The 107,674-nt window shown below is 43.9% G+C and overlaps 4 protein-coding genes and 1 pseudogene across 4 annotated transcripts; 1 reads left to right on the top strand and 4 right to left on the bottom strand.

The window, feature by feature from the left end:
- Positions 1 to 6,497: 6,497 nt before the first annotated feature.
- Positions 6,498 to 9,516, bottom strand: LOC120028700 (frizzled-9-like). Its single transcript, XM_038973929.1, has one exon. It carries the CDS (start codon positions 9,020 to 9,022, stop codon positions 7,268 to 7,270), a length of 1,755 nt encoding a protein of 584 aa, XP_038829857.1. The 5' UTR covers positions 9,023 to 9,516; the 3' UTR covers positions 6,498 to 7,267.
- Positions 9,517 to 34,494: 24,978 nt separating this feature from the next.
- On the bottom strand, positions 34,495 to 46,896 carry LOC120028702 (rhodopsin kinase grk7a-like). The gene is made up of 4 exons (XM_038973930.1): positions 46,303 to 46,896; positions 43,559 to 43,996; positions 35,085 to 35,362; positions 34,495 to 34,890 (listed from the first exon to the last, which is right to left on the bottom strand). The coding sequence occupies exons 1-4, from the start codon at positions 46,894 to 46,896 to the stop codon at positions 34,554 to 34,556; spliced, it is 1,647 nt and encodes a 548-aa protein (XP_038829858.1). The 3' UTR covers positions 34,495 to 34,553.
- Positions 46,897 to 47,906: 1,010 nt separating this feature from the next.
- On the bottom strand, positions 47,907 to 50,389 carry LOC120028707 (RING-box protein 2). Its single transcript, XM_038973935.1, has 3 exons — positions 50,221 to 50,389; positions 49,678 to 49,725; positions 47,907 to 49,288 (listed from the first exon to the last, which is right to left on the bottom strand). The coding sequence occupies exons 1-3, from the start codon at positions 50,384 to 50,386 to the stop codon at positions 49,170 to 49,172; spliced, it is 333 nt and encodes a 110-aa protein (XP_038829863.1). The 5' UTR covers positions 50,387 to 50,389; the 3' UTR covers positions 47,907 to 49,169.
- Positions 50,390 to 58,831: 8,442 nt separating this feature from the next.
- On the top strand, positions 58,832 to 91,531 carry LOC120028704 (annotated as a pseudogene).
- A 1,192-nt stretch (positions 91,532 to 92,723) lies between these two features.
- LOC120028703 (vitamin K-dependent protein S-like) lies at positions 92,724 to 102,882 on the bottom strand. Its single transcript, XM_038973931.1, has 8 exons — positions 102,647 to 102,882; positions 101,881 to 101,996; positions 100,568 to 100,757; positions 98,564 to 98,725; positions 97,319 to 97,484; positions 96,229 to 96,386; positions 95,200 to 95,425; positions 92,724 to 93,278 (listed from the first exon to the last, which is right to left on the bottom strand). Exons 1-8 carry the CDS (start codon positions 102,725 to 102,727, stop codon positions 93,139 to 93,141), a joined length of 1,239 nt encoding a protein of 412 aa, XP_038829859.1. The 5' UTR covers positions 102,728 to 102,882; the 3' UTR covers positions 92,724 to 93,138.
- Positions 102,883 to 107,674: the final 4,792 nt, after the last annotated feature.

Raw genomic sequence — 107,674 nt, forward strand, 5'->3', positions numbered from 1 at the left:
ACTTCACCCAAAAGAGAATGAACCCTGCTACAGTCTACTTCACCTAAAAGAGAATTAACCCTACTACAGTCTACTTCACCTAAAAGAGAATGAACCCTACTACAGTCTACTTCACCTAAAAGAGAATGAAACCTACTACTGTCTACTTCACCCAAAAGAGAATGAACCCTACTACAGTCTACTTCACCCAAAAGAGAATGAACCCTGCTACAGTCTACTTCACCTAAAAAAGAATTAACCCTACTACAGTCTACTTCACCTAAAAGAGAATGAACCCTACTACAGTCTACTTCACCCAAAAGAGAATGTACCCTACTACAGTCTACTTCACTTAAAAGAGAATGAACCCTGCTACAGTCTACTTCACCTAAAAGAGAATGAACCCTACTACAGCCTACTTCACCCAAAAGAGAATGAACCATAGTACAGTCTACTTCACCTAAAAGAGAATGAACCCTACTACAGTCTACTTCACCTAAAAGAGAATGAACCCTACTACAGTCTACTTCACCTAAAAGAGAATGAACCCTACTACAGTCTACTTCACCCAAAAGAGAATGAACCCTACTACAGCCTACTTCACCCAAAAGAGAATGAACCCTACTACAGTCTACTTCACCCAAAAGAGAATGAACCCTACTACAGTCTACTTCACCCAAAAGAGAATGAACCCTACTACAGTCTACTTCACCCAAAAGAGAATGAACCCTACTACAGTCTACTTCACCCAAAAGAGAATGAACCATAGTACAGTCTACTTCACCTAAAAGAGAATGAACCCTGCTACAGTCTACTTCACCTAAAAGAGAATGAACCCTACTACAGCCTACTTCACCCAAAAGAGAATGAACCTACTACAGTCTACTTCACCTAAAATAGAATGAACCCTGCTACAGTCTACTTCACCTAAAAGAGAATGAACCCTACTACAGCCTACTTCACCCAAAAGAGAATGAACCTACTACAGTCTACTTCACCTAAAATAGAATGAACCCTACTACAGTCTACTTCACCCAAAAGAGAATGAACCCTACTACAGTCTACTACACCCAAAAGAGAATGAACCCTACTACAGTCTACTTTACCCAAAAGAGAATGAACCCTACTACAGTCTACTTCACCCAAAATTGAATGAACCCTACTACAGTCTACTTCACCCAAAAGAGAATGAACCCTACTACAGTCTACTTCACCCAAAAGAGAATGAACCCTACTACAGTCTACTTCACCCAAAAGAGAATGAACCCTACAACAGTCTACTTCACCCAAAAGAGAATGAACCCTACTACAGTCTACTTCACCTAAAAGAGAATGAACCCTACTACAGTCTACTTCACCTAAAAGAGAATGAACCCTACTACAGTCTACTACACCCAAAAGAGAATGAACCCTACTACAGTCTACTTCACCCAAAAGAGAATGAACCCTACTACAGTCTACATCACCCAAAAGAGAATGAACCCTACTACAGTCTACTTCACCCAAAAGAGAATGAACCCTACTACAGTCTACTTCACCCAAAAGAGAATGAACCCTACTACAGTCTACCTCACCCAAAAGAGAATGAACCCTACTACAGTCTACTTCACCTAAAAGAGAATGAACGCTACTACAGTCTACTTCACCTAAAAGAGAATGAAACCTACTACAGTCTACTTCACCTAAAAGAGAATGAACCCTGCTACAGTCTACTTCACCTAAAAGAGAATGAACCCTACTACAGCCTACTTCACCCAAAAGAGAATGAACCTACTACAGTCTACTTCACCTAAAATAGAATGAACCCTACTACAGTCTACTTCACCCAAAAGAGAATGAACCCTACTACAGTCTACTACACCCAAAAGAGAATGAACCCTACTACAGTCTACTTTACCCAAAAGAGAATGAACCCTACTACAGTCTACTTCACCCAAAATTGAATGAACCCTACTACAGTCTACTTCACCCAAAAGAGAATGAACCCTACTACAGTCTACTTCACCCAAAAGAGAATGAACCCTACTACAGTCTACTTCACCCAAAAGAGAATGAACCCTACAACAGTCTACTTCACCCAAAAGAGAATGAACCCTACTACAGTCTACTTCACCTAAAAGAGAATGAACCCTACTACAGTCTACTTCACCTAAAAGAGAATGAACCCTACTACAGTCTACTACACCCAAAAGAGAATGAACCCTACTACAGTCTACTTCACCCAAAAGAGAATGAACCCTACTACAGTCTACATCACCCAAAAGAGAATGAACCCTACTACAGTCTACTTCACCCAAAAGAGAATGAACCCTACTACAGTCTACTTCACCCAAAAGAGAATGAACCCTACTACAGTCTACCTCACCCAAAAGAGAATGAACCCTACTACAGTCTACTTCACCTAAAAGAGAATGAACGCTACTACAGTCTACTTCACCTAAAAGAGAATGAAACCTACTACAGTCTACTTCACCTAAAAGAGAATGAACCCTACTACAGTCTACTTCACCCAAAAGAGAATGAACCCTACTACAGTCTACTTCACTTAAAAGAGAATGAACGCTACTACAGTCTACTTCACCTAAAAGAGAATGAAACCTACTACAGTCTACTTCACCTAAAAGAGAATGAAACCTACTACTGTCTACTTCACCCAAAAGAGAATGAAACCTACTACAGTCTACTTCACCTAAAAGAGAATGAAACCTACTACAGTCTACTTCACCCAAAAGAGAATGTACCCTACTACAGCCTACTTCACCCAAAAGAGAATGAACCCTACTACAGTCTACTTCACCTAAAAGAGAATGAACCCTACTACTGTCTACTTCACCCAAAAGAGAATGAACCCTACTACAGTCTACTTCACCCAAAAGAGAATGAACCCTGCTACAGTCTACTTCACCTAAAAGAGAATTAACCCTACTACAGTCTACTTCACCTAAAAGAGAATGAACCCTACTACAGTCTACTTCACCTAAAAGAGAATGAAACCTACTACTGTCTACTTCACCCAAAAGAGAATGAACCCTACTACAGTCTACTTCACCCAAAAGAGAATGAACCCTACTACAGTCTACTTCACCCAAAAGAGAATGAACCCTACTACAGTCTACTTCACCCAAAAGAGAATGAACCCTACTACAGTCTACTTCACCCAAAAGAGAATGAACCATAGTACAGTCTACTTCACCTAAAAGAGAATGAACCCTGCTACAGTCTACTTCACCTAAAAGAGAATGAACCCTACTACAGCCTACTTCACCCAAAAGAGAATGAACCTACTACAGTCTACTTCACCTAAAATAGAATGAACCCTGCTACAGTCTACTTCACCTAAAAGAGAATGAACCCTACTACAGCCTACTTCACCCAAAAGAGAATGAACCTACTACAGTCTACTTCACCTAAAATAGAATGAACCCTACTACAGTCTACTTCACCCAAAAGAGAATGAACCCTACTACAGTCTACTACACCCAAAAGAGAATGAACCCTACTACAGTCTACTTCACCCAAAAGAGAATGAACCCTACTACAGTCTACTTCACCCAAAATAGAATGAACCCTACTACAGTCTACTTCACCCAAAAGAGAATGAACCCTACTACAGTCTACTTCACCCAAAAGAGAATGAACCCTACTACAGTCTACTTCACCCAAAAGAGAATGAACCCTACTACAGTCTACTTCACCCAAAAGAGAATGAACCCTACTACAGTCTACCTCACCCAAAAGAGAATGAACCCTACTACAGTCTACTTCACCTAAAAGAGAATGAACGCTACTACAGTCTACTTCACCTAAAAGAGAATGAAACCTACTACAGTCTACTTCACCTAAAAGAGAATGAAACCTACTACTGTCTACTTCACCCAAAAGAGAATGAACCCTACTACAGTCTACTTCACTTAAAAGAGAATGAACGCTACTACAGTCTACTTCACCTAAAAGAGAATGAAACCTACTACAGTCTACTTCACCTAAAAGAGAATGAAACCTACTACTGTCTACTTCACCCAAAAGAGAATGAAACCTACTACAGTCTACTTCACCTAAAAGAGAATGAAACCTACTACAGTCTACTTCACCCAAAAGAGAATGTACCCTACTACAGTCTACTTCACTTAAAAGAGAATGAACCCTGCTACAGTCTACTTCACCTAAAAGAGAATGAACCCTACTACAGCCTACTTCACCCAAAAGAGAATGAACCCTACTACAGTCTACTTCACCTAAAAGAGAATGAACCCTACTACTGTCTACTTCACCCAAAAGAGAATGAACCCTACTACAGTCTACTTCACCCAAAAGAGAATGAACCCTGCTACAGTCTACTTCACCTAAACGAGAATTAACCCTACTACAGTCTACTTCACCTAAAAGAGAATGAACCCTACTACAGTCTACTTCACCTAAAAGAGAATGAAACCTACTACTGTCTACTTCACCCAAAAGAGAATGAACCCTACTACAGTCTACTTCACCCAAAAGAGAATGAACCCTGCTACAGTCTACTTCACCTAAAAGAGAATTAACCCTACTACAGTCTACTTCACCTAAAAGAGAATGAACCCTACTACAGTCTACTTCACCCAAAAGAGAATGTACCCTACTACAGTCTACTTCACTTAAAAGAGAATGAACCCTGCTACAGTCTACTTCACCTAAAAGAGAATGAACCCTACTACAGCCTACTTCACCCAAAAGAGAATGAACCATAGTACAGTCTACTTCACCTAAAAGAGAATGAACCCTACTACAGTCTACTTCACCTAAAAGAGAATGAACCCTACTACAGTCTACTTCACCCAAAAGAGAATGAACCCTACTACAGTCTACTTCACCCAAAAGAGAATGAACCCTACTACAGTCTACTTCACCCAAAAGAGAATGAACCCTACTACAGTCTACTTCACCCAAAAGAGAATGAACCCTACTACAGTCTACTTCACCCAAAAGAGAATGAACCATAGTACAGTCTACTTCACCTAAAAGAGAATGAACCCTGCTACAGTCTACTTCACCTAAAAGAGAATGAACCCTACTACAGCCTACTTCACCCAAAAGAGAATGAACCTACTACAGTCTACTTCGCCTAAAATAGAATGAACCCTGCTACAGTCTACTTCACCTAAAAGAGAATGAACCCTACTACAGCCTACTTCACCCAAAAGAGAATGAACCTACTACAGTCTACTTCACCTAAAATAGAATGAACCCTACTACAGTCTACTTCACCCAAAAGAGAATGAACCCTACTACAGTCTACTACACCCAAAAGAGAATGAACCCTACTACAGTCTACTTCACCCAAAAGAGAATGAACCCTACTACAGTCTACTTCACCCAAAATAGAATGAACCCTACTACAGTCTACTTCACCCAAAAGAGAATGAACCCTACTACAGTCTACTTCACCCAAAAGAGAATGAACCCTACTACAGTCTACTTCACCCAAAAGAGAATGAACCCTACTACAGTCTACTTCACCCAAAAGAGAATGAACCCTACAACAGTCTACTTCACCCAAAAGAGAATGAACCCTACTACAGTCTACTACACCCAAAAGAGAATGAACCCTACTACAGTCTACTTCACCTAAAAGAGAATGAACCCTACTACAGTCTACTTCACCTAAAAGAGAATGAACCCTACTACAGTCTACTTCACCTAAAAGAGAATGAACCCTACTACAGTCTACTTCACCCAAAAGAGAATGAACCATAGTACAGTCTACTTCACCTAAAAGAGAATGAACCCTGCTACAGTCTACTTCACCTAAAAGAGAATGAACCCTACTACAGCCTACTTCACCCAAAAGAGAATGAACCCTACTACAGTCTACTTCACCCAAAAGAGAATGAACCATAGTACAGTCTACTTCACCTAAAAGAGAATGAACCCTGCTACAGTCTACTTCACCTAAAAGAGAATGAACCCTACTACAGTCTACTTCACCTAAAAGAGAATGAACCCTGCTACAGTCTACTTCACCCAAAAGAGAATGAACCCTACTACAGCCTACTTCACCCAAAAGAGAATGAACTCTACTACAGTCTACTTCACCCAAAATAGAATGAACCCTACTACAGTCTACTTCACCCAAAAGAGAATGAACCCTACTACAGTCTACTTCACCCAAAAGAGAATGAACCCTACTACAGTCTACTTCACCCAAAAGAGAATGAACCCTACTACAGTGTACTTCACCCAAAAGAGAATGAACCCTACTACAGTCTACTTCACCCAAAAGAGAATGAACCCTACTACTGTCTACTTCACCCAAAAGAGAATGAACCCTGCTACAGTCTACTTCACCTAAAAGAGAATGAACCCTACTACAGTCTACTTCAACCAAAAGAGAATGAACCCTACAACAGTCTACTTCACCCAAAAGAGAATGAACCCTACAACAGTCTAGCACATCTGATTTATTCTGGTCGTCCTGGGATAATGAAATGAACAAATCATGAATATCTATAGGCATAGATAATCTAACAAAGTTCTCATTTTGTGAGAAATGTTTTTATTTATTTATTATAGAACCAAATTATTATCAAAGAGAACGTAAGATGCAATACCTTTTGCAATGCATTTTCCTCTCAAGTCTCCACTAAATATAATTTCCTCAATCAATATAATGAAGCGAAGCCATATTGAAACATATATAGTATTCACACTGAACTTAATAATAGTAAATAAACCATGACCAAGAACATACAATTAAAAGGCAGTTTGAAAATGTATACCACATGTTATTATTCTTAAGAACTTGATAAGAGGCACTTTATTTTCCTTGATTCTCAAGAGTTTAATCTTTAGCCTAATAGATGCATGTTCACTCCAATCAAACTTGTGAGAAAACAAAGTAAACTTCAAATAAATATATATACAATAAATAGACTGTTTAACATTTAAACATATTTATGAAGTTATTTATACCCAGTTCAGGGGAGAACAATGCCTCTCCTTTAAAATGTCCATGCAAGTCCTTTTCTGCATTGCAGTTGAGCATCTCTGTGTAATACAGTCCACAGATCTGGTGTGTCTATAGAGAGCAATACTGAAATGCATCAATACTGAAATAAGGAAAGCTGTGTCTACTTCCATACTGTAGCCTGTGCTTTCTCCCTATGCACAGAAAAGCAGCAATTGACAGTTGAATTATAACTTCTCTCATTCCTCTCAATCTTATTCCATATACAACAATGTCACCCCAGTAGCTCCATGCGTTTAGACAGAGCATTGAATGAACTGCATACTGGTAATGTACTGTCTGTCAGTGTCAGACATGTGTGGGGCTGTCTGAGTACGGGTCTGTCTTGGCCATGTGGAGCACCACGGCAGGGGCTTTGTAATGACAGTGTGTGCTGCTGCAGCTCACGCTGCCACAGGGCTTCCTGCTAGTCCTGTCTGATGCCAGCTTCCTGCTGCACAGGCCCTGCCAGGTCTGCAGGGTCTTGGAGCTCCACACCCACACACCACTGGTGATGCCCACCACCAAAGACATGAAGATCTTCAGCATGAACACCACCACAGTGGGCACCGACGCATCCAGGGAGCAGTCCTCGTTCCGGCGCCCGGGGAACGACACGCACTTGCCCTCTAGCCCCCTGAACTTCCAGTAGTCCATGTTGAGCCTCTCGTAGAAGTAGCAGATGATGACGCAGGTGGCGGGCACCGTGTACAGGATGGAGTAGATGCCGATCTTCACCATCAGCTTCTCCAGCTTCTCCGTGTTGGTGCCTTCGGTTTTCATCACCTTGCGGATGTGGAAGAGCGCCACAAAGCCGGTGAGGACGAAGGACGTGCCAATGACCAGGTAGCAGGACAGAGGGATGAGCACAAAGCCGGTGAGCGCTCCAGAGTCCATGCTGCCCACGTAGCACAGACCCGTCAGCTCATCCCCTGCTACCTTCCTCATGGTGAGGATGATGATGGTCTTCAGAGCCGGGATGCCCCACGCGGCCATGTGGAAGTAGTTGCTGTGGGACTCAATGGCCTCGTGGCCCCACTTCTTACCAGCGGCCAGGAACCAGGTGAGGGTAAGGATGACCCACCAGATGGACGAGGCCATACCGAAGTAGTAGAGGATGAGGAAGACGATGGTGCAGCCTGTGGACTCCAGCCCCTCCTGGATGATGTAAAGCTCGCCATTCTCCCGGTCGCAGGCGATGTTCTCGGCCCCGGCCACCGAGCGGATGATGAAGGCCACAGAGTAGATGTTGTAGCACATGGAGAGGAAGATGATGGGCCGTTCAGGGTACTGGAAGCGGTGGGGGTCCAGGAGGAAGGTGAGAACGGTGAAGGACGTGGAGACGAAACAGAGCGTTGACCACACCGTCATCCAGATGAAGGCAAAGTCCTTGTCCCTTCTAGACCAGAACACGTCCACTGCCGAGGAGCAGCGGGGGGCACACGACTGGCTCTTCTCCACGTACTGGAACTTCTCTGGGTTCTCGCAGGACCCCAGACTGCCCGTGGAGCGCCCGTTACCACTACCCGGTTGCCTTGGCCGAGGGGGAACAGGAAGCATGCCCTCTCCCTTCTTGATCTCTGTCTTGGTGTCATTCTCTGGAGCCTCCATGCACAGCGCGTTGGGGTCGTTCCTGGTCGGGAGCTTGGAGCAATCCAGCGAGTCAGGCCATGCGTAGTGGAACTTCTCCATAATGGGTGAGCACTTCTGCCTGGCCTGCTCACACATGGGCCTGCAGGCTGGGATGGAGGTAGACACTTTATCAGTGCACATGGGGGTGTAGAGAGAGCAGAGGAAGAAACGAAGGTGCACATCACAGCCATACTCCACTAGAGGTGCAAACTCATTCAGCTTGATGGCAGCCTCCTTTTGGTTGTCATGGTCCATAAAATTGGGCATTCTGGTCATGTTGTAGCCAATGCCCTGGCACATGGGGATTACTATGGGTTCGCATTTGGCTGGTCTGCCTCGTTCCAGGTCGTAGGTTCCTAACTCCACACTGTAGCCAGCAACCACCAACTGACACCAGAGAGAAATCAGTATCTTCAAAGGAGACCCCTCCATGCTTCTTTTCAGTCATATGTTTAGTGTAAGAACAAGTTGTATTTGTTCAGACCAAAAATGTAAATTCATGCGGATATGTCCATATTATTTTACCATTGTAAGCACAGCCCCCAAAACAAGCGTTGTAAATCCGTTGTTACAAATGCATTTCCTGCTGCTATACAACGCAAATGCCGGTCAAATTTATCAAAAATAATTCCAGTAGGTACACATTACTCTATTATATATTTAAAAAAAATAAAGCTTCCACGGTATTAGATGTTTAAATGTCCTTAGAAGGTAAGACTCGGCAGAGACGGCAGAGTTCAATCTAGAAAATTAAGTTTGCAATGCAATGAGAAAATAACGGTGGTGAGCTCAAATAACGTTCATTAGAGAACGTGTTAATCCTGGACTTCTTAGTTTTGAATAAACCACGTTTAAAGCTAAATCCGTGCAGCTGTTTGCAGCAGTACATATATTTCACTCTACCTCAGACAACCGCTCTCCATCCATCGTTTGAGAACACTGAACTTTCTCTTCTATTTGCGGCTCTTACCCAATGCGAGGGTGGGCACTTCCATGACGCGACGCTTCCATCTCGCACCGCCCACCACTGACCTGAGAAGCGTCTTTAAGCGCACGCACGACTATATTCAATCCACATTTCTTTATTTGGACATTTGAAAGTGGTGAGTGAGGTTTGGATAAACTTGAATCTTATAATTTAACCGAGTGATCATGACAATAGGCTATGGCCCATTCTGTCCAAATAGTTTATAAGGCATCTTATGATAGGCTACACATCTGCTTCTGCAATGGTTTAAGTGAGTAGTGAAATGGTCACTATTTATCATACAGTATCACAATGATGTATATTATGTTACGTGGCCAGTGTTTGTGCCTAGGGAAAATACTATTGTTACCATCTAGTGGCTGAATGGTAGGCTACAATTGCTCCCTTGACATCTCAAAGAAGTGTTTGATCTTTTCATTCACTATGTGATATAGCTGACTCTACTCATGCACAAAATCCCATTGATGAGGCTATCTTAGGAAAGGCCAAAGAGAGACCAGAAAATATCAAAGAGACAGTATGATCCAACAGTTTATAATATGACAGTGACATACAGCCTAATAAATCATGGTCTTGGTAATTATATCAGACATGTTCAAAAACTAGGTCCACATTAGGCCCATGAACTAGGTGCACCTCCGACACATGATGCTAAATCTGTTTGAGCTTTCAAAGGTAAATTAAAGATATCTATAAAATGCATAAAATATTGAAATAGGCAGCTTCACCAACACTTGAGTTTATGAAAAGGTTTCCTGAAATCAGTCACAGATAACTGAAAGAGATCTCCCCAAGGAGTCATTTCAGATGTGGATTAATGTATTTTCATTGTTGGCCAATTGCAGCAGTGCTTATTCTGCATCAGAGACAATGTCCAAGCCTGGATTGGCTTTGAACTCCTCTTACGGCAATAGAGAGAGAGTGACTTTAACTATTTGCTCATTGTTACAACACTGTATATAGCCATAATATGTCATTTGAAATGTCTCTATTCCTTTGGAACTTTTTGTGAGTGTAATGTTTACTGTTCATTTTTTGTTTATCTCACTTTTGTTTATTATCTATTTCACTTGAGAGAGAGAGAGAGAGAGAGAGAGAGAGACAGAGAGAGAGAGAGAGAGAAAGAGAGAGAGAGAGAGAGAGAGAGAGAGAGAGAGAGAGAGAGAGAGAGAGAGAGAGAGAGAGAGAGAGAGAGAGAGAGGCTGTGAATGATCTGAGAGACAAAGCAAGAAGGGCCTTCTATGCCACCAAAAGGAACATACAATTTCACATACCAATTAGGATCTGGCTAAAGATACTTGAATCAGTTATAGAACCGATTGGCCTTTATGGTTGTGAGGTCTGGGGTCAGCTCACCAACCAAGAATTCACAAAATGGGACAAACAGCAAATTGAGACTCTGCATGCAAAATTCTGCAAAAAATATCCTCTGTGTACAATGTAAAACATCAAATAATGCATGCAGAGCAGAATTAGGCCAATACCCGCTAATTATCAAAATCCATAGAAGAGACGTTAAATTCTACAACCACCTAAAAGGAAGCAATTCCCAAACCTTCCATAACAAAGCCATTACACACAGACAAATAAACCTGGAGAAGAGCCGGTCCTGGGGCTCTGTTCACAAACACAAACAGACCCCACAGTACCCCAGAACAGGAACACAATTAGGCCCAACCAAATCATGAGAAAACAAAAAGATAATTACTTGACACATTGGAAAGAATTTACAAACAGAGCAAACTAGAATGCTATTTGACCCTAAACAGAGAGTACACAGTGGCAGAATACTGGACCAATGTGACTGACCCAAAATTAAGGAAATCTTTGACTATGTACAGACTCAGTGAGCATAGCCTTGCTATTGAGAAAGGCCACCGAAGACAGACCCGGCTCTCAAGATAAGACAGGCTATGTGCACACTGCCCACAAAATGAGGTGGAAACTGAGCTGCATTTCCTAACCTCCTGCCAAACGTATGACCATATTAGAGACACATATTTCCCTCAGATTACACAGACCCACAAATAATTTGAAAACAAATCCAATTTTGATAAACTACCATATATATTGGGTGAAATACCATAGTGTGCAATCACAGCAGCAAGATTTGTGACCTGTTGCCACAAGAAAAGGGCAACCAGTGAAGAACAAACACCCTTGTAAATACAACACTGTATATAAACATAATATGACATTTGAAATGTCTTCATTATTTTGGAACTTTTGTAATTGTAATGTTTACTGTTAATTTTCTTTTGTTTATTTACTTTTGTTTATTATCTTTTTCACTTGCTTTGGCAATGTAAATATTTGTTTACCATGCCAATAAAGCCCCTTAGATTGAAAATAAATTGAATTGAGAGAGAGAGAGAGAGAGAGAGAGAGAGAGAGAGAGAGAGAGAGAGAGAGAGAGAGAGAGAGAGAGAGAGAGAGAGAGAGAGGGAGAGAGAGAGAGAGAAGAAAGCTTTGACTATTTTTCTTTCTTTTCTGACAAATGGTGGTGAAGGCAGGCAATAAAACCACTTAACCCCTAGTGTTATAATGTGGTGATGCATGAGATTTGGCAGTTGGTTAAATATGCTGTCACCTTGCCTTCAATTTCAAATTGGGGCTTGATACTCATCTAGCCAGAGAGGAAGTGCATTCCAGACACAGAGATGTTATCTTGCTCGACATCAGCATGATGCTTTTGGTAAATCTAGTACGATTCTTCACAGTTCTTTCACGTCGTTTAAAGAGCTAGCTTATGCTTAGCTTCTAAAAGGCCCAGGTTTCAAAGCCATGAGGCAAAGTGAGAGGGCCTAAGAGTCAAAAAGGCTTAACAAAAATATACTTCTCTAGATATAGCTTCTCAAGGTGTAACAGTTGTGAGTCCATTTGAAAGGTCAATGGAACCCATTACAAAGGCACAGTGACTGGAATGACCTATCAGGAAGGAATACATGAGAGAGGTGGCTAACCCGAGATTTGATTTCCCACTTCTTGGAAGAAAGTACAAATGTTGAGGTTAATTCTAATCCCTCATACTCTCTCACACACACACACACACACACACACACACACACACACACACACACACACACACACACACACACACACACACACACACACACACACACACACACACACACACATACACACACACACACACACACACACACACACACACACACACACACACACACACACACTCCCCCTTCTCCAACACTGCAATATAACACAGCTTGCCATTGCCAGGTTTTTGTACACTATGTCTTTATAATAACCAGCCTTCAAACAAACCCGCCATCTTGTGTTACATATAGTAATCAGACGATCCAACGTGTGGGCCTTGTAATTATTACTCCTCTTACTTATTGGTTATCATATATCAGACACCAAGCCATAAACACGCTGTGGAGAACAATGGGTGAGCTTGCCACAGCTTGGGTTGACATTACTCTCCCAGAGACGCTGGCTGTCTGTGGTCGTTATGGGTGTAACAAGAGACACCTCTCACTTAAAGCACTACATCTGGTCGGCCATACTGCTTTTGACGGGGAGCATAATGGCATATTGTCGGAGGTCGGATGATGCAATTAACTCTTTGTTCATTCAGTCCCAATCCTCTACTGCTCTGATATCCTGGCCTTAGCTAAGTCTCACCGTATAGAATGAGGGGCCATCCCTTGTCGGTGTGGGTGGGGTAGAGTGCTCACTGAATGTTTGGGCACAGTTAGTTTCAGAACCATTTCAGTAGTAGGAAATATGTTGCCTAATTTACTGCAGTGGGTGAGTGCACAAGTGACGAACCCTCTGGTATGCACTAGTGCACTAGTGCACTATTAATATTCTGAACTCTCATGAATTACAGTATTGGACTATTATTGTCCTGCTCTTCTGTAACTGGTTCAGAGAATTGTAAGAGAATTGAAAGGAACAAATTCTTTCATCATCACAACCCATCTGTGTTCTCCATCTCTCAGTGATGTGGAAAGATAATGTTCTTTACAGCTCTAATGGTGGCAGGTAGACAAAATAAGTGAATGGCTGCCTATTCCTTGTCCTCCCCACTCCTCTCTCTCTGTCAGAGGGGAGGGAACACAGGCACTTAACGAGGTAGGCAAAACCCAGCACTTTTCCAAATCAAGGGACCCAGGCAGCACAGACAGGCTCCTCAGACGTATGGTAAGAATGTGAGGTGCCAAGCAAAGCAAATCTTTTTGAAGGATTTCAAAAATAAACGGGGGTCTCAGTTCTATAAGAAGGATTCATTAAAAAGGTCCAAACAATAGCATCCAACCAAACTATGTCAAGAAACGTGCGATATCATTTACTGTAGAGAAAACTAAAGGAGATTTAATATAATCTCTCTAAAAACAGGGGTTCTAATCCACAACCCCTGACTCTCATCTATCCTTTAACCATGTCCAAAGTGAAAGGAAGAGAGAGAGAATGTGTGTGTTTGTGTGTGTGTTCGCAGAGTTATGCAATTCCTGTCTAATTGTGTGTCCATGCATTAATTCATTTGTGTGTGTTTGCATGTGTGCATGTGTGTGTGTAGTCTGTGACAGGTATAGGTAATAAAGAGAGTTAGGAAAGGGAAGCCTGATGTTGAATATCTCAATTTGAGAGAGTTAACCTTTTCCCCTTTGTTTTTGAAAGATGAGCTTTCTGGCCGTACACACGTGTACTTTCTCTGGTCCTGGGGGAGCAATGCAATGGAAAGCAATATTACTGTGTGGTCGCAGGCCTAATGTAAGGGGAAGGGGGGGTGTTTTGAGGGATTGGATGGTTGTAAGACGATAAAGTGGGGTCAGAAATGCTTTGGAAGAGTGTAAAGATAACTCTTCGAAGGGAGGCATACAAATGATATCAGGTAGTTTGTTGTTGAAACTCGCGAACTTGGATTATTCACATTTCTGTGGACGGGTAACAGAAAAACAATGCCTGTTTGCCAAGGTCGAAATAACTGGAGAATATGTTATACTCTGCTTCACCGGAATATGAATTCTCAGCAGGCATTCTCCGTTACAGTGAATGCTAGGCTTGGTTAGATTTCACTATGGGTTAGAGTGCAGGAGTAAACTACTCCTGTATTAAGGCTGAGGTGGAAGGACTACATTTGGATTGGAAGGAAATGTACCCAAGAAGGTCAGGTGTAGCTATTAAAGTAATAAGCAATATTCCTAAATCAATGTAAAACTAGCATTTGTCATCCCTCTTCACAAAACCTGTCACGCGCTGCTGGAAAACCCCCAGACATAGTAAAAACAATACATCTGAAATGAGCTTCTAGTTTTTAATATCTCCTCTAAATACCTTTCTCTCCTTTGTGTTTTAGAATGAATCTGAGTTTTAGAGAAAATGAGTAAAACATACAATGAGTGTACAAAACATTAGGAACACCTTCCTAATATTGAGTTGCACCCCATTTTGCCCTCAGAACAGCCTCAATTCGATGGGGGCATGGACTCTACAAGGTGTCGGAAGCATTCCACAGGGACGCTGGCCATGTTGACTCCAATGCTCCCCACAGGGCGGCAGGTAGCCTGGCGGGTAGGAGCGTTGGGCCAGTAACGCCGAGCTGACAAGGTAAAAACCCTGAGCAAGTCAGTTAACCCACTGTTCCCTGGGCGCCGATGACGTGGATGTCGATTAAGGAAACCCCGCACCTCTTTGATTCAGAGGGGTTGGGTTAAATGCGGAAGACACATTTCAGTTGAATGCATTCAGTTGTACAACTGACTAGGTATCCCCTTTCCCTTTCCCAGTTGTGTCAAGTTGGCTGGATGTCCTTTGGGTGGTGGATCATTCTTGATGCACTGGGAAACTGTTGAGGCTTAAAAACCCAGCAGCATTGCAGTTCTTGACACACTCAAACTGCTGCACCTGGCACCTACTAACTACTATACCCCATTCGAAGGCAGTTAAATATCTTGCCCATTCAATCCATGTCTCAATTGTCTCAAGGCATAACAATCCTTTAACCTATCTCCCCTTCATCTACACTGACTGAAGGTGATTTAACAGGTGACATCAATATGGAAACATAGCTTTCACCTGGATTCACCTGGTCAATCTATGTCATGGAATGAGCAAGTGTTCCTAATGTTTTGTACACTCGGTGTACTATCAGAGTGGATGAAACGGTAAGTAAGTTCTTTCCTTATTTTGTCGCTAACAAAATAGAGGCTACGTTTCTTCGCCCTCCCAGCCTTGCTGTGCTCAAGTCACCTCTGAGGAGCCGCGATCATCAGACAGCCTGTTCTATCCCACTCTCTCTCACACAAGTCTCTTAAATCACCGTCACGTCAAGGCTGTGAATAGCGGACCAATAAGCTCAATTAACACCCAAATACTCTGAATCCGTGCCCTTCTGGCCACCCGTCACCACCTTCCCGGGGCGGCTTCTCGGTTCTCAGCACATAAGAGAGCACCGCCAGCCCCCGGACCCTAGCCACAACTCCCCAGCCCCTCCCCCATGTCACACACACAGCCCCCACCCCCTCAACGCCCTGGTCACACACGCTGACACAGCCCACCTATTTATACATCACAACCTGGCAGTGTACATGGGAAAACAAGGCCACTCTACTATTTGTGTATGTCCAGTACTCCTTCTTCAATCATCACTTTGATGTCTAGGGAGATAAAAGGACATCAGGTGACTTCAGCTATATCTGAGAGTTTCTGTATAGTGAAAGGTTGACAGACAGGCCAACAAGCCAATCACGTGGCGATTGAATTACATAATTTGCCCCCACTCCCTCCCTATTTGTGTAAAAGTCTGGAGGACTAGGCCATGGCAATCAATGCAATCAGTGTTCTCACAGATCCTGAAGGTCCTCAGAGTCTCCCTGAGTCTCCCTGAGTCTTACAGAAGAGGTACAATAGCATAGAGAAAGATACTGTATCAGTGTAACCAACAGTGTAATCTCTCGTGGTTGTTGACAACTGTGGCCTAGCACCATCTCCAACTGGAGGAAAAGGGCAACAGTGTGGCAAGGGGGTAAAGGGGTAGAGGACAGAGGGAGAGATCGGCTGGAGGACAAGCAGCGGGTGGGACGGCATCTATCTTTGAACCCCCTTCTCACACCCCCTCTCACTTCTGCCCCTTAAGGATTACCAGCAAGTTCTATTAATAAACTGTGTCTGTGTGTGTGCTTGTGTGTGTGTATTTGAGTGCACACGCATTGTGTGAGGGGGAGGTTTGTATGTACATGTGCATGAGGAAGGGCTTGGTTACAGAGTCAAATGACATAGGGACCCATGTATTGTGCTCACGTGTTTCTATACTGGACTAGACTCTCAGGTCCTTACACTATCAATGGGGGTAGGGGGCACCTGCCACCAACATCTCCCGCAGAGGAAAGTGGGCTGTTTCCAATCCATATCTTAAACCTTGATAATTATTTGAGAATCAACTATCATATTACAGAGTAACACAGTAAGAGGATCAACATGCATATGTGTGCATGACTGAATGGCACATGGGCAGCATAGATTATTTTAATGAATGTATACAGTGCCTTCAGAAAGTATTCCGAAAGTTATTCATACCCCTTACAGCCTGAATTCAACATGGATTAAATCAAGTTTTTCTCTCTCACCGATCTACACACAATACCCTACAAGTGAAAACATGTTTCTAGAAAATGAAATGAAATGATGAAATACAGAAATATCTCATTTACATAAGTATTCAGACCCCTGAGTCAATACATGCGAGAATCACCTTTGGCAGCGATTACTAATGTGTTGCATTGGATTTTCCCCAAACATAACACTTTGTATTCAGGACAAAAAGTTAATTGCTTTGCAATATTTTTTTGCAATATTACTTTAGCGTATTGTTGCAAACAGGATGCATGTTTTGGAATATTTTTATTCTGTACAGGCTTCCTTCTTTTCACTCTGTCAATTAGGTTAGTATTGTGTTGTAACTACAATGTTGTTTATCCATACTTAGTTTTCTCCTATCAAAGCCATTAAACTCCTGCTTTAAAGTCACCATTGGCCTCATGGTGAAATCCCTGAGTGGTTCGCTTCCTCTCCCGCAACTGAGTTAGAAAACACACCTGTATGACAAAATCCAGGGAAACATGGGACCAGGGGCGATGAGGAACAGGGAGTGGCTGAAGGAGGCCAGACGGAGCTTGCTGCAGAGTCTTATTCTGAGCACACACCGTGCATGCGGCGACGAAGGCTGAGACGTCAGGAACCATAGTGGGCCACCAGAAGCGTTGTCGGAGGAAGGCCAGGGTTCGACGGGAGCCAGGGTGACAGGTAAGCCTGGAGGAATGGGCCCATTCCAGGACCTGAGATTGGCCCGAACCCCCCGGGGTCTCAATACCCCAGACAACTGAAGCCGCAAGACATGAGGTAGGAAGGATGGTGTCAGAGGGTGTGGCAGCAGGAACTGTACTGGCGAGAGAGGGCATCCGGCTTCACCGAGATATTCAACATTTTTATGGTCAGTCCACACCAAAAATGTGTGTTCCGCCCCTTACAGCCAGTGCCTCCACTCCTCCAGCGCAATCTTGACAGTCAGAAGTTCCGGATTCCCTACATCATAGTTTCTCTCCGCAGAGTTGAGACGATGGGATAGGAAGGCACAGGGATGAAGCGTTTGGTCCTGGACAGACCGCTGGGACAGAACGGCCCCGACTCCAACGTCGGAAGCGTCGACCTCAACCACAAACTGATGGGACGGATCCGGATGGATGAGGGTTGGATGTGGGTTGGGGCCAATCCACCACTGCTCTCACCTTTTCAGGATCCATCTGAACATTCCCCTCAGCGATGACGTATCCCAGAAAGGAGATAGTAGATCGGTGAAACTCGCACTTCTCTGCTTTCACGAACAACTGGTTCTCCAGGAGGCGCTAAAGGACGTGTTCTTGGGCAGAACGGGAGAAAACAAGGATGTCGTCGAGGTAGACAAACACAAAACGATTCAACATGTCACGGAGCACATTGTCGACCAGGGCCTGGAAAACAGCGGGAGCGATGGTGAGCCCAAACGGCATGACCAGGTACTCATAGTGTCCACTGGCAGTGTTGAAGGCCGTCTTCCACTTGTCTCCTTCGCGTATCCGAACTAGGTGGTAGGCATTCTGAAGGTCCAACTTGGAAAATATGGTTGCCCCCTGGAGACGTTCGAAAGCAGAGGAGAGGAGTGGTAGGGTGTAATGATTCTTAACAGTGATGTCACTGAAGCCCCGGTAGTGAATACATGGACGCAGGGTCTCAACCTTCTTTTCCATAAAGAATAACAATGCGCCGGCAGGGGAGGCAGAAGGGCAAATGCTCCCAGCAGCCAGAGAGTCCTCAATGTACTCCTCCATGGCCTTGGTCTCAGGGCCAGACAGGGAATATAGCCGGCCTCGAGGTGGTGTGGTGCCTGGGAGGAGGTCAATCGTAGGGATGATGTGGAGGTTGGGAGGCAGCACCAGCCTTGCTGGAAACCTCCAGGAGGTCCTGGTACTCTGCGGGAACGGCAGAGGAATGTCGCTCTGCTCCTGAACAAGGCAGTTAACCCACTGTTCCTAGGCCGTCATTTTAAATAAGAATTTGTTCTTAACTGACTTGCCTAGTTAAATAAAGGTTAAATAAAAAATACAAATAAAACCCATAGGAGGACGTCCCGGGGGAGGCTGCGCCACCTTAAGGCATTGTGAGTGGCAGAACGGGCTCCAACCCAGGATAGAACCAGTGGTCCAGTCAATAATGGGCTTGTGCCTCTGGAACCATGAAAATCCCAAAACAACAGGGATGTGGGGATATTCAAAGAGGAGAAGCTGTTTGGACTCACTGTGATTGCCTGATACCCGCAGGTTAATAGGAACTGTGCTGTGTGTGACTCTGCCAATGGAGTGTCCGTCCAGTGCTCTGGCATCCATGGGAATGGAGGAGTTGTGTGGAGATACCTAGCTATACCAGAGTAGTGTCCATAAAACTCTCATCACCCCCAGAGTCAATGAGCACCCGGAGAGATTTAGACCGGTCACCCCACAACAGGATAACATGAAAAGGAATACGAGTAATGGGAGTAAGAAAACTCCCAGTCTGGCCCACCAGCGTACTCGTACCTTCTGATGAGCCGGGTCTTTTACTGGGTAGATGGCTATGTAATGCCCCGCAGCACCACAATACAGACAATTGTTGGAGCTCAGCCTACGTGAACGTTCCTTAGGCACTAATCTAGCTCTGCCCAGTTTGCAATGGCTCCTGTCTCCGATGATTCCCGAGGGATCTCGAGTGGCTTCGGCTCCTCTCGGAAGTACAGACGTCAGGGACTTCTGGACCTCTTCGGAGATGAGCAAGCAGCAGCGGATGGGCCAGTGTGACCGAGACCAGACCTCCTCTCCCTCCTGCGTTCCCGTAGACGCCCATCAATCCTAATGGTTAAGGCAGTGAGGGAATCGAGGTCCAAAGGTAACTCCCGAGCTGCGAGCTCGTCTTTTATCTCCTCCAACAGTACATGAAGGAAGGTATCGAACAGGGACTCCTGATTCCAGGCACTCTCGTCGGCCAGCGTGCGAAAATCTACTGCGTAGTCTGCCACACTACAGGAGTCTTGACATAATCCAAGTAGTTTTCAGGCTGCCTCTCTCCCGGATACCGAAGAATCGAACACCTTCCTCACCTCTGCCATGAAATCTTCCAGATGAAGGCAAATGGCGGATTGTTGCTCCCAAACTGCCGTAGCCCAGGAGAGCGCCTTTCCAGACATTAGCGTAAAAAATGAGGAAGCATGGGAAAAGAAACGCCCTGCAGGTTCCAGGATCCCCAGCATAACGCTCCGAAGGAGGTAAGCAAGGTTCTCGGAAGCCGGGGTAGGCTGTACAAAACCACCACTGGTAGGGGGATTACTGAGCATCTGGGAGGTCTCCGTTGTGGCATGCTGCCTGTGAGATAGTCCACGGAATTGCTCCAGTAACGTCTTGAAACGCTGGTCATGGCGTTCCGCCAGCGAATGGAGCCCTTCCACAAGGTTCTGAAGTAGCTCCTCATGTTTTCCAATGGTGGCTCCCTGTAGGGAGATAGCGTGACGGAGCCGGTCCGAGTCTGCTGGGTCAGTCAGGGCCAGTTTCTACTATAATGACACAGGGCAAGACCCAGATCCAGACACCGGAGGGAGATGGTTTGAGTCGCTGATATTTATTGAAAAGGGGCAGGCAAGAGGCAGGTCGAGGACAGGCAGAAGTTCATAAACCAGGTCAGAGTCCAGAAGGTACAGGGCGGCAGGCAGGCTCGAGGTCAGGGCAGGCTGAATGGTCAGGCAGGCGGGCGGGTACAGTGTCAGGGCAGGCAAAGGGTCAGAACCGGGAGGACTAGAAAAACGTAGGAAAATCAGGAGCACGGAAAAACACGCTGGTTGACTGACAACAGACAGACAGAAGACACCAGTATAAATGCACAGGGAATAACGGGAACAAATGGGAGACACCTGGTGGGGGGTGGAGACAAGCACAAGACAGGTGAAACAGATCAGGGTGTGACAATTATTGCACACAGAGTCCATGAAACTTATTATGTGACTTGTTAAGGAAATTGTTACTCCTGAACTTATTCAGGCTTGCCATAACAAAGGGGTTGAATACCTACTGACTCAAGACATTTCAGCTTTTTATTTTTCATGAATTTGCAACAATTTTGAAAAACACAAATCCACTTTGACATTATGAGGTATGTGTGTTGGCTAGTGATAAAAAAATCTAAACATCTCTGTCGCAGCCGGCCGCGACCGGGAGGTCCATGGGGCGACGCACAATTGGCCTAGCGTCGTCCGGGTTAGGGAGGGTTTGGCCGGTAGGGATATCCTTGTCCCATCGTGCACCAGCGACTCCTGTGGCAGGCCGGGCGCAGTGGGCGCTAACCAAGGTCGCCAGGTGCACGGTGTTTCCTCCGACACATTGGTGCGGCCGGCTTCCAGGTTGGGTTGTGTTTCGGAGGACGCATGGCTTTCGACCTTTGTCTCTCCCGAGCTCGTACGGGAGTTGTAGCGATGAGACAAGATAGTAATTACTAACAATTGGATACCACGAAATTGGGGAGAAAAAGGGGATAACATAAAAAAAATTTTTTTTTAAATAAATTTAAAAAATGTAATAAAAAATCTAAACATAATCAATTTTAAATTCAAGCTGTAACACAACAAAATGTGGAAAAAGTCAAGTGGTGTGAATACTTTCTGAAGGCACTGTAGTATAATACAGAATCTGTTTAGTTGGGTATGTTTGTCATATGTCATATGTCTTAGTATAAAAGGCAACCATTTTGCATTGTCCAAACCTCTAGAACCACTGCATTCATCCTCCATTCGTTTCCCCTGCCACAATCAACACGTGTCACCACAAGGCGCTGGTTGTGAGGTGTAAGGATAAACCTGGGCTTACTTGGGACAGCTAATAGTCTCATCCATCATGGAGAAATGAGACAGGCTCCCCGTCTCTCTTCTCCACCACTAGTCCTCTCCATCTCAAATCCGCCAGCCACTAGTCCGACTGCAGCCAACTAGTGTGCCCAAAAGTACATGCTTCAGGGGAATTTATTTGGAAGTTCTGGAAGTTCTGTTACCAGACCAGGGTGTCTTTCTTTCTTATTTTGAGTGAACAAGGGGGCCTTCATACTAAACATAATTTATCCAGTGTCTCGTTTCGAGGGAAAAACTCCAGAAATTAAGCGGAGGGAGAAAAAGGGTCACTGTGGTTTTGAAACCTCCAAACCTCAAGCCTCCCTGAGCACTGTGTGCACGAAGCTAGAGGGTCTTGGGGGCTCTATTCATTTCTTGCACCGCTTCGACGTGGATGAAAACAATAATCAATCAATGGAGCCATTAAGGGAACGTTACACATTGTTCCCCTGCGCGATAATTTGTTGCCGGTGGAATTTGAACATTTTATAGGCATCGTTTGAGGTGGTGACAGCTTGCTGTGAGATTATACAGGGTTTGTGTACTGTAAATCCTATTTGCACTGTCAGTAGCCATGAATATTCTGGACTTGAAAAACATATCTCCTCTTCTACATATGTTGAGCTGTAAGCAAAATACAAATTGGGTTGTGAGCAAAAGACACATTTCTGTTGTCTGCAAGATAATGGAAAGAAAAGTATTATTCTTCAGTGCAGCTGAGTGCTTGGACATGGGTCTAACATTTTCACTTTAGTGAGGGACACAACATGATTATGCTAGGATAAAAACACTCAGATTTATTACAATTTTACAAGCAGTTTGTGTGAACCTCTCATGACGCAAAGAACTGTGGTACAGTATGTGCTTACATTTTGATGTATCCAGAGGACCCAGTCTTGAGTTTTTCATGCTTCCACTAGTCTCTTTGACAAAGTGTTCTATCTCTTTGAGTACACGCACATCACACGCGCATCGGCAGACACATGCATGTAAACACACGCACGCCGAGCGCACGCACAAGCACACACATAGACAGGATATGTATAACCCTCACACACAAAATCTGACGAGGAAAAAGACCCCTTTGATTTGGTCCCAAGTGCTGTACCTAGAACTCTGCATGTTTTCCTTAAAGCAGGGAAATCATAAAAAGCCCAGGTTCCTAAATTACTGTCACTCAAAGGGCTCCTTTCTCTTTCTCTTCCACCTCTAGTCCCCAGCCCCCAGACTCTGAGTCTTTCCCCCTTTCCACCGGCAGCAATGGGGTCTTTCTCTTGTTCCTGGTGCTGGCGCTGTTGTATAAACACACAACCTCCCTCATACAAAGGCTCAATTCTTCTCCTTAATGTTTAAAAATGGATACAAAGAGAAACTTGTATGATAATTTTTAGCATATGGTGGTGGGGGCCAAGTCAGACAGTGTTATGCCTTGTTCTTAAAAAGTGTCAAAAAGTTTGGAGCAGAAGAAGTTTGTGTTTTATTCAAGACCAGGCCTATGTCATCTGAATAGAATCTGAGTCGCAGTTTGTGTTTCAACGTGCCTAGATATTTCAGGTTCGGGAAACTGCATCTCAGAGTCATATTCTTTGATTTGTGTTGACAGGGAATGCTAGATAGTGCTGCTACATCTAGTTTGGGTGACATGGAGGGAAGGAAACTTGGAGAAAACAAAAAACAACTACAAAAACACAAGATGAACAGAGTCACTCTCCTGATGGGCAGTTTGACAGTCTATATTAATGTCTTCATCCTTGATTCTCTGATATTTACTATGGTCCTATTTTGATTTGTGGTATCGTAACGTTACCCAAAATACAGTATAGTATAACGGGGAGAATGCAGCCCAACCCAGGAGTTGGAACATGCCTGAGATGGCACTGATATCCCCCCTGCTATGTGATCGCCTGCTGATAGATTGTGGATCACTTTACAGACACTGTGCCTGCGAGCATTACCATAGAGCAACCACGGGCCTCCTCAGAGAAAGCTAGCAGAGAGCTAGCATCAACCATGGCTGCAGAGGTTAAGCGTAGGGCCAGCAGTTTTTCCAGACCACATGACCTGACCAGGAAAGACTCTTAAACGTAGCCGAATACAGGCTGTGACTGCTTGAGCCCTGAAAACCAACCAAAGACAGGATGAGATTAAAGATGGGCTGACACAAAAAAAGGGTTAAAAGGATAATAATAAAAGGGTGAGTGAAATAAAAGTGATAAAATAACTTGAGACAACAAACACCTCTAGGTTTAATGTGAGACTAAATCAGTTAATTCTCTGAAGAGGAGAAATCCCTTATTGACACACCACAACTTATATCTCTACCTTTGCAAATATACCAAATGAATATATCCCAATGTTCCCGAATGTGGAACAATACACAGCGTTAACTGACGACTTGTGTGTTCGTTCCAAAGTATGGACACCTATGATTGGCAGCACACCCCCACCACCAAATAAGAGGTTCATTCTTCTAGGTGTGAGAGTATAAAGCACACATTCAGTGGCAGCCAACGGACACAGGGTATTTTGGTTGCATGGGGACATATAAAATCTACTTTCGACTGTTTCTTCTGTCCCAAAGCCTGCTGGATGCTTTCGTCTAGTCGCACCTCATCCTTGTCCTTCAACCCTGCTCCTGGAAAAAGTCAAAAGTTTAATATGTGTACCTGAATTTCTTTCCTCTGACTTGTTCCAGCTAGTGTTTGTAAGACTGATTATTGAAACCTCCACATCAAACCCACCTCCAAAGGAACTATTGACAACCACAGTTACGACATACAGGATTGCCACACAGACATTGCTATACAGAAAGCCTTCATTCAAGAACGTGTTTGTTTCCCTATGGCTAGTTATGCTGTAGTACACTTATCTGCAGGACACTATATATACATAAATCTCTCATGCTTATAGAAAAGGCAGCACCCCTCGTCCCTCCACACACACACGCACACACACAAACACACACACACGCACACACACACACACACACACACACACACACACACACACACACACACACACACACACACACACACACACACACACACACACACACACACACACAGAGAGAGAGAGAGAGAGAGAGAGAGAGAGAGAGAGAGAGAGAGAGAGAGAGAGAGAGAGAGAGAGAGAGAGAGAGAGAGAGAGACACACACAGACACACTTTCATCAAAGGAGAGGAAACTGCTGCCCCGGCACAACATGGCCTCGCCTGTTCCTAAAACATATCCATCATAAGCCATTGTAATTCAGAGGTGTCTTAATTTGGAAAGGCCCTTGAGCAGTGACCCCTCATGTTGAACGCGTCGAGGTGTTCAATCTGTTAGTAACTGTGTAACTAACCGCTCAGAGAACAGAACAGGCTTTGTAAGGCTTGTGTGTGCGGTGAGGGAGGTCTAGCGTAAAGCATGTAAGAGAGTTCCTCAGACCCTCATCCCCTCCTCCCATACACACCACCATAGAGGTAGAGGGAGATAGAGCACCCCTATAACATACTGTCCAACACAGGAAGCAGATCTCAGAGATAACAGTGGGCTTAAAGGCTGCAGTTTCAGGTTTCCTTGGCATAGCATTGCATATCATGGTCTTGTTTTCTACACGCATATGATACAGTAGACCTACAGTATACAAAGAAAGTCTGGATACGCACCTGAGAGAAACAGAGAGCGAGAGAGTCAATGAGAGAGGAAGGGAAGCAAGACTTGCTCACATCCTGACCACTCTGTGTGTTAAGGTGACAGAGGTCAAGCTTATGACAGACTAAAGTGTCTATCCAATAGATATGTCACTCTGTGGTCTATGCTGTTTAGGTGAGTGGGCCCTACAGAGTCAAAATACCTAATTTGCTTCCTTGGGTGTTTTGTCCTGGCTGGAGGTATGCCCGGGCTCGTCTGATTTACTACACGTGTCCTACCCATTTCCTCTGCCGCGGGATTGGCTGCGCCCAAGGCCGGGATAGCCCTCGACCAATCAGAACCATGGGCGGGAGAGCGTCAGGGGCCGTCAGCCAATCAGGGGCCAAGAGTGGAGCAGGTCATGCTGGGAAACGCAGTTCCTCTAGGTGAGATTGGAGTTCTAATAAAGCTCTAGTATGTCTGAGAGCAGGAAGGCTGAGCTCCAGAGGGGGACTCAATCTGTCAGGGCCTATCAGCGGCGCCCTAAAGCATGGCGATGGCTGCATTCCTAATGGCCCACAGGGGCAACGTTTGTTACAGAGTGATGCTGAGAGGAGATTTGCTACTGCCTCTCCTGGGTTGCTCTCCTCCACTCAGAGGAAGGCCTGCAGATCCTTCCACAAACAGCATGGAGATGTGTTAATACACATTTGTCTATTTTGTTAAGGGTTGGATGAATGGTTAATTATATATAACAGTGAGTGAGGTTCTATCATACAATTATAACCCAAACTGGCTAATCATTACAAGGAAAGAGTAATGGTAAAGAGGGTAACAGTAAATGGGCCTTTACTCATTTTGTAAATGATGGATCTCTATGGCAAGACGCATCATTCATCCATGTTTCTTCAAAATCTGTCCAGAGCTGTCAGAGATATTGCATGTGACAAACGAACGGCGACACATCCACAGTCACCGCCCCGATTTCATCCTGGGGGACAATAACTTGTGAAAAAGAGAACATGTTGATAATATGTGTGGTGGTAATTTACAGTGTTGCATACAGTCTGTCATGTTTTGTCTTTGATCTTCATGTCTTGTCCCTGTGCTTCCCTCTGCTGGTCTTATTAGGTTCTTTCCCTCTTTCTCTCTCTATCGTTCCGTTCCTGCTCCCAGCTGTTTCTCATTCTCCTAACGACCTCATTTACTCTTTCACACCTGTCCCCTATTTTGCCCTCTGATTAGAGTCCCTATTTCTCCCTCTGTTTTCCGCTTCTGCCTGGTCGGATTCTTGTTTGATGTTTGCTGTTCCTGTGTCCTTGTTCCGCCCTGTCGTGTTCTTTGCCTTCTTCAGATGCTGCGTGTGAGCAGGTGTCTATGTCAGCTACGGCCAGTGCCTTCCTGAAGCGACCTGCAGTCTGTGGTCGCGTCTCCAGTCGTTCCTCTCTATTGACGAGAGGATTTGACCATTGATAATATCCAGGAGAATCATTATTTGTTTATTACTGGAATAAAGACTCTGTTAATATTACGTCGCTTTTGGGTCCTCATTCATCAGCATAACACAGTCACACAACACTACCTTGAGGGTGGCAACAGACTGACATCAGACAAGACTCTCCTTAATGTGCCACACCCACTCCTTCAATACATTATGTTCCTCTAGGAAACCAATATCCTTCAATGGGTTCCACTATGCTCTATACACTAAATGTGAAGAGGAGCCTATCAGCTTACCCGGATCTCACAGAGTTCTTCCTTTGGCCAATAAAGGCCACTTTATACAGCTGCGAAGCCTTGACTCTTTGCAGTGGAAATGTCACACACTGCCTGCTCTCAGCACAGCACACATGTATGCTCTGCCTGGCCGCAGTGTGTGTGTGTGTGTGTGTGTGTGTGTGTGTGCATCTCATGCCCTCCCTGGCCATAAGGGACACAGGCCCTCTCACACATTCCCACCACTCAGACATCTATGGGAGGCCTGGTGGTCCCTTCTAATGGATGCTAATGCATTCAGAATGGAACAGTGCTTCAGGAAGCAGATTCTTCTGGAACTTTTGGCCTAATCTACTTCATGTACAATGATACTAATGTTTAAACTAAGCGTTCGACCTCTAAATCTTCATATAATTGCACTGAGATAAAGCTAGTTTGGGCTTGGCCCGGATGGCGAGACCTCCGCAGCACATATGTGACCCTGTCCCAGAATGTATTTGTACAGGATTAACCCGCTGATCTGTGATAAAGTGCTCAACTGTTTTCCACACACTGCACATTCTGCCCACAAGGGCATAGGAAAGGACAGAGAGAGAGAATGAGAGAGAGTGACAGAGAGACAGAGAGTAAGAGCGAGAGAGAGAGAGAGAGAGAGAGAGAGAGAGAGAGAGAGAGACACTGAGCGAGAGAGCGAGGCAGACAGAGTGCGAGAAGCGAGGGTGATGGCAGCGAATGCGGGTGAGAGAAGGAAGGGGAACAAAGAGCATATTGTCAGCGAGGGGTGCTAATCGTCTCCCCTCGGGCTGCCAGAGACAACAGGTGAGAGCAGTTTGACTCCCTGCAGGCTCCATGAATCTTTCAGAGGGGGGCCGGAGGCGCCTTGGGCCCACACTGGATGGGAGAGGAGGGCCTGTCCGATGCCAACCCAAACGGCAAATGAGAAAATGGGCCATCAAAAGGCTGCTTTCAGAGGTGCCAGGGCCGTGGCATATGTGTGTGTGTATGTGTGTGTATAGTGAGCGGGGAAGATAAGTTGGTGCGTGTGCGGGTTGTGTGTACGTGCATGCATGTGTGACCATGCCCAACTGATCCATCCAGAACACCTTTTATTCCAACTTCTCAGCCAAGAAACCCATTAAGATGTCCTTGTCACAACAATACCTGGAATATTGCAGTGAAGGAATGGTGTTATGTTATAAATGGCTGTGAAAGTACATACTTATTATGTGATAATGGCTTGACAAAGCATGTGACTAGAGCTGCTGTCTGGAGAATGCCCTCGTCTAAGAGGCATGGATGGTGACCTTATGGGAGTTGTAGTGGAAAAGAGGCACAGTGGAAAAGAGCATAGGACCGAATAATGTTCTGCAGGACACGGAGAGTCAACTATGCATGCTGGGATAAACATAGGAAGGGAAGCCAACAGACCAAGTCCAGTAACATCTGGGCTCAGTGTGTGTGTGTTTGTGTGTGTGTGTGTGTGTCTGTGTGTGTGTGTCTGTGTGTGTGTGTGTGTGTGTGTGTGTGTGTGTGTGTGTGTGTGTGTGTGTGTGTGTGTGTGTGTGTGTGTGTGTGTGTGTGTGTGTGTGTCTGTGTGTGTGTGTGTGTGTGTGTGTGTGTGTGTGTGTGTGTGTGTGTGTGTGGTTTCTCATCACCATTATCATTATCATATAAAATGGTCTAATGTCTATGTCTTCATTCATCTGAAGAGCTCACTACTGTGTCTTTGCTTGCCTTCGCATGTAAAATGTCATCCAACAGAACTATAAATATGAGAGATTAAATTACACATAGTTTAGATATGTGGTATTGGTATGTTACCAGTTAAAGTATTTACAACAGGCGTTCGGCTACAGTGATAGAAAAGGCAACTTGAGCTCAGTCGGACTCAGAACTTAAATACCAACTGATCGACAGTCTTATTGAGACGGGACCACAGAGCCCAAAGTAGTGATTCTTAAATTAGTATGTCTGTCAAAATAAGACAGAGTACCCCTGAGGGCAGTGTACTGCACCTGACCTCTCAACTGTAAACTTAACAGGGGACTGAGGATTAGACCTGGGTTCAAATAGAATTTGAAATCATTTCAAATACAGTACTTTATCTGAGCTTTATTGAGCATTCCTGGCTTTAACAGCCCAGTAGATTATTAGCCAAAATGGCAAACCCCGCCCACATGGCACTAATGGCAGGCTAGAGAAAATGCTCAAAGTATTTGAAAGGTTTCAAATAGTTTTTGAATCCAAGTCTGGGGCACGATACTGCACTGTCTTAAAGGGTGGTTGAGGATCATCAACTTTGGCCTACTTGCTTCAACCGTGGGCATGGAAAACAGCTAAGAGATGGAATGAAATCTATTTAAGCACAGAAAATTATCTGTAGTTACAGATGAAGACTTTTACAAAACTCATTAATTGAATTTCCATCAAATTTCCTGAATGGACTGGGATTGAAATGAAAGTGAAAATGATCTGTATATTTCCACTGTGAGGTTGCCTGGGTCATGGATATACAGTGTTAGGTTAAGTGAGGCATAGACAGGTGAGGAGACAGGATCTGAGTGCACACGCGCGCGCACACACACACACGCACACACACATTGGAAAGTTAAGTGAGGTATAGACAGGTGAGGTGTGCACACACTGCGATGGCCTTGGATCCAGTCCAGACTGCCTGCTGTGCCAACCATCAGTCACATTACTATGGCAAAAAAGAATGCACTAAAGCACCACATAATTAGATTACAACTGGATACACTCTTAGAGACGCGTAGCACCTGACAACTTATATTACTGTGTGTTATGGTTATGGGAAACAGATCCAACAGGGAGGAATCTTACCTGCGTCCAAGACACTATTACTATCCCTCACGTACGCACACACGCACGCACGCACCTACACACACACGCACGCACGCACGCACACACACACACACACACACACACACACACACACACACACACACACACACACACACACACACACACACACACACACACACACACACACACACACACACACACACACACACACACACACTTAACCGCCAAAGAATGCTCTGCTAGTAACCCCAGAGGTTGCGTTTAAGTACATTAACACATGCACCGTCATTTCTCAGCACTCAGGAAAAGGAGTATATGTCGTAAAATGTTTCCTTAATACCGTATCTCTATCATTATATATCCTCTCTCACTTTGATGTGTTGTTCCTCTGCCACCCTACAGTCTGGAGGCAAGACACTGCAGTAAGCGGTACACTGCAGCCCACTCAGATTTCAGGATGCAATAACTTTTGATGAGCTCCAACCAACCCGTTTCCTTGGGATTTGGTGCTTGTAAGTGACAGGTGATGGTGGCAGAAGGAGGATGTAATTTTGGACATTGGTAGAGAGAGGATGCAGTGTGTGTGTGTGTGTGTGTGTGTGTGTGTGTGTGTGTGTGTGTGTGTGTGTGTGTGTGTGTGTGTGTGTGTGTGTGTGTGTGTGTGTGTGTGTGTGTGTGTGTGTGTGTGTGTGTGTGTGTGTGTGTATACGTGTTTTTTCTCTGACTCCCAGACCTGCTACTCCCACCCTGGCAGGGGGCTCTGGGGTCTGGCTCCATGGATACACCATACTGAGCCTCTGAGAGGAAGCACGTCAAACACAGACACCATGTTACTGTTGGACGGCACGGAGGAATTCACTTATTTGTGGAAATGTGAAAAATTCAAGCAATGAAGCTGGAGAAATTGAATGTAAACCAAAAGCTAAACAGTTCCCCTGTGGTAAAGTAAACTAACTGGAGTGTCAGACAGGGAGCCATGACCAGCCCTCTTCCTCTTCCTCTTCATCCTCCCACGCGATTGGCCTGGGTTCTCCTTTGCTCTCCCTCTGGACAGACAATAGACTCTGTGTCTACTGTTCAGCCATTTCTCACCTGTACTACACGCTCATGTGCATATTATACACACACACGCATGTGCACACACGGGGCAAACACAGACACACACACACACTGATTCCTCAGCAGGAAAATCTGGAGATGCCAAAACACTCAGGAGATGCCAGGGCGGAAGTGTGCTGCAGCCTTTTGAAGTTAATCCTAAAGACAAGCATGTACCAAACACATATCCCAAATTACACCCTGTCCCACTTTGATCTCTAATACCCACTGCCACAACAGAGGTAACAAGTGTGTGTCTGTCTAAGTGTGTGTGTGTGTGTGTGTGAGTGTGTGTAGGACAGGAGTGTGTGCATGTGGAGGCTGAGGTTGCAGCAGGGCCGTGTTGGAAGGCCACAGTTGCACTCCTTGCTCTAAAAGACCCTGGGACTAAACATTGGCTGAAGGTCGTAGGCGCCTGGTAAAAACATGTTCCACGAGACCTGACGACGGGTTGATGTTGTCAACAAGTCGTCCACAGATGACTCCCTCATCTGCCATTACGTGTGATGAGGCTCCGGTTGTGTCTTGGGTTTCCATTTAAACCCCTTCTAATCCCACAACAGACACCCGCCAACAGAACATCTCAGTCCTGTTAGGTCGCCTCTCTCAGGATTTAGCACCGCACATGTTTATGTCCCACACATTAAAAACCTGTTCACAAATGTGTCTGTGTTTCGCCAAACTGTAAGACTTACACGCAAGAGTTTGGGTTTCAATCCATTAGTAAAGGATATTTATCAGATAAAAAATGGAGCCCTGGCAGTAATATGTTATGTAAACATAAACTGCTGGACATCTGATCTGAGTGTTGAATGGGGGAAGATAGATGTAATTAGCATGGGTAGATGATATCTGTATTGTGAGTATTGAGGCGGTTGGAGATGAATTCGCTAGGGCAAAATACTGTGACATTAAACATACTGGCTCTCAAATCAAGTGGGAGAAATTCAGGCAGAGAAAAGGGGCACTTGAGGTTAAATTTAAACTGATTTTACACAGATTATACAGGGAAATAAAAAAACATTCTCAAAGAAATATATATTCTTTGATTTTCAACAATTTCCTATTGCACATATCACCTTTCCACTCAGCATACACAAGCATCCCCAATCCCTTAAAAAAAAAAAATAGAGATTTCCACTGTAAAAATTACGAATCAAATGTCACTTCGAGAAGCTTAACGTAACAAAGACACAAGCACAAAACAGGACCAGCTTTTGATTTAACATTCAACTCATACACAAACTATAATAAACTGTCCATACAGACACTGAAATCCTCTATGATCATCTCAGTTTCTTAATTCAATTAACATACTTAATTAGTAAGGTGCATTATGGTGCGCACACATTCTTAAAGGCCCAGTGCAGTCAAAATTATGTTTTTCCAGTGTTTTGTGTCATATTGTACAACGGCTGATGAAATTAACATAATTTGATCAATGTTATTTCCTGATAGTTGCTTGTTGAAAATACAATCTACACAGGACCTAATTAGCAGGTTTGCAAAGGCAGGAGTTTTGTCTTTCCCGGTGACATCACCAGGCGATAAATTAATGAATTCACCAATAACAAAGAGAGTTCCAAACCCCTCTGCCAATGACAGCTAATTTTCAGTTTTCCCCTCCCCACTCAGACCCCTCCCAGACAGTCCTAGCAAACATTGTTGCTTGAGAAATAGTTATTTGCTAAAATGCTATTTTTGTCCATTTTAATGTAATACTATTACAGTAAGGTACATAAGTGTTTATACTATTACAGTAAGGTACACAAATTATTACCCAGAAATAATTTGATATTGATATATAAACATCTGCATTGGGCCTTTAAATGTAACTAATGGGTGAAAATAAGTTAGCATATACATTGTTATAGTGCACTTGAAATAATCCCTACATAATACTATTAAATATAGCTTATAAGACTGAACACAGTGAGATCCATTTTACATGTATTCATAGATTTGTTAAAATATGGTTTGGGAGTTTGTTGGTCATTGGGATAGACTTGTGAAGGAGTGAGAGTTAATGCTCTCTAAGGTTTTAAGAGTCAAAGCATTGCAATCCAATAAAACCACAACTCACAAAAAAAGTAACAGGTGATCTTACCATAAGCATTTAAAAAAGGCAAGATGTTACACGCAGGTCAATATAGAGGAGATGGTTTTGTGAATATCCACATATCTAGATATCTGAGGACACCTTGTGGTAGAAGCCTGCTACTGCAACTCTGACAGTGCCTGTAAAGCACAGTCCCCATTCTGGCTCTAGTCTAGCTCTTTGCTGTTGATTATACCACAGACACGGACTCTGCCCAATGATATAGGCAAAATGACTCTATAGCACCTTATCGATTGCTGATATCATCGTAAGTGCTGTGGTTTATCATGATCATTACAATGAAGGAGAGCAGGAAGAATCATATCCCCCCTTGGGTTGTGCCGTGGCGGAGATCTTTGTGGGCTATACTCGGCCTTGTCTCAGGATGGTAAGTTGGTGGTTGAAGATATCCCTCTAGTGGTGTGGGGCTGTGCTTTGGCAAAGTGGGTGGGGTTATATCCTGCCTGTTTGGCCTCCAGGGGTATCATCGGATGGAGCCACAGTGTCTCCTGACCCCTCCTGTCTCAGCCTCCAGTATTTATGCTGCGGGGGCTAGGGTCAGTCTGTTATATCTGGAGTATTTCTCCTGTCTTATCCGGTGTCCTGTGTGAATTTAAGTATGCTCTCTCTAATTCTCTCTTTCTCTCTCGGAGGACCTGAGCCCAAGGACCATGCCTCAGGACTACCTGGCATGATGACTCCTTGTTGTCCCCAGTCCACCTGGCTGTGCTGCTGCTCCAGTTTCAACTGTTCTGCCTGCGGCTATGGAACCCTGACCTGTTCACTGTGATGACTATTATTTGACCATGCTGGTCATTTAGGAACATTTGAACATCTTGGCCATGTTCTGTTATAATCTCCACCCGGCACAGCCAGAAGAGGACTGGCTACCCCTCATAACCTGGTTCCTCTGGTTTTGGCCTTTCTAGGGAGATTTTCCTAGCCACCGTGTTTCTACACCTGCATTGTTTGCTGTTTGGGGTTTTAGGCTGGGTTTCTGTACAGCACTTTAATATATCAGCTGATGTAAGAAGGGCTAAATAAATACATTTGATTTGATATCCACAAAAAAAGGTGTGAAGTGGTGGAAATATGTTTCTTGACCTGGCCCTGGATTTTACTACCACTTCACACCTTTCTTGTGGATACGATTATCGTCACAATGTTCTTAATGTGATAGCTTTGAAAATTACAAAAGTCCTAACTATAGTATAGAGGGGCTTTTATAAAAGCGTGCAGGATTTAGATTTATTCTCCTCGTCGTCAAATCCAGCAGCCGACTCTTTCCTGTTGGGGTCGTTCAGCTCGTCAAAAAGTCCGCTGTCAATCATTTCCTGTTGCCAAGCAATGGGCACCGCCCCCGTGTTGAATTCCTTGAAGAATTTGTCATCTTTGTCGTCAAACACAATGCCCTTGATCTCTGAGAAGTCTTTGATGTCCCCCGTGTCTTTGGCGTAGACCACGTTGGGCTTGGGAACCCAGGGTGGGTCGATCAGTCCCGCCTCCAGTCGAGGGAAGTTAATGCTCTTGAACCACTCATGCTTCCTTGGGTCTTCGTTCCTGGATGAGAGAAACACACTGAAGTCAGAGAAATATACATTCCCCCCAAAACCACCTGACCTGATACCTAGAACCAGGTGTTTTTCCTGAACATGTGACCTGACCAGAAAAACCTCTAGAGGGCCCTAGAGTTGTTCCTGGTTCGCCCATGTACTCAGGAATATCTCCGGGCCGAAACTGCGGTCAATTCTTACTTGGTCCTGCATCCCAGACGCTCGTCAATTTTCTTCTTGAGGAAGAGGTCAATGATGGTTTTGGTGCCCTCGTCAAAGTTCTTGTGCTCGTACTTGCATTCATCCTCAAGGGTGCGCCGTGCCACCTCCTCCTTCTGCACCTTCTCCTTATAGTCCTTGAAGGGCAGGCGAGCTGACACCATCTCGTAGATACTGCAGCCCAGTGCCCACCAGTCCACTGACATCCGGTAAGGCTCTTTCTTCAGGATCTCTGGGGCCATGTAGCCACTTGTGCCAGCCTGAGGAGAGGGAGGACGGGAGGAGGAGAGGAGTGGAGAGGAGAGAGGTGTGATGACAGAGAAGGAAACAGAGAAAGAGAAGTGAGGGGTTGCTTAGGCCTGGTTCTAGGGTTCCATACCATAGCAACAAAATGTTCAGTATTATATCAACTGTGGACTACAGCACAATACTTCACATAGTTGAGCTAATCAGTGGCAAATTGGTTGTGGCATAGCACAACTTCTGATTGATTGATTAATTGATTCAACCCTTACATATGCCAATCTACCCTTATGCTCACCATGCCCCTTATCAGGGACCTTATATCCCTAAATTCTACCAAAGCTCTTTTGTAACATCAGCACCACATGCTTGCACCAGGTTTCCCCTGCACTAGCCTCCAGTAATCCCTCTATCCTGGCCATGTCCTGACCTGAGCCCCCCCTGGGCTACACCACTCTCCATTAAGTGGATACCTACTGGGACTGAGCCTCTCCTCGCAGACAGATCCCAACCACCTCTGAGTTATGCTAAGATTAGTTGGCTGGGGGCTAACGTACTGAGCTCCTGGTCCTATGGCTCAGGGGGGAGCCTGAGTCATAGAGGGTGAAAGAGAGGTCAATGTCATGGACGGTAACTAACGTGGAACAGGTCACATCCTGCTGGGCACACCACGTCATTTCAACGTGGATAACTGGGGAATATTTGGTTGAGACGTTGATCATTGAGATTACAACCTATATTCACCCACTCAAAAAGACAGGCAAAACTTAGTTGAATTTCCAATGTGTTATCACTATGCTTTCAACCACCTGAAAGTACAACCAAATTCCAATGGAAAAACAATGTTTGAATTTTGGTTTAGTTGACACCCAAATGTCACTGCACTTTTCAACCGTTTAAAAGCACACCAAAATTCAAATGGGAATACAATATCAGATTTTGTCAAGGGTGTGGGTAACTGGTGAAAGGAGTCAGGCGCAGGAGAGCTGAGATGCGTGGACAAAGTATTTAATTCAAGAAAACACCAGTATAAACACAATACTATGGTGCTGGAAAAATACCGGTACCACGAAATAAACGGGCGTAAATACAAAACCCGCTAACAATATACCAGCCGTCAGATACAGCCTTACAATAAAACAAACACGCACACAAACATGGGGGAAACCAGAGGGTTAAATAATGAACAGTTAAATGGGGGAATTGAAACCAGGTGTGTAAAAACCAAAGACAAAACAAATGGAAAATTAAAAGTGGATCGGTGATGGCTAGAAGGCCGGTGATGTCGACCGCCGAACGCCGCTCAAACAAGGAGAGGGACCGACTCCGGCGGAAGTCGTGACAGTACCCCCCCTTGACGCGCAGCTCCAGCAGTGCGCCGACACCGGCCTCGGGGACGACCCGGAAGGCGAGGCGCAGAGCGATCCGGTGGAAATCCCGCAGCATCGATGGTACTCCAATATGTACTCCACCGGCACCCAGCATCTCTCCTCCGGACCGTACCCCTCCCACTCCACGAGGTACTGAAGGCCACTCGCCCGACGCCTCGCGTCCAGTATGGATCGGACTGCATATGCCGGGGCCCCCTCGATGTCCAGAGGGGGCGGAGGAACCTCCCGCACCTCAGACTCCTGGAGTGGACTAGCTACCACCGGCCTGAGGAGAGACACATGGAACGAGGAGTTAATACGGTAATCTGGGGAAAGCTGTAAACTGTAACAAACCTCGTTCACTCTCATCAGGACTTTGAATGGCCCCACAAACCGCGGACCCAGCTTCCGGGCAGGGCAGGCGGAGAGGCAGGTTTCGGGTCGAGAGCCAGACACGGTCCCACGGTGCTAACACCGGGGCCTCACTGCGGTGGCGGTGTGCGCTGGCATTCTGACGCCTCACGGCCCGTTGAAGGTGCACATGAGCGGCATCCCACGTCTCCTCCGAGCGCCTAAACCAGTCATCCGCCGAAGGAGCCTTGATCTGGCTCTGAAGCCACGGCGCCAGAACCGGCTGGTACCCCAGTACGCACTGGAAAGGGGAGAGGTTGGTATAGGAGTGGCGGAGCGAGTTCTGGGCCATCTCTGCCCAGGGTATGAACGCCGCCAACTCCCCTGGCCGGTCCTGGCAATAAGACCGCAGAAACCTACCCACATCCTGGTTTACTCTCTCCACCTGCTCGTTACTCTCGGGGTGAAAACCTGAGGTAAGGCTAACCGAGACCCCCAGACGTTCCATGAACGCCCTCCAGAACCTTGACGTGAATTGGGGACCTCGATCAGATACTATGTCCTCAGGCACCCCGTAGTGCCGAAGATGTGTGTGAACAGGGCCTCCGCAGTCTGTTAGGCTGTAGGGAGACCGGGCAGAGGGAGGAGACGGCAGGACTTAGAAAACCGATCCACAACGACCAGGATCGTGGTGTCACCCTGTGAGGGAGGCAGATCCGTCAGGAAGTCCACCGACAGGTGCGACCACGGCCGTTGTGGAACGGGTAAGGGTTGTAACTTCCCTCTGGGCAGGTGCCTAGGGGCCTTGCACTGGGCGGACACCGAGCAGGAGGAAACATAAACCCTCACGTCCTTAGCCAAGGTGGACCACCAGTACTTCCTACTAAGACAGCGCACCGTCCGACCGATGCCCGGATGACCAGAGGAGGGTGACGTGTGGGCCCAATAGATCAAACGGTCGCGGACAGCAAACGGAACGTACAGACGCCCAGCTGGACACTGGAGGGAGTGGGCTCTGTACGTAATGCCCGCTCGATGTCCGCGTCCAGCTCCCACACTACTGGTGCCACCATGCAAGAGGCCAGGAGTATAGGAGTGGGATCCATGGACCGCTCCTCTGTGTCATACATCCGGGACAGCGCATCTGCCGTCGTGTTCTGGGAACCTGGTCTGTAGGACAGGGTGAAAACAAAACGGGTAAAGAACATGGCCCACCTTGCCTGGCGAGTGTTCAGTCTCCTCGCCGCCTTGATGTACTCCAGATTGCGGTGGTCCGTCCAGATGAGAAAAGGGTGTTTAGCCCCCTCAAGCCAATGTCTCCACGTCTTCAAAGCCTTGACGACAGCCAACAACTCCCGGTCCCCCAAGTCATAGTTTCGCTCCGCCGGGCTGAGTTTCTTCGAAAAGAAGGCACAGGGGCGGAGCTTTGGTGGCGTACCCGAGCGCTGAGAGAGCACGGTTCCTAACCCAGCCTCGGACGAGTCCACCTCCACTATGAACGCCAAAGAGGGATCCGGATGAGCCAGCACGGGAGCTGAGGTAAACAGAGCCCTCAGCTGACCAAAAGCCCTGTCCGCCTCAGCTGACCACTGCAAACGCCCGGTCCCACCTTCAGCAGTGAGGTAATGGGAGCCGCTACCTGACCAAAGCTCCGGATAAACCTCCGGTAGTAGTTGGCAAACCCTAGAAACCGCTGCAATTCCTTTACCGTGGTGGGAGTCGGCCAATTACGCACGGCTGTAATGCGGTCACTCCATCTCCACCCCTGAAGTGGAAATGCGGTACCCTAGGAAGGAGACAGACTGTTGGAAAAACAGGCATTTCTCAGCCTTGACGTACAGGTCATGCTCCAACAGTCGACCAAGCACCCTGCGCACCAGGGACACATGCTCGGCGCGTGTAGCGGAGTGTATCAGAATGTCGTCGATATACACCACTACACCCTGCCCGTGCAGGTCTCGGAAAATCTCGTCTACAAAGGCCTGGAAGACTGATGGAGCATTCATCAACCCGTACGGCATGACAAGGTACTCATAGTGCCCTGAGGTGGTACTAAATGCCGTCTTCCACTCGTCCCCCTCCCGGATATGCACCAGGTTGTAAGCGCTCCTGAGATCCAATTTTGTAAAGAAGCGCGCCCCGTGCATTGACTCGATTGCACTGGCTATGAGAGGCAGCGGGTAACTGTACCTCACAGTGATTTAGTTGATGCCTCGATAGTCAATACACGGGCGCAGACCTCCATCCTTCTTCTTCACAAAAAATAAATTCGAGGAGGCAGGTGAAGTGGAGGGCCGAATGTACCCCTGCCCCAGAGATTCGGAGAGATATGTTTCCATAGCCGCCATCTCCTCATGCGACAGGGGATACACGTGACTCCTGGGAAGTGCTGCATCTACCAGGAGATTTATTGCACAATCTCCCCGTCAATTGGGTGGTAATTGAGTCGCCTTCTTTTTACAGAAGGCGAGAGACAAATCGGCATATTCAGAGGGGATGCGCACGGTGGAGACCTGGTCTGGACTTTCCACCATAGTAGCACCGACGGAAACCCCTAAACACCTCCCTGACACTTTCGTGACCACCCCGAGAGAACCCTCTGTTGCCACGAAATAGTGGGGTCACGACAGGTAAGGCCCAGCACCACGGGAAACTTGAGAATCAATAAGGAATAGACTGATTCTCTCCTTGTGACCATCCTGCGTAACCATGCCCAGTGGAGCGGTGGCCTCCCTAATTAGCCCTGACCCTAATGGTCGACTATCTAGGGCGTGCACAGGGAAGGGCATATCCACAGGAACAATGGGGATCCCTAAACTATGGGCAAATGATCTGTCAATAAAATTCCCAGCAGCGCCTGAATCTACGAGCGCCTTATGCTGGGAATGCGGGGAAAACTCAGGAAAATTAATAAACAAAAACATGTGAGCAACAGGGGGCTCTGGGTGAGCCTGGTGCCGACTCACCTGGGGTGACACGAGAGTGCCCTGCCTGCTGCCTCGACTCCCAGAGGAACCTCCCCAGCACCGACCGGCAGTGTGCCCTCTGCGGCCACAGATGGTGCATGGAACAGCCCCTCCTCCGGTCGCCCTAAGTGCATGGAACCGACAGACCCCGATCTGGACGTCCGCGGGTAGCCAGCAGGTTATCCAGCCCGATAGACAGGTCCACCAGGTGGTCGAATGTGAGTGGTGTCCCTGCAGGCCAACTCCCGACGGACGTCCTCGCGCAGACTGCACTGGTAGTGATCAATCAGGGCCCTGTTGTTCCATTCCGCGCCGGCTGCCAGGGTCCGGAATTCCAACGCGAACTCCTGTACGCTCCTCGTCCCCTGCCTCAGGTGGACGAGACGAAATCCTCGAAGTGGTCCAACACCGCTTCTTCTTCCCCCATACGGCGTTGGCCCACTCCAGGGCTTTCCCTGAGAGGCAGGAGATGAGGGCGGCCACGCTCTCTTGGCCAGAAGGAGCCGGGTGGACGGTTGCCAGGTGGAGCTCTAGCTGGAGCAAGAACCCCTGACAACCCGCCGCCGTTCCATCATACTCCCTTGGGAGGGCGAGCTGTATCCCACTGGGCCCGGGTGAAGGAAGGGTGAGTGATGTTGAGACTGGTGGTGCTGGTGGAGCTGGTGGAGACGCTGGAGGGACTCCTCTTCTCTCCCAGCGCTCCATGGTTTGTAGAACGCGATCCATGGCGCTGCCGAGATGCTGTAGCATGGCAGCGTGCTGCTGGACTCGCTCCTCAACCCCTACTGCAGGGGCACCTGCTCCTGCTGACTCCATTCCTTGGGGTGCGTGTTTCTGTCAAGGCTGTGGTTAACTGGTGAAAGGAGTCAGGCGCAGGAGAGCTGAGATGCGTGGACAAAGTATTTAATTCAAGAAAACACCAGTATAAACACAATACTATGGTGCTGGAAAAATACCGGTACCACGAAATAAACGGGCGTAAATACAAAACCCGGTAACAATATACCAGCCGTCAGATACAGCCTTACAATAAAACAAACACGCACACAAACATGGGGGAAACCAGAGGGTTAAATAATGAACAGTTAAATGGGGGAATTGAAACCAGGTGTGTAAAAACCAAAGACAAAACAAATGGAAAATGAAAAAGTGGATTGGTGATGGCTAGAAGGCTGGTGACATCGACCGCCGAACGCCGCTCGAACAAGGAGAGGGACCGACTCCGGCGGAAGTTGTGACAGATATTTCGTTTTTTTATGCAACAGATTCATGTGTTATCACTGTGCTTAATCTAATAACAGAACCAAATGACCTGGATTGCAGTAGAGATAACAAAAGTACATGGTGCAAGAGATCAATTCCATTTGAGATTCTGAAGATCTCCACAGACCAGCGACAATCTACAGTATGCATGATATCTTGAACATGCAGACTATATGATAATCAGAAGAAATGTATAGGTACAGTCACCTCAAAACGTGGCCATGGAGAGGTTATTCATTTTAAGGTTGAATGTTACATTAACTTGTAAGAAAGCCTTAACATTAGGCTATTTATTGTATTACAAAAGTAATAATGAATTGTGTTTGGTTGACAATGCAACCAAATATCAACATTTAAAGGATAGTTCCTGCTTGGATAGTTCCATCTGAGCCACTGTGTCACGACTCCCTCCGAAGTCGGTCCCTCTCCTTGTTTGGGCGGCGTTCGGCGGTCGATGTCACCGGTCTTCTAGCCATCGCCGCTCCACCTTTTCATTTTCCATTTGTTTTGTCTTGTTTTCCCGCACACCTGGTTTACATCCCCTCATTACTCTACGTGTATATTATCCTCTGTTCCCCCCCATGTCTGTGTGTGGTATTGTTTGTTGTAAAGTGTATGTGCACTCTAGACTGGTTTGCGACGGGTTATTTCGACTCGACGGGTTATTTCGACTAGTATTTTGTTTGTTTTGCCTTATTAAAGTGCTCCGGTTGTTACCCATTTCTTCTCTCCTGCGCCTGACTTCCCTGCAGCCAGTTACGCACCTCTTACACACTGGCTTAATCCAGTTCTTTAACTTTTATTTTTGGTTGAGTTGGAAACGTGAATTCAACATATTATTTGTTAACGTGTTGACAAGTTAATAGGCTATTTGTTGTATTTCAGAGATGTATCTTCTTATTGGATAGTTTAATTCCAGTTTGTCTACAAATGTATGGATTTACATCTCCATATCAACCAACAACCAAAGTTAAAGAATAGGAATAAATCAAATCAAACTTTAAATGCACTTTAAATAACGTGTGATTTGATTTAGTCCTATTCTTTAACTTAGATTTTTGTTTGAGAATCAAACATGTAAATTATTAATTTGCCAAACTGGAATTACAGCCAGACTAAGTCAATGGCAAAAATGGAATTATCCAAGCAGAAGATACATCTCCTTCAAATTGTGATATTTGGTTATGTTGACAACAAAGCACAATTCAATATCACTAAATAACATACAATTTGAAATCAACCAGAGCCTGAAACCCTAGGTCTATTGTGTTATCTATTTTTAGTTGAATTCTGAGTTTAATTGAAACAATGGCTGTTGATGACTTTGCTAATGCTATATAGGCTAGGATCATTTGTGATATGAGTAATAAAGTATGGTCACATTTCATTTGCTCTGTTAAACATATACCCTTTGGAATGACTTCAATAGCAACAGTGAATCTATCTAGTTTTTAAGTGGAGCTCTCTTAATACGGAGGTTGCTAATTGAGTTTGTGCGTGTGTGTGTGTGTGTGTGTGTGTGTGTGTGTGTGTGTGTGTGTGTGTGTGTGTGTGTGTGTGTGTGTGTGTGTGTGTGTGTGTGTGTGTGTGTGTGTGTGTGTGTGTGTGTGTGAGTGTGTGTATGTGTGTGTGTGTGTGTATACAGAGGTTGCTAATTGAGAGTGAACCTTATACATAATGCAGGAAGGGCAGTGTACAGTCATTCCCAAGACATTGGTAAAAGTCAGTGACAAATATCATAGCTGGGCTTGGTTAAAACCCTGGATGGGAGACCAAAGCCTAGCTGTAGACAGATCAAGTCTCCAGTAGGAGGTGCTGCCCAGCCTAATGTTTTTTTTCTGATAGTGGATATAACGTTGAAGATCTGACATTGTTTTAAAGCTACAAATTCAACATATTTCATACATGGTTTGTCTATGTAGAAATTTGGTTACCATGATGGCATAATCCCGTGGTTGAAATGTCACCCTCAAAACAACAGTTGATGACTTTTTTCAAATCTAATGTATTTTCCACGTAGATTCCACATCACAATAGGTTGACAAATTATGTTGAAACAACATTGATTCAACAAGTTTATGCCCAGTGGGATGGTAATAATGTAAAACCCTGGTTATGGATAGATCCCTAACCATGGATAAATCCTTATCAATAATACCATGTCATCTCACCCTACTCTTAAAAAAACTCTGTCATTGTTGTTAATGTACAGTCATTAAACAACAAGGATGAGGAGTTCATCTCAGCCTATCAGAGCCCTTACCTTTTGATTGATGGTCTTTTCGCCAGGGAGCTCCACGGCCAACCCCAGATCCGAGAGTCGACATTGGCCGAAGCTGTCCAGTAGCACGTTCTCTGGCTTCATGTCTCTGTATGCTATATCCATGGCGTGCAGGTGGAGGATTCCTGTGGTGACCTGCGCAATGTAGTAATTGATGCGGTCTATTTCTAGGCCTTTTTCGCCAATGTTGTAGATGTGGTACCGGAAGTCGCCGCCATTCATCAGGGTCATGACGAGACACAGGTGGGTCTTAGTGTCGTAGGCATAGGACAGGTTCACCAGGAACAGGCTGTTGACCTTCTCCAGGATCTGCTTCTCCAGTAGTGCCATGCCTTCACCATTCTTCTGCTTCAGACGCTTCTTGCATAGCTTTTTGCAGGCGTACATCTGCCCTGAGTTCTTCACCTGCACGGCACACACCTATGCAGAGAGAGAGAGGGACTGAAACTAATATGTTTGATAAATGTATGATAAGATCCCCAAGCTATCACATAACCCAGCTAGCACAAAACATTCAGAGAACCACGTTTCTTAGAGCTTGGTGAGAGCGTGGTTGTCCTATGGTTATTTAGCATACAACCTTCCCACAACTTTCTGGGAATGGTGCAGGATTGATGCTTGGCTTTGGAACATTCTCAGCACATGTAATGGTCGACTATGGGCACAAAAAAGTATCCAACTCCGCCCTTTCAACATTTTTAAGCAGAAATGGGTTGTGCCTTCGGTGGTTTGTCGATGTGTCATTTTGTTTTTTTGCACAAAGCGACCGATGTAGTTAGTTCGTTAGCTAAGCTAGCCACTTTAGCTTGCCAGGAACTCCTCCAGTATGTGTTGAGGTCATTTCACAGAATTAGTTTTTGGACGGAAGTTGTAGAGATTGGTAAGAAATGGCATTTCTGTAGCTAAATATCTTATTCATCCATTTTGTTTTTAAGCTTTAAATGACCTCGTAGGATGGTGCATTGATCAGTTATGCAGTTTAAAGACGTTATTTTAGCATTTTTGCCCAAAGTCAACTTTTAAGGAACTTGACAAAAAATATATTTTCTTGGTATTTCATTACTTTAACAGAATGCTTCCTAAAAGTTCAAACATTGCAACATTTAATTAAAATGTTGCTAATGTTCTAAGAACGTTCTCCAACTGGTTTGACATTGGGAAGCTTCTCAAATAGTTCAGAGAACGTTAAGAAACAACGTTCTTCTGTGGGAGTTTCAGTAATACCGCATAACGTTTCCTACAAGATTCCTCATGATTCTATTTAAAGTCAAGTTCTCAAATTGTTCCGAGAACGTTAAGAAAACTTTCCATAAAAACCACAAGAAAATATTAGTAATGTTCAGAGAACATTCTAAGAATGTTATTTAAAAATATATATTCCATTCTCAGAACGTTAAGAAAACTTTCCATAAAACCACAAGATAACTTTAGTAACATTCAGAGAACATTATAAGAATGTTATTTAAAAACATATACATTCCGTTCTCAGCATCAACAAAACTCTATCCTCTATCTTGTTAAGTGTGTTTAGGTGTGTTGCCCGCGCCCACTAATTGTCCAACACCTGAACTTAATGAGTGCTTGTTTCCTTTGAAATGGGGTATCTTTGAATGTATTTAAACAGCTTTGTATGAGTTCAAAAAAACATGGCATGCTAGCTCTATCCTGGTGGCACAGTAGACTAATTCCATGGACAGAGAACAGAAGAACAGAAGAATCTCACTGATGCCGTGCCACAATAAAAAATAAACGTGTTTGCATGATTAATGCCTAAGGAAAGGAATATCCATGTGCTTCCATCTGTGCTTGGAGACCAAAAAAGTTAATCCAAACTAAGCTAGCAGTGTTATTAAAAGTCTTATTGACTGTGACCGGGAGTCCCATAGTGCGGCGCACAATTGGCCCAGCGTCGTCCAGGTTAGGGGATGGTTTGGCCGGGGGGACTGTACTTGGCTCATTGCGCTCTAGCGACTCCTTGTGGCGGGCCGGACGCCTGCAGGCTGACTTCGGTAGTCAGTTGAACGGTGTTTTCTCCGACACATTGGTGCAGCTGGCTTCCGGGTTAAGCGGAAGGGTGTTAAGAAGCGTGGTTTGGCGGGTCATGTTTCGGAGGACACATGACTCGACCTTCCCCTCTCCCGAGCCCTTTGGGGAGATGCAGCGATGAGACAAGATCGTAATCGAAACACAATTGGATATCACGAAACTGGGAAGAAAAAGGGGGTAAAATATAAATAAAATACAAATAATATTATTGAAACATGTTCTCAGAACGTTAATAAAACCTCCCAGGAAAACTTTCATGCAACCATAGTAAAACATTTTCAGAAGCTCCTTGCAACCTAAAAATGTACGTTCTCAGAAGAGGTGAAATTTTAAATTCCGTTCTCAGAATGTTTAAAAAACATTGTTTTACCGGTCAGGTATGGCTTCGTTCTCAGAACCAATTGCAAACAAAAACATAAACTTTCCACAACTTCCAAGGAACCAAATGTCTTGGGCAGCTGGGCAGTATGTAGTTAGATGAGGTACAAACAATTATCCCTTTTAGGGACTTCTTTATCATCCCTTATCATTAGTATTCGTACCATCGCAATTCTCACTGTAACTGTTGCATACCCTTAGAAACAGTGCTAAAACAGTGTTCAAGTTTACATTTTAGAACTGTAATATTTCACTACTGTTGTCAGTTAGGCAGCTGCACTGTAAACTTCTTGTGGACTTACCTCTCCAAAGCCTCCCTTTCCAAGGGTCCTGAACTCATGAAAATACTTATCTGTGATTTTCTGTTTCTCGTACTCTTTCCACTGCAGGAACTTGTCAAAGTTAGGGCTGGTCTGGTACTCTGTGAAGGGCTTTTCCTTCAGGTACTCCCGTGTGGCATCCTTCACCTTGCCCATCATCACGTCTTCAAAATCCTTGTCCGACACCGCCTTGCACTTGTCCACTACCTCCCCTGTCATGTAAGACAGGAAGCTCTTGGAGTCAGCCTTGCAGAACTTGTTGATGATGTTCGTCCTCAACTTATCTTTGCCAGCGCCTTCCGCCAAATCCCAATCGATTAGCTCATCCAGGAACTCTGCAGCTGCCACGTACTGCGGGTTGGACTCCAGGAGGAACTTCCGGAAGAACTTCTTCCCTATGGGCTGCCTCTCGCAGAGCATCTCAAATTCTTTCCCCACTGCGGCGCGGATGGACACGCACTGTTCTGGCTTGGGCAGGGACAGGCTGCGCCGCCTCTTCCTCATCTCCTTTTCGTCGCCCCCCTTAAGGTAGGCCGTGTTCGCCACCAGATTATCTAATCCCCCCATGTCACACATGTTGGCTGCTGCTGTGTTGGGTTGTCCCTCCTACACCGTGTGGCTGAGCAGGGAGCTAAGGCTACTAAGGTGCTGGAAGGGGGTGCTAAGACTATGTTCTTTCCCTGTAGTGTGTCCAATTTTCTCCAGGTCCCTAGTGTGACTGAGCAGCTCCGACATCTGCGCCACACCAGAAGACATTATCTGACTCAATCACGTAATGCTTCACCTAGAATTAAAAAGCACGAGGGATTTTCTCTTAAGTGTTTGTGCGCTCATTCATGGGCGCTGCTCACGGAAAGGAACTTATGTGGTTTCTTACTTAAGAAGCTTTTGTCGGTCTATATTTAGCGAGCTACCAACTTAGATGGGGACAATGCCAGTATAACTGTAGTGAGGTGCTGGCCTCGCTGTCATAATATTATGGATAGAAATACGTAAACAAAGAGTTAAAGGCTACACATTGAGGCGATGAGAGACTATTAATTAAGTTTGTGAAGACAATGTCTGGTTTAGGAGATGAATGGATTTAATAACAGACATAGGCCTACGCTACTGTGTATTCAATTCTGTCAAGAAGTAGTGAAAGATCTCCCTAGAATAATCACTTCAGCTAGAGGCTATTTCTATTCAGTTATGAGAAGAGAACACATTCATTTACACAGACTCTATTAGACTTGTAATAGAAAAGCATTTTTCATTATATTCATATTCTGCTTTCTGAGATGCCTAGTAAAGGTTAGGCCACAGGTCAGGATTTAGGCAGAAGTCATGGATGACTTCCACAAAGATTGTTGTTACGCAGAGCTATAGTCCTGACCTGGGATTGGGGGCAAAGCTAAAAAAGCAACAGAGAGCTGCATTTAGTGAGCCCTAAAAATAGCCCATAGACAGCACAATAGGCAAGATCAGTGCCAAGTATAGTTGCCTAAAACCATGAGTAGGAAAGTTTGATAAAACATGCAGGTAAGCTGGGTCTAATTAAAGTTATGTTGTGCAAAAAGGGGTGTGCTTTGGCTGATGAGCAGAAGACAGGTAGGATTATAACTTTATTTTATGCGTTCGGAAAGTATTCAGACCCCTTGACTTTTTCTACATTTTGTTACTTTACAGCCTTGTTTTCAGACTTTATTTACATCATCTTGCACTCAGTTGGTAGAGCATGGCACTTGACACACCAGGGTTGTGGGTTCAATTCCCACAGGGGACAGTACAAAAATGTATGCACTCACTACTTACTGTAAGTTGCTCTGGATAAGAGTGTCTGCTAAAATGGAAACTCCTTGTATCCAAAACAGCTTCTGTAGCTGTGCTGATTGAGACTGAATTGGCATGTATATTTAATTGTCCAACAGTTTTCATCTATGTTGAGTTGCCGAAGGAGCATGTTCAGTCGTAGGAAAAGGTGTTTTTGTAGAGTGGGAATTGATACAATTTTCAATGAAAACTACTGGGTGTTACATTCCTACACAACATACAGGGCTGCTTGTAACCATAGACAAGATGAGTAAGGAAAATTATTTCAAACTTTGGCTATTGCCATGCAAATATCCATCAAAACCTTTGCCAGCCATTCATGTGTTTCAAATTAAATGCATGTTTTAAATAAACAGAATATAATATTTCAAGTTGAATGTATGATTATTTCATCAGTTGAACGTGACTACTCTTATAGACATGTGTAACTTGTCTAATTGGCATGTATTATGCAATTATAATGCCCCAATTATGCAATCTGGGAAGTTCTCTGACTAAATACAGTCCCTGCAGCACCATGGATCCAAACTCCAATAGCCTACACATGATGCAGAGACAATCGTAGATATTCTGTAATCATTCTCTTGATTAGTAGGTGAAGTATGAAATGTGCTCTTACAGGTAGCAAGGAAGGCAGACACCTCATGATCTGAGCTCAGACTTCTGAGGGGATGCAACCATAACCATAAACCACCACATTAAAATGCCAAAGAAAGAAATAACAAAGCTACGCTTAGACTTATTTTAATAACTAACTTTTTTCTCTCACAAAAACATCTTGGACGACACAAAAATGTTAACCATGACACCAAGCGCAGCACCTATCCTCAGTTCTTCAGCATCGCCCTGCACCTGCCGACATTTCCATCAAAGAGTGGGGCAAGGACGTCTTCACCAGGATATTGGCCATTCAATCTATATCTTAGCATCGAAGGAATGACAGCAGCATGCACACACAATGTACATAGAAGGTTGCAGTATTCAGTCCTGTCTCCTGTCCAAACTTGCAGTGGAAGGATGGGGAAGTTAGAGGCACTTCATTTGCCGATTCTCTGTACAACCCAGTCCTGCTGGCACAGTGGACAGCGATTGTTCTGCTTCACCCAGAGAGACATGCAGCAATTGTGGAAAGAGTGGTTGCACTCTCCCCATACCACTGTGAAAGAGGGGAGACAGAAGCAGACTATAAATGGTGTGCTACATGGTATTTTCAAATTCAGCATGTCAGCAGAAGAGCAGAATACATGGTAAAGCATATTGGTACACACACAACCAATATGTTTTATCCTAATCCATACACAGGACAAACTCTGCTTTACCAAGGTTTAGATACACTGGCTTTATCACATTTTAACCCAATATACCAGGCTAGGAACCCAGGTATATCTGCCACATGCACATCTGCTGTGAGACCAGTAGGAGTTGTCGCCAAGTTCAGGATCTATAAAATGAGTATCCAGGTTTCACTCAACACTGGAGCAGACCCAGGATCATACCCCCCGCTGGTCTGATACATGTTGGACTAAGACGTTTAAAGTGGCTTACCGACACAGTCCTCTTGTTTATTTTCAGCCTGACACCGCAAGCATGCATCTGCGGAAAGAAGGTACATATCAAGGAAACTTTGCTAACTAGTTACTTAACATTAAACTGGTGCACAGCTATTACTGACCATTCCTGATTTGTGACACATGGACTGATACAGCTGGCTAGCAATTCCGTCCCACCAGGCAAGTTTAGCTAGGTACTTTAGCTTCATTCCTTGTAATGACTTGAGACATGTTTTCAGAATTCTAACATTAACCTCCTAACGTTAGCTTATTAGCAAGCTAACATTGGTTGTCTATTTGGTAGCTAGGTACGAGCTAACAAACTAAACTCTCCAAATAGGAAGCATTCTCACGTCTGTCTGCCCATGAAGATGAACATCTCTTAATCAGTTTAGGTGACTGTCTGACCACTAAGTTATTGTATTTAGCTTGTTGTTAGCTAGTTTAATGCGCATCAAGAGTTGGCTGTGGGTGTAACGTTACTGCTGTAACTTGTTAACTGGCTAGCTAGCTAAATCACTGATTCAAACAAACTTACCCATAACTTGGACCCTACAAATGGCGCATGTATCGCACTCCACATCCCAGCTCCACATTGCAACAGCATTCCATTTCTTGAGAGAAAACATCTTGTCACTGCTCGATTTTGACCCAGAAGTAGAGCTGTGAGAGTGAACTAAACCCGGCTCTTCACCGTCTTCCATCTCTGCAATAAACTAGCTAACAGCAAAACAAAATGGACGAAAAAAGCTAGCTAGTTAGTCCGTGGGGTTAGGATTTTTGTAACCAGCAGAGCAAACAAACCAGGGGGCGCTCGTGCGCTATAACACATCTGCAGTACTACCAAACGAACAGATGGCGGAGCCAAAGATTAAAAAGTAGCCTACTGTGAATGAAGGTAAAACTCCGTTTTCTTTTCTTCTGCTTCTGGGGATTTTATATGGCGGTTGGCAACCAATTATATGGTGCATTACCGCCACCAACTGGACTGGAGTGTGGACCAGAGACAGTGAAAGTCTAATCCTACCCAATAATCTCGTCTCCCTAAAGAAACGAAATACACGATTAAATACTACATCCCCTGAGGATTTCCGGCTCTTCAAACCCATTACTCCTCAAATCTAATAAAAATCGCTCCCTTTCTCTCACATATTTCTGGCACGGAAATAGAACATGTTCCACTGTCTCCATCTCCTCCTGACAATGATCACACCTACCAGTCGGATGTTTCCCCACCACTTCCAATGTACTATTGAGCCTTGTGTGTCCCAGTCTCAGCCTTGTGACTACACTTTCCTCCCTTCTCGGCCCGAGGACCTTCCTGCCCCCACCTTTTCCTGGATGTTATACAGGTGTCTTCCCTTTCTCTCCCTGTTCCACAACTCTTGCCACTTATTTTTAACCACTGTTCTTATTAATCTCTTGGCTTCTACTTTACTGATGGACAATTCCATCTCAACATTAGGATGTTTAAGAATCTGCTTGGCGATAACATCCTCCTCCTCATTCCCCTCTACTCCTACATGAGCTGGTACCCAGAGGAACATCACAAATACCCCATCTCTTTCACCCTATACAAACACTGCAAAACCTCATACAATACATCCTGTCTGCTCTGAGACACACATGAATTTAAGCTTATCAGTGCTGCACAGGAGTCAGAGCAGATGACTACTCTGTCTGGCCTCACCTCCTCCACCCACTCTGCAGCCAATAGTATGGCCATCAACTCCATTGTGTAAACAGATAAATTATCCGTTGCTCTTTTTGTCACTGCCAGCTCACACTCAGGAACACTAAAACCTGCACCTATCCTCCCTGTTTTAGGGTTCTTAGATCCATCTGTGAATATATTCAAGAAAGCATAGTACTGTGTCCTTAAATGTTCACTTACAACTGAATCTACTCCTTCCTTAACATTTCTTACCCTCTCAAGCAACCGTAGATCTATCACTGGTTGAGGGAGAAACCAAGGTGGGATAGCAGGAAGAACCACAGAGGGGCTAAACTCCCTCCCAAACAACCCCATCTCTCTCGCCATGCGATTGCCTATCCACCCAAAACTTGTATTCAGATTTTGTTCATGTTCCTAGCACTCTAGGAGCACCTTTTTTTGTAGGATGTGTAACCGTATGTCCTTGTAGATTTACCCAATATGTCATGGATCAAATCAAATCACATTTTATTTGTCACATGCACCGAATACAACAGGTGTAGTAGACCTTCCTGTGAAATGCTTACTTACAAGCTGTCACGCTCGTTATAAGGATCGGACCAAGGCGCAGCGTGGTATGCGTATATTCTTATTTATTTAAAGAATGAACACTGAACAAACTAACAAAACAAAACAAAACAAAACAAACCAAACCAAACCGTGAAGCTATACAAACGAGTGCTGACTGGCAACTACACATAAACAAGATCCCCCAACAGAAAGTGGGAAACAGGGCTGCCTAAATATGATCCCCAATCAGAGACAACGATAAACAGCTGTCTCTGATTGGGAACCATATCAGGCCAACATAGAAATACAGAACCCCTAGACCTACAACAACCCTAGACATACAAAACCCTAGACATACAAAACCCTAGACATACAACACTAGAGTACCCACCCTAGTCACACCCTGACCTAACCAAAATATATAGAAAACAGATATCTAAGGTCAGGGCGTGACACAAGCCCTTAACCAACAATGCAGTTCAAGAGTTTGGAAAATATTTGGAGAACAACAAAGGACTAATGACACCTCCCTGGGGGGTACCATTATCTACCTCATGGCTTTCTGACATAGAGCTCCCCACCCTCACTTGTATTGATCGCCCAAAAAGAAAATCCTTTATCCAGTTAAAAACCATTCCTCCAACCCCCATGCTATCCAGCTTGATAAGTAGGCCTTCGTTCCACATCATATTCTCTACATTGAATAAAATGGCTACCACCACCTCCTTATTTGCCAGTGCCTTCCGAATGACTGACTCAAGGCAGTACAGGATCCATCGTTCCCCTGCCTTTACTGAACCCACTTTGATCTGGTGACATTAGTCCTCTACTCTCCAGAAAGTACAGTATGTCAGCCTTTCCGTTATCATCCTTTCCATACGTTTACATACGTGAGACGTCAATGCTATCGGCCTGTAGCTTGAAGGACTAGTAGGGTCTTTCCCAGGTTTACCTATTGCCATCACTACCGCCTGCTTCCAAATCCAGGCAGTTTCCTCTCCTGCCTCACCTTATTGTAAAGGCCCAATACTTTCCCCATTGCAGTGTAACTGAGACAAGCCATCATGATGTAACACATCTCATCCTTCCCAGGAGATGTTACCCCAGCTTTAGCTAATGCTCTCTTCATCTCAGCCAACGTATAAAAGGGCCATTCAATGTATCCCCCACCATCTCTCTCTGATCCAGAACCCCCGGATGTTCTCCTCTGACCCTCTCTCTCTCATTCTGCCCTTCTTCTGTCAGATTATTTGAGCTGTGCACCTTCACAAATGCCTGGGCTAACATCTCTGCATTCTCCATCTCTCACTGCAACAATCTCCCCACTTTTTAGCACAGGGAGATCCCAATTTCTTCTGTCCCCACTCATCCTCTTAATCATCCCCCATACCTCTCCCACAGGCGTGGTCCTGTCTATGTTTCCACAGAACCGGCGCCAATACTCCCTCTTAGCTGTCCTAATGATCCTCCTTACTACTGCTTGTGCTTGTTTACACTGAATCAGGTGCTGGTAATTACGGGACCTTTTCAACATCCTGAAAGCTCTGTTCCTACCCTTCACTGCTTCTCCCCCCTGTACCCATAGGAATAACCTGCCTTGCTGCCCCAACTATTGCTCTTCTTATTCCAGCATTGACAGTTTCTATCTGAATTAAGGTAAAACTCTTCACTGTAGGTCTCCTCAAGTAGCTTAGAAAAGGTAGCAGATGCTCTTATTGTTTATTGTGCACCCTTTTGTTCTGGCTATTTTGCTGTGTGTTTTGAATTTTATACACTATGGCTACTGTTGCTCAGTTGCACTTTTGCAAAAAAAACGTAAACAGAAGGCAATCAACTGCAATCTCACCAAAAACTCCAGCCTGATGCACATATGTACAGAATGTGCCATAAGCCAATTGATTATTTTCCCAAACATAGCATGACTAGGAATGTTGATGTACAGCTGAGTCAGGTCTTGAGTTCACAGGGTTGTATACTTGAGGCAGTCGCACCCCATCATCCTTCAAGTCTTCTACTCAATCGCAGAGTACCACAGGACTCGTGTCGTGCACTGTGCACTGTGCTTTTGAAGTCTCCTGTTGCCTCGGTCCCTTGAGACCCATCGATGGACTTCTTCCCATAGAGTTTCACTCATTCATTTGCCTTTAGCCTAGAATAAATAATAAAGAACTATAAAAGTACATGGTATGTAACATTTACTTAAAACATGCTGTGCGTGTACTCACATCCTACTAGTGAGAGGGTAATACAAATAAACAGTTTGAAGAACAGAAATGGCCTTAATCTGGGTTGGGGAAACCAACCCAGAATCTAAAGATTTAACATGTGAACAATATCAGTGCTCTCAGCAAGATTTAAATCATGCATATAGAACAATGTAAATACCAGCAACACAATACAAATATGTCACAGCAGAACAGGGACATGCCATACCTTTTGGGGGGCATGTGCACAAACAAAAAAAAGAGCACCCCCCAAAAACATTCTGCAACCCATGGTCACTGACTCTTTGAGCAATTATTATAAGCAGCACAATCTGATGAGTAAAATAACTATTTTCAACTGGAATAAATGCTACACTCATTAGGTAGGTAGGTAAAGCCCCACCTTATCTCAGCTCACTGGTCACCATAGCAGCACCCACCCATAGCACGCGCTCTAGCAGGTATATCTCACTGGTCACCCCCAAAGCCAATTCTTCCTTTGGCCGCCTCTCCTTCCAGTTATCTGCTGCCAATGACTGGAACGAACTGCAAAAATCTCTGAAGCTGGAGACTCTTACCTCCCTCACTAGCTTTAAGCACCAGCTGTCAGAGCAGCTCACAGATCACTGTACATAGCTCATCTGTAAAAAGCCCATCCAATCTACCTCATCCCCATACTGTTTTATTTATATGGCTCCTTTGCACCCCAGTATCTCTACTTGCACATTCATCTCCCCGTGAAGTGAAAGAGGTATGGGACTGTAGGTGTGAGAAAGGACGACAAAAGGCAGAATTGACCGTTTACTAGGATTTTATTCCTTTACACGGTAATATGGGGAAAAGGGGCTGGACAAAAGCAAAGAAAGTAAATGTCAAAGCCCCCCCCTCTCCTATCTAACCTGCCTACCCACTACTTACCTAACTTAGCACCGCCTGGTGCGCTAACCAAAATACAGGGGGTGGTCCGCCCAGGTCTTACCTAGTGTGCCTAGACAGTGAATATACTACGGGTATATGTATGCCCACGGGCCGCTTGCCTAAGCACTCCCTGGGTGCCTTCCCCTTCCCCCCTGGGAACAAATGAAACAGAATAACAAACAATTACTCAAACAAACTAAGAAACCAAGGACATCAAATAAGCTCTATCTGATAATGCAACAAATTAACACAGTACATACCAAATCACTTTCTGATAAATAACAAACACTATATAACCCTCAGCTCCCTGAAAAACAACCAACACAGTTTTCAGCAATTGAATTCTCTCTCTGCATTCTCTCGAACACTGGCTTTTATAGCTTCAGAAGGCATTGGTAATTGGAGACAGCTGCGTCCTGACGAGGGGGCGGGGTCAGCTCTCCAATCATCAATTGGGGCCGACCAATCAGCTGCTTGGGGAGAATTCAGGAAGCCATCTCCTGAAACACACACTCAAATACAAACTACAACAAAGAAACTGGGGAACGTAACAATCTTCTGCACATCCTACCATTCCAGTGTTTAATTGCTATATTGTAATTCCTTCGCCACCATAGCCTATTTATTGCCTTAACTCCCTTATCCTACCTCATTTGCACATGCTGTATATATATTTTTCTACTGTATTATTGATTGTATGTTTGTTTATTCCATGTGTAACTCTGTGTTGTTGTATGTGTCGAACTGCTTTGCTTTATCTTGGCCAGGTCGCAGTTGCAAATGAGAACTTGTTCTCAACTAGCTTACCTGGTTAAATAAAAGTGAAATAAAAATAAATAAAATAAACAATGACCAACACATTTCCAGTCAAAATAGAAGATTGTAAGAAATACTGTAGCCAACGATTACTATATACAACCCAACTCCATTTGTTGCCACTATCATGTATCCCAGTGGATTTCAAACGTTTTGACCCGCGACAACAAAAACGGAGTTGTACAACAATTGCGACCCCCAAGCACGCACACGCAAACATGCGCACACAATTGCTGAGCAAATGTAGACGCAAGATATAAACTGTTTTACACCTGCATTGGGAGCTGAAAGTCATTCATGTTAGCAGACAATATTAACTGGGGAAATACACTGAGTATACCAAACAGGAACACCTTCCTAATATTGAGTTGCACCCCCCATGTTGACCCATGTTGACTCCAATGCTTCCCACAGTTGTGTGAAGTTGGCTGGATGTCCTTTGGGTGGTGGACCATTCTTGATACACAGGGGAAACTGTTGAAGGTGAAAAACCCAGCAGTGTTGCAGTTCTTGACACAAACAGGTGCACCTGGCACCTACTACCATACCCCATTTAAAGGCCCTTACATTTTTTGCCTTGCCCATTTCACCCTCTGAATGACAAACATACACAATCCATGTCTCAGTTGTCTCAAGGCTTAAACATCCTTCTTTAACCTGTCTCCTCCCCTTCATCTACACTGATTGAAGTGGATTTAACAAGTGACATCAATAAGGGATCATAGCTTTCACCTGGATTCACCTGGTCATGGAAAGAGCAGGTGTTCTTAATGTTTTGTGTGCTCAGTGTAGGCCTATCAGGTCACTTCTCTGGAGTCCAGAGCAAACAAAATAATATGGCCAACTGTTAGTGGAGGTTGCAGGATTGGATTGAAAGCATGTTCTGTCTGCACCGCGCCGTCACTTTGGAGGGCAGCCTGCCTGCAGAGTGCTCATTACCAGCTGAGTAGCCCTGTTATTCCTCATACATATCGTGATAACTTTGCCCAAATATCTTCATCCCATAATATTAAAGGCAGTGGGATGTTACAGCTGCTTATCGTTCGACATATAGCCAGTAGCCACCCAAACTAGGCCTATCTGGAGAATTAAAATGATCAATCAAATCGCCAGGTAACGATGACAAACGTATGCCTACTCGGTTTTTGGCAGGTAAACAAGTTATTTCTGGTCACTAATCTGGATATGTGCACCCAATACTGATGACTGGTCATTGGTCAACAATCAAGACACTCAACTTTTTGGTTCTGAAGCATGGATGAGAATTTAACGACAACTGTTTATTTTTTTTAAAAGACATACATTTTTGGTGAAATTATACCACCACCGAAAAGGACACTGGAAGGGCAAAGGGGAATGTGCTCTGCACAGGTAGAGCCCTGTCTGTGCACGTGCCTGCAGCAGAAGCCTTAGATTGATATAAGTGTGCAGATTCTATCCATGTGCTGCAGCTGGGGCCATAAGAAATAACACATTGGAGAAATGCTCTGGGAATAGGGGCCATTTGCAGAGCATGCTATGAGTGCCCTGAGAACGCTTAATCTCCTGCTGTTGGAAGGAAAAAGTATAGCTGGATTGCAACAAGAACATACCAGATTAATTGCATCAGACATTTGATGTCCTGTAAGAACACTAGAGTGAAGTGGAGGTAAATTGGTTTTAGTGTTCTTGGAGCACAGAGGAGTGCACCTAGTGTGGAGATGCAGATGATTGCAGAGCGGGGTGGAAGGATGAAGGGGGGAAATAAAAATGATGCAGTTAAGGTCTTCAGGGAAGACCCTGAATGATGCTGTTGTTTTGTTCCTCTGGATTTCTCCAGATGAGGAAAAGGAGGAACAGCCAAAAAGACCTGGGTTGGTTTGTTTGGACAGGATTCCGGAGGATTTAAGGATGATCCCGCTGCTTTCCGGAGGAGGGGCAGGGAACAGGATGCAGCGGCTTCAGAACTCCCCAGAACACATGAGCACTGTTTACACCAAACCTCTCTGTCATGGGATATATTTGCATGCTATTTGTCTATTGAAGAAAAAATGACATAAGCAACAGAGTACAACCAGAGCAGAAAAAAAGTATCATTAAGTGGACAAACGAAGAAGAAACACCTGCAACCTTTCACTGCAACCTGTTGAGAGGGAATACTATTCATTGGGTGTGACAGACAGTTCCTGTAGTGAAGCCTCTCTCCCTAACATAAAGATGTATTATAAAGGTTTTGTCAAATTTCAGCCAGTGGTTTAGAAATTAGCGCTCACGAGCTAAAACAGGTCCCCTGAAAATTGTGCACAATTGTGTACAACGTCATCCATTTCGTATATGTGTTGTGTTGTGTTGTCTCCTGCAAAAAAAAGTGATTTTATACTAAACAAAAACATTAACGCAACATGCAACAATTTCAAAGATTGGACTGAGTTACAGTTCATATTAGGAAATCAGTCAATTTAAATAAATTCATTAGGCACTAATCTATTGATTTCACATGACTGTTGGTCACATATACAGTGGGGCAAAAAAGTATTTAGTCAGCCACCAATTGTGCAAGTTCTCCCACTTAAAAAGATGAGAGAGGCCTGTAATTTTCATCATAGGTACACTTCAACTATGACAGACAAAATGAGAAAAAAAATCCAGAAAATCACATTGTAGGATTTTTAATGAATTTATTTGCAAATTATGGTGGAAAATAAGTATTTGGTCACCTACAAACAAGCAAGATTTCTGGCTCTCACAGAGAGCATACTCTAAAACACATGTAGGTTATTCTTAATTTTAGTTAAACATCTCAAGGTATAGTACTGTAGGATTGTAAAAGTAGCCTATACAATTTCTCATAAGATTGGCGTTTGTTTTTTTAACCGGCCAACTGAATAAACAAGAAAAGCATTCACGGTAAGATTCAGTGACTTAAGAAGAAAACGCCTATTATTAGGCTAGTCCTTTTGTAATAAGGGAGCAGCGCATCCTCGCAGTTGTAGGCTACTAGAAAAGGGATCTTATGCGTGCTTATTTGGGGAACACGTTTGCCAACCGTGCGCGCAGTGCTCTTATAAAACATTTGAAGAGCTCCATGCGCAACAGACCGTACGGAGGTGTTCTGAAATCAGCACAGCCGACGCAGCCCCTTGGCTCACTCAGGGATATTGTGGATATTATACTCCGTGGAGCATCCGTTTGGGTAGCATGACAAACGGGGCCATTCAGGACGCAGAGGATCGGGAGAAGCCCCCTCTCAGTCAAGCAGGTGGGCTATGGAGTTCAATCATTCAATGCGTGTTTATTCGGCTGTTTAGCCTATACTGTGAATTAGTGTGGGCTACTGTATTTGAATTAGGCTACTGTTTGAATTAGGCCTACTGTTTTACCATATTATGCTTTGTAAATTATGACAGCATCACATAAATAGCTTAGTTGAAAGGATTTCGTTTTGGGCAAGTAAAATGCAAGTGATTTTTGTCTGTATACATGAAGGCTATACAAGTTATATGCTTATTTAAAAACATTATTTGTACAGCTTTTTGCCATAACCTATAATCTCCAAAGTAGTTTAGCCTAATCATTAATCAAAGAAAGAAATATATTACATTTATTTGCAGGTTTAACTGTATTTTTTAAGATTTACTAGGATTTTCTGCATTGGACCTTATTCTAATTTGAGACCTGCCAATTGAAAGAACGCTGACTGACGTGTAACTCATGTACTGATCTCGATGGGAGATTTTTACATGCACTGATCGCAAATTAGAATTCGGCCCATTATGGTTATTATACTGTCTAATTATCAATTTGCAAACTTGGTAAAGCTGTTTTGCAGATGTGGAGTTATTCTCTGTCTGAGGGTTTTTCATATGTATTCTCTATACTGTCCTTTCAGTATTACAGTCCGCACAATAAATGAGCCCTTAATACATCTTAAATGTAGTCATTACCATCATATGAATAATCCTTATTATTTTTGAAAATAGTAAATCATGGACTGGAGCATATCTGCTCCCTCTGTGCCAGAGTTCAGTAAAAACATGTCACTTTTTATTTTGTTTTTTTTAATCATAAATGGTCCCAGCCAACATTTCCACGTGGGGCCCATATGGGTTAATGAAGGGCTGTTCCACAGGCCCCATGAGGGAAACCCAACAGGGAGTCAGGGACCCACAACGTTTTGTTCTCAGTATCCACTTTGGCCCCACATGTGGTTTTGAAGCCCTACATGAGCCCACATAAAGCCCAACATGGCAATCACATGTGGGGCCAATGTGGATTCTGAGGACAAAACTTTGAGGGGCCCCAAGTGTTAACCCTTCTTTCATCCACCTGGGCTAAGTATACATTGTACAGGGAAATAGTATTGTGACTGAATATGCATCTGTGGGTTTAGAGCTGATGAAGAGGAGGAACAGGATGGCGATATGGCTGGTACTGGGCATGCTCTGTCTGTCCCTGGTCCTGGTCATTCTGGGGATCTACACCACCACTCGCACAGAGAGCCTCAGCATCACTGGATATGCCTCTGGAGTCATTGTAAGTACATCTTCATCATTATCATCATCCTCATTATTATTAAAACCATCATCATAATCACCATTATGTTAATCTGCCATTTTAGTGAAAATGACTCACTATACATATAAATTAACTATTAACAATAACCATATTTTCTCAAATATTCTCTCTTTGTCATAAGAAAAAACTACACATACCTTAAGAATAAAGAAGTTGCAATGCCAAGAAGGCAGGGCTATTATTGATGGATAGGGAAACTGTGGTTTGTGAGTCTTTGTCCACAAAACAAGATGTCTTCCAAATCATGACAATTAAAATCTCATAAATGTCGTGAGAGCTGTCATCATTCATATTGTTGAACAAACCTTCATCTTATTATAGCACATGACAGACAAACAACATATATTTCAGCTGTTATTCACTCCACAGTCAATAAATCTTTCCAGTAGATTTTATACACATTTGAAGACCGATCATTTCTAAGTGTATAATCTCGGTTGGCCCAGAACTAAAATCTTGTGTAATTGGTCAGCTGCTCGATAAGTTATGGGTCCATACGTATTAACAAATTGGATCAAGAGATGGTAGAACGAGGTGCTCCACCTTCTCTCTTTGCAAGTTACGGTCCGAATGTCCCCTTCCCTTCGGAAATTCAAAATATGCTAACAACTGCGAAATTGTCATTTGTCCAAATAACCAGTGCCGAAAAACCCAAACACTGGAACTACTGCGGCTCGTTATCCCACACATCCCATTCCTTTCCATACCAGTTATTTTTACGTAGAACTGTCCACAAGAGATTACTAAATTTAAGATAGAGAATATTGAATTAAAGTTTGATTCTGTTTTGTAGTGGCATCATAGAGAGTCCACGATTCTGTGACATCATAGTAAGCGCTATTGATTCTTATCTGTTTTTAAAGTAGTCCTTTTTCTCAACCAATAGGAAGTCCCCACCCAATTGACTATTCGAAAATTTTGAAAATCTCCAATGGCGCTGCCCATGCTAAAACAGGCTTTGTGGCAAGTGTGCCCTCTATCCACCTCTATAAATTGTATTATTAAATTGACATGGATAAGACACAGCCATGTTGTTAGCAGGTACATTTTCTATTATGTCCACGTTTTAAACCTTAGCATTTCTTCTGCTGGATCACCGCAACTCTATTCTGATTTGGGGGTAACATTAGTGGAGTGATTCAACTGCACAGCTCATTGATGCTCCCAATTCTGTAGTAGTAGTAGTCCACCAGGGAATAATCTTTCCATAACAATAACATCGGTTATATGACTTTTAATAGTGCATAAAGTTCTCTACAGTAAGAGCCAACCTCTGGCATCTCTCTAACAGTGGCTGTTCTATTTGATCTCTGCAGTTGGCGTTTGGATCCTTCCTGGGTGTTCTTGGACTCTGCCTGGAGGAAAACCGAAAACAGCTGGTACATAATACTACTTCTCAATCATTTGTCACATTTGTACTGTCCTTCCTTCTGAATGGTCTCTCTCTATTCCCCAGCTTATCTCATCATGTTCTTGCCTGATCCATCTCTCTCTCTCATCCTCTTGGTTATAGTTGCAGCCATGCACAGCAGAGATGGATTTGGGTAACTCCAGGCTGTGTGCAGGCTTTTTTTCCCAGCCCAACACTTTAACAACTGATTTAGCTGATAGTGGACCATTTGTTAAAAAAACAATGCACACCCCATGGCTGTTGCTCGCCCCTGATGCACAGTATTCACAGGGCTAATGACCAAAGGAGTAGTTTCAAAATAGGTTACTTGGGGTTGAGTTTTGGTTTCAGTGTGTTTCCATACTGCATCTTTCAGTTAATTGTCTTTTTTTATCTGTCAAAGAGAGTGGGAGTGATTAAGAATAGAGAGTGGTGTGGTATCCAAGTCACAGCCTCAGTTTGGTGTAAAAGACAGAAATATGGTCTGGCCTGTAAAACATTGAAGGAAAACCCCTAAAACCCATTGGATAATAGTATTGATCAAATCAAATCACATTTTATTTGACACATACACATGTTTAGCAGATGGTATTGCAGGTGTAGTGAAATGCTCGTGTTTCTAGCTCCAACGGTGTAGTAATATCTAACAATTCACACAATACACACAACCTAAAAGTAAAAGAATGGAATTGAGGAATATATAAATATATGAGCAATGTTGGAGTGGCATGGACTAAATACAGTAGAATAGAATACAGTATATACATATGAGATGTGTAAAGCAAAATTATGTAAATATTATTAAAGTGACTAGTGTTTCATTATTAAAGTGGCCAGTGATTTCAAGTCTAAATAAATGGGGCAGCAGCCTCTAAGGTGCAGGGTTACGTAACCGGGTGGAAGCCGCCTAGTGATGGCTATTTAACAGTCTGATGGCCTTGAGATAGAAGCTGTTTTTCAGTCTCTCGGTCCCAGCTTTGAGGGACATGTACTGACCTCGCCTTCTGGATGACAGTGGTGTGAACAGGCAGTGGCTCGGGCGGTTGTTGTCCTTGATGATCTTTTTGGCCTTCCTGTGACATCAGGTGCTGCAGGTGTCCTGGAGGGCAGGTAGTTTGCCCCTGTGGTTGTGGGTGGTGAAGTTGCCGTAACAGGCAACAGCCCGACAGGATGCTCTCAATTGTGCATCTGTAAAAGTTTGTGAGGGTTTTAGGTGCCAAGCCAAATTTCTTCATCCTCCTGAGGTTGAAGAGGCGCTGTTGCACCTTCTTCACCACCCTCTCTGTGTGGGTGGACCATTTCAGATCGTCAGTGATGTGTACGCAGAGGAACTTGAAGCTTTCCACTTGCTCCACTGCAGTCCTGTCGATGTGGATAGGGGCGTGCTCCCTCTACTGTTTCCTGAAGTCCACAATCAGCTCCTTTGTTTTGTCGACATTAAGTGAGATGTTATTTTCCTGGCACCACTCTCCCAGGGCCCTCACCTCCTCACTGTAGGCTGTCTCATCATTGTTGGTAATCAGGACTACTACCTGTGTGTCGTCTGCAAACTTGATGATTGAGTTGGAGGCGTGCGTAGCCACGCAGTCATGGGTGAACAGGGAGTACAGGAGGGGACTGAGCATGCACCCTTGCACCCATGTATTAGAGGTGTTGTTTCCTACCTTCACCACCTGGGGCAGCCCGTCAGGAAGTCCAGGACCCAGTTGCACAGGTCGGGGTACAGACCCAGGGCCCTGAGCTTAATGATGAGCTTGGAGGGTACTATGGTGTTGCATGCTGAGCTATAGTCAATGAACAGCATTCTTACATTAGGTATTCCTCTTGTCCAGATGGGATAGGGCAGTGTGCAGTGTGATGGCATTGTCTGTGGATCTATTGGGGCGGTAAGCAAATTGAAGTGGGTCTAGGATGTCAGGTAAGAGGTGATATGATGGAGGTGATATGATCCTTAACTAGCCTCTTAAAGCACTTCATATTGACATACGTGAGTGCCACGGGGCGATAGTCATTTAGTTCAGTTACCTTTGCTTTCTTGGGTACAGGAACAATGGTGGACATCTTGAAGCAAGTGGGGGAAAAAAATTCTAGATCACCTGTACTCCACACACAGAGACGCATACAAAGCTCTCCCTCGCCCTCCATTTGGTAAATCCGACCACAACTCTATCCTGCCTGCCATCCTGCCATCCAGGATGGCTAAGCTGCCTGCCATCCAGGACCTCTACACCAGGCGGTGTCAGAGGAATGCCCTAAAAATTGTCAAAGACCCCCAGTCATAGACTGTTCTCTCTACTACTGCATGGCAAGGATCCTGGTCAGACACCATATCTACTGGTAGTCCATGGATCCGGAAGACGTGCTGCACCATGAGCTGGGCCATCTCTTTGGCAGAGGATAGTTTGGGGAGAGGAATGAAGTGGGCGGCTTTAGGAAACCAATCTATGGTAGGCCACCAAAAGCGCTGTTGTACAAAGACCAGGGTCCGACGGCAGCCTGGGTGGCAGGCATGCCTGGATGAGTGGGCCCACTTTAGGACAGCGGAGCGGACGGCGTCAGGAACAAACATCCGGTTATCAGGCCCCCGGATGAATCCTACAGCTAGGGAGTCCTCCATCGCCTTGGTCTCTGGTCCTGACAGAGAGTACAGTCGTCCCCGGGGCGCAGTCGTGCTAGGGAGCAGGTCAATCCCGCAGTCATAAGGTCGGTGCGGTGGAAGCGAAGTGGCCCGGGCTTTGTTGAACATGTCCCGGAGGTCCTGGTACTCTGCGGGAATGGCGGAGAGGTCTGGGGCGACTTCCCGAGCCCACAGGAAGACATCCCGGGGCAGGTTGTGCTGACTTCAGGCAATGGGCGTGGCAGAACGGGCTCCAGTAGACCCGTTAATTAGGGGATTGTGTCACTGGAGCCAGAAGAATCCCAATACCACGGGAATCTGAGGAGACTTAATGAGCAGGAACTGGATAGCCTCGTTGTGGTTCCCTGACACAAGTAGGTTGATGGGAGTGGTGTTGTGGGTGACCCGGCCTATAGAGTGCCCGTTCAGTGCTCTAACGTCCATGGGAATGGAGCGGGGCTGAGTGGGGATGCCCAGCTCGGAAGCCAGGGTAGAGTCCAAAAGGCTCTCATCGGCCCCAGGTCAGTAATCCAGATTGGTAGGGAAAAGATACAGGATGGCAGGCAGGGTCAGGGCAGGCAGGAATGGTCAAAACTGGGAAACAAGAAAACAGGAACTATAGCAAAGACAGGAGCAAGGGAAAAACACTGGTAGTGTGTTTGTCTGGTAACAGCCAGACAGAGAACACAGGTATAAATACACAGCGGATAATGGGGAAGATGGGCAACACCTGGAGGGGTGTGGAGACAATCACAAAGACCGGTGAAACAGATCAGGGTGTGACACCCATGGTACTCTCTGTTCTGTTCACTCTCCACCTCATACAGCAGGACTAATCATTAACACGTTAGAGAAGATGGACAGAGTAGAGTGTGTGTGTGTGTGTGTGCATGCGTGTGTGTGCGTGTGTAGTGGATAAGGATATTGATGAGTATATGTGGGGCTGCACCATCTCATTTTATCCAGCAGAAGAAAACACTGTGAAAAAGGAGGCAGATACTGAGTGTATAAACATAAAGCAACTCGTTATGTCGATGAAAGATGGGGAGATGGAGAAAGTGAGGGGACCTCAGCATAGATGAGAAGATGTGCCTGGCTTGGAAAGTATCTCAATGCCTGCAGTGCAGACGCTCACTCACTCACTCACTCACTCACTCACTCACTCACTCACTCACTCACTCACTCACTCACTCACTCACTCACTCACTCACTCACTCACTCACTCACTCAAACTAGTTAATGTGTGAATCTTAGAAAATATTGCCAGATGGGTATTTGTTAGCTGTTCTTCTGTTATCAATACCTTTTACCACAGTTTTCTTGGAATTTAGAAAAACTGTAAACATTCGGGAGGTTGTAATATGAAGTAAAGGAGTCAGCTAATTATTCTCACCTGCTCATTTCTGTCTCTTGTTACGGTTCTTGTAATCGTATAAGAAAACAAGAGTATTTCCAATTAAAATCACAATTCACATTCCAGGTGATTACCTCATGAAGCTGGTTGAGAGAATGCCAAGAGTTTGCATAGCTGCCATCAAGGCAAAGGGTGGCTACTTTGAAGAATCTCAAATACAAAATATATTTTGATATGTTTAACACTTCTTTGGTTACTACATGATTCCATATGTGTTGATGTCTTCACTATTATTCTACAATGTAGAAAACAGTAAAAATAAAGAAAAACCCTTGATTGAGTAGGTGTTCTAAAACTTTTGACCGGTAGTGTACTACAATGCCTTCAGAAAGTATTTACACCCCTTGACTTTTTCCACATTTTGTTGTGTTACAGCCTGAATTTAAAATTGATTAAATTTAGGTTTTTTTGTCAGTAGCCAACACACATACCTCATAATGCCAAAGTGGAATTATGTTTTTCAAAATTGTTACAAATTAATGAAAAATAAAAAGCTGAAATGTCTTGAGTCAGTAAGTATTCAACCCCTTTGTTATGGCAAGCATAAATAAGTTCAGGAGTAACAATTTCCTTAACAATTCACATAATAAGTTCCATGGACTCACTCTGTGTGCAATAATATTGTTTAAAATGATTTTTGAATTACTACCTCATCTCTGTACCCCACACATACAATTATCTGTAAGGTCCCTTAGTCGAACAGTGAATATCAAACACAGATTCAACCACAAAGACCAGGAAGTATTTCCAATGCCTCGCAAAGAAGGGCACCTATTGGTAGATAGGCACCTATTGGTAGACACACAAAAAAAAACAGATATTGAATATCCCTTTGAGCATGGTGAAGTTATTAATTACACTTTGGATGGTGTATCAATACAGTTACCAAGAGGAACGAAACGGCTCAGGAATTTCACCATGAGATCAATGGGGACTTTAAAACAGTTACAGAGGTTATTCAAATCAATTCAAATCAATGTTTAGTTGTAACGTGCGCCGAATACAACAGTGAAATGCTTACTTACAGGCTCTAACCAATAGTGCAAAAAAGGTGTTAGGTGAACAATAGGTAAGTAAAGAAATAAAACAGTAAAAAGACAGGCTATATACAGTAGCGAGGCTATAAAGTAGCGAGGCTACATACAGACACCGGTTAGTCAGGCTGATTGAGGTAGTATGTACATGTAGATATGGTTAAAGTGACTATGCATATATGATGAACAGAGAGTAGCAGTAGCGTAAAAGAGGAGTTGGTGGGTGGCGGGACACAATGCAGATAGCCCGATTAGCCAATGTGCGGGAGCACTGGTTGGTCGGCCCAATTGAGGTAGTATGTACATGAGTGTATAGTTAAAGTGACTATGCATATATGATAAACAGAGAGTAGCAGCAGCGTAAAAAGAGGGGTTGGGGGGGGGGGGCACACAATGCAAATAGTTCGGGTAGCCATTTCATTACCTGTTCAGGAGTCTTATGGCTTCGGGGTAAAAACTGTCGAGAAGCCTTTTTGTCCTAGACTTGGCACTCAGGTACCGCTTGCCATGCAGTAGTAGAGAGAGCAGTCTATGACTGGGGCCGCTGGGGTCTTTGACAATTTTTAGGGCCTTCCTCTGACACCTCCTGGTGTAGAGGTCCTGGATGGCAGGCAGCTTAGCCCCAGTGATGTACTGGGCCGTACGCACTACCTACCCTCTGTAGTGCCTTGCGGTCAGAGGCCGAGCAATCGCCGTACCAGTCAGGATGCTCTCGATGTTGCAGCTGTAGAACCTTTTGAGGATCTCAGGACCCATGCCAAATCTTTTTAGTTTCCTGAGGGGGAATAGGCTTTGTCATGCCCTCTTCACGACTTTCTCGGTGTGTTTGGACCATTCTAGTTTGTTGTTGATGTGGACACCGATGAACTTGAAGCTCTCAACCTGCTCCACTACAGCCCTGTCGATGAGAATGGGGGCGTGCTCGGGCCTCCTTTTCCTGTAGTCCACAATCTCCTTAGTCTTGGTTACGTTGAGGGATAGGTTGTTATTCTGGCACCACATGGCCAGGTCTCTGACCTCCTCCCTATAGGCTGTCTCGTCGTTGTCTGTGATCAGGCCTACCACTGTTGTGTTGTCTGCAAACTTAATGATGGTGTTGGAGTCGTGCCTGGCCATGAGGTCGTGGGTGAACAGGGAGTACAGGAGGGGACTGAGCATGCACCCCTGTGGAGCTCCAGTGTTGAGGATCAGCTTGGCAGATGTGTTGCTACCTACCCTCACCACCTCGGGGCGCCCCGTCAGGAAGTCCAGTTGCAGAGGGAGGTGTTTAGTCCCAGGATCCTTAACTTAGTGATGAGCTTTGAGGGTACTATGGTGTTGAACGTTGAGCTGTAGTCAATGAATAGCATTCTCACATAAGTGTTCCTTTTGTCCAGGTGGGAAAGGGCAATGTGGAGTGCAATAGAGATTTCATCATCTGTGGATCTGTTTGGGCAGTATGCAAATTGGAGTGGGTCTACGGTTTCTGGGATAATGGTGTTGATGTGAGCCATTACCAACCTTTCAAAGCACTTCATGGCTACGGACGTGAGTGCTACGGGTCTGTAGTCATTTAGGCAGGTTGCCTTTGTGATCTTGGGCACAGGAACTATGGTGGTTTGCTTGAAACATGTTGGTATTACAGACTCAGTCAGGGACATGTTGAAAATGTCAGTGAAGACACCTGCCAGGATTCTACTCAGGCCCATACTCTACACAGACTGGTGCGCCATAACCAATCAGAGCTGCAGTATCCCTATATGTAAATAGACCATTGTCATATATGGATCTGTGCCATTCACTTTGAACTGTGTTAACAACATGAGTGGGGCAAAGTAGATGTGCTTGTTTTGAGATCAAAGCAAGAACTGCATGTAGCCAGGTGTGTACATTTGTTAATATTCTTTGCTAGTAAGTGAGTTATTAGCCCAGTTATAGCTCATTTCTAGTCAGCAATGGGGGAGTGGTTGCTAACTACAAGAGCACAAAACATGTACATTTCTAGCCATCTTTGAAAAGCAAGACAGGTAAATAGCTTTTTTCTGTATTAAAGGGGCATTGTTGTATTTTGAGACAGGCTTGAATAAGCTAAGTAGCCAATAGACAGAGGGTAGCATAATTGATCTAATTCTCTGTAATAATGGTATGGGAATAATAATTAATTACATTTTGTAAAGTGGTTTCTTGCATCAAACAACACAACATTTTCAGTCACCTCCTTGTCTGAAGGACAAGTGGATAAACAGGTTAATGTCAAGCCCTGCATATTTTTTTCAAAGTCTCATTGAATGTAGGCTTACATTGAACAACATACATTGTCTGCTACTGTAGGCTGAATGATAGAACAGCTATTTCCATGTGAAAATGTGGGATGCATTTTCTCCATTGTTTTTTTTAATGGTAGGCGACTCTGATAGGCCTACATTATGATCAAACAGCCACTGTTATAACTATAACTTAAAGCGTGTACAGCCTCAGTGTTCACAGTAAACGCATGCCAGAAGTTGCATTGAATTTTCAAAACTTTTTTGTTTGCGCTCAGCAGACCTGAAATTTGCTCAGTGCCGAAACATTGATTATAGTTATGCTTGTAATCGTTAAGGACTGGAGAGTTTTTCAAGATACAAAATAAACCGAATGGAGCTAAGCACAGGCAAAATCCTAGAGGATAACCTGGTTCTGTCTGCTTTCCACCAGACACTGGGAGATGAATTCACCTTTCAGCAGGACAATAACATAAAACACAATGCCAGATCTACACTGGAGTTGCTTACCAAGAAGACAGTGAATGTTCCTGAGCGGTTATAGTTTTTACTTAAATTTACTTTAAAATATATGGCAAGATCTGACAATGGTTGTCTAGCAATGATCAAAAACCATTTTGACAGAGCTTGAAGAATTTAAAAAAGAATAAATGGGCAAATATTGCACAATCCAGATGTGGAATGCTCTTATAGACTTACCCAGAAAGACTCACAGCTGTAATTGCTTCCAGAGGTGCTTCTACAAAGTATTGACCCAGGGGTGTGAATACGTATGTAAATGTGATATTTCATTTTCAATAAATTTGCAAACATTTCTAAAAACATATTTTCACTTTGTGATGATGTGGTATTATGTGTAGATGGGTAAAAAAAATACATTTAATTTGAATTCAGGGTATAACACAACAAAATACGGAATACGTCAAGCGGTATGAACACTTTCTGAAGGCACTGTGTTCAGTATATATTGAGATCTGGACGCGGACCCCTCCAGTACCTCCGCGGACAAGAACCCCTGTATTGGGGCATGTAATGGAAAACTTAAAAAAATGTTTTGCAACTGTGGAAAAATGTATTTCTTATTAGGAAGTCAATGTACTGTAGTTCCTTCCTGTTTCTGGCAGTTCTCTTCAGTTTGGTGCCTACCCACTGGGCACAGATATCATTTCAACTTCTAGTTTTGAGTTACATTTCGTTGAGATGTCATCTAATGTGACTTCAACATGAAGTCCACCATGTCATTGGATTTAAGTTCAAAGTTAGGGTAAAAAAATATGAAATTCCCTTACGTTGATGACTTTTTGCAAATCCAATCAGTTTTCCACGTGGATCCAACGTCATCAGATTGAGTTCTTTGTTGAAATTAAGTGGAAACAACATTGATGCAACCAATTTTTTCCTAGTGGGTAATGAACACGTCCCAAAGCATGCTTCCCTCAGGTCCACAAACTCCCTCCCACCCCTTCCCGCATCTGTTTCTAATTGTCTGTTGGCGGCCACAGCTCCTTCATATCCTCTCTCTCTCTCTCTCTCTGTGGATATTGTGTTAACACTGGGTGACATTTAGTTTAATCTGTTCAGCTATTTTGTCTGACATAATGTCTTAATTTATATATGCGCCCAACTGTGTTTATTGTAACAATCATTTGGTTTTCTGTCTTCATCAGATGAAATTGAAAGCTTTAAACATCCCACTGGGCACACACTGGTTGAATCAAAGTTGTTTCCACGTCATTTCAATTAAATGACCTTGAACCAACGTGGAATAGACGTTGAATTGACGTCTGTGCAAGTGGGATTGCTACAACCCACTTGGAAGGATATGCGCAGTGTACTGTCTTCCTAGTTTTGTTGTTGAACATTAGTCCTACTAGCATGTGCTCAGTCATGTGTGTATGTTACTATCTTTTTGAATAATGTATTTTTCCCTTTCTCTCCAGCTTGTGGCGGCCATTGTTTTCCTCAGTTTCGGAATCATTGCCTCCTTCCTGTGTCTGGTGGTGGATGGTGTCTTCATCGTTTTCAACATGGTGAGTCACGTTGCTGCTCCATGTGTGTCTTTCAGCTCAACGTACTGTATCACATGGTATTTAAGACAATTGTGACCGTAAATGAAAATCTAAAGCAAATGTATTTCTCATTGAGTGAAAATAGCAATAGTAGGAGGAAAAAAACTAATTTGTCGTCAGTAGGCTTGATCTCAGTTTCTCTTCCCCAGTCTCTGATCTTGATGTCATGCATGAGAGTGTTCGTAAGAATAGCTATGATATTAGTGTTCATGCATGAGTGTTTCAATGTGTGTGGATGGAGATTGACCCACCCTGTCTGTAATGTTGACAGCAGATTGATGGAGCCTCACTCCCTGTGGATGAGTGTGATCATGAGAAACCTTTGGGTGAGAGAGCATCCTCTCCTCCCATTTCAATGTGTTAACCCAACTGAAAATTTCACATCAAATGTTCCATTTGCCATGCCAAATGGCACAATATACAAAACTGTAATACTTGCAATAAACTTTAAAACACATTTAAATCTCAAAGTGGAACAATGCATAGCTACACAATGACAATGCAATATAATATTCATGTGTACATTTCTAGGGAAATGGCAAGATGCAAAGGACCCATGGTCCAGAATTGTGCCTACACAGTATATCTATCTGTCTATCTGTCTATCTGTCTATCTGTCTGTCTGTCTGTCTGTCTGTCTGTCTGTCTGTCTGTCTGTCTGTCTGTCTGTCTGTCTGTCTGTCTGTCTGTCTGTCTGTCTGTCTGTCTGTCTGTCTGTCTGTCTGTCTGTCTGTCTGTCTGTCTGTCTGTCTGTCTGTCTGTCTGTCTGTCTGTCTGTCTGTCTGTCTGTCTGTCTGTCTGTCTGTCTGTCTGTCTGTCTGTCTGTCTGTCTGTCTGTCTGTCTGTCTGTCTGTCTGTCTGTCTGTCTGTCTGTCTGTCTGTCTGTCTGTCTGTCTGTCTGTCTGTCTGTCTGTCTGTCTGTCTGTCTGTCTGTCTGTCTGTCTGTCTGTCTGTCTGATTGTCTGATTGTGTAGGGCATCTTTGTCTGTGTTAGTATGTAGTGGAAGGAAGGCTGGGGAACCCAGCAAGCAAGTTATTTTATTAGACCAGTGATCCCAAAGCTTCAGGTAGGAATGTTTGCCTCTATCAAAGCCCTATTAAAAAAATCTAAAGAAACCAAAAGTGAATTGTAAAATATAAAGCACCAATAATACCCCCAAATGAACAAGGTAGACAATACGCCATGTATTATGTATCTAAGTGAGTGTTTTCTTATGCAATGATTCATTATGTAAATTATGCAATTCTTCTGTTTTTCTCTAAACTGTGAGCAAGAAAGTAAAAGCAGACAGAAATAAGTCTTTGGGTATAGCAGACTGGTCTCATAGACTAGACGTAACATAGTAAATGGAAGTCCTTGACACCCAAATTAGTATGATATGTTCGGTTTGGTATGGTTACAGATAGGTTACTTAAAGCAAAAATGAAAGAAGGATGGTTGGTCGGGGTGGATGTGTGGGCGTATAACATGACTGTCTAGCAACCCAAAAGTTGCGTGTTCAAATTTAATCACGGACAACTTTTGCATTTTAGCTAATTAGCAACTACTTACTCCTTTATAGCTACTTTGCAACTATTTAGCATATTAGCTAACCCTTCCCCTTCCCCTAACCCTAACCATATCCCTTTTAGCTAAACTTTCCACTAACCCTTAACCCTAATCTTAACCCTTCAACCTAACCTTAACCCTAACACCTAATCCCTAGAGCTAGCTAACGTTAGTGTTAGCCACCTAGCTAACGTTAGCCACAACAAATTGGAAATCGTAACATATATTCGTAACATATTGTACGTTTTGTAATTCGTAACATATCATAAGAATTGGATGATGGACATCCACAAATTAATATACAGTCAATTCAGAAAGTATTCAGACCCCTTGACTTTTTCCACATTTTGTTACGTTACAGCATTATTCTAAAATTAAAAAATTAAAAAAATCCTCATCAATCTACACATGATACCCCATAATGACATAGAAAAAACAATTGTATTTTAAATTTAGCAAATCTATTAAAACTAAATAACATTAATACCTTCTTTACATAAGTATTCAGACCCTTTGCTATGAGACTCGACATTGATCTCAGGTGCATACTTTTTCCATTGATCATCCTTGAGATGTTTCTACAACTTGATTGGAGTCCACTTGTGGTAAATTCAATTGGTTGGACATGATTTGGAAAGGCACACAGCTGTCTATATATGGTCCCAGTTGACAGTGCATGTCAGAGCAAAAACCAAACCACGGGGTTGAAGGAATTGTCCGTAGAGCTCCGAGACAGGATTGTGTCAAGGCACAGATCTGGGTCAAGGGTACCAAAACAATTCTCCAGCATTGAAGGTCCCCAAGAACAGAGTGGCCTCCATCATTCTTAAAAGGAAGAAGATTGGAATCACCAAGAGTCTTCCTAGAGCTGGCCGCCCGGCCAAACTGAGTAATCAGGGGAGAAGGGCCTTGGTGAGGGAGGTGACCAAGAACCCGATGCTCCACAGAGCTCCAGTTCCTCTGTGGAGATAGGAGAACCTTCCAGAAGGTCAACCATCTCTGCAGCTCTCCACCAATCAGGCCTGTATGGTACAGTGGCCAGACGGAAGCCACACCTCTTTAAAAAGGCACATGACAGCCCGCTTGCAGTTTGCCAAAAGGCACCTAAAGACTCTCAGACCATGAGAAACAAGGTTCTCTGGTCTGATGAAACCAAGATTTAACTCTTTGGCCTGAATGCCAAGCGCCACGTCTGGAGGAAACCTGGGACCATCCCTACAGTGAAGCATGGTGGTGGCAGCATCATGCTGTGGGGATGTTTTTCAGCAGCAGGGACTGGGAGACTAGTGTTAAGATGGCGCTAGAGAAGAAGACTGACGTTTTACGTGTTCCTATCCAATTGTGTCTTTTTAACTTATTCACGTTTTAACTTATTTTGTACATAATATTGCTGCTACCATCACTTATGATCAAAAATAACTTCTGGACATCAGAACTGCGATTACTCACCACGAACTGGCAGAATATTATTTTCCTTTAACGAGTCCGACGAGCCCGACGTGAATGACATACTGCTTTCAAAGGGAACAGGCCCAGATCCCCGTCATTTGCGTGAAGAGAAGGCAGAGAAAAAGGGGCCTTCTGAGAATTAGTGGGCGATCTAATAAACCCCCGCTGCCTTCCATTCTGCAAGCAAACGTGCAATCTTTGGAAAACAAAATCGATGACCTACGTGGAAGATTAAATTACCAACGGGACATTCAAAATTGTAATATCTTATTCTTCACGAAGTCATGGCTGAACGACGACATTATCAACATACAGCTGGCTGGTTATACGCTGTATCGGCAGGATAGAACAGCGGCGTCTGGTAAGACAAGGGGCGGCGGACTATGTATTTTTGTAAATAACAGCTGGTGCACGATATCTAAGGAAGTCTCAAGGTTTTGCTCACCTGAGGTAGAGTATCTCATGATAAGCTGTAGACCACACTATCTACCTGGAGAGTTTATCTGTATTTTTCATAGCTGTCTACATACCACCACAGACTGAGGCTGGCACTAAGACCGCACTCAGTGAGCTGTATTCCACCATAAGCAAACAGGAAAACGCTCACCCAGAGGCGGCACTCCTAGTGGCCTGGGACTTTAATGCAGGGAAACTTAAATCCGTTTTTCCAAATTTCTATCAGCATGTTAAATGTGCAACCAGAGGGGAAAAAACTCTGGACCACCTTTACTCCACACACAGATATGCATACAAAGCTCTCCCTCGCCCTCCATTTGGCAAATCTGACCATAATTCTATCCTCCTGATTCCTGCTTACAAGCAAAAATTAAAGCAGGAAGCACCAGTGACTCGATCAATAAAAAAGTGGTCAGATGAAGCAGATGCTAAGCTACAGGACAGAGCATGCACTGACAACCTGGCAAGTGTCTTCACTGACATTTTCAACCTCTCCCTGTCCGAGTCTGTAATACCAACATGTTTCAAGCAGACCACCATAGTGTTCTTGGGCACAGGGACTAAGGGAACCTGTCTAAATGACTACCAACCCATAGCACTCACGTCTGTAGCCATGAAGTGCTTTGAAAGGCTGGTCATGGCTCACATCAACACTATTATCACAGAAACCCTAGACCCATTCCAATTTGCATACCGCCCCAATAGATCCACGGATGATGCAATCTCTATTGCACTCCACACTGCCCTTTCCCACCTGGACAAAAGGAACACCTATGTGAGAATGCTATTCATTGAATACAGCTCAGCGTTCAACACCATAGTGCCCTCAAAGCTCATCACTAAGCTAAGAACCCTGGGATTAAACACCTCCCCCTTCATGACTACCCAGACTATTTGCATTGCCCCCCTCCTTTTACACCGCTGCTACTCTATGCATAGTCACTTTAATAACTCTACCTACATGTACATATTACCTCAATTACCTCAACTAACCGGTGCCCCCGCACATGGACTCTGTACCGGTGCCCCCCTGTATATAGTCTCACTATTGTTATTTTAATGCTGCTCTTTAATTACTTGTTACTTTAATTTCTTATTCTTATTTTTTATTTTTTTAACTGCATTGTTGGTTAGGGGCTTGTAAGTAAGTATTCCACTGTTGTATTTGGCGCATGTGACTAATACAATTTAATTTGGGTCAGGTTTGAGGGAAAGATGAACAGAGCAAAGTATAGAGAGATCCTTGATGAAAACCTGCTCCAGAGTGCTCAGGACCTCAGACTGGGGCGAGGGTTTACCTTCCAATAGGACAATGACCCAAAGCACACAGCCAAGACAATGCAGGAGTGGCTTCGAGACAAGTAACTGAATGTCTTTGAGTGGCCCAGCTAGAGCCCGGACTTGAACCCTGACCCGGACCTGAAAATAGCTGTGCAGCAACACTCCCCATCCAACCTGACAGAGCTTGAGAGGAGGATCTGCAGAGAAAAATGTGAGAAACTCCCCAAATACAGATGTGCCATGCTTGCAGCATAATACACAAGAAGACTCGAGGCTGTAATCACTGCCAAAAGTGCTTCAACAAAGTACTGAGTAAAGAGTCTGAATACTTATGTAAATGTGATAAAGTTTTTTATTTGTAATACATTTGCAAAACATTTCTAAAAACCTGTTTTTCCTTGTCATTATGGGGTATTGTCTGTAGATTGATGAGAGAGAAAAAAAACAATTTAATACATTTTAGGGTAAGGCTGTAATGTAAAACAAAATGTGGAAAAAGTGAAGGGGTCTGAATACTTTCCAAATACACTGTATACCATACGAAACGTAACACATCATACTAAAAGCAGTCTCTTGGATTTACGTACAGAATAATATGAAATGCTATGAGACCACTTTGGGAATAGGGACACTAGACTCCACTGGTTGTCTGTTTCCCAATAAGTCTTGATCTGTAAGCAACCCCCACACCACTCGTTTGACATTTATTTGTATTTTTGATTCCAAGTAGGATTTGACCCCTGGAAGGGATTAGTATTAAAGTGAAAAAAAAGGATCGACATTTAAACGTTTAGCCTTTCCTCATACTGTCAATATTACTAGGCCATAGTTCTGTTCACAATTATCAACTGGCCAAATCAAGTCCATACAGTCATCTGGCTTAGATGTCTGTCTCTAGGTTCTATCAATGCTTATGCTTAGATTTTGTCACAGAAACATTCCAATGCACTGTACAGATGTAGGATCTTAATTTGAGCAAGTTTGCTAAAGCAGGAAGATAATCCTGCAGCAACAGGAAATGTCAATTATTTTGTAGATTATAATTAATCAACATTTTTGTAGGGGTTGATAAATGTTTCATAAGTGAAAATCAAGTCTGAAATTTCAAAGTGGAAATTACAAACCTCAGAAGCCTTTTTAAAACCCCAAATACACTACAAGTTTTACATTTCTTGCATTGCAGGAAAGTTCTTCTACAACAGGGTGATCAAATTAAGATCCTACATTTTTATGTATTCGGTACTTACAGATGTCAACTTGACTAGTTCCAACGTAGTGTCCAACTTGTTGCTATAAATACTTATCTTGTAATGGCTTTCATTGGTGGAAGGAGAGGAGGACCAAAATGCAGCATGGTACGTATCCATAATAACTTTTAATGAGAACGAATACAAAATACAAAAAGAACAAGAGAATCAAAATGAAAACCGAAACAGTCCCGAATGGTGAAAACACTAAAACGGAAAACAACTACCCACAACCCATAGTGGGAAAACAGGCTACCTAAGTATGATTCTCAATCAGAGACAACGATCGACACCTGCCTCTGATTGAGAACCATACTAGGCCAAATACATAGAAATATAACGTATAGAACAAAACATAGAAAAACAACAGAATGCCCACCCCAACTCACGCCCTGACCAAACTAAAATAAAGACATAAAAAAGGAACTAAGGTCAGAACGTGACATATCTACAGTATGTGTTGAACGGCGTAGTACATAACTACTATCTGTTTACAACGCCTTAGCAAAACCCCTTCTGCTTTTAACATATACAGTACCAGTCAAAAGTCTGGACGCACCTACTCATTCCAAGGTTTGTCTTTATTTTTTACTATTTTCTACATTGTAGAATAATAGTGAAGACATCAAAACTATGAAATAACACATATTGAATCATGTAGTAACCAAAAAAGTGTTAAACACAGCTTTGCACACTCTTGGCATTCTCTCAACCAGCTTCATGAGGAATGTTTTTCCAACAGTCTTGAAGGAGTTCCCACATATGCTGAGCACTTGTTGGCTGCTTTTCCTTCACTCTAAGGTCCAGCTCATCCCAAACCATCTCAATTGGGTTGAGGTCGGGTGATTGTGGAGGCCAGGTCATCTGATGCAGCATGGACTCTACAAGATGTCGAAAGCGTTCCACAGGGATTCTGGCCCATGTTGACTCCAAAGCTTCCCACAGTTGTATCAAGTTGGCTGGACGTTCTTTGGGTGGTAGACCATTCTTGATACACACGGGAAACTGTTGAGTGTGGAAAACCCCAGCAGCGTTACAGTTCTTGACACACTCAAACCGGTGCGCCTGGCACCTACCACCATACACCTTTCAAAGGCACTTAAATGTTTAGTCTTGCCCATTCACCCTCTGAATGGCACACAGTCCATGTCTCAATTGTCTCAAGGCTTAAAAACCTCTTTAACCAGTCTCCTCCCCTTCATCTACGCTGATTGAAGTGGATTTAACAGGTGGCATCAATAAGAGGCCATAGCTTTCACCTGGATTCACATGGTCAGCCTATGTCATGGAAAGAGCAGGTGTTCCTAAAGTTTTGTACACTCACTGTATATATATTTTATATCCGTCTTCTGTTTTATTGGAGAACTTTACAATGCCAGAACGATATGGAGTGTAATTGGTAATGCTATTCAAAAGGTGTGTGCTGGAAATGGATTGAGTCATTGCAGCTGTCTTTAAACTATACAACTGCTGTCTATTCAATTCTCTCATGCATTAAGATATCATGTCTCTCTGTCTCTTTCTCTCTCCCTTCCCACACCAGGATGTCCGTCCTCTGAAAGCAGGAAGATGCCAGTTTTACACGAGTGGAAACAGCTACATCTATGAGAATTACTATGCCTCTGTAAGTACAACTGCACTCATAGCAATATGACTTACTGTGTCAGCTATACCGTCCAATTCAGAAAATACGTGTGGTACATACTGTCTGGCAGGGGAAATCACCTTTGACTAATCTCTGCTTGTACTGTACCTGTCACTCAATACTGTTGATTGGAGTGTCTGCCACCTCTTGCAGGTGCCATGCCAGGGTCTCACGGAGTCATGTAAGATGAAGGTACGCAGTGGGACCTGCTACTGCTGCGACCTTTATGACTGTGCCAAGTGAGTCAAAGATACACCAACGTTAAAAGGTCCATCATGTAGCTTTGTGTGCTACCCAATACATTTCTGATGGAAATGTTATAGATCTGTCATTCTTATTGGACGCAAGCCTGATAAGCGGTACATCCAACCAATAATAAAAATGCAGTGCTAAAATAACTTTATATACAGTATGTGTGGTAACTCACCCCTCACATCAGCAATGTGTTGCACCCACCCACTTGTGTGACGCTTGGAAGGCATTTGGTGTCAGAATGTTCTTCACACATTAGCTATCACAATGATAAGGTGTGGAGTGATTGTGACCTATTTAAGCTGAAGTATGCTCAAACTAGCGCAGAGTTTGTCCTAGCCAGGTCACATGGTGTACAGACCAACTCATCTCACTTCCCATCATTCGCTGCGCCTTCACACCACGCTGCTCATTGGTAAGCAAATGCTCCTGCCACCTGTCTCTTCTTGACCGGTGTTTTGGCCCACTGCCCCACAATTTACTGCTTGCTTCTACAGAACCAAGTTGGTCATCTCCCGCTCGTATAGTGTATGTGTAGGCAGTATAAATAGTGAGCAAGTCCTCCGTTTCTCTCTGTTTGCCATACTGGTGTGTGACTCAGGTTTGTGTTGCTTGTGCATTTTCCATTTCACAGCCTGTGCTTGTTTCAGGAGGCAGGGTGCAAACCCACTGTAGCTAATAACAAACTTTTAGTAAATTTCTGTCAAGAAGAGAGACATGTAAGCCCAGTTAGCCTACCTATCTTAGCTAGTCTGTAGTTTCAAATGGAGGTCGCTAACGAACGGTTTCAACGGTTTTATTTTTCTCTATTCTGGGACAATGTGGACTGTCCGGACTTTCAATGTAGCAGAGGACTACAGAGGCGATGTGTCTACTCTTAGCAAACAAGTAGAGAACTTACACAGGCTACTGGGGAATCCACGTCCGCCTACTTTCTCTTCTACTCCAGTAACTGGACGCTGCTCTGGCCTGGTGGGAGTGTTGCCACCGTGTCGTCTATCCAATTTAATTAGTAGGATGCCTCTAGATGACTTAGTGGATGTTCCTATTCTTGACCCTGCCAACCAACCATGGAGGCACGTCACTCGCCGTGGAAGTCCCACAAGGAAGCCACTGTTAGCGTCACCTATGCTATTAATAGTTTTATATCTAGCTATCTTTTTGCTAGATGTGCTCATACCCATACGGGTATTGCCAATAGTTATTTTGTGCATATTTACCTGAATTCCACTATTAGCTCCACAACTTTAAATCTAATCAAGAAGCCTTTTGTGGCTAGCTCATCCAGTTCTATTGACTCTTGTGTCAACATGGATCCTCCAGCTGTTTTCAAATCTCACAGAGGGCTTGGACTGTTACATATAAATATGTGAAGCCTGATGTCTAAACTGGACTTTCTAGGTGTCTGGGTGCATGACACTAGCCCTGATGTTCTGGTTATCTCAGAGACCTAATAATTTGATTATGGATAAGGATGTTGCCATTGCGGACTACAGCATTTTCAGATGTGATAGACCAAAAAAGGGAGAGGGCTGGCTATTTTTGTAAGATCTTTTCTTATGGCATCATGCTCTCTTAGCATTTCTGTCCCCAAAAATGTGAGCTACTGGTTATAAGTGTCCATAAGCCAAAAATATATATATATATTTATTGATGCAGTCTACCGCTACCCCAGCCACAACCAGATAGGGTTATAAATCATTTCTGATTATTTATAACCCTATCTGGTTGTTTTAGGAGATCTTGATTGGCGTACACATGCCTCAGATCTGTTTAAGAATATCTGTCTTGAGTTCAACTTGACTCAGCTGATAATGAAACCCACTCGGATAAATGTAAAAAACCTTGATTGACCTTATTCTGACTTACCATCCCCATAAATATTTGGTTAGTGGTGTTTTTGCTAATTATATCAGTGACCACTGCCCTATTGGCCTTCCTGTGACATCGGCTGCTGTAGGTGTCCTGGAGGGCAGGCAGTGTGCCCCCGGTGACGCGTTGGGCAGACCACACCACCCTCTGGAGAGCCCTGCGGTTGCGGGCGGTGCACTTGTCGTACAGGCGGTGATACAACCCGACAGGATGCTCTCAATTGTGCATCTGTAAAGGTTTCTGAGGGTCTTAGGGGCAAAGCCAAATTTCTTAAGCACCCGAGGTTGAAGAGGCACTGTTGCGCCTTCACCACACTGTCTGTGTGGGTGGACCAATTCAGATTGTCAGTGATGTGTATGCCGAGGAACTTGAAGCTTTCCACCTTCTCCACTGCAGTCCTGTCAATGTGGATAGGGGCGTGCTCCCTCTGCTGTTTCCTGAAGTCCACGATCAGCTCCTTTGTTTTGTTGACGTTGAGTGAGAGGTTATTTTCCTGGCACCACTCTCCCAGGGCCCTCACCTCCTCCCTGTAGGCTGTCTCGTCATTGTTGGTAATCGGGCCTAGTACGGTTGTGTCATCTACAGAACTTGATGGTTGAGTTGGAGGCATGCGTGGCCATGCAGTCATGGGTGAACAGGGAGTACAGGAGGGGGCTGAGCACGCACCCTTGTGGGGCCCCTGTGTTGAGGATCAGCGACGTGGGGGTGTTGTTTCCTACCTTCACCACCTGGGGGCAGCCTGTCAGGAAGTCCAGGACCCAGTTTCACAGGGCGGGGTTCAGACTCAGAGCCCCGAGCTTAATGATGAGCTTGAAGGGTACTAGGGGCGGCAGGTAGCCTAGTGGTTAGAGCGTTGGACTAGTAACCGAAAGGTTGCAAGGTTTAGCTGACAAGCTAAAAATCTGTCGTTCTGAACAAGGCAGTTAACCCACTGTTCCTAGGCCGTCATTGAAAATAAGAATTTGTTCTCAACTGACTTGCCTAGTAAAATAAATAAAAAATGGTGCTGAAGCTATAGTCAATGAACAGCATTCTGACGTACAGTTGGAAGTTTACATACACCTTAGCCAACTAAATTTAAACTCAGTTTTTCACAATTCCTGACATTTAATCCTAGTAAAAATTCCCTGTCTTAGGTCAGTTAGGATCACCACTTTATTTTAAGAATGTGAAATGTCAGAATAATAGCAGAGAGAATTATTTATTTCAGCTTTTATTTCTTTCATCACATTCCCAGTGGATCAGAAGTTAACATACACTCAATTAGTATTTGGTAGCATTGCCTTTAAATTGTTTAACTTGGGTCAAACGTTTCGGGTAGCCTTCCACAAGCGTCCCACAATAATTTGGGTGAATTTTGGCCTATTCCTCCTGACAGAGCTGGTGTAACTGATTCAGGTTTGTAGGCGTCCTTGCTCGCACACGCTTTTTCAGTTCTGCCCACAAATGTTCTATAGGATTGAGGTCAGGGCTTTGTGATGGCCACTCCAATACCTTGACTTTGTTGTCCTTAAGCCATTTTGCCACAACTTTGGAAGTCTTTGGGGTCATTGTTCATTTGGAAGACCCATTTGCGACCAAGCTTTAACTTCCAGACTGATGTCTTGAGATGTTGCTTCAATTTATCCACATTTTCCTTATGTCATCTATTTTGTGAAGTGCATCAGTCCCTCCTGCAGCAAAGCACCTCCACAACATGATGCTGCCACCACCATGCTTCACGGTTGGGATGGTGTTCTTCTGCTTGCAAGCATCCCGCTTTTTTCTCCAAAAATAACGATTGTCATTATCGCCAAACAGTTCTATTTTTGTTTCATCAGACCAGAGGATATTTCTCCAAAAAGTACGATCTTGTCCCCATGTGCAGTTGCAAACCGCAGTTTGGCTTTTTTATGGCGGTTTTGAAGCAGTGGCTTCTTCATTGCTGAGCGGCCTTTCAGGTTATGTCGATATAGGACTCGTTTTACTGTGGATACTTTTGTACCTGTTTCCTCCAGCATCTTCACAAGGTCGTTTGCTGTTCTGGGATTGATTTTCACTTTTCGCACCAAAGTATGTTCATCTCTAGGAGACAGAACGCGTCTCCGTCCTGACTGGTATGATGGCTGCATGGTCCCATGGTGTTTATCATTGCTCCCAAGGATGAACCAGACTTGTAGAGGTCTACAATTTTTTTTTCTGAGGTCTTGGCTGATTTCTTTTGATTTTCCCATGATGTCAAGCAAAGAGGCACTGAGTTTGAAGGTAGGCCTTGGAATACATCCACAGGTACACCTCCAATTGACTCAAATGATGTCAATTAGCCTATCAGAAGCTTCTAAAGCCATGACACCATTTTCTGGAATTTCCCAAGCTGTTTAAAGGCACAGTCAACTTAGTGTATGTGAACTTCTGACCTACTGGAATCGTGATTAATTGAAATAATCTGTCTGTAAACAATTGTTGGAAAAATTACTTGTCATGCACAAATTAGATGTCCTAACCGACTTGCCAAAACTATAGTTTGTTAACAAGAAATTAGTTTTAATGACTCCAACCTAAGTGTATGTAAACTTCAGACTTCAACTGTATGTAGGTATTCCTCATTTGAAGTGGGTCTAGTGTGTAAGGTAGAGGTGATATGATCCTTAACTTGCATCTCAAAGCACTTCATGATGACAGAAGTGAGTGCTACGGGGCGATTGTCATTTAGTTTAGTTACCTTTGCTTTCTTGGGTACAGGATCAATGGTGGACATCTTGAAGCAAGTGGAGAGACTAGGATAGGGAGAGATTGAATATGTCCGTAAACACTCCAGCCAGCTGTTCTGCGCATGCTCTGAGGACATGGCTAGGGATGCCATCTGGGCCAGCAGCCTTGCGAGGGTTAACACGCTTAAATGTTTTACTCACGTCAGCCATGGAGAACGAGAGCCCACAGTCCTTGGGAGCGGGCCACGTCGGTATCCTCCTTAGCTTGTTTGGGAGCAAGATGTTGGGGTCCGTGACGTGGCTGGTTTTCCCTTTGTAATCCGTGATTGTCTGTAGACCTTGCCACATGTCTCGTGTCTGAGCCGTTGAATTGCGACTCCACATTATCTCTGTACTGACGTTGTGCCTGTTTGATTGCCTTACGGAGGGAATAACCACACTGTTTGTATTCAACCATATTCCCAGTCCCCTTGCCATAGTTAAATGCAGTGGTTCACGCTTTCAGTTTTGCGCAAAACAATTCCGGTCAGACCAGCGTTGAATAGACCTTAGCACGTGTACTTCCTGTTTGAGTTTCTGCCTATAGGATGGGAGGAGCAAAATGGAGTCGTGACCTGATTTTCCGAAGGGAGGGCGGGGGAGGGCCTTGTAGGCATCTCAAAGGTGAGTCGCAGTGGTCTAGTGTTTTCTCTAAGCGAGTACTACAGTCAATGTGTTGACAGAACTTCGGAAGTGTTTTCCTCAAATTTTAATTTGTTAAAATCCCCAGCTACAATAAATGCTTCCCCAGGATATGTGGTTTCCAGTTTGCATAAAGTCTAGTGTAGTTCCTTGAGGGCCATTGTGGTATTGGCTTGAGGGATAATATACACGGTTGTGACTATAACCGAAGAGAATTCTCTTGGGAGGTAATACAGTCGGCATTTGATTGTGAGGTATTCTAGATTGAGGGGAACAAAAGGACTTGAGTTTCTGTATGTTATCACAATCACACCATGAGTAGTTAATCATGAAACACATGGCCTCCCGAGTGGCGCAGTGGTCTAAGGCACTGCATCGCAGTGCTAGCTGTGCCACTAGAGATCCTGGTTCGAGTCCAGGCTCTGTTGCAGCCGGCCACGACCGGGAGACCCATGGGGTGGCACACAATTGGCCCAGCTTTGCCCGGGTTAGGGGAGGGTTTAGCCGGCAGGGATGTTCTTGTCCCATCGTGGGCCAGGCGCAATGCACGCTGACACGGTCGCCAGGTGTACGGTGTTTGTTCCGACACATTGGTGCGGCTGGCTTCCGGGTTAAGTGAGTAGTGCGGCTTGGCTGGGTTGTGTTTTGGAGGATGCACAGCTCTCGACTTTCACCTCTCCCGAGTCCGTTGCAGCGATGGGACAAGACTGTAACTACCAATTAGATACCATGAAATTGGGGAGAAAAAGTGCTAAAAAATAATAATATTAAATCATGAAACACACACCACGTCTTTCTTCTTCCCGGAGAGTTCTTTATCCCTGTCTGCGCAATGAACTGAGAACCCAGCTGGCTGTATGGACGGGGACAGTATAGCCCGGGAGAGCCATGATTCTGTGGAACAGAGTATGTTACAGTCCCTGATGTCTCTCTGGAAGTAGATCCTCGCCCTGAGCTTGTCTAATTTATTGTCCAGAGACTGAACATTAGCGAGAAATATACTCCGAAGCGGTGTATGGTGTGCATGCCTCCTGAGTCAGACTAGAAGTCCACTCCAAATACCTTTTCTCCGCTGGTGGCATCTTGGAGCGGCCTCTGGGATAATTTCAATTGCCCTGGGGTGTACAAACAAAGGATCCAATTCGGGAAAGTCGTATTGCTGGTGAGTTACCGCAGATTTGATATCCAAAAGTTATTTCTGGCTGTATGTAATAACACAAAAAATGTTCTGGGCTAATAATGTAAGAAATAACACACACAAAAAAAAAATACTGCAAAGTTGCTTAGGAGCTAGAAGCAGAGCTGCCATGTCTGTCGGCGCCATCTGAAGACCATGTTATATCCTGTTGAATAAGCTATCCTCAATAGGGTTGGGTACTGATGCTTGCCGATGGTTTCATAATTATCTCAATGAACTCAGGCCATCAAGGTAGATGGGGTCAAATCGGATATCCTTGAGTTACATAAAGGAGGTTCGAAACTCGGCCTACTACTGTTTACAATCTATATAAATAACATTGGTAATGCTGAAAAAAAAAATCTAGATTTGTGTGCAGATGATGCAGTGTTGTATTTCATTGTGCCATCGGTTGGCCAAGTCTCTTCATATTTTCAAGCTACTACACAAATATAGCGAGTTTTCTTGTGTTTATCATGCAGCACTCATGCAGAAACTTCCTATGCATCTATCATCATTCATTAAATTTAGACTTACAAATGACCATACCTGGCCTCAGGCTTGAATAACACTGGAAGCCCCTTTGGTCTCCACAGAGTTGGGTAAAGCTGCTTTCAGTCTCTTTGCGCCATTTATGTGGAACAACTTCAGAGCTCTCTTAAATGAGATGTTCTAGTCTTTTGGTCAGTTCAGAGTAATGACCGGAGACCTCTATGTTGATAAATGTGTCTGTTTTCTTAATATGTTTGGTAATTTTGTATATTGTATGTTTTTTATGTATTTATTCAGGACTCATCTGTAAAAGAGACCCCAGTCTCAGTATTACTTCCCTGTCAAAATAAAGGTTAAAGCCTGGTTCATGTCTTGGATTCTTCCTAGGTTCCTGCCTTTCTAGGGAGTTTTTCCTAGCCACCGTGCTTCTACATCTGCATTGCTTGCTGCTTGGGGTTTTAGGCTGGGTTTCTGTATAGCACTTTGTGTAATCTGCTGATGTAAAAAGGGCTTCATAAATACATTTGATTGGTCTGAAAGAACTCCTGGGCCTGCCCAACTCATATCATACTACCTTAATAGTATAGCTTTATAAAGTAGCCTAATGTTATTCTATGAATGGCATATTAATAGCATAACTAGAATAATATTGTTATAGGTTTGGTTGTTAGTGACGTTCTATTGTCCTGTCTTGTAGTGGGGGCTACATAAACAACTACTATGAGTTTGTGGGTGTGCGGAGCTGCGGTGATGTGCTGTCCCTGTATGGATTAATCTGGGTGCTGACCAGCCTCAACCTGGTGGCCTTCTTCCTGGGTATCCTTACCACTGCCGTGCTGGGAAGCATCAAGGACAAGGTGAGAGACACAGGCTGCGGCAAAAACTACACGCTAATGTACTTGTGCAATACTTAAAGGTTTGTGGTGTATAATCAGGAGTCTTGAGCAGTACTTGCAGTTCAATCATATCCAGGTCTTATTCCATATTGTATTAAACTTAGGGAAAGGGATTGTGAAAAATAATCTAAATCAAGGTGGCATTCTCTTGCCCTGCAGGGCTGCTCTCCTCCCCATGCCAAACATTCTTCTCAGTAGACCACAGGTCTGTGGCAACGGCTCCTTATGAGCGATGTTGGGTGCGGGGCATAACCCGCCTTTAGTGGCGCTCTCCACTGCTGTGGTGCTGAAGCGTCATTCCTCTCCACTGTCCGTGGTTCTGGAATACTTTGGTACGTTATTTATATAGGCTCATTCTCAGAGCTCACAGGTTAACATTGCCTCGATTCAATTTGTAGCTCTGAAGATCTGAGCTGTAGCGCGATATGAATTGTTAGATACTACTGCACTGTTGGAGCTAAGAACACAAGCATTTCACTACACCTGCAATAACATCTGCTAAAGATGTGCATGTGACCAATAAAATTTGATTTGATTGAAATTTAAAGATAATTTTCAATTGAGCCAACATATGCAGTGTTTACCTTGAATGCAGTCTCTGCGAACACGAGAACATTGCCTTTAAATTTCTATTGCACTGTAGTGCAGATCTTCAGTGCTACGGATTGACTCAAGGTCATACTGTTCTTCATTATAGGGACATTTTAGGGAATTTAAACTCGAAATTCAAAGTTTCTCCGATGTTTTCAGGTTGTGTAGATCCAGCTATGTGCCTCCCTAAATGAATATAATAGATAAGAAAAACAAATCTGGAAGTTACATGGAGCTTATGTTTTCCATTTGATATAGCTGAATCTACAAAAGAAGACCTGGGACATGGACTTGTCCCAATAGAAGACGTCTGAGATCTGAAAACATAACTCACTTTAAGTACACTATACGTGTTTGACGCCCTCTTCCCTATATATTGCACAACTTTTGACCCGAGCGATGAAGGATCTAGAGTATGGGTTTCTAACCTCTTGCTGCTCCAATCCCTTTAGCGGGATCATTTTCGTCTACATCCGTTAAATTGCAGAGCGCCAAATTCAAATGAAATTACTAAAAATATTTAATTTTCATGAAATCACAAGTGCAATACACCAAAACACAGCTTAACTTGTTGTTAATCCAACCGGCGTGTCAGATTTCAAAAAGGCTTTACGGTGAAAGCAAACCATGCGATTATGTGAGGACAGCTCTCAGCAGACAAAACATTACAAACAGCTAGCAGCAAAGTAGATTGGTCACGAAAGTCAGAAAAGCAATAAAATGTATCACTTACCTTTGATGATCTTCGTATGTTTGCACTCACGAGACTCCCAGTTACACAATAAATGTTTGTTTTGTTCGATAAAGATTCTCTTTATATCCAAAAACCTCCATTTGGTTGGCGCGTTTTGTTCAGTAATCCACAGGCTCGTGCGATCACGACGGGCAGACAAATTCCAAATAGTATCCGTAAAGTTCGTAGAAACATGTCAAACGTTTTTTATAATCAATCCTCAGGTTGTTTTTACAATAAATAATCGATAATATTTCAACCGGACGGTAGCCTTTTCAATAGAAGAGAGAAAGAAAAGGTCTCACTCTCGGCGCGTGCGCATGCACAAATCTGTGGACATCTGGCTATCCACTGACGCGATGTGATCATTCTCGCAAATTTTTCAGAATAAAAGCCTGAAACTGTCTAAAGACTGTTCACACCTTGTGGAGGCCATAGGGAAAGGAATCTGGTTGATATCCCTTTAAATGGAGGATAGGCTTGCAATGGAAAAATAGTTTCAGAAAAATAGCACTTCCTGGATGGATTTTCCTCAGGTTTTCGCCTGCCATATCAGTTCTGTTATACTCAGACAATATTTTGACCGTTTTTGGAAACTTTAGAGTGTCTTCTATCCTAATCTGCCAATTATATGCATATTCTAGCTTCTGGGCCTGAGAAATAGGCAGTTTACTTTGGGCACGTTTTTCATCCAAACATCAAAATACTGCCCCCTAGCCTAAAGAGGTTTCTTTAAGTGCTTGGAGGCGAATCACATAACTGTTACTTGATTGCACCTATAATGCTATTAATGAGACCGACTGGTGTTTATACAGTAGAGTACAGTAAGTCCATACAAGGTGTTCCGTATCTAGCTGGGTTCCAGAGGAGTGGAGGTGAAGCCTCTGTTGACAAACACAGCAAGAGATAGGAGTTGTGGAGAGTAGCAGAGGTATCAAATTACAGGCAATTTCCCAGATGATATATCATGATGACTCCTATGGACATATGGTGTCAAGATGAAACAACAGTGTGAGCCGGTAGTGGTGTGAGCCGGTAGTGGTGTGAGCCGGTAGTGGTGTGGGCCGGTAGGGGTGTGGGCCGGTAGTGGTGTGGGCCGGTAGGGGTGTGGGCCGGTAGTAGTGTGGGCCCGGGGAGCGGTTAAACTTTGAGTCTTTCTTCTGTTATCATTGTTTTTCTGCTATAAAATCGTGCAAATACTGCCAGTGTTTGTTTTAGCCTGCCTGGAGTGCAGGGTTGATTGTTTTGGGAATATTTTATTGTTCCATTAAGCCAGGCAAGCTCAATCAAGCACAGATCAAGTATTTACAATTATTTCAAATAGTATTTGAACCCAGGTCTGTCTGCTATAATATCTGAGCAAAGCTTGAAGGGGTGGATGGTTGCTAGGTAAGGCATATTCATACTTTCCAGATCAAAACAAATAGAAAAATGTATATTAGTTACCCAGCAATCCAGATTCTAAATGTCACGATTCACTAAAGAGGAGAGATATCTCTCTGGCGATCATCCTACGTTGAATGTCCCCAGGCGAAACAGAATAGTTAACCGTTCCTGATTGAATTAGGGATGTGTGGAGAGGAGCTAGCGGGGAGAGAGAAGGGGCATATGTTCTGTGTTGCAGCACGATAGAGCTGGGAGACACAGCAGGGCATAGCCCAGGAAGACACACATCAACGTCAGAGATAGTTGCTTTGTTTTTTAAAAATCTGATGATGGGTGATGGGACGGATGTGGTCAGAGTTGGATGTGTGTTCATCCATGTGGCAGACCGCTGACGTGATCACATTGGGCCACATGGTTCCTCTCTCAGGCCAGGCCTGGGATTTGCCCTCTTCTGGGAAAGAGAGTGAGGAAGCCTATTGACTTGAGATCACACGATATTAGGGCTGAATAGTTGCCTACCAGAAATGCGTTGAATTTATGAGGTTGTTGCTCACGCCATCTTCATCTCCCAAACAATCCAAGTACATTTTTTTTGGCAGATGAAAGCTGAATAATTTTTATTGACATCATTTTAGCTATCTAGCACAAGCCTTATTGTGTGTGTATTTTGTGATCACATTTTGTTTCATAATACACACAAGAGAATCACAACACACTCATTACTTGTAAGAATTACCACTAAACCAACATGTGTGTGTCTTTTACAGAGGAGCAGCTCAGTGACCCTGTCGTCATCGCATTTCTCCGAGGGGGGATTTCGCTGCTCCCCCACTGCCCCCCTGCTGATGGACAACACCAACACAGGACACAAACACCTCTACCCGGTCAGTCTCTCACACACTCACTTGTCTCTACCCGGTCAGTCTCTCACACACTCACTTGTCTCTACCCGGTCAGTCTCTCTCACTCACTACCGCCTTAACGGCAGCCAAAAATGGAGCCCACAAGGTTTTCCCAGGACGCCAAAGATGTATTTCAACAACAACCTCTGTTTCGGTCTTGGGCCTAAGAAGTCCTGTTATTGGTCTAGTAAAACTAAAGGAGAAAGAAAGGGGTGAAATACTGTACATTGGATGGAAACTCACAGATGTTCTGTGAGGACTCCCTCTGCCATCCCATATTGCCCTGCCGCCCTCCCGTAATCTGCCCACCGTCTACCTTACCCTCTGTATTAAAACAACTATTTAACTACTGGCTGCTAGAAAGACAGAGAGCACCAAGTAGCCCTATTAGATCATGCCAGGTGTATGCCTCAGCAGACCAAACAAGAACGGCCTCCAACCAATAAACCCCCAGAGAAAAATAACTTGTCTGAGAAACATTAGGAAGTAGATTAGTTATAATTGGAACAAATTAGCAAATTGTGAATACTGTTTAGCTGAATCCAACTAACCTTAGTGTTTTTGTTCTGCCTTTCAGAGAGCCTCCCAATACTTTGCCCCAGCAGCGGGGACGGAGTTCCCCCAGAGTGATTCGTCAGTACCCCCCGTCCAGACCCCAACCCCCCTCTATAACCTGCTGCCGTACAAGCCAGAGCTTTTCTGTCTGAATTAACCTCCCTACTCCAGCGTTAAATTACCAACTTGTCATACAACTACGGCCAGGAGTTTCCTCCAGACTCTCCTGGCCCTAGAAGTCACATGACATCTAGGGGGATTAGTATTTTGGAGTTTGTTTTGTAAGAGTTATGTATGGTGTACATGAAATGTAAATATTTTGAGCAATTTCGATTGATTTGCCCAAAAAATGTATGGCTTATGACGTGCTTCTACTATCTAGGAAAAAGGTTAATTATTTAAGACCTTTTTTTGAAATGTACAATTTGACAAAATACATTTACTTTTTATTCTACATCTTAAACTCAACTGTATCTGCTAATAAAGTAATGTTGGCTAAGTCACTTTTTTCTGATCAAATTGACTTACTGTTTTTGGTTGTGCCAAGCTGCCCACACACACACTCGTATTCAATAGAGATGTTGCCTGCCTGGCCTCCTCATTGCCTTAACATTGTTTACCATTGGTCTCACTAGTAATCTACCCCAGGATAATTTCGTTTGGGCCCAAAACTCATTAAGCAACAAGAAATGTGTTATTTCTTTGAACTCAATAAGCATAGAGAGAGAGGGGGATGTGTCCGAAAATATCGAGCCCCTTGCCAGACAATGCATACCTCAAACTTCTGTGTTTTTTTCTTCCTTTTATAAAACATGTTCGCAATGTTCTTCCCCTGGTTACAAAAACACAAGGGTACAGAGCTGAGACAATTCCCCAACATCATCTAAGATGTCTCCTCTGACTGACAGAGCTCCTCACACACACTTTTTGTTTTAAGGAGCGAAGACAAATTCACAAAACCTTCCACTCGTGAGGGCTAAAAACCAATAAACCCAAAAGTAATTTGCTTGCACAATTAAACAATTGTGGAAATGTACAAGACAGAAGATGGTGTAATTATCTGGAGTTTCTTTCCAAGTAAAACACCAGATTCAACAAAAACTCACCAGGGGTCAAAGAGTTTCACAGGACAAAAATAGACCACAAGAACACTGGCTTAGTCTCTTTCTTAGGCAACTGTGAAAATCTGGGTTCAAATACTTTGCACGTTTACTTTAGCCTGTCTCGAGGGCCAGATCGGCAGGCTTTGCACCTTTTGCGACTGTTCTATTGGTTCAATTGCGCTAGGCAAGCTCAATCGAGCTCAGCTAAAGCATTTTAAATTATTTAAAATGGCATTTGAATCCAAGTCTGCAACTGTATATGAGAGCTTCTGTCTGGTAAGATGATGAACTCCTTGTTTTTTTAGTGTTCATGCCCCTCATGTCAATGATGATTATAGAGTAACTGTTCTAAGGCTCTTCTGTCTTGCTTAAGTTATTTTCATAGGAAGTATAACGTAATACACAGAGATCAAACTTGCATAGCATCCATACAATACATTAAGAAATGGTTCAGGAACTTATCAGTGTGAGAAAGAATACAATGTTTTTGACCATTTGGACAGCTTTGGGGGAAGTTACAACATATATGTAAAAAATGCAATGCTACTCAATTAGCTATAAAAAGCAGCAAATGCTTTATTGCCATTCGCACAGACTTAACAAGAGTGGACATGGTAATTCAGCTGTACTGTTTAGCTTTACCTCCTTAGAGGGGAATTCTGCTGGAAATTACAGAAACAATATGCAGCAAATAAAGTGAAAGAGGCCATGTTACAGTTTTGCAGTGAGGTACCAAGTTTGCCAAAAATGTATGCAAAACGATCTACACAAAGAAAACGCAATTCTTCTCTTGTTCTTCAAATGAACATCCCTCACATGTCAGATGCTTCAATACAAATACAATTAGAAAATACAATGTTACTGCATTCTGCAGTACTGTATTACATCTTGTTACATAGATAGCCACATGAGACAGTAAAATGTTGAGAGACAGACAATAGCCAAACAGAAAACAGTGTAGCCTCATGTAGCCTTGTGTAGTCTTATAAGCAGTGTCGGGTGTAACTGCGGCTCCTTTACTTCCCATCTCGGATGTCGAGGGCGGCAGGGCAGCTGTGAGAGCGGACATCCCCGTGTTTGACCTCTGCCAGGTCAAGGTCAACGTTGACACCCTGGATCTTGGCCTGGAGACAGCCGTGGAAGCTGGACAGACCCTCTGGACACAGTCAAAGGTCAGAGATAGCCCCAGTTCAAGGGATTGAATTGTGCTTCTTTCCTTCCTCCCTTCCTATAAGTAATCACTGATGAGAAATGACTGGACAGGTGAAGGCCACATAGGGCAGCTCTTTGTGACAGTATTTGCACGATTTCATAGCAGAAAAACAATGATAGCAGAAGAAAGACTCGTAAAGTTTAACGGCTCCCCGGGCTAACACCCCTACCTGCCCACACCCCTACCTGCCCACACCTCTACCGGCTCACACCTCTACCTGCCCACACCCCTACCGGCCCACACCCCTACCGGCCCACACCTCTACCTGCCCACACCCCTACCGGCTCACACCACTACCTGCCCACACCCCTACCGGCTCACACCCCTACCTGCCCACTCCCCTACCTGCCCACACCCATACTTGCCCATACCCCTACCTGCCCACACCTCTACCTGCTCACACCCCCACCGGCTCACACCCCTACCTGCTCACACCCCTACCGGCCCACACCCCCACCGGCCCACACCCCCACCGGCTCACACCCCCACCGGCTCACACCTCTACCTGCTCACACTGTTGTTTCATCTTGACACCATATGTCCATAGGAGTCATCATGATATATCATCTGGGAAATTGCCTGTAATTTGATACCTCTGCTACTCTCCACAACTCCTATCTCTTGCTGTGTTTGTCCTCAACAGAGGCTTCACCTCCACTCCTCTGGAACACAGCTAGATACGGAACACCTTGTATGGACTGTACTCTACTGTATAAACACCAGTCGGTCTCATTAATAGCATTATAGGTGCAATCAAGTAATAGTTATGCGATTCGCCTCCAAGCACTTAAAGAAACCCATACTCTAGATTCTTCATCGCTCGGGTCAAAAGTTGTGCAATATATAGGGAAGAGGGCGTCAAACACATATTGTGTACTTAAAGTGAGTTATGTTTTCAGATCTCAGACGTCTTCTATTGGGACAAGTCCATGTCCCAGGTCTTCTTTTGTAGATTCAACGATATCAAATGGAAAACATAAGCTCCATGTAACTTCCAGATTTGTTTTGCTTATCTTTTACATTCATTTGAGGTTGAGCAGGCACATAGCTGGATCTACACAACCTGAAAACATCGGAGAAACTTTGAATTTCGAGTTTAATTTCCCTAAAAAGCAATCATAATTTAAAGGAGGAAGAAACGCTTTTTCTTAAATGGTTTACATCCGAATGTAGTCACCCATTTTTATTAGCTATATGTTGCCATATGACCTGGAAGCATATGGTCATTCACCTTTATTTAACCAGGTCGGCCAGTTGAGGACAAGTTCTCATTTACCACTGCGACCTGCCCAAGATAAAGCAAAGCAGTGCGACACAAACAACAACAACACAGAGCTACACATGGAATAAACAAACGTACAGTCAACAACACAATAGAAAAAAATCTATATACAGTGTGACATTAGCTTATCTGATTTGTGAGGTGATCCAGGAAACATGAATATAGAGGACAATTAATAGTGGACGAGAGGAGAGGATTCTGGGACATGGTTTGTGGAAAAGAATGAAAAAAGAAGAATGAGGTGAAACGAAGGAGAGAGCTGAAAAGAAGAGAAAGGTTTGAGGGTGAGAGAGTGTGGGAAGAGTAGAATAGTAAAAAGGTGGGATGGGTCCGCACTTAAAAACATGTTGCATTAAGCTTACTTCATTTTAGATGTTTTTATTTTCACTGCATCAGGGATAGCGTACACAGACGTTTCGGCTTTGCGGCCTTCGTGTGTAAGAGTAGAATAGTGAATGAGTAAGAGGATTAGGATCAGTTGATGTGGGAAGACAGCACGGATAAGATTGGAGGAGAAAAGTATCAGGCCTAAAGTAGTGCACTATGTAAGGAATAGGGTGTCATTTGAGACTCAGTGCTCACCTGGCCCGCCCCCCAGGTACACCCTGCTCCCTGGTTGGCTCAACACCCTCTTCAGGAGCTCGTAGTCCCCATCCGTCAACCTCATGGTTGCCTTGGTTACGCCCATGCCAATCACTAGCTGGCCTGGCCTCACCTGCAGCTGCAGGAACTGACTCTCACCTGAGCAGAGTGTCTGAGGGTAGCTGCGCGACCAGAACAGAGTCCCCCTCAAACGCAGCATCAGTTCCTAGGGCACAGGAAACCCAAACCATGGATGAATCCAAACTTATCCAGGAGAGATTGTTTTTGCATTATATCACCCCATAAGTTAATGCTTCGTTTAGGGTTTTAAAAGACCTCCACTGGCCGGACAAATTGTCAACACATTGTCATATGGAAACAAATTTCATAAGGAGTGGCAGCGAATGCCAGATCAACAATCGGTATCAACAGAACAATCTGCAACAGGAAACAGCAACACATCTGTTTGTGCCCTAGACAGACGTAAAAGGTCAAAGTCAGGGGTTATTCCACACAGCACAAAGAATGTGTGTTGAAGGCCAACAGAGATCTATTCACATAGATATTTGGGGGGATTTCCAGTAGTTAAAACATCTAAAAGTATGGCATGCTGACAGTGACAATTTCAACAAAGCCTCTTTTGGAAAGTTTGACCTCTTCCTGCTTGGCATTTGGCATGACATCACAACATGGGAGCATTGGGCTAATCAAGTCAGGTCCCAGACTCAACGGAGGCAGGAGTGTGTGAGTGTGACTTGTTTGTGACCTGCTGCTGTGTGTACAGTATGTGTATGTGTGGATGTGTGTTTGAGTGACCCGTGTGAGTTTGTGTGTGAATGAGAGTGTATGAGTGTGTGTGTCCATGCGTGCGTGTACAGACCATGTCTTTGCCATTATGCCATTCTTAAAGATCATAAGCATTTCCAAAGCAGTAATAGTGAAGGAATGAGAGAAGATAAAGACTATAACATAACAAAGTGCTGGTCCAGATCAGTTGGGTCTTGAGGCTGTATAGTTGCGGTGTGTTACCTGTGAAGGGTGGTTGAGTTTCAAGGAGAGGATGTAGTCGTTCTGAGTGTCTACCAGAATGAAGAGAAAGCCTCTGGCTGAAACCGTTCTGAGAGCTAGCTCCACAGAGAGAGTCCAGTCTGCACCATCTGGCTCAGCTGAAGAGTTTCCCAGCAACACTGCAGACACAAAGACAAACATAACATACATATCACTCTGCACCCTAATCTATGCACTTTCTTGTTTATACAACCATGCAGTGTTCCTTTTACAGACCATTGAATGTCTTCACACTTTTTACTTTACTGACAAAACAAGGAAAGCACCAGATTCAAGTACTTAAACTTCAGCTTCAGATGTTATTGAAGTAATGGCAAGAAGGCAATACCATGGGACAGTAGCTACAGTACGGGAGCATGTGAGACTGTCTGTGGAGATGGCAGGCAGCCTAGCGGTTACTGGCGTTGGGCCAGTAACCGAAAGGTCGCTGGTTCAAATCCCCGAGCCTGCAGGTGGAAAATCTGTCGATGTGCCCTTGATCAAGGCACTTAACCTTAATTGCTCCTGTAAGTCGTTCTGAATAAGAGCATCTGCTAAATTATGTAAATGTAAATGAGATGGGAGTTAACCAGGGATTCATTCTTAAAAGGGGTAGGTTTCCACATTTTTAGCCACAATCTTAATTGTTTTCTTCCCGCAAGAGTTCTGTGTTCCTCTTAGAATTCAAATACAGGCTCTACAAAAATCCCTGTGAAGAAAAAGATTAATGGAATGGGAGTATAAAAACTATGAAAAACTAAAACTACAAGTTGAAAACTTCTTTACCAAAATCTTTCATTCTAAGTCCAACACATGTCTTTTGGCGTGATATTGTTGTCAATATTGCAATATGTACAATTTTGAAACAACTGTTTCCAACATTTTTCAGTCCCAAGTTTTCATTGTTTCATTGTTTAATTCTAAGACCAACAAATAACTTATATTAAGGTAAACTACCGCTAAATGTTTCCAGGGACGTAAAATATAGGGCCCAGAATTTTTCCCTGTCATGGTGCGTGGACAGAAAAAAATATTGTCCCATGTCATGTGACGGGGAAGTGAGGTGGCCTACCTAGAGAGCTGAAACCAACAGAGCCGACTCCAGTAAAGTAGGACCCGGGGGCAATATGTTCCCAGCACCTCTGCACCTTGGAATCCTGCAGGGTCCGCTCTAGGATGCTGGAGTCCTGTCTGACCCAGTCCCAGCTCCGCATGCAGCCATCCAGAGGAGGGTTCAGCTAGACAGACAGACAGACAGACAGACAGACAGACAGACAGACAGACAGACAGACAGACAGACAGACAGACAGACAGACAGACAGACAGAAATGGTATAGAAAAACAAGCCCCATGTGATTGCCCTTCACTACATAGCCCTGCTCTTTCTTGTTTGTATTTGTCCATTGCAAAATAGTCCAATTCAGATTATGAGGGACAGTGGGTGCATTCGAAGAACAGAGACGTGCTGTTTGTGTTGGGTATAAAATATAGTAAAATTATAAGAATTGCAGTTCATGCTCCCTCAGGAGTGGTTGAACTCTGAGCTCTGCTTTGATCTGTTGTTCTCATCATGGTGAGAAAGTTGGTGTGCCAGAAAACTGTCTCAGGATGTGCGGTCCAGCTGTGAAAATCATTATTAGAGTTGGCGAGAGCACAGTGGTTATCATTGCACACGGATTAGATAAGCAAATCTCACGTTAAGAGAACCAGCCAGATTCATGGTTAACTCCCATCTCCACAGACAGTCTCACATTCTTCCATATAGTTAGTGTCCCACTAGCAAGCCTTCAATGTTCCACCCCATGCCCTCCCTCTTCTGCAACCCAGGCCATGTCCCAAATGGCACCCTATTCCATTTATAGGTCAAAAGTAGTACACTAAATAGGGAATAGGGGGTAATTTGGGACGTAACCCCTGTGTAATTATTACAATGGTTCCCAAGCCTTCTGCAGACAAACATCTTCCCCCATAAAGCTCCCTCTTCAAATTCTACCCCTTCACTTGCTCTCTCCATGCCCCACCACACTCCCACCCCATCTGTAACCCTGTGTTTTATTACTGTTGCTCCGAACCATGGAATGTAAAGGTCCTAACCTTTACTGTGCAGACCCAAAAACCGTCAAAAACCTCTCACAACATGCTAGCACTACCCATTCTAATTATCTCTCACCCCCACCTCCAGCCTGTCTGTAACCCTGCTGTGTCCCTGTTAGGTCCTAACCCCTCTACAGACCCACATTCCTTCCCATTGGTCCTCTCACATGCTCCCATTCTGCTCCCTGTCAGTCTGGTGGGGGGAAACAGGACTTAGACTCACCCCCAGGGTAACGCCGCTATCTGGGAGCAGGTCTCCGATAGAGATTCTCAGGACGCCGTTGCCTATCTCGGCCCTCTGGCTCTCAGCAGACTGCTGCACTGTGACGGCTGTCTCCGAGCCAACGCGTACAGCCACAGTTCCCTCATGTTTCATCACTGCAATCTGCATCCACGAACAATGTACAGGTAAGATTTAGAGTTCCAGACACTTGTAGAATTTATGCCAAGGTGCATTGAAGCTGTCGTGGTGGCCCTAGGCCCTACAAAGACACTATATGTTGGTGTTTCCTTTATTTTGGCAGTTACTTATACATGCCCCACATTATAATTATGTTATTATGGTTACAGTGGCTTGCAAAAGTATTCACCCCCTTGGCATTTTTATTTTGTTGTATTTGATTTACACAACATGCATACCACTTTGAAGATGCAAAATATGTTTTATTGTGAAACAAACAAGAAATAAGACAAAAAACCTGAGAACTTGAGCATGCACAACTATTCACCCCCCCAAAGTCAATATTTGTAGAGCCACCTTTTCAGCAATTACAGCTGCAAGTCTCTTGGGGTATGTCTCTATAAGCTTGGCACATCTAGCCATTGGGATTTTTGCCCATTCTTCAAGGCATAACTGCTCCAGCTCCTTCAAGTTGAATGGGTTCTGCTGGTGTAAAGCAATCTTTAAGTCATACCACAGATTCTCAATTAGATTGAGGTCTGGGCTTTGACTAGGCCATTCCAAGACATTTAAATGTTTCCTCTTAAACCACTCAAGTGTTGCTTTAGCAGTATGCGTAGGGTCATTGTCCTGCTGGAAGGTGAACCTCCGTCACAGTCTCAAATCTGTGGAAGACTGAAACAGGTTTCCCTCAAGAATTTCCCTGTATTTAGCGCCATCCATCATTCCTTCAATTCTGACCAGTTTCCCAGTTCCTGCCGACGAAAAACATCCCCACAGCATGATGCTGCCACCACCATGCTTCACTATAGGGATGGTGTTCTCGGGTGATGAGAGGTGTTGAGTTTGCTCCAGACATAGCGTTTTCCTTGATGGCCAAAAAGCTCAATTTTAGTCTCATCTGACCAGAGTACCTTCTTCCATATGTTTGGGGTGTCTCCCACATGCTTTCTGGCAAACACCAAACGTGTTTACTTATTTTTTTCTTTAAGCAATAGCTTTTTCTGGCCACTCTTCCGTAAAGCCCAGCTCTGTGGAGTGTACGGCTTAAAGTGGTACAGATACTCCAATCTCCGCTGTGGAGCTTTGCAGCTCCTTCAGGGTTATCTTTGGTCTCTTTGTTTCCTCTCTGATTAATGCCCTCCTTGCCTGGTCCATGAGTTTTGGTGGGCAGCCCTCTCTTGGCAGGTTTGTAGTGGTGCCATATTCTTTCAATTTTTTAATAATGGATTTAATGGTGCTCCGTGGGATGTTCAAAGTTTTGGATATTTCTTTTTTTATAACCCAACCCTCTGTACTTCTCCACAACTTTGTCCCTGACCTGTTTGGAGAGCTCCTTGGTCTTCATGGTGCCGCTTGCTTGGTGGTGCCCCTTGTTTAGTGGTGTTTCTGACTCTGGGGCCTTTCAGAACAGGTGTATATGTATATATATATATACATACACTGAGATCATGTGACAGATCATGTGACACTTATATAAAGTCCACCTGTGTGCAATCTAACTAATTATGTGACTTCTGAAGGTAATTGGTTGCACCAGATCATATTTAGGTGCTTCATAGCAAAGGGGGTGAATACATATGCACAGCACCACTTTTCAGCTTTTTATTTTTTTGAAACAAGTAATTTTTTTCCATTTCACTCCACCAGTTTGGACTATTTTGTTTATGTCCATTACATGAAATCCAAATAAAAATCAATTTAAATTACAGGTTGTAATGCAATAAAATAGGAAAAACGCCAAGGGGGATGAATACTTTTGCAAGGCACTGTAAAGTATAGCCTACTGTCACAAAGTCATTTAGAGGACACGGTTCAGGACTTCACCTTCTTCCACTCCCCGTCACTGATCTTGGACCCAGAGGTGACGAGGACCTGTCCATCCCCGCGGCTCGTCTGGACGCTCAGGTTCCCACGGATCACAGCAAGCAGGAAGTAGTTCTGCTGCCCGCCGATGTCCCCAAAGAATATCACCCCCTCAGGGTCCAGAGTACGCAGCTCAAACTCAGAGTCAAAGCTACAGATGGACGGAAAGAGACAGACATGTCAAAACACACTGATCATCAGAACAGCGTTACATCTTATTGAGCATACACTGAGTGTACAAAACATTGATCTGGGAGGGGTTGAGTGGAGCTGAAGAATGGGATTCATAACAAGATAACTAATGTAAAATATACTGTGCCCGTAAAATGTATATAGGTTCAGAACTTTTGTGAAACAGCACAGTTAAAAATATATGGCAAATAGAATGAACGCAGATAGATGGGAGGGGTTGATGGTAGCTGAAGGATGGAATTAAAAACAAACAAAAGATAACTATCGTAAAATACACTGTGTCCGTAAAATGTATATAGTATGTATAAGCTGGAAGTAGAAGCCTAAGTTTTGTTGTCCATTAGTTTACTCCAATTAAGGGAGGGGTGGTAGGGTTAGGGGAAAATAATAAAGGAAAATATATTTAAATAAGATACACACTCACACCAAAAAATATATGGGGGATTGGACATGATGCTACAATCTATCTGCAGTATTAAAGCTACCCCCTAAAAAAAAAAGAAGCTCTTTCCATGACATAGACTGACCAGGTGAAAGCTATGATCCCTTATTCATGTCACTTCAATCAGTGTAGATGAAGGGGAGGAGACAGGTTAAAGAAGGATTTTTAACCCTTCAGACAATTGAGACATGGATTGGCAAGACAAAAATGGAAGTTTGTTTGAACAGGGTATGGTAGTAGGTGCCGGTTTGTGTAAAGAACTGCAACGCTGCTGGGTTTTTCACACTGAACAGTTTCCTGTGTGTATCAAGAATGGTCCACCACCAAAGGACATCCAACCAACTTTCCACAACTGTGGGAAGCATTGGCGTCAACAATGGGCAAATATCCCTGTGGGACGCTTGACACCTTTTAGAGTCCATGCCCCGACGAATTGAGGCTGTTCTGATTGCAAAGGGGGGAGGGGGAGGGGTGCAACTCAATATTAGGAAGGTGTTCTTAATGTTTTGTACACTCAGTGTATGTAAATGAGAGACTAGGTGAGACCTGGTTCAGTCAGTGTGGTTCAGCCAGATGTGCCCGGCTGGTTAAATGTTCTGAAAGGAGAGTGCTCAGTGGTGTCATGATCTCTATAGCCTACCTGGTCAACTCTGTGACCTTGTACTCCAGAATGGGGACATTCCCCACAGAGCTGTTCCCAGTGTACAGGAGATGTGAGGACCTGGACTCGACAAAAGAGTAGCATTCCGGTGATGGCTATGGGGTTGAAACAGCACAAAAATACTGTTCATGTAGGCAAACATTGTGATGATAGGAAAGCTAGCTAAACCAACAAGAGAGACATTTAAATAACCAAACAATTTCTAACAATTGCTGCACTAATTAGAATATGGAGGAAAAACCTGTGCAAGTGTACTCACAGTAACTGTGTTAGCGGGGTTGGCCAGGTTACTTTCTAAATGTAATCCGTTATGGTTACTAGTTACCTGTCCAAAATCAGTAACCAAATATTTGGATTACCCAAACTCAGTAACGTGTTACTTTTGTATTACTTTCCTCTTAAGAGGCATTAGAAGACAAAAAAGATCCATCAAATGCATTTGGTGTCATCCTAGTGGTCTCTGATTTGTGGTCACACTCGCTCAGGTGGAACAAAGCTAAAAACTTGCACATTTTTTCAATGCTCAATTGAATGTCATTGAGAAAACAGAAAAGTGTAATGTATTTTTTTTAAGAAGTATTCGTCTAGTTTTTCAAAAGTATCTGTAATCTGATTAAAATATTTTTTCTGGTAACGTAACTGATTCCGTTTTGTAATCAGATTATATGCAATCAGTTACTCCCCAACCCTGTGTGTTAGAGAGTAGAACCGTATAGTAAAATAACGTCATTGTGTCGCCTCTTACCTCCAGTGTCCGTTCAAGCGTTGGATGAACCCAAATCCCTAGGGTCAGCAGAGCCACCACAAACCTCTTCAATGCAAACATGATCTACTAAGGTCTACTTCTTTTCACAGTCCTTTGGGGTGCTTGCTTCTCTTAACCAGACGTTCCTTATGGGGTTTATATTCTATACTTGTCAGGGCCGATTCTTTGGTCCTTGTCCCTCGCTGGCCCTCAAGGTTTTGTACTGGGCTGGAGCATCAGCTGATGAAGCAAGAGCTACAGGGAGTCTGAGAAGTCTTAAGAAATCGGTCTCTTTCCCAGAGTTTCACAAACCTGGCCGTAGCAGACACAACAGCAGATAAGAATGGAGACGAGACAACAAAATAAACCATGATTGGGAGGTCACTGTCTGGGTCAAGGAGGTGCGTGTTTGTGTGTTTCAGATAGTGTCCAAACCACAGAAATCATATTACGTAATTATTTGGTCCAAACACAGAGTGGGAACATTGTCACTTTTTGAAGTCATTGCTCTTGGGAGGTTCCATTTTTTTGTTTAAAGCAATGGTCTATTTAACAAATTTGTTTGGTTGACAGAAAAAAAGATGGCGTAGTAGAAATTCAAGTACCTTCCAAATCCATCTTAAGCCATGCTGTGGCATCTTAAAGAGATTTGTTTTACATGTTTTTGATATTACATGCTTCCTTTCATTTGAAAAGAAAGACTGGTATCAATCTGCAGGAGTAGGGTAAACTGTGTGAACTGCAGGTGGAAATTGAGAAGTCTCACGCTAGGTCCTCGACATCTAAGTAGCACATCAAAGCAATGTCAGACGATAGAGACAAAACAAATGAAGAATCTTAGCCAGCAAATGTTACGACTTAAATGACGACTTAATTTCAGTCACAACATTGTTGTGTAAAGAGAATGGTCTGATGAAAGAGAATGGTATTTTGTCTTTACATTGACGAATGTATTAAGATGTACTTTTTGGTCATGGAAGTTATCAAAAGTTACAGTCCAATATGTGCCTTCAGGTGAATGCAGCTGGTGCTTGAAAATGGTACCAGGGCTAAACAATAACATATACTGTTGTACACAGGTGCAGTCCTCGGTTAGGAGGACAGGGGAGGCAGGCTGTCACACTACTCTTCCTCTCTCCCGCTTCTTCTTTATCTACAGCAGGGTCGTCCAAAGTGGGGCCTGCGGGCCAAACATGGCCCTGGACGAAATTAGATTTGGCTTGCCAGAGGATTGTTTTTTTTGTTTTTTTCCCCCAAGCCCAAAAGTTTGGGCACTCTGATTTATGCAAAGAAATTCTAGGGGAAGACACTTAAATCCAAGATGCCACAGATGTTCAAGTCCTTCTTATTGAGAAGATTCCACTGAAGTGGCATCAGAGGCAATTACTGGGAAGTAAAAAATAGCTTTATTGGTTTGTGGATGATTAGTTGTTCGATGTGAAGTGCTGCCAATAGTAAAACCCTTTCCCAAACTAAATAAAACTGTTTATACATCTCAGAGTTGGCTGGGTGACTCCCCAGCTTTCGAACAATCTAATGAAAAGGATAGCAGGTTAGGATTTTTCATCATGAATCTTATTCTGCAGGCAGCTCTGCAGTGGTCAGTAGCTGTCACAGTCACAAAGTCATACAATCTGAACCCAAACCTTAAACTACAACTAAAAAGCTCATTTTTGTTTTCATGAATTTTGACAATATAGAATATTTTGACTTTGCAGCTGGTCCATCTAGCGGAAATTGCTCAGTTCTGCCTCCAGGACAATACTCATCCCATTAAACAGCAACCTGCTAAATAATATAGCCCCTTCTTGTGTACTCCCCCAATGTCTTTTATAGCTTGGTTCCAGATCTGTTTGTGCCATCTTACCAACTCCAATTACCATAGGAAATGGTAAGGCGGCACAAAGAGATCTGGGACTAGGCTAACGTTTCTACTCTCCTCCGCCTTCCCTAGAGCTGACATTTAGTAAAGACCACACACCTGAAGTGAAAGGGTTGGCAACATGTTTATTGTAAATGATTTCAAATAAAAGACAGGAGATAAGATTTGACTTTCTGGTTGTGAAAAATAATCCAAAAATGTTTAAATAACAAAAGCAACAACAAAAATATGTACTCCAGTCCTGTATGCAATGATACGTTTACGGGTTTGAAATACGAAAACAACCGATTCTCTTTGCGGTGATTGATTTTAACATTCGAAAGGCTGCTGATGATGTCATGGCGATGACTTCACAGATACTGTTCACATGAAGGCCTGTCGACTGCTAACCATAACTCTTGACTTCCCATGCTATGTTAAATTATCCAACTTTAAAAATGACTGGGCCACACACACACACAACATTTTTCTGATTTAAGTTATAAGTTCACTGTTGACTGGTAACAGTGTCACTTGTACCTATACTGTGATCAAAGCAACAAAACCCCTAGAACGTACAGTACCATCCCATCTGACCAAGCCAACCTGTACATTGTACAATTGTGTCACCCCAAGTTATCTTTGGGTGTGGGTGGGTTAGTTAGGCCACTGCACGTTTGGATTCATGGGTCTAAAAAAGGTTCTGACAACGTTAAAGACACATTATGATAAAACATCTGACTGTCAGAGGTAAGGTGAAGAGAAGATGCAGTGATTGAAAATTCCCTTATGATTGAAAAACGTTTGAGATTAGTGAAAGAAAACCAATGAACCAACAAGCTCACTCATGATGACATCTTTACCTACGCATTAGAATGACAAAGGACAAGAACCATGAGACCTGAGAGCCTTTAGCAAAACCACTGACAAACAAAGTCAGGTGGGACCTAACCTGGGTCGCGTTCATTAGGCACCAAACGCAAGAAAACTGACTGTAAACAGGTAGAGGCTCCTTTTTTCCCCGTTGCAAAAAGTTTCCACTTCGTGCTCTAATGAACATGACCCTGGTGTTCGAGACAAAGTTAAACTCCGTAACGTTGCATAAGCTATAGACAGACTCCGCAGCACGCTACCATACATTAGACTCTGTGACATGAAGAAAAGCAGCAAGCTTCCTAGTACCACTGAAGACAAAGAACAAGGTACCGTAACGCACCAACACAGATTTTTTTTGCCGTGTTAAAAAACATACATACAAAAGGTACTCTAAAAAAAATATACTGTTAAATATACAGGACATGCATGATAGAAATTTATGACCGACCAAAGACAACTTCTGACAGGAAATATTTCCATAAGCCAAACAAAAATATATACGAAACATGGTTAACCCTGTACTAACTGTGTTACACGTTCCCTTCTTGTTGTTGATCCAAGCTCAAGTTTTTAGGCATCTGTTTTAACAAACTGTTGCTCCTACGAGTTAACAGATAAAAATATAAAGAACGGTGCGACTATGTGGACTAATGCTGCGTTCATAACTGTCGTTCCTACGGGTTGACTGATAAAAATATAAAGAACGGAGCGACTATGTGGACTAATGCTGCGTTCATTACCTAATTCAACCTCCCTGATAAAAACTTTGATATTTGCCCCAACTCGTATTTACACTGAAAAAATAAACACAACATGTAATGTGTTGGTCCCATGTTTCATGTGCTGAAATAAAATATCCCAGATATTTCTCATATACACAAAAAGCTTATTTTTCTCAAGTTTTCTACACAATTGTGTTTACATCCCTGTTAGTGGGCATTTCTCCTTTGCCAAGATAATCCATCCACCTGACAGGTGTGGCATATCAAGAAGCTGTTTAAAACAGCATGATCAGCACCTTGTGTTGGGGACAACAAAAGGACACTCTAAAATGTGCAGTTTTGTCACACAACACAATGCCATGGAGTGTGCAATTGGCATGCTGACTGCAGGAATGTCCACCAGAGCTGTTGCCAGATAATTTACTGTTAATTTCACTACCAAAACGTTGTTTTAGAGAATTTGGCAGTAAGTCCAACCGGCCTCATAACCCCAGACCACGTGTAACCACGCCAGCCCAGGACCTCCACATCCGGCTTTTTCACCTGTGGGATGGTCTGAGACGAGCCACCCGGACAGCTGATGAAACTCGGTTTGCACAACCAAATCATTTCTGCACAAACTGTCAGAAACCATCTCAAGGAATCTCATCTGCATGCTCGTCATTCTCATGTAACAGACTTCAGTGGGCAAATGCTTACCTTCGATGGCCACTGGCACACTGGAGAAGTGTGCTCTTCATGGATGAATCCCGGTTTAACTGTACCGGGCAGATGGCAGACAGTTTGTATGGCATTGTGTGAGTGAGCGGTTTACTGATGTCAACATGTGACACATGGTGGCAGTGGGGTTATGGTTCCACAGGCTACAATCAACAGCCTGATCAACTCTATGCGAAGGAGATGTGTCGCACTGCACAAGGCAAATGTTGTTCACACCAGATACTGATTGGTTCTGATCAACACCCCTACATTCTTTTTTAAGGTATCTGTGACCAACAGATGCATATCTGTATTCCCAGTCATGTGAAATCCATAGATTAGGGCCTGATTAATTTATTTCAATTGACTGATTTCCTCATATGAACTGTAACTCAGTAGAACCTTTGAAAGGGTTGTGTCTATGTTTTTGTTCAGTATACTATTGGGAAGCTCATCTATCATCCCTGAGCTCAGACTTCTCCCACATGCTGACCTCTGATGTCACCTACTAAGGAAATTACCTTGATAACAGCATTTTGGGCAGTTAAATCTAACAAAACATTATTTATAAAAAGAAATCAATTTATATGGTTTTTTGAACACTATCATTTGTTTACAAGCATGACAGCTGTACTTTTATTTTATGGTTGACGCAGCTTGTTGTACATTAGCCAATCAGCGTTTCTCAACTAGTTCAAAGCACGTGAATGCATCCAACCGGTATTTACGACTTCACAACTGGTAATTACCACCTTCCCACTTGGCTATGAACACAGCAATAGTCCTCAGTCTAAAACACACAAAACAATGAATGGGGCCTAAGTAATATATGTGTTTGCCTGATTGTAGATCTATCCAATCACATTTGAC

The sequence above is a fragment of the Salvelinus namaycush genome, chromosome 34 (assembly GCF_016432855.1).
Source record: "Salvelinus namaycush isolate Seneca chromosome 34, SaNama_1.0, whole genome shotgun sequence".
Lineage (NCBI taxonomy): Eukaryota > Metazoa > Chordata > Actinopteri > Salmoniformes > Salmonidae > Salvelinus > Salvelinus namaycush.

Coding starts and splice junctions, on each gene's coding strand:
- LOC120028700 (XM_038973929.1), bottom strand. CDS start 9,022: ATGGAGGGGTCTCCTTTGAAGATACTGATTTCTCTCTGGTGTCAGTTG.
- LOC120028702 (XM_038973930.1), bottom strand. CDS start 46,896: ATGTGTGACATGGGGGGATTAGATAATCTGGTGGCGAACACGGCCTAC. Junction 35,363..43,558: donor AAAAGACCATCAATCAAAAG/GTAAGGGCTCTG, acceptor CCCTCTCCTCAG/GCTGGCACAAGTGGCTACAT. Junction 34,891..35,084: donor CGTCTGGGATGCAGGACCAA/GTAAGAATTGAC, acceptor TCTCTCATCCAG/GAACGAAGACCCAAGGAAGC.
- LOC120028707 (XM_038973935.1), bottom strand. CDS start 50,386: ATGGAAGACGGTGAAGAGCCGGGTTTAGTTCACTCTCACAGCTCTACT. Junction 49,726..50,220: donor TTGTAGGGTCCAAGTTATGG/GTAAGTTTGTTT, acceptor TTCTTTCCGCAG/ATGCATGCTTGCGGTGTCAG. Junction 49,289..49,677: donor TAAACAAGAGGACTGTGTCG/GTAAGCCACTTT, acceptor CCTCTTTCACAG/TGGTATGGGGAGAGTGCAAC.
- LOC120028703 (XM_038973931.1), bottom strand. CDS start 102,727: ATGTTTGCATTGAAGAGGTTTGTGGTGGCTCTGCTGACCCTAGGGATT. Junction 95,426..96,228: donor AACTCAACCACCCTTCACAG/GTAACACACCGC, acceptor CCTGTGCCCTAG/GAACTGATGCTGCGTTTGAG. Junction 93,279..95,199: donor GTACCTGGGGGGCGGGCCAG/GTGAGCACTGAG, acceptor GACTGTGTCCAG/AGGGTCTGTCCAGCTTCCAC.